Below are 144,179 nucleotides of genomic sequence, written 5' to 3'. Positions count from 1 at the left end.
GAAATTTGTGTGACATTTCGTTTAAAGACGGAAAGGGCTTTACTTAACGACCACTATTTCTAAACCAGATGACGATGGCCAGGGTTCCACGCCCTTGTCACATTCAAATTACCACAGATTGATGTTTATCGAGCAAATATACCTATCAACAAAAGTTCTCGTAATTATAATTTGATTAAATAATTTTAATTTATCATATTTTTACGTTATTTATTCTTTTGCTTCTACCCCTTTTTCTGTCGAGGTTGAATCTAGGAGTTTGTTGGGGTGACTCTTCGTTATTCTTATCTAAATCTTCCACCTCTCACATTGTATGTGTATATATTGATTTTATTGTATAAAATGTCTCCTGGGTAATATCTGCCTGGACGCACTGCAAACAGACTTTATGTTTTATGTGTATCAATTTTATATTGTACATGATCTGCGTGTGCCACTTTAATAGACATATTTACTACTACTACTACTACTACTACTACTACTACTACATAAATGTATTCCTCGGAATATTTTTCCAGACAGCCTACAGCCATGGCAGTCGGTAATTCAATCGGTGAACATGTTAATACAATCCTTATTCTTATTCAAATACAGCCCTTCAATGGACAAAGGACTGCTGAAACGATCTTTGTGTGACGTGTGCCAGCGCATCTTATGATTTCAACCTACAGAAATGCATTATTTTATTCACCTAAAAAGTGGGGCGTTCTGTTGACCCACGAAACAGATATGAAATGTTTGTATACAGGACGCATTGCAACCTTATAGTTATGCCTGTTTGATTCATGTGGGCCAGGACCCACCTTCGACGGTTACCCCAATGAGCATATACATTACATCATCGTGAGAGAAGTGGTACACGTCCGAGACCTGCATCACTTCGGGCTTTCTTCCCACATTAAGCTGACTCGCCGCGATATAACTGGAATACTGTTAAAAGCGGCGTTAAACCCAACTCACTCACTCACTCACTCATCGTGAGAAGCTGAGCTAACCGCATTCAATGCAGTTGACATTTAACTTATCACTCCAGTCCAACGCTATCCATACCGATCCTATACTTCCACGTGGTAGTCAAATTACATTGCATCAGTCGAGATAGAACTAAAGTATTGTCGCCAAAGTCGACAATAGAATCTCTTCTACTCTGCTGCAAACCTCCATACATGGGATTAACATCCTCTTCCATGTTTGACCTCTGGCATTTCGTTCAAATCCAAGATCATTCAACTCATTTTTTCCTGAGAATCGTAGGATTGCTGAAAATGATAGTCTCGAGCCAGTTGATGCTCTGTATTGTGTTCCCGTCGCCCAGGGCCTTGATTCTTTATCAGTGGCCATGCCCGGGACTTAGCCTCAAGTGTCTGCTTATTGCATAGCCTAGCTTCGCTCCCACCGTCGGTTACATGGCGAGCCTAGTTCTCAACAGCGTCTAATTGCCTCAGATTGTATTCAGCGAGCTCTCTCTGAATGTGCATTTATTGACAAGAGTGATGGACGATGCAATTTTGCACCAAAAAAGATAATTTTACCAAGAGATATACTGAGATGCTATAAAGACAGCCATCGTACGTACGCAGGCAAAATAAGTGCAGGTTGTGTTATCTGTAGAGGACTGGTATCCGTCAACATAGGGCACCTGCCGTTACCGGTCGTATTATGTACACATAACTGGTTCTACCTGTGAAGGTCCGGGTTAGAATAGGTCTTCATTAACCCATTTCGTTTGTCGGAAACGGGATGGTCAGGCTCGGCGATTTGTTTGATGCGTGTCATCGTATCCCAATAGCGTAGATCGATTCTCATGATGCTGAACACCTAATTTTGACTTGACTTTCATATCTGGTCCCGACTCAGTTATTCACGCACCGATGTCGAGCGCGGCGTTTAACAGCAGTCAAACTAACATTGTAGCAACTTAACTGGTTCACGCTGAAACGCTTTCAATAAATGATTATCGTGTGTGCGCATCATAATAAGTAATATTGAAACAGAACACATCGAAAATATCACGTCGCTCTTTAATGACAGCAATGCCCTTGCTCATCTGGCTGCTGTAATGGCAATACGCACGTCACTGTCACACCTGAATGAACTTGAACTAAACTCAAGGAAATTATTTACAATGACAAACGCCACGTGTATCATAGACTAGAGCGTTCGTAATACATCTGCAGCTGATGCATAGTACTATTTATGTCTGCAAACCCTGTAAAACACTTTGACCTGACAGGCACGGCTTCTATTATAGAAATCATGTTATGAAAATAACATAGCCCATTTGACAATGGCGCCAAAGCCCGCTGTGCACAGATGTATCCCGATGTCGCGCCAGAAAATTTTGATCGCGGGTTCCAACTATGGTACTCTCTTATCGGGGTAATTGGTTGACCAGTATAGTATCCTGCTGCACGGTTTCACCCAAAAGGGGTAAATGGCAACACTTGGCTGATTCAAGCGGCGTTAGTCAAACCTCGCTTACTCACAATAGATGCAATAACGTAATACCCCCAAGTCACAATGGAGAGGGTTTCCCTAACGAATGTCCTTGCTGGCGAAGGTCTCTGGAAACCAAGAAAACATAATTGCAATGTCGAGAATATGAAAACAAAAACAGGACGTTTACGTTTCCACGGCAACTCGCAATAGGACCTGAGCTTATGTATATGTGGAATCGATTTTCCTGTGTAAGTGCGAAATAATTGCATAAAAATATATAAAAATATACATCAATGAAACAATGAATCCAAACGTTGAATAGGCATCAATCTTTTGTTGTTTTGGGCAGTATCCTTTTGTGTATCTGGTGAGAAAGTATGCTGTCGATTAACGGTCGAACATGACCAATTATATAGTGAAGGAAGTGTGCAAGATACGCATACTAAAAATATCCTGAACCGTAAGGAGATGGGAATTATTTCTAATATCTTAGAAATATAAAACAGATGGTAAGGGGGTTTGAGTTGCCTGGAGATTGAAGAGTTGGGACCTCATGTCGATGACCAGTTTCCAATTCCCCACATTGGAGCAATATGTGAAGCACACGTCTGGTGTATCCCAGCAGTGATATGGCTGGAGTATTGCTAACAGCTGAGTAAACCCAACGCACTCACCCAATTAAATTATACATCACACTTCATGCATCTATTTATTATGCCTACAATTAAAAAGCAAAATGATGAACGCTTTGGTAACTCGTCACTTGTTACCAACACAGACCATTAAATCCATTGTCACGGTGGAGTGTTTTTTGTAATCCGAAGATTCTCAAAACATCAACATTATGTAATTAAGTTAGATAGCAAAACAATCAAACATATATATCAATGTCCCGCATATATACAGATTATAAACAGTGAGAAATATTGATAACATTTCCACATTTTGTTTCGATCATTTTTAATTTTATATGAATACTTTGAGAATTCCATAATAATAAAATGCCAAGCTACTTCATCAATATCATTCTTATCATTGTACATTACAACATCAAGATTATCAATTAGAGTGGAAAATAATACACCTCTCTCTTTGAACGTACACATTCACAGATTTAGATGACATGGTGATAATAATCATTAGCAAAAGTGGAACATTTTATACATTCCTAAGATATTTTGCTTCTGGATCCAATCTGTATTGCATACTTTATTTCTTCTCTCAGTTCTGGAGATATAATTACAACGTTGGATAAAACATGAGGAGTAAGCATTGTGTGAATTTTAGAATATCAAAACTGGTCAGCTTTACATGATAATTCATATTTCCATACTTCTTCTTCATGGGTAGTTCTTTCATTTAATACAATCTTTCTACACTTGTTCTTCGCGGGGAATTCCCCTGGGCAAACGTAGTGAAATACATGATGAAGTAGGTTATATTTCTTAGCTGTTGAAAGCAACACTCGACGTAAACTGTATAAGTTTTTATGAAAATAATATGGTGACAAGCGCAGAAAAGATTGAGACACGAGTTGTTGCAGAGACGCCAAGTAGCTGTAGCCTACATTTATCAATATTGCCAACCATGCACCTAAGGCCTAGATTAGCAAGAGTGGCATCACTGGGAGAACGTTTGTCAAAACCTTGTACAATCCTGGCAAAGTAATGCTGGTCACTTTCAATTAATTCAATATCTTTACCATCTACTTGAGGAATTCACATCCATAAAAACTTGTTGTTAAACAGAGAGGAGAGAATTAACAATGCGCCTTGCTTTTGTACAGCACCCTTCAATGTTTAATTGTAAAGAAAGATTACTCGAGGTTTATAATATAGCATGCCGTACAAGGCGACTGTGTCTGTCGTAAGAGGCGACTAACGGGATCAGGTGGTCAGGCTCGCTGATTTGGCTGAAGCATGTCATCGATCCCAATTGCGTGGATCGATGCTCATGATATCAATCACTGGATTGTCTGGTCCAGACTTGATTATTTACAGACCGCCGTCATACAGCTGGAATACTGCTGAGCGCGGCTTAACACAACCAACCAGCCAACCAGTCTAAGGACAGCTCATGTGTTACGCCCGCTTTGGTGTAGGGCAGGGCCGAAGCCCAAGAAACACCCAGGAGTCAAGTTGCTGAGCACAGTTACCTATTCAACTACACTCGTGACTAACGGTGTTTGAATTGTGATCTGCGCTCTGAACTCAGGATCAGAGAGATGCAGCACACTGCAGGCGATTAACAGTTACTGTGTTTGTGCAAACACATAATTCATGCAAAACGCGCTCACAGAAGGTAGTAAGTGAACTCAACTCGGGATTATGAGTGTCTATGATCACTTAAATTGTGTTCAACGAAGAATCGAGAACGTGAGAAAGACCTCCAAGTCAAAACATGAAGACACCAGTGGACTCACCTCATTGTCTTTAGTTGTGTGTTTAGCCTGTGTGTAAGATTATTGAATTTCTATATTAAACTAAGCGTCAAAAGAGAGTATAGGTTGTCAATTTGTAATTTTCCTAAAAACAGCGATAACTAGTGGAAAGTGGGTATTGGGAATATGACTGCCAAGGAACAGGTGGGGGAGATGTCATGGTGTGGGGCGGTATTTGTGGAGATCAGAAGACTGATTTGGTGATTAAACAGGGAAACCTGAACGCTGTGCAGTACAGAGACCAAGTGTTGCAGCCAGTTGTGTTTCCGCTCTTACAAAACCAACAGCAGGGGACATTGTATCAACACGACAATGCCAGGCCCGATACTGCAAGACTGACTCGGAACTTTCTAAACCAGCAGAACGTTGACGTTTTGCCCTGGCCTGCCCACTCACCCGATATGAATCCTATTGAACATCTTTGGGACCATCTTGACAGAAAGATTAGAGCACGCCATCAGCCTCCCGTCAACAGACAAGAATTGTAGCAGGCCCTGAGAGACGAGTGGCAACGGATTCAAGTCCACGTCATCAGAAGACTGACGTCATCGATGAGGCGGCGTATCGCAGCATGCATTGAGGCAGCTGGAGGTCATACACGTTATGGAAGGCAACTGTGTCGACAATGAACTTGTAGTGTGTCTGACAAGTTTTTGGTGACATTTCCGACAACTTTTGAAAATGAAATTTCTTACCCCACCATTGTTTACCTTGAGCTTACATTACCTGTGATTGCACAATTTCATTCAAACTGTGGTTGATCAATCATGTGTTACCCCTCCCTAGATTATATTATAATTCACAACAAAACCTCTTCTTGTTATTTTTTTTACCGATCATGGAACTCGACCTATACTTTCTTTTGCCGCCAAGTTAATAATATACAATGTCAATGCAAGAGAATAATTAGTGATGAGTATGTGACGAAACAGATTCCATTGTTAACGGCAACATAGTTGTGATAATGATATAAATGGACAGGATCGAGCTGGTTTGGAGATATATATGTGAAGAACACACACATTGAAATATTTAAATGACATTGTGTATCATAAATATTAGTAGATATATATGATAGTTCTGTGGAATATTGTTGTTCGGAAGTGTGAAGCTTATAAACAAAATATAGACGACCCCTGCTGTTTGCTGTATTTTTCTCAATCAGCACGCATGACTACCTTATTCTAAACAGAAGGTGGAGGCAAATGAAGAGATTTCATCTATTTGAAACCAAACTTAACAGCATAAAAGATAATCTCTGCGAGTGGTAACATGGCAGTCATGATAGCGTGTTATAAAATATTCGTCAACTTAGAAATTTATACTGCTTAAAATATGCACAAACACACTAGCATTTCTTCCCGTTGAATCTCAGTTCCATATGTTTTCAGTAATATAACAGAACATACTTGTAAACACTGAAAATCATACTTTTACCACATATTCTGAATGTGCAAGGTTATAGATTTACATGTGTACCATATGATGAGAGCTACTGATGAATGCAATGTACAGTAACAGTGCCTGATATTGTAATGACATTTTCTTTGTTCAAGATGAATATGTATGAAATATTTCGCGAAGTAAAATGCCATCTACGTCAAAGCAATTCCAGGTTTCCTTCAGAAGCAGCTGTTTTTGTTGTCTCGGCTGCATATATTAAACATTGCCTATGACGACGTAAATGTCACGTACACAAGGTCATAAATCTAAATAAAATTCATGTGTGTTTTTCCAATGTAACAAAGAGGGGTTTTCCAACCTTTGAAAGGACAATAATTTCAATGAAAGCCTATTCCAAACTTCAGCTGAGCTTTTTGCTACCAGACTGAAATATGTATCTCAACTGTCTTATTTACAATATTACGTTAGTTGAGCTAGTTATTTTGAATTATTATATGCGAGAATTGGGCTCTTACTGAACAATTTCATGTACGCTTCTGTAAATATGTTAAGGGTTGTAAAAGACGTACAAATGTTATTGTTTTGACCGAAATGTGGTAGAAACAGTATTTGTGTGGATTCTTCGACACTTGTGGATATGGCAAAATATAAAAAAGGCTTTGTTATGAGCAAAACCACATATTGACTATCTTTAGATGTATATTCAGTTACGAAACATACTTTTTTTTTATTTTGCTCCATATTTCATAAATTGCTGATGAGTGATGAGTTAGGTTTCCAAACAAGTATTGATATAGTGTCGACTATGCACTATGTCATAAGAAATCTATTGAAGCTACATTTCACTTTCTATTTGAACGTCCAGTCTATTATGATCTACGCCAGAAATATCTCAAAATATTTACATTGTATATCGATAGATTATATTTTACTGATACCATGTTTTACCAAAGTACCCAATAAATTGTTAAACTTTGGAGAGATGGATTGGCACTGCGCTCTTTGTATATGTAATGCATGTATTATTGCCACTCTTCCTCTAAAATCTCAAACTGTATTATACTTTGTACGTTGGCCCAACGATGTATATAACTCAGATCAATGGTAGTTAGATTAGTAGGAATTAGCAACGCTTGCTCAGAAAAGCATAATAAGTATACATTTAACTGTGCATTGTTTTGAAGTATTGAATTACTACCTTGAAATCATGACTCACCTTAACTGTCAACTTAAAAAGTCAAACATGCTAATTGTTAAGAAGCTGCGCTACAATGATCAGGGGTGTCATTAAACACGAATAAAGTAATGATGACAACGTGGTAACAGGTTCACAGGTTTATTACTGGCAGCTAATATATTAATGAAATCAATAGGCGACAATATAAAGGGCGAAAACCCCAATTTGCACTGACAAAGATCACTGATTAAATGATTCAGAGCAAACACGCAAGCGGATGAGCTAAGCAACTGTATTACAGTAATAAAATAAGAGAATCTAAAACAACACTTTGACAAGATACTGGCATGATGCATAGGCAGTCAATAAACACAACATCCAAATGAGTGAATAACTTCGACTAGGTTAAAAGTTGGAAATAAACACAGAGAGCCCATCCCTTAGCTTCTGAGCAAGGAAATACTAAACGTTAGACAATCACGGGAAGGTTGGTTGTCCACGGATTACTAGAAAAACAGAGTGTGAAAACCCTTAGCTAAAAGGTCAGCTCACTACAACCAGAGTAAGTCAGTACTATATCAAAAGTGCCCCAGAATCGCGTACTAACGAAACCTGAGATTCGGGCGACCACCAAGCAACAAATAGAGCCGCAAATTGCCTAAGGAGTCCTAGACACAAGATCCTGACAAGGGTATATGCTAACGCGCGGACCTCGGAGAGGACAATCTACGCTTGTCTGCCGGGGAATACAATAGTGAGGGGCGCTTAGCCAAAGTGTGTTTCTTCAACTGGGAAAAACACGAACAGCAAACCAACTCCTATATACACCCTTCAGAAAAAGAAACGCACAGGTGGTGAGTCGTTCATTGAACCTGAATACACAAAACATCCTGTATAGAGATTGGACTTAGGTTACTGGAAAATGTTGGTGGTTCAAAAAAGTCATGGAGGAAAACAGTAAAGCAAAATGCACGTGCAAGTTATGACATTCGTAACTTGTGTAAGTGGCTTTAAAAATGAAGCATAATAATAAGTTGTCATTCAACTGTCAACATTTTTTCAAGTTCGAAAATGCCGAGACTCAGCGCTGCCGATCGGACATCCCCATAGGACGTATCCAAAGAGGGGGATCGCAGTTTTCTGTTGCACGTCACTTTAACGTCCACAGCAGCACCATTTGCCGCCTTTGTGACCGATACACACTGTTCAATTCCACTGCAGACCGTCCGAAAACCGACCGAGCAAGGGTTACCACCCCTGCGCAGGATTGCTACATTCGACTGTTCCACCTACGTCTTCGCAATGCCACAGCTAAGTAGACTGCAGGACGCATCCTTGGTTTCAGATATTGGATATACATGTATGCTATTGGAAAATGTTGGCGGTCTGATCTTCTACAAACGATGACTGCAGGACGCATCCCTCGTTTGAGGGGGATATCGGACCAGACTGTCAGGAACCATCTTCGCAAGGCTTAAATCCGACCCAGAAGACCAGTTGTCGTCCCTGTTTTGCAACAGATCCATCGACAGCGACGCTTGCGTTGGTGCCATACCTTACAGCCTTGGAGTTTGAGAAACTTGAGATGAGTGTGGTTAAGCGATGAATCCACAATTCTTCTTCACCGATGAGATTGAAGACAACGTGATTATTGTCTTCGAAATGAGCGTTTTGCTCCACATTGTGTACGTGAATTCGACAATTTCGGTGGCGGTAGTGTCATGGTGTGTGGGGCCTATCCTACACCACGAGATCTGACTTAGTTTGGTTTAGGGACATTTGACTGCAAATCGCTACATGAATCAAATTCTTCAATCTCACCTTTTTCCAATCATTGACCGCCAGAGGGAGCTGTTTCAACAGCACAACGCTCCACAGACATCGACGTCTTGCCCTGGGTGTCGAAATCTCCAGATCTAAACCCAATCGAACACCTCTGGGATGAGGTCGATCGACGTGTGCGTCAACGTCAAAATACTGGCTAACTCGTTACAAACAGAATGGCGCAGAATTCCGCAGAAAAGAATTCGTACAATTATCCAGTCAGTGAAGAGGAGATGCAGAGCCATGATTGCTGCCCGGGGCGGTCACACGACATACTCAGAGAGTTCAGCGCAACATTGTGGCCTTATGTGACATGACAATGAACAGTTTTCAATGCCTTTGAACAACGACAACAGATGACTATCGAGCCCCAAAATTTCATATTTGTATCTTTGATATTAAATTAAATGTATCGACTTTATTAGGCACAATAAATTTACTAAAACTCTTTCTGTGCGTTTCCATTTTTGAAGAGTGTAAATACGGAAGATGTAAGTATGAAAATAGAGGGCTGAACATAAACTATTCACCGATATCATTAAAAATTTCCAACAAGCTTTGTACAATTATGATTATAAATACATGAAAATCCATCAATACATCAATAATTCCCCTATCGTTCTAAAATCATAGTCACAAAAAAACCCATTTTCAACACATTATTAAGTCAGCAGATATATATGAGACAGCATAGATTAAGACAATACATGGTAAGTATGTGCCGTTAAATCACAAGAGAATAAACTATAAGGGCCACTTATTTCCTAACAAAGAATGCAGTGACACTCCACAATGACGACCGTCTGACTTTGCCGAACGGTGACGGATTTAAAGCGGGGAGAGTGACGCGGTCACTAGACCGTGACGAGACTAGTGTTACGGTCTAGCGACCCTAATATATGAACAATGTCTTGAGAATTTAGTTGCTCTACTCTCACATCATGGTGATATCGTTTTTCACTTAAATCCAACTTGCGGAAGTTTAAAACTTATTACTACAAAATCCGACAGTGGATTTGTATCAGGAGAAAGAGGCCAAGATCTAGAGAAATGACATCAGAAAACACCAGAGATGCGAGAGACGTGTGAGACAGGCGAGTAGATAAAAGGAGAGGGAGATGATAAACCACGTGGAGATATCTACAACGTGCAACTGACGTATTATGACAAGTAATATCAAGAGGCGTGTAAAAGGTTATATATCATGATTATTTCTGGTGTCCATGTTAATTCAGGAAACGCATATTTCATATACTGTTGAAAAGGGGCTTATGAAAATCCCAACCTTCCAATCATACATGAGACGTATATCAAAGCGACTGCCGTAAGATTCATGACGGCGAACGTTCATAGACTGATATTGAATATTTCCCTCGGAGCAAAATGCCTGTATTTACTACAATAGCACAGAATCGATTTCAGCTTTGCACTGGAAATGTGTGTGAGATTTCCTGTGATTATGGAAAAGGGTTGACCGCTTATTTGGATTAAAATATTTTTGTTGCTCCTGAATTACCACTATTTCTAGGTGAGGAGTGGGTGAGTGAGTGAGTTGGGTTTAACGCCGCTTTTAACATTATTCCAGTTATATCACGGCGTGTCAGCTTAATATGGGAGGAAAGCCCGAATTCGAAGTGATGTAGGTCTATGACGTTTACCACTTCGGTGAAACCCACGAGCACGGGTATGGTGCTGACAAACCTAGAAACATAATCGGGGCGAACCGGGATTCGAACCCACAATCATAGGTGTCTGGCGTGCCCAAGGGACGCAACTCTGCAGAGCGAATCGCGGCGCCTTAGACGACTGGGCCACCCGTGCCCCCTTCTAGCCGAGGAAGGGCAGTGTTCCACGTCATTGTCACATTCAGTTTTGCATTTCTAGATGTTTATTTGAGGAAATAAACCTATTAATGTAATCCCGTTGATATACTTTGCCATACAGCCAACAGCCATGGCATGGGGCCACTTTAATTAAGTCGGAAAACCTACTCACACAATCCTTAACCTATTCATAGAGTCTACAGTCTTGGCACGGGGCCAGGTCTGTGATGAAACGAGTTAGTTGAAATGTACACTGCCGCAATACCATAGATCCCCATTATTAATTTTATGATTTCAACCTACAGAAATGCATTATTTTATTCTCCCAAGAGTGGGACGTTCTGCAGACACACAAATGTTTATGTACAGGACGCATTGCAACCTGGTAGTAATGATCGCTAGATTCCTGGAGACCAGGATATGGTTTCAACTTTTGTTCCTGAAAACATACATAATTATGCATTACATCATCTTGAGAGGTCTGCGTTCAATTGATTTGATATTTATCTTATCACCCCAGTCAAAAACCATCCATAAAGGTCGAATCGTAGACACCGACATTGAAGTCAAATTTCACTGGGCAATGGAATCTCTTCTACTCTGCTGTAAACCTCCATACATGGGATTAACATCCTCTTCTATGTTTTACCCCTGACATTTCGTTCAAATCCAAGATCATTCAACACATTTTGTCCTGAGAATCGTAGGATTGCTGAAAATGATAGTATCGAGCCAGTTGATGCTCTGTATTGTGTTCCCGTAGCCCAGGCCTTGATTCTTTATCAGTGGCCATGCCCGGGACTTAGCCTCAAGTTTCTGCTTATTGCATAGCCTAGCTTCGCTCCCACAGTCGGTTAACGGCAGGCCTAGTTCCTCACGAGCACTAATTACCTCAGATTGTGTTCAGCGAGCTCTTTCTGAATGTGCATTTAGTGACAAAAGTGATGGACGATGCAATTACCTAGGGTCTGCGCCAATAAGATAATTTTACATAGCGATATGGCGAGATGATATCAAGACAGTCATAGTACTTATATTAATTGATGTTGTGACATATGAGTGAAGTTATCTGGTGTAGAATGAGTATCTTGTGGCCTCAGTTGTATCTACACGGCACTAGGCATGGTGCATGTCGACATGGTATGCTTCTTATTGCTTTGGACGTAATATCTACACACAACTGGTCTACTTTGAATGTATGACTTTAAGACCACATGGTTGCACATATACTATCATCTGAGGCATATTAACAAGCGTACACAACCGCATGTTCTTGTGACGTGGTACAAGCACATATTTGAATCCGAACAATAAAAGCGTATCAGGTATCTCTTTAATGACATCAATACGCTTTGAGCTACTGACTGTTGCCGTAATGTTAATACGTAGTGCAAAATCCCACCCAGATGAACTTAAATTATAATCAAGAAACGTAGTAACTCTTAACCAGATACTTTCACAAGAACATATGTCCCTGTCAAGGCAACACTGCTGTCCGTGAGACCATGTACGTTCACAATATTCACGCCAGAGAATAGTCAGTCTCGATTATCTGATGAAACAGATTAAATAGGGAGTAAAAGGGAAAATAGCTATTAAAACAATATAAAAAAATAACTGACAATCTGCAATGACACGAGGTATTCACGAAAAAGGTAAGCATGTCCTGCGATACAGGTAGCACCTGTCATTCACACGCTTGTTGCCTCCCGCCGTACCCAGCAACATCCCAACCATAAAACGACGGCCTGTGAACAGCAGCGTCTGGTCGTACCACGCAAACAACCATTGTGATTACATCTAAACTCCTTTGACATCCTTTGTTGTCATCGGGGTGTTATTTTGGGAATTAAAACACTGGGTAGTGTGAAAAGTAACTATGTTACGAAATAGTTAAAAACAGTTAAGGATATCAATGGAAATTCCACAAATGATGTACATTCATGATACAGATGCAGCATCGTAGATCTTCATCAGGGTAGAATCATGTGGATTTGTAGCTTGATGTCCATTTGTAATATACTCTTGCGATATCCATGACTGTTATCAAGAGAGTTTTAAAGGCGATTCAATTGAAAATGTCATGAATAATTTAAAGTCACTTTAAAGAATTCATGATTGATGTATATTTTGATTTTCTACACCACACACTATTGGCAATGTGTGCAAGATGAGGCTTCCAAAACCCAAACACTGTCTGCCTGTCTGTCTGTCAGTTAACTTCCTCCAATGGTCATTGTGGATCGCTGGCATGATACGGAGATCACTCAAATAGGGAGTGAGAGTAGGGATTGTGTACGAGTGGGAAATAGTTTGCTAATTTACTCAAATAAATATTTTAAAAAATCTCGGGGTTTATATGCAGCATTCACCGTGGATTTAATATCATTTTCACTATGGCCAATCAGCAGTTATGAGCAGACAATCAGATTCTTCCAACGTTAATGTTCAAAATCAATAAGAGAAAAGGCATATCCATGGATCTCATGCTGGTGTGTCTATAGGAACTGTATATCTACATTATCCACAGAGAAAGATATCATCATAAAACACCCAAGCGGCCACATAATATTCAGGTGTTCGAGGTGTCGTCAGTCCTAAGAACAGAACAGAAGCTCAGTGACTCCTTCCACAAGTAAAAAGGAAGTACTACGATTTGAAACGTCGACTCATTGACTTTGACCATACTTTTAGTATAATGGCAGAAGAACGAAGTGTCTTGAACAATGCTGACACAGTGTCAACTGTTTTGAAACCCAAGTGGGTTGAGCATGTTCTGTTACAAGATTATCCTGTTGTGTGGATTGTGCGGATGTATTTGAAGTAACATAACGTTCATGCTGTTCTAATATGTGTTCCAAGTTCATATACTAAAAACCCAAATATGTTTAAATTTGAAAAACTTTTAGATAGTAAAAGAAAAAGTACAACCCAAGGGTTTGTAATCGCACTTGACACCTATTTCAAAACAGGTAGTCGACTGGAAAATTCGTATATGCTTCACTGCTGTATTTTTTCCAAACATCACAGAAGTCGATTTTGTGGTAATGAACCGACCAGAGAGTTGAGTGATCAGTGTCATGGGCAATGGTCTATTACCTAAACAGGAAGTTACTCATGCAACCTTTGTTACCGATATTGTTAATTGTTATTTTAATTATTCACAATGTCTAGATGAAAGGTCATTTCACACATTTAATAATGTATGCGATTTGGCTAGTTTGTAGGATAAACTCAAATTGCAGATACAGTACATGTATAACGGCTAAGAATAACAAGATAGATAACCCCGACAAACATTTCAGCCAATGAAAACATTTGTAATCGTTGCGTCGGTAGCTTCATGCAGGCCACGCCTATAAATAGGTTTCTTCGATAGTCGATTAAGGATTGTGTAATTTCAACGCTTTCACACTTTAACTTAAATAAGTTTTACGAACATTATCTGTTTTTTCTTTCGGGAATAAACTTAAATAACTTTTACGAATATTATTTGTTTTCTCTTTCGGGAATAGACTAGATGTATGAAGGAAAATTTATATTGACATCAAGATCGCAATCTTTGAAAGGTATTTAGAAGTGATACACATAAGGAAGAGGATATGTGGATTTCAACTTCTTTATTATGAGGAACACAACGTGTCGGAGTGTATTCTTACTCCTTTATCAGGTAAATGAATGCCATGAAGCAGAGAACATATATATGAGTGCGTGAGTATGGTTTTACGCCGCTTTTCAGCAATATTCCAGCAATAGCACGGCGGTGGACACCAGACATGGGCTTCACACATTGTACCCACGTCGGGAATCGAAACCGGGTCTTCGGCGTGACGAGCGAACGCTTTGACCACTAGGCTACCCGGCCGACCCGCATATATATGTACAGGTAAGGACAACAACATAATAAGATAACAAAGGTTGGGAAATAACAAAGGGTAGAAACTAACAAGGGTGGCCAACAGATGATTGGCGCTGACAGGTGGTTAGCAACAGGCAATGGAAGCCAAAACTTTACAGTAATTACAGTGAAGATATGGAAGACAGTACTTAAGTATGACAACGTTATGCTTGTGACGATTGTCCGTGACTGACCGTGTGAACACTGGGCTGTCGGCAATTGCAGCTCACATAAAAACACTTGACAGCGCAGCGGCAGCAAAGGAAAGCGTGACAAATGTTATATGTGACATGGAGAAAAGTGTAGAATTCATGAATAACAAATTCGAGGAGTGGAAAAGTCTGTTATAGAGAACGACGTATGTCAACTACGAGATGAGCTTCAGAAAGCAGAACTATGAACACATACTTGTGAGATCAATGTCTTAAAAGTTACTATTAATTGTTTGTGTGTTAGTTTGTTGTTTAACGCCGCACTCAGAAATATACCAGCTGTATGACGGCGGTCTGTAAATAATCGATCTGGGCCAGACAATCAAGTGATTGATATTATGAGCATCGATCCACGCAAATGGGATACGATGACATGCATCCGCCAAGTCAGCGAGCCTGACCAACCGATCCCGTTTATCGTCTCTTACCACAAATATGCATATGGGTTGCTGAACATCTATTTTAATCCTGATCTTCACGGGTGTCAGACACGGGTGTCCCAGACAAGGCCTCGAAGAGTGAAAATGTATTGATACACTCAATGCCATCCTGAAGGAAAACTTGGACATAAACGAACCAAGCTCTGCAATGCACACCGCCTAGGTACTGCGCACCCACGTCCAGTCATCGCCTGATTCCCAAGCACTCCAAGTAGGAATGAGGGCAGATTTGCTGCATACAAGAGATTAAAAGGCAGCTCATTCTCCGTTAACGAAAAGTCCCAGAGGAAATCCGTAATTACCGCCAAACAGTTCTTTATCCTCTCTTGAAAGAGAAGAGCCGACATCACAGTCGATCGACTGTACATGGACGGCAAGCTGGTAACACCACGGATCTCTCACAAAGAGCCTCACAGACCCGCTCTGAATCTTCGACTATAGATATTGATACCCAAGCTGGAACCCGTTGTATACTCATAGTGATACAAGGTCTTTAATCAAATTTATATACAACTTCATCATCTTTGCAAGATGAGCAGTATTCCGTCAGTCAGGGTGATGCACATAATGTCGGTAGAGACTTTATTATTAATTCTGTCAATGGTTTGGCCTTGCAGTACGATTGAAGTATCCTGAATTTAGGGAATAAGTCAAAACCTCACCTATTGTGGGGCTACAAATTTCATGATATTCATTAACTGTTTCTTCAAAAAAGACCGATTACCGGAAGGATTTGTTTGTTTAACGACGCACTCAGCAATATTCTAGCTGTATGACAGCGGACTGTACACTGTCGAGTCTGGACCAGACAATCCAGTGATTGACATCATAACCATCGATCAACGTAATTGGAATACGACAACATGCATCAACCAAGTCAGCGAGCCCGACCACCCGATCCCGTTAGTCGCCTCTCACGACAAGCAAAGTCGCCTTTTACGGCAAGAATCGGTTGCTGAAGACCTATTCTCTCCCGGATCTTCACGGGTCCCACCGGAAGGAAATCATGTGGATTGGGAATGCTTGTCATTGTTACTGTGAACGTAAATCCAACAGAATATGACAGTATCATTCGGACCCGTGTTGATTAACAATCATTTTACACGAGCAGTGACTGTTTTCTGGCTGCTGTCAACATCCCACCCGCATCTTCTCAAGAATCTCTCTGGCTAGTTCATTACTGATGTCTTAGATTTGCGTTCTCGGAGCAATAATCATGTATTCTACCATGCATTTGGAAATTTCTCGATTCTGATTGGTCAATCAGAGACTATTAAATCATAATAAACACCCTCTGATTGAAACAGCTGGTTTGACGATTACAGGTTACAAAAATGTTCAAAGGATGTGTGACAATACATTTCGAGCGGAAAACACGATAGAAATCTTTAAAGACAATGTATTTTAAGTTTTAGGGATAACAGAGAGCTTGGAATTTGGCGCTGCAATAAATGATATGACGCCATAATAGTGACTCGCGGTGAAGAATGAAAGCTTGCAAAGCTTCCTTAGTTTTCTTTGTGCGTGCCCATCTCATGTTAGCTGACCAAGTTGCCTCCCTTATATGTTTTCAATGCCTGTCACATGTTCGAGTGACGTATTACGATGTAAACAAACTGCTTGAGCACTTATGTTTACAGGCTGTTGTCGGTGATTCCGTAATTCAGATCGACAACCCACTCAAAACACTGGACTCAACCCATGCCGCTTCACTCAATAAATAGGCTAACACCAAAGAGTTCGCGTTGTATTTAGTCATGGTAGAATGGAGATGAACATGCTGTGTTTTCAAACTGGAGCTAGATTTGCGCGTTCGGTTCCAAATTCAATTTAGCGCGTTTAAATCTGCAGGTAACCTGGCTCTACATTGAAAACTAATTGACTTCTTATCTCCTAATTATTCGGAGACTTCGATTCAATAACTGACCCGCTCAGCACTGTTTGTAAAATTAGCCCATATGTTACCAACAATATAGGTCTAAATGTGTTTGAGCTTGATCATGTGAACAATATGACTTCCATGCTGACAGATTCGTACGGGAGATATTCCGAGGATAGCTGCGTTGATACATATGGTTGATACATGTCATCGATCCCAACTGCGTGGATCGATGCTCATGATATTAATCACTGGATTATCTGGTCTAGACTCGATTATTACAGACCGCCGTCATAAAGCTAGAATATTGCTGAGTGCGGCGTTAAACAACCAACCAACCAACCAAACCAACCACATGTTATTGTCTTGGTAGTTGAGGGGTACCAAAACCAACCACATGTTGCTGTCTTAGTAGTTAAGGGGTACCAAAATCAACCACATGTTGTTGTCTTGGTAGTTAAGTGGTACCGAAACCAACCACATGTTGTTGTCTTGGTAGTTAAGGGGTACCAAAACCAACCACATGTTGTTGTCTTAGTAGTTAAGGGGTACCACAATCTAGAAATACTGTAATTACCCAGCCATGGTCAATACTGATTTACAGACAAACCTTTTCATGCCTTTGTTACCGTTTGTCTACATGTCTGCCAATATCCACAACGTATCATATTTAAGAACATCCTCCGAATATTATTATTATTGTCTTATCACCCCTTCCCTCCCATCCAAAACCCACCCCCCTAGAGTATCATTTTAGGTTTACCTAATTTACATTTTTTGGGGTCGCACTTCTTTATTTATTCATTACTCTTTTTTTCCCAAATAGTATAAGTGCTTCCCCGTGTGCGAGATACGCTAAAGTGTAATTTATTACACTCGGAAAGCGCACGTTAAATCTCCGAATGAACGAACGAGTGAGTGAGTGAGTATAGTTTTACGCCGCTTCTAGCAATATTCCAGCAATATCACGGCGGGGGACACCAGAAATGGGCTTCACGCATTGTACCCATGTCGGGAATCGAACCCGGGTCTTCGGCGTGACGAGCGAACGCTTTAACCACTAGCCTACCCGACCGCCCCAATGAACGAACGAACGAACGAACGAACGATATTATTATATTAACACAATACATTTTGACCTGATACCGTGTACTGCTATTAGTGGATCGTTTGAAAACGAAAACGTCTAAATCATTTCGTTCATCATACAGAAATATGTGATAAAGCAAAGCCCACTGTTTCCGAGTATGCCATGAGCATGTTTGCATGAAGTGACATCAAATAGTGATGATGTCAGACTGGTAACATTACTATTTGACGGACAGCTTGGACTGCATCCGTGGTCCAGTAGTAAAGCGAAAGGTCGGGGGTTCGATCCCCGGCCGCGTCTTACCAAAATTGTACTTGTTGTTACCCTGCCTGGCTCTCGGCATTAAGAGGCTAAAACAAAGAAAATGTTCTAGTGTGTATAGTGGGGTACTGCGCTCTACTAGTGGGGTATTCATGTTAAACTGCGGCATGGTATCTCAGTGGACTGGCACTATAAAATCGCCATTAGTCCCGACTAGTACATGCAACCACACACACGTTCATGCACATCGCATAATCTTGAACGCGACGTTAAACCCCGTTTCACCTCACCTAACCAGACATCTTGACCAGACACTATGCCCTGCTTCTTTGATGGAAGTCATGTTTGTGAATATAACACAATTACTTAACTGCCAAGGAGACAATGGTTTCGAAATTCGCTGTGCGTAGTTGTGCCCGAAACTATGACGGTGATGGGTTCTCAGCATAATGCCTGTGCTGCTATGTTTGAACAAAATAACATACGTCTTAGACTTCCCTCCCTCACGCCCAGGACGTGATGTTCCTGAAATGCTATTGAAGTGGCGTAACTTTTAACTCACTAATACACCCTGGATACAATGACGTAATAAGGGCTGAGAACTCTCCCGTCAGGTCACAATCCAGTCTAAACAAGAAATTATTTATATATTTTGGTGTGTTTGTTTATAGTTGATTTTGAAATCGGTTGCGCAGAAAATGTGAGTTTCAATCCAATTTGAATAATATGCGACAGTATGAACAGGATGTCTCTGGGAATTATAAAAAGCCGCCAATACATCAAATCAATATGCAGCTAATAGATTTAAACGTTTTAAACAAATGTTAGTCATGCGTGCACAGGTTGTATAAAGCTTGCTTATTGATATTTTATGACGGATTTATCTAATGACTGAGTCGTGACACATGCAATCATGTTAAACAGGATGTAAATTTTTTACTGAATTGATATTCTTTAAAAGTACCTTCAAACGGGCGTTTGAAATCAGTTTGGTTTAGCCCATTTGCTATTCACATTAAATACAATATAAATAATCACCGAGTTGGAATTAGAGTTAAGTTTGGTAGAAACGGGATTTATCTAGTGTTGACCAGACGCGTTTGGAAAAAATCAGTCTCTCGAAGTCTTTATAGCCAGACCTCACATCATATTTTAATATTCTACCAACATGACGATTCGGTTAGGGAGTGTGGTTTATAACCGATATGATGTGCTGGATCAGCTGTATGTTCACTTAAAAAGTTCTTTCTATGATCTACAAGTTTGCATCGAGAGAAGTCTTTCTAAAATCTTTCAAACTGACATTTCAGCAAAAGTCACAAATTGTCACAGAACATTCTGCGCACAGATTGATAAACAAGAGTTCTTTCCAGCTTTGCTACGAACAGAAAAGGTTTGTTTGTTATTTGGCTTGGCAGGATATGTCAAAGCCTCTGGTATTACATTTGCTTGTGTAACGAAAGAGTAGTACCACTCGTGGCTGAAGGCTGACACCAGACCAATATATATTTGACAGTTGATGTACAGGACAGAGATCAAGCTCTTCGAGGACGACAACATTTGCAAAAAACACAATTCTTTCAGACTGGGGGATGATTGGGACTTGAGTGGACAAGAAACTCAGAGCATCGGAAAGGCCATTTGCACACTGTAGGCACAATGCCCGGAAGAGGTGAAGGTCACTGATAATACACATATGCTTGTGGACGGTCACTACACAAGGGAGTAGTGCAAATTCGAAAACCTCTTGTATGCTTCGTCCATCGTGCTTGTAACAGAACTGTCAAATTAGCATATTCTTCAATTGTAAGAGCACTTACCATAATGTTTAACGATCTCGGGCACCTCACTGTTACTGGGGAGGTGAACATTGCTGAGTTTGCAAAGCGAATATGCCTGATATGCATATTCTGTTCAACTTACGAAATCGTTATTTATCATGAAAGCTTGGAAAGAACGCTATGCTATTAATTCAAACAGCTGTCTCTGGTTGAAATTTTTATGGATTTCCTCTGCCGTAGGCCCATCTTAAAACTATATATAATATATGTATATTTAAATGCGTCTGTGTAAACGTTTATTTTGTCAGTAAGAATCTAAATGTCAAGGTGACGCACTTACTAAACATTGAATTTATTGCAACAGGGACACATATCGACAGGGCATACTGGAGGGGAAATTCCGCAACATGTTATGCGACTAACAGGTAGCTAGCCTGTTGTGTATAAGATGAACGAAGACATATAGTCACATAACGCATTTGTCGATACTGTTGTCGACGAATAGAATACCACCTCAACACATTGTGATATCACTGAAATACCACCTCAACACATTGTGATATCACTGAAATACCACCTCAACACATTGTGATATCACTGAAATACCACCTCAACACATTGTGATATCACTGAAATACCACCTCAACACATTGTGATATCACTGCAATACCACCTCAACACATTGTGATGTTACTGAGATACCACCTCAACACATTGTGATGTTACTGAGATACCACCTCAACACATTGTGATGTTACTGAGATACCACCTCAACACATTGTGATGTTACTGAGATACCACCTCAACACATTGTGATGTTACTGAGATACCACCTCAACACATTGTGATGTTACTGAAATACCACCTCAACACATTGTGATGTTACTGAGATACCACCTCAACACATTGTGATGTTACTGAGATACCACCTCAACACATTGTGATGTTACTGAAATACCACCTCAACACATTGTTATGTTACTGAAATACCACCTCAACACATTGTGATATCACTTTAATACCACCTCAACACATTGGGATATCACTGAAATACCACCTCAACACATTGTGATGTTACTGAAATACCACCTCAACACATTGTGATATCACTGCAATACCACCTCAACACATTGTGATATCACTGCAATACCACCTCAACACATTGTGATGTTACTGAGATACCACCTCAACACATTGTGATGTTACTAAGATACCACCTCAACACATTGTGATATCACTGAAATACCACCTCAACACATTGTGATATCACTGCAATACCACCTCAACACATTGTGATGTTACTGAGATACCACCTCAACACATTGTGATGTTACTGAGATACCACCTCAACACATTGTGATGTTACTGAGATACCACCTCAACACATTGTTACGTTACTGAAATACCACCTCAACACATTGTGATATCACTTTAATACCACCTCAACACATTGGGATATCACTGAAATACCACCTCAACACATTGTGATGTTACTGAAATACCACCTCAAGACATTGTGATATCACTTTAATACCACCTCAACACATTGGGATATCACTGCAAAACGACCTCAACACATTGGGATATCACTGCAATACCACCTCAACACATTGTGACATCACTGCAATACCACCTCAACACATTGTTTTACAGCTGAAATACTGCTCGGGTCGGCGCCCAAACAGAGAGAGACGACAGAGATGACATTACAACGTCTGTGAGCAGCACTACCGTCTTGATGGGTTTGTGTATGTCTGATGACGAAGCCATTGTCTTCTGAAGTTGTAAACATGAAAGTGAATACAAGGCAAACTGTCTAATATTGTTATATAGACATATTTGACATATTTGAAACGAAACTTAGTATGGCGTAAAAAGATGTCATTCTTTAAACGGCTTCCAATACATCGCATTCAATTGAAAGTCTGCTCGGCAAGTAGGAGCATGTTCAAAGTTAACTTGAAACGTGAACAAACAATCAGTCTCGTTTATCCGCCGAAACAGACTCCACTGAACGCAAAAATGTGTTGTTGTTTAACGCCGCACTCAGCAATATTCCAACGATACGGTGGCGGTCTGTAAATAATCGACATCATAAGCATCGATCAACGTAAATGGGATACACTTATCAACCAAGTCATCGAGCCTGACCACCAGATCCCGTTAGTCGCCTCTGACGACAATCATATGCATAGTCGCCTTTTACGGCAAGAATGGGTTACTGAAAACCTATTCTACCCCAGATCTTCACAGGTCGGACGCAAAAGGCAAAAGAGCAGTGAAAACCTCACGACTGAAAATCAGTGACAATACCAGGAGCTGGCAAATAGGGTGAGCGTGTCTTTTATATTTACTGTTACACTGTGGTGTAGAGAGGAATCCCAACAACGGAACTTGTGCTGTTTTACCTTATATAAGATAGCTACGCGAACAATGAAGAACGATGCATGGTTTATTTCACGATAAAACATTGAGCTTTCAAGACGCCATTTCTGGAGATTCGAATATGCGCTCGCAACTCGATGACGTCATACACGGTTCCAAAAAACCGTATATGTAGTATGTAGTTCATTGAACCTGACTACACAAACAAACGGTATATAAATTGGATATATGTTATTGGAAAATGTTGGTGGTCTGATATTCGACAAAAGGTGCGTCAAAACGCAGCTATTGTCGATTTGTAATGTCTTACACGGCATTGTTTTCACACTTGATCAAGAGGTCATGGAGGAAGACGGCAAAGCAAAATGCACGCGCAAGTTATGGCATTCGTAACTCGTGGTAGTGGCTATAAAAAGGCAAGCATAAGTTTATGGTCTGGTAACCACAGGCTGCTCATTAACTCATTCACATCTCATTGTTTCGTTTTATCTCCCTATGCTCTGAAACCCGGTACCGTGTTCCACGCCTGGCACATGTGTGGGTCACTCGTGTTCAACCCATCGAGCACCCGTTGAGCACCCGCTGAGCACCCGTTGAGCACCCGCTGAGCACCCGTTGAGCACCCGCTGAGCACCCGTTGAGCACCCGCTGAGCACCCGCGGAGCACCCGTTGAGCACCCGCGGAGCACCCGTTGAGCACCCGCTGAGCACCCGTTGAGCACCCGCTGAGAACCCGTTGAGCACCCGCTGAGGACCCGTTGAGCACCCATCGAGCACCCGTTGAGCACCCGTTGAGCACCCGCTGAGCACCCGTTGAGCACCCGCTGAGCACCCGCTGAGCACCCGTTGAGCACCCGCTGAGCACAGTAGTGTAGGCTACCGATCAAAAATTCGATACGCAGACGCTTCAACAACTTTGCATTTTCAAACAAACAAATTGCTCCAGATGAAGTGGTTCACGCCAGTGTATTTCGATTTTCTATTGGGTCATTACCGTTTCACAATAGAACGTAACATCTGACGGGCGTGCCTGGCTAATATACACCATTCTCGTGTAATTTACAAGAGATATGCTTTGGAGTGGTCAAGTCGACTGCAGCAGTTCCGTGGTTCAAGGTTAAGGTATGGTGTTATATTGCATATTATAGATAAAGCTTTTTATGCATATTCAGCCTTCACAGTCATACCTGTACATCTACAGCGCCTCATAACAATTAACGGATTAATGCATTAAACCATGTTGCATTCATTTGAAAGTCATTAAATGCGTTTTTGAAAACATCATGAGAGTATTGTCGTGGCATCATAGGCATGCAGGCTGTCATTATCACTCACTCTTTGCACCCAGTTGTATAGTTGAAGCATGCCTACAACCAACACTCAGTTACTCAGTGTGAATGTGTTTGCAGGGGTATTATGCTCACTCGCATCACTCGATAGGTGTGATAGCTGTCACAGTATATATGATGCACGCTCAAAATCGTCACTCGCCTATATTTTATTTGTTTGGGGTGTTTTTCCTTTAACGCCGCTCTTAGCAAAATTCCAGCGGTATGACGGCGGTCTATAAATAATCGAGTCTGGACAAGAGAATCCAGTGAGTGACATCATGCGCATCGATCCACGCAATTGCCATACGATGATGTGCATCAACCAAGTCAGCGAGCCTGACCACCCGATCCCGTTAGTCGCCCCTTACGACAAGCAAAGTCGCCCTTTAGGACAAGCATGGCTTGCTGAACATCTATTGTAACCCTGATCTTCACGGGTACACCCATCTACCCGTCAGTGTGATTGCTGAGTGCAATGTCACCCCTCACTTAGACAACTATGCGACAGCTGACGCACGTATTTAACAATTAGCAAACTGGCAACACGCTCACTCGAATTACTAACATAAGTGATGCAGGTTTAGCGTGATCAAACACAAGAGCACCACCGTCTCTCTACATTTCCCACATGGATTGTAGTGTACTGCTCATGATATACAAGTTTCGTTAGTTCATTTCGTCCTCCTTGACTAACTCATGAAACGAATAGAAAATATGTCTGACAGTACTTGTTAAACATAATACATGGATATTCGTACTGTGGGAATATCCGGGTTAGAATTTGTATTCAGCAGCCCATGATTGCCGTAAGAGGCGCCTGTGCTTGTCGTAAGAGGCGACTAACGGGATCGGATGGTCAGATTCGCTGACTTGGTTGATGCATACCATCGAATCCCAGTTGCGTAGATCGATGATTAAAATAACCATCACTGGATTGTCTGGTCCAGACGCGATCATTTACAGACCACCGTCACATATCTGGAATATTGCTGAGTGATGCGTAAAACAACATACAAACAAACATGATAATTACCCCCGCCAAGGGGTAATTCTCGGCTCACTCGGGAGTGTTTACCACTATCTGAACTGCATTATCTGAACATCTCATCATGCTGAGTACCTATTCACTTCTGGGTAAACAAAGGTAAACATGTTGAGTACCTATTCAGTTCTGGGTGAACAAAGGTAATCTGGTTACAGAAAGATGATCACAATATGGTACTCATTCACACTTGCATTTCATAAAGGTTGGTTTTGGCATTATATATTTTTTTCTATTTTACGTCTTCGACGTAGCTCACCTGCTCCCCTCAAAGCAAGCCGAAGAAAGAACCAGAAATACACATCCGTCACAGGTACATACTATGATACAGTTACTACATAAGGCAACGATATTACCTCAGCACGCCCTCCCTTCCCCTACCCGCGAACACACAATATAGTATGCCTGCAGCAAGCGCTAAATGCTGCGTAGTATTGTAATCAATCCTACCGGAGAAAAGGAAGAGTGTTTGGATACCTGTTACGGACTTGATATGAAGAAAAACATGATAGAATAACGATTTCTCGAAAGATGTTTCAGTATTGTTAGATTATATTGACAATTTCATACAATCCATAATCTTAGTCAGCACTCTTCGTCTCATTTGTCCTTTGTCATTCTGATGTCTTATGCAACCTTTCTCTCTAACTGTTTGATAGGATTATATTTCTCTCCCCCTCCGTATTTGGGACAGGTGCCAGAGATCTTATCGCCTTGGAAGGGTTAAACGGTGAAAAACTGCTGGGAGGAACATTTTTCACTGATACAAGTGGTGTAAGGTGGGTGCTTTTCATAGCAACTATGTGAGAACAATTCATCGTCATCCGTATAATGTGAATTTAATATGTGATTTACTCCAGTGATTGTATATATCTTGGTGTCTTCATCAACCAGGGACGACGTGAATTGTCAGGCAGGGTCTTCATGATCAACATCTACAACTAGAAGGGATGTATTGACCTGCTCGTCAGTGTTCTGCCCAACAGCGAGGACCGACGGGAGCTGTCGGTAGGTGTTCCATCGAAATGCGCTTGTGCTTGCAGTATTTCCACAATAATTAAATTTGAAGGTTCCGAAATATTATATGATGTAATCATCCAAACATTGTATTGTTTGATTTTAAGTTACTCTGACATCCACATATTTCTGATATGGATGTCCCGCCTAGATTCGGCAAGAATAATAGTAATCCTCCTTGTGTCACTACCATACTCACGCTTGTGGGTTTTACCCAGGGTTATGTGGCAGTAGAGATTGTTGCATGTCTAATTGTTGTGATTGCAAATGGCAGCAAACGATTGAAGCGCTGGTAAATGTCAAATGCTGTCGTGGCCAATTATTAACAACAGGCATCTGAAGTGAGTTAGTTACAGTGAGTTAGTTAGTAATCTGCCTTTGTGCAGTTTGATTTTTCGAGAAGTTCCGGTATAGGACAGATTCGAGAAGGCTGGCTGTGCCTATGTATGAGCAACACGAGGACGATTTAAAGCCTTTTGCAACCATCTTGCCAAGTATGGACGGGACATCTGTGTATAAAGGTTAAATCCAGCCAGCTTCCAAAATTATTCTGCATTCAAAATGGGAGCACGGCCTGTCTCACAACATGTGTCAGTGACGTCATTCTGGACATTCGTGGGTGCAAAGACATATTGTAGGGTGTGTTTCATAGTGCTGCTGCCACATGTTTGACCCATTGTGTTGCCTTTTGTGATTGCAAACCTGAAAGGGTGTGTTATTTTTCGTACATTTTCAGATTTCAGACTTGAGTTCTGTATGTAGCGATTGGTGGGTTAATTTAAATGGGGTAGTTGTGAATTTATCGCTCAAGCCTGTCATGGTCAAGTTTACCCCAAGGGGGATAAATCTAAATTAATCCCGATGCCTGCCGCTAAAATCTGGCCACGACAGCACTCGACACGTTACGGCTGACAAACACCAGAAGTACACCAACAACAATCTCCACTGTCACATCATATCTAACATTCAGATATACATATCGAGACGATACCTTCATGAATAGGTATTGACAGATGCAGCAATTAATTGCAACATACACCTCGACTTTAGGCCGTGATTTACAATTTGCACGTGCATGTTCAGTTTGGATGTGTGAGTGCTTGTTGGAAGCATGATACTCACACACGTGATTTTGTTCATTGTGAACAGCAGACACTGATTGCTTAGCTGTCAGATGGCCATGAAAACACGTTGTTTCATCGTAAGCAACGCTTAGGCAATGCCGCGGCTTTCTGAAAGTCAACGTCAACGCGTCGTGAGTATGCAGTATATCTGGACGTCACTGATGGTCACTGAAGCTTGCGTTGCTCAACGTCGTCGGTTTGTGGATGGAAGTGTAATGGTATTGGGTGGCATCACAACTCATGGGAGCACACAACGTATAACTGTTAATGGCAATTTGAATGGCGTACGCTTCGGGGACCATGTTTTACCATGTGTGTAAATGTAGGGACGTTACGTCACGCTGCAGCAGGATAATGACCGCCGAGACGTTGCACGTGCATAACATTGCTTTATTGCCATGATCGGCTGTTTATCCAGACCTCTTCCTCGTAGGACATTTCTAGGATGAGACAGGTCGAGGCCTCCGAGAAGACCAGAACGATCCGGTAGCCCTAGCTGCGTTGGGCCAATCTTTGGGTGACATTGGGAACGCCGCTGCCTTGCCTGTATGGTGGTCACACCCGATATTGACATTGTTAAATGAGTTCTTACACCAGGGCGTGTCGCTCTGTCTCCTGTTACCGGTGTGTTTTGTCAGTAAATTTGTTATGATAAAATATTGATCAGACGAATGACAAAAGATAAAGTTGCTATTTTCACAAAATTTACACCACTTTATATGAAGTATTGTTATATTTACGTTAAAATATATATTAAGCGAGCGGTTAATCGCTTTGTGTAATATTATGTTCCGTTGTCTATTAACACTCAACCCGTGGCATTGAAGGGGTGACAACCAAGTATTGATGCCAGTGCTTGAACGAGCACCCAAAACGTCACCAAGTATAATGAAGTATATTGCTATTCCTTATGACTAGTATAATGAAGTATATTGCTATTCCTTTTCATAACCTGTGCTTAATTAAGTTATTTTATATACATTAAGCAAACTGTCGTTTTAGTGCAAACGGTTGATGTTAAGAAAGAAAAGCTCCAATGTCCTAAACCATGTATGCACGATGTATGCAATTATCGGCGTTCACAAACAACTGCAACATTCACACAGTAGCAACTTTCGTTCTTACACTACGCGATGCCGCAGAATAAACAAAGATTAATTATTGCTTTCAGGACAGCATACCAACAATGTATGGTAAGTGTGTGCCTCTGAATAGTATCAACATCATTAGGTAGTCTGGAGACGAGTGTACACATATCAGCACATGTGCTCAAGAACAACTATCCTTCAAAGACAAATACGCATTACATTTATGTATCTTAAGATCGTTATTGTGTTTACTCTACATAATACAATGTTGGAAACCTGTTGTTACTTAAATACACGATCTACGTGGCTGTGTTGTAGTGTATACAATTATCAACATGCTCCGGTCAATGAGAACACTGTGTGTCTGTCATAAGACAGTTCCTACAGTTCCTATATGTTGATGCATACACTTAATGAGTACCAACAGTGAGTAAGATATCTGATTTATGCATACATATATCCTATTCCACATTGCCTAAGACTTTCTGTACACAACGCCATGTGGGGAGCCACAATCTAGTGGTGGGAATATATACACCTAAAAAACGTTAAACACCAATAACTATATTTTGCACTTTTAAAGGTTGTTCCAAGTATTTATTTTCTGAAGAAACACACTTATATTTGTTCCTAAAGTGACATGTTGAAATACAGAAACAGCAATCAATGATGTAATGACATATTGTGCAACTGTTACATGACAATAATTGTTAGACTTCCTTTCGATTACTTTTTCTGCGCTTCCTGTGGTATCACCAAGTCTATTGATCATCTTGCGGAAGGTGCAATGTTCTTCTAAAAACGTTTCATCAGGCATCTGTTTTCGTTAAGGCGTTTATCTCAATAAGACCGATAGCATATGTAAATGGTAATTCGCATATATAAAAGAAGAAGAGTTGTTCTTACCTTTTCTTCTAAGTGTGTTGCAACTAATCGGGAGAGTTTGTATTATCAATTATCCCAAATGCTTTTCTTATCTGGATTTATTTCAAACGGATGTAGCTTGGAGATAGGCGGACTACACATGCATTATAAGTGCACAATATGAAGGTGTCCTCAAGTTATTCTTAACTGTCTATAGAGATGTGTGAGGCAGAGTGTTAGAATGTGAATCGCGTCAGTCCTACAGATTATATGTAGACTTAAGGTCAATCTTCCTGTTGGACGTACAGTAAAGACAGACTCTTTCCGGACAAGTCGGTGTATCATCTTACCTTAGGGAAACGTTGCAGTGTATGTCTGTATGGACGGGTTCGTGATTAGATAATCAAGACTAAATATTCAATAATACGTCTGTTGCGCCATTTCGAGATCGGATGTTAATAGTAGTAAATGTCGACAAGTGCATGAGCGTTTGTGATGGGAAATTTTAAAATGTCTAGCATGTGGAAATCATGGAATTTGTTAACGCCGATTTGCATTTTGAAATAACACTCTCAGCATTCACTAATAGTTTTGTTAACCAGTTATAATATTGACAACACCATGCCAAGACTGGATTAACACGTATGAAGTCAGGTGAGAGCTCGTAGAAGTGGGTGAACTTTGTTCATCAATTACTAATGTATACTAAAGTATAATTTCATGGATAAGAGCAAGAGATCATAAATATGACAGGGAAGTCCCGCTTCAGCGATGTAACACAGAACGGTTCCACTGAGTCACACACTCACGGCGGCCTATACAGCAACACAAATTGCTGCACATACAGTCGATAGAAGACAAAGAGCAGTCGAACTTCGTGTATATATAGAGCTTACGGCGGCGAAGCTGTGCCACAACATAATTGTCAACAAAGCTGACACACTGCCGACATCGCCATGGATGGCCTCCCCAACGTGGTTTTTTGGAAAGGGCTTCAATCCTGCAAGTCGTGATTCACTGACTTTTTAGTTCCATAAGTAGAAGATTGAGAATTGTTGGGCGCACATTAGATTTGACTTCACGAGAGCAATGACTTAACCAACGGCGGCATTATGCAGGTGTACATGCAATGATTAGTCGTCACACTGTTATCCTTATAATCCTTATCCTTATCGATGCCAATCTGCCCGAGCCACCTGTCCGAGGTGATTCAATAAATATGTGAAGAGGTACTATTGCGCTTCCTTTATGGGAGAGTATGTAATGAAAGTGGTATAGCTCTTTTCGTCATTCAACATGGAATGTAATTGTTTCGAAGATTCAGTGTAACGGTTCAGATAGATTTTGTTGTACACATGTACACATGTCTATACTTATATAGGGTCGTACGCGTGTGTGTGTCTGACTGCATTGGTCTGGACTAACTTCAATGATATAATTTAGCCTATTGAGATGCCATTCATGTCCTAAGTTTTACATGAATACCCCACTCAGACACAGTCCTTGTTTTAGCATTTAATGTCGAACGTCAGGCAGGGAAAAACAAATACCATCTTCAGATATGTGCGACACACTTCTAGTTTCGAAAACTCAAAGGGGCACGGGTGACCCCAGTCGCATAAGACGCTGTGTAGGGTTACTTCCCTTGGACACGCCAGAAACCTATGAACGCGGGTTCGAATCCCGTTTCACCTCGATATATTTCAAGGTTTGTCAGCACCATACCCATCCTCGTGAGTTTTACCAAAGTAGTAAACTTCTGAGACCTGCGTCAGGCAGACACAACCAAATATAACGGTGTACTGTATATGCGTTTAACCCAACTCACTCACTAAGTCTTAAAATCAGTGCCACACAAAGATGATCAGGTAACACTCTCACTACACAAATAAGTGAAAGCAAAGGGAAATAATTTCCTGTTTGTCAGAACTTGTATGGGCATACGAGTTATAGTTATACGAGTTAATAGTACTTAAGTCACACTGGGGTGCAGGTTCAATGCTGTTGAATGTCTTTCAGTGTGGGTTATGCCAGTGCGGAATGTTGTAATTAGTACAATGCACAAACTAAAAAAGAGGAACTAGAATTGGAACAGACCCAGTCTGTCCCAACAACTGTCATCCAAAGTCTGACTTCCCACCATAAACAGTTTATTGTTGTTCCAAATCACATAGGCCTTAAATAATGTAACCATTATATGAGAGCATGACTACATGTTTGATCAAAGAACTGGATGTCAGTGACATATCAAATAATGTCGCATACAAGGCCAGCTTAAAAACTGAAAAGGTCATCTGCCAAAACCATACATCAGGACTATCAACTTTTACTTTGACTCTAAAACCCGAAGCCAAGTCCAATCTCAGAAAAGAACCTAGTTCAATTCTGTCAAAAAAAATGATTTTTTCTACTTTGTCCACCACTATCCCACATGACAAACTTAAGGCATTTTAATTGCATTAATCTTTAACCTTACCGTAAATGTACATATCACGTTCATGATTAAACATACCTACATCAAAGCGGACATAGATCATACTAACGAGAAGGATGTCAAATGCAATTTCATCCGCAATTATTGAATGGAAATCTCTGCCGAAGTGTATTATGGAATGTTTTCATCCTATTGTAAATACGCTTCCCGGGGGGGACCCACCATGTTCAGAATGTAGCCTACACTAGATGAATAGTGGCACTCACACATACCTTGACCGTTCACGACACTTTGCACTGAACACTACAAGGATGCTGTCGCACATCTCTTCTTGTTTCACCATAGCCAAATGGCTTTCTCAGATTTGTGCAAGAGTTACCACTATTTTGGTGCCTTGATTATCGACCTTGATCACAATCACTCTCTCGTGGGACCTGACGAGGCAGAGCGATCAACAGCGATTATGATCAGAACAATGAAGACTTCTGTGAGAACTGTTTTATCACTAACACTTTGTGTTCAGACACCTAGAAGACTGCCATTAAGAGACACACACCAATCCATTACAGGTCATTGTGCTTTCATTTCCAGAGTGTTTTCATTTACAACAAATCGTGTTGCTTAATCATTAATCACAATAACGCTACAGTCTATTATGAATAAAACAAGGCGGTGTAAGATGTATTTGTGAACAAACATGTTTTTCAGTAGGAAAGAAGAAAAAGGATATTTCGCATGGTTGAGTGTCCGAAATATGGTTCACTGTGCATTGGCGATTGTAGTATACATTATATACAATAAGTACATAAGCATAATGTTTCTCTGGTCAATTATATGTTTCTATGGTCAATTATATGCACGTACATGATTAGTGCTAATGGCATCGTGAACCATGATGTCCTAAGTAGCGCATCCTGTGTGTAGATTACCAGTGCAGCGATAATAGATGTAGTCAGATCACGTGACTTGCAATAAGTTAGAAGTTGTGTCTGTCAGGAATTGTTGCACATGTACAGTGAGAACAGTGTTGCGTCTTCGATAGATTAAATGACAGATATGGCATAAATGTGAACAGACTCTCCTATGAAAAAAAAAATATGTGTCTGAATAGTGATGAACATAAAGGATGAATAAGCATTGCCAGGTGCCATGTTAACAATTGCAATGACATCTAAATCATCAATCAATTATGAAGATTACTTTACGGACTAGATAACTTGATGTGCAGTTTTGAAATTGTTTGATAGCTGCGCCAAATGCCATCTCCAATCGATATAAGAACGTACATATAATTGCAAAACACTTTTGCCACAGGCGAGTTCCGTCTATCGTGAGTTTTAAACAACAAACACTCCGTGTATTGATAAACACCAAAACAAAAACAGACGAAATGTTTATTCAAGTTTGGATCCATAGATTTCAACCCGTATTCGATTCTTAAAAAAATGTTCAATGTTAGAATATTGATATTTTTCTGTAAGGTTTTGTTCTTTAGAAAAAAATGGCTTCTAAATGTTTACTGTGTTCAATAATAGACACCAACTGTATATTAATCGTGGCAAATATCGGATTTATCTAAAAACTTTGATAACATGCATATTACGTTCACTCAAGGGGCGGTCGGGTAGCCTAGTGGTTAATGCGCTCGCTCGTCACGCCGAAGACCCGGGTTCGATTCCCGACATGGGTACTATGTGTGAAGCCTATTTCTGGTGTGCCCTGCCGTGATATTGCTGGAATATTGCTAAAAGCGGCGTAAAACCATACACTCACACGTTCACTCAAACATATTCCATGTCGGTTGAAGAATATCCCACAACAGCTAACAAAATAGCTTTACCTTGAACAATAAGAAACTGACCCTACTGTAGTTATGTAAAACATACCGCATTGTGGTTATTTGCGTTTTGTTGCTTAACTTCTGCTATATTCCATCTATTTTTAACGTGTTACTACAATATTGGTAAGACGGTTTTCTCAGCTTTGGCCCAAACACTGTGATATCACATAGACTGTAAAAGTGTAAGGGGCGTACTTGTCATAATGTCGATTCCTCCGTGTTGGTTTGAGTACGTTTATTTCAGTACCAAAGGACGTATATATCCTGCTTCTGTCACTGGATGAAACGAATACTGTAATGTATCCAAATAACTGTTGTTGGCGCCATATTTTCAGATGAGTTTGTAGTTTTTATGTGGGAGGGGGTGGGGGTTGTGCCATTCAAGTATTTGTGCTATAAAAGATCCGGGTTCGATTCCCCCCATAGGTCGATGTCTGAAGCCTATATAGCAGCATTAGAAATAGTAGCAGTTGATATTACTGTTAGAACAGCTGTTGATGCCGTCGTGTATATCGCGAACCACTTGTAAACATACCTCAAACGGAAAGGCACTGTGTAAAGTCAACCTCGACAGTCAGGTTCATTTAATGGTTCTGGGTTCCACAGAGCAATTTCATCTCACGATGCTGATAAGCTAGTGGTTCGCAGGGGGTTTATAACTTATTGGCGCCCAGGACGAGATCCACTGGTCGGATGATACGACATAAGTGTGATTGCTCTGTAGACCCGGTGCTTCTCTCTCCCAGGGATGTTACTGCTGGATAATTCAGGTAGTCTGAAAAAGTCACTTTGCAGTCCACATCTCGCGACGCTCTTAATTTATGTTGTTAATTCAGGAGGCATATGAGACATTCTATACATGTGGTTTCCAATTGCTCCAGTTTTTATCGAGCATGTAGGTATATTTACTGTTATTATGTATCTGTTTCCTGGGAAACAGGGACGTACACAGGGGCGGGTGGCACTATTGTATGACACACCGCAATTACATGTGCAGAATTCATGGGGTCGACGAATAGTCGTACCAAAATTCAACGATCGTGTGTTCGAATGCAAAATTTGTGTTAATTAATATCCTTGGTTTATCATCATCCTACCCGTGCTGAAACTACTTTCCAAAGCTCTATTCTCACTTGCGCCTATGATAGACATAGTTTGCAGTGTCAGGAGGAAGACGATTAGGTTCATATGTATATGTAACTAAAATACTGTTACAAATGGCCGTTAAACCTATTTCATTCACTCACTTGTTGTTTGTATTAACAACCCTCAACCTGAAGGCTTTCGTTCAATAATTGTCAAATGGAAAATTCCATTTCACCAACTTACCGACCCGAAGAGATCAGTGTAACCACCTCATCTGTTTCATATTTAGATCTATGCATAACGATTCAAAGTGATATTAAGACTCAACTTTCCCTTTGTGTCAAATAATATTCCAGCAACTCCACCTTTTGGTGTCTACATTTTATAACTTTCGAGGTACAATCAAGCATGCTCTTTCAGCGACGATTTCAAATAATGAGTGAGTGAGTTGGGTTTAACGCCGCTTTTAACAGTATTCCAGTTATATCGCGGCGTGTCAGCTTAATGTGGGAGGAAAGCCCGAAGTGATGCAGGTCTCAGACGTTTACAATTTCGGTGAAACCCACGAGCACGGGTATGAAGCTGACAAACCTAGAAACATAATCGGGGCGAACCGGGATTCGAACCCACAATCATAGGTTTCTGGCGTGTCCAAGGGACGCAACTCTGCACAGCAAATCGCGGCGCCTCAGACGACTAGGCCACCCGTGCCCCCGATTTCAAATAGCGTGATCAGTTGCATGATTAGGGTTAATTATTCATATAAATGTTAGTTATTTTACCCTTAACGCCAGATTAAATCTGTTTCGACGTATAGTCACGACTGGCCATTGTTTGAAGCGACGTTCTATATTTATATGTACAACATCTAAGACCTTAGCAAGACCTCCAAGGGCGTTGTGGTAGACATGTGGAGGACATTTCCATATGCATCAGTACATCGATGATAAAAATAATGTCCGATGTCCGACTCCCGTGTTTGTTCAGGTGAACAATTGACTTGTGTTTCTTTTCGCGGACGCCTGGTATCATCACCATGTGGGTGAGGTGAGGTGAGGTGAGGTGAGGTGAGGTGAGGTGAGGTGAGGTGAAATTGGGTTTAACGTCGCGTCCAAGATTATTGCACTTATACAGCGACGTGCATGCACGTGTGTGTCTGTGGCTGCTTGTACTAGTCCGGACTGATGCCGTTTTATAGTGCTAGCTCACTGAGATACCATGCCGCAGTTTAACATGAATACCCCACTCAGACACAGTATACTGACTCCGAGCCGACCAGTCCTTGTTTTAGCCCTCTAATGTCGAGCGCCAGACAGGGTAACAACAAGTACCATCTTTTAACGTCTTTTGGTATGACGCGGCAAGGGATCGAACCCCGGACCTTCCGCTCTACGGGCGGACGCTCTACCACAAGACCATGGAGGCGGCTCATCACCATTTGATAGCGATTCATTGGCACAAGCCTCTGATACAAAAACAGTCGGAATCGTAAAACGGAATCTGCTTTGAACAGATATTTCCGTGGACTGTGGACATGATTTTGTCGCTTTATTTTGTTTTGTACTTCTATAACACAACATCAATTTCCTCACGCCCCGAATGACATGGAGAGCATCATGTAAGCATTGTCCAAAAATTATCAGTTTGAATACAATCTATTTACAAACATATGATATAATATATATATATAATCAAAAACTCAAAACGGAGTAGAAATGTGGAACTCTCATCGCAATACAGATTAATTTTCACTCAAAGCCACTGTAGGCGGTTAGGTTGATCACGATTCCTTTAAACCCTACCGCCAACACATGTGCAGCGACTGATCAATAACCTGCATAGGTGTTGCAAAACCTGGCGCTACCGTCACGTGATTAGTAATCACCGTGTCCGCTCCCGGACACCAGGTTGTCCTCCCATTGCGCGTGTCCGCTCCCGGTCGCCTGGGTCGCCCTCCTTGCATTGCGCGAGCCGCTCTTCCCACTGCACAGAGAGTGTCAATCTCATCACCGCCGCTCACAGCTCCACACTGCGTCACAGGCAGCCCACGTCGCAGGCCTGTGGAGAGAGAGGCTTGTTCATACCAGATAAAATATTTATACTTGTAGAAATGATTCCACAAAAAGGATTGGCATTTTCTAGATTATGGGTGATTAGATTGGGAGAGTGAATTCAGTCGTAAGCTCTTTACCATTCGAATCATTCAAAACACGTACAAAAAATAAGTTACTAAAACATTATGTACAAATGTTCATACAAGTTATTATTAATCAGTTGTTTTCAAAGGAGTGTCTGAATCATAACACTTGGAGCCGACATATCGAAAGACGCAGTCTACAGATCGCTATGGAGATAGTTTATTGACCAACGGAACACCAACATCGTCGTCTTCCACTGTGGTGATCTAGGTACTGGCATCCAGGTCCGCAGTTCAGCACAGCTGCTGCAGCCAACCTAGGAGGGTGAATGTACCGTCTCGTGTAATTACCCCGTACTTGGTCACCAGGCCACGTTGTGCTCATAAAGGGGCTAAAGGTTAAATCCGGTTATTACCAAACAGTCAGGAGTACTACTATCTTTCACCCTCCAGGATGTTTTTATTACGAGCAGGATACCGAAAGATACCTGTTTCCAAGACCTGCGGTGGTAAGTAGAACTACTCTCAACATGTTCACAAGTTTATGTATACTTTGAGTACAGCTGTTTCAGTACGTCATTTGGTTGTAAAGCGTCTATTTCTTGTATATTTTGTATTTCGAAGTTAGTTACATTTATGTTACCAGTTCTTGTCACTTTTTATGATGCCACATTTTTGTGTCCATCATTCGTTATCGGATTCTGATACATGACGTAGCCATGTTTCCTGTCCACTCTGACGCTGACACAAGGAAGGTAGGTTTTAGAGAGCAGCAAAGGCTAAATGTTAAGACAGAGACCTGACGTTTAAATGAGTGATAAGAAAGGATTTCATTTAGTCCTTCCGACAGAATACTGCATGTCTGATAGCATAACAGTGTATCCAAACTGTAGATACAAAGGAAATATTAACATATTATCTGGATCTACAGTGTAAGTATTTGTACTTGCAGAGGAAAGCGTCCAACTGATAAAGCTTCCTACTCATGTCGGTTAAATAAAACCCAAAAAGACTTGGTATTCTTCCATCATTCGTTTTTGGAAGATATTTTCGTTTGAAGCAGTTTGTTTGAGATTTCTAATAGAGTTGCCCTGACAGATATGGGATGCGTTATTCCAGCATACATTTGAAAGGTAGGTTGTCTAAATGGGGGATGACGTCTGTTGGACTAGTCTGTAGGATGGGGAAGTGGGAGGCGGTGTTTAAAGGGGCTATAGTTTTGGGTTGCATCCTTCCAAAGCCGCACATGAGATTTACTGGGAGCTTGCTTATCAGCAGTTGCGATCGATCACAAAATTAATTAGCATAGCACATTTGTCACACCGTGTCTTGTCGCTGCCTTAAATATGATACCATTTAATATGAATTCCTATTCTTGCCATTAGTTATGATGTTCTGATAAGGTATTGTGTCACAACACTCCTGATATATTGCGCTGACGTTATTTGTATGACATTTAGAACCAACGTTTAACACATATCACGGTCGTTATTGAAACGACTTAAACGGCCTCATGAATTAAATATGTACCGCAGTTCATGTTGTTATGTACCAGAAAAATCAATACAATTTGTATACATAAATTAAAACGGAACTTTGTCTTATTTGGTAAATGAGTTTCAAATGATCATGTACACAGGGACGGGATATTTTATTAACCATTTGTCATCTGTCATCTACTGATCGTGAACGCCATGCCAGCGGTTTCATCGTTATCATACAAAACAGAGTAAGAAAAAACTGTCATGTTTCTGCATCAGTTGTAAATGGTTCATTGGAGCACACGTGAATGCTGGTAATCTATACGCTCGAACTGTTACCGAGTTGCACATGGTGCGTCATCGATATCCCAATTAGAAACCAGTATGTTGTTGATACGTGATTTAATCAATATTGCTGGTGTCCATGATCAGATCTGTACAAAACAACAATACCTTCGTGCCCCAGGTTATGGCCGTTACATTGCTCAAGATGGCGTAAAACCAAACTCATTCACTCACTCAGTCTCTTACTCACCATTGCCCCCGAACCATGAAGATTCCGGGGTAGAGTAGGTCTTCAGGAACCCATGCTTGCCGTAAGAGACGACAACGCTTCTCGTAAGAGCGACTAACGGGATCAGGTGGTCAGGCTCGCTGACATGGTTGATGCATGTCATCGTATACCAATTATGTAGATCGATGCTCATGATGTCAATCGCTAGAATTTCTGGTCCAGACTCGATTATTTACAGACCGCCGTAATAAAGCTGGAAATATTGCTGAGTGCTGCGTTAAACTACAAACAAACAAACAACACCATAGCCCCGTATTAACCCTGGTCATGTGGGACGTTTGTCAAGTTTTTAAATTTATATTTAATTTTTTGTTTCTAATTATTATAGAAAAGAAAAGGTATTAGATAGCTTTGTGTTAAGGGATCAACATGAACAGTTTACAAAGCTATACTGGTTTCCAAAATGAAACAAATCTAAGCCAAAATTGTCCCACTGACAAAATTTATGATTGCCAAGATGTCGGAAATTAAGTTCACATATGACATCAATGAGTCAAATTAGTATATAAATAGCTCCACTTTATTCCTACCATAGTCTGGTGTAGTGGCGCGGGACTAAAATCAATATTTCTAATTAGCTTGAACCTGTGCGCAGTTTTGCATAAGGTATGTACCGTATGGCCTACCAGGGCCTTGTACTACGTGGAGAATGCAATTGAACATTAACTGTCAATTAATAATAAGATTACCCACACAAACCATCGCAGACGTTACATTCAGTGGGTGCATTTAGTGCCTGTAACATATTGTGAATTGATAATGTGCCGGGACATGTATTTCACAGTACAAAACAAGCAGGTAATTATTTGAAAGTGTGCATGGTAACGTTAGGTAACATCGGGGCTCCAGGAGGCGGGGATCAGATCCGGGGATCAGATCCGGGGCCTTCTCATATCACTTGGACTGTTACAATTTGTTCAAATCAAACTGAAATATTGGTTGGATCGATTGCATATCACATGCTCCAATACTTCTATCAAAACATTTTGTTTGTTTATTGGTATATCCTTGAATATAACAGTTATACATGCTATTTCTTTATTAATGTACTTTATGTTACACTCTGTTACACTCTCACTGTGCAAGTGACATGTCTAAGATTATCAACCAATCACAGGGTCAACAACTGATATTTGAACATTATTTTTCATATTTTCAAATATTTTACAGATAATACTTACACAAAAGTGTTTATACATACCTCAGTCGACGACAGATTGACAGATCTATGTCTTTTTGTATTGTTGAACCGATGTAAATCGGCATAGTTGATGGCCAAAAATATTTATGATATTCTATTGCGATATTTTTTAAGACATCAGCCATAGACAATCTGTGGGATTCGAATTGCGAGACACGTCCCTGCAGTCTGCACGTGCTAATGGATATTATTCATTCAGTTGTTGAGCGTTCAGATAATCGTAGCACTTGCAAAGTCAGTACCTCGTGCGGCCAACATCTGCATCCACAACTACATCCCCTGTGATGAGTGAACCAGGCAGTATTTTACTCACACTCGTGTAAGGTGTCCGTGGAATGACGGCTGGAAGCCACGCTTGAGGTTAAGGCTTCTTCAGACGTGTTCATGCGTGTTTAAATCTTAATTAACTAATGGCCATATAATTAAAGGCGACAATACTATTTCCAAATCACACAAAAATTTGAACGTATCTTCCTTATTTAGTTTTATGTTCATCCGCACAGTTGTATAACACAAGGGAAAACAGTAGCATTTATCACAAATTATACCAAAGGTTTGTACCTGGTTTTATGGGTAATGATACCAAAGGTTTGTACCTGGTTTTATGGGTAATGCAGCGGTACAAGAACTGCCAGCATTTCAAGTGTCTGTCAATTAAATTAGTATATATATTGCAGATAGACGTCTGATAAAGTCGTCATCATAACTGCAGCGTTTGAATACAATTACTAGTCCTTTAGTCACTTGTTTGATAAAGCTGTACAGTACCATGTACCATACTTATAAGAAATCTTTGCTAAAAGTGGAGTAGATTGTACGATTCCGAATATTTCATGAGCATGTATTCCCGATTCACTATCATATAGTGATCGTACCAGGTCTTCGTGAGTGTATCCTGGCCCACAGATGGCACCCGTCACAAACACATGCACAGGCAAATTGTTAACCTGAAAAAACACACGGTAACACATGGTCAATTCAAAATAGGGAATTGCATCGAACATCAATTTTGTCGGTGATGCGTCAAATTTGGAAGTGTCTGTCATAAAACGTTTTGAATGCCTTACTTTGGCCTTGAATGTTTTAAAAGAGTCCTTATGTCACAATGACGTAACTATGGATTTCGGTGTGAGCCAGGTAGTCCTGCGCCATGACTGTGGAATATATATTTGTTTAGGTATGTTGTTTACCAAAGGCCTAGGCAAGTCTAGATTAAACTAACCAAGTCCAATTTGCTTGATTCCACACCAGCAGAAGAGGAAATAAAATTATATATTTTAAATACATGTTTTCATTGACAAAGTGTTAGTCAATGAGCTAAGCAGTATGGTCACATACCTCATCCTGCTGAAAGGGGTATCTCTGGTGTCGAACAAACATGGCACAAAATTGCGATATATCTGCGAGAACAGATGCCCAATACACACACACTGACCCTGTTCTAAAATGCTTGGACCACCCCATGAATATCTATCTGTCTTCAATACCAGAACATCATACATCGTCTGCCAAGGCCATACACAGCCATCAGCTGTCACAGTGGAACTGCATGTACATGCTTTCATCTGAGCCACGATTCTCCACTGCTGCTGACGGAGGCAGTTGGAATGCTGCTGACGGAGGCAGTTGGAATGCTCCCTCGTCCTCTGTAGACTGTTTTGACAAAGCCAAGTTGCATGGAAGCCTGCTGGGGCTCGATGTCCACAAAAGATGCCACAGGCTGCTAGGGGTCGCCTGACTCTGTCATCACCGAATGGCCAGTGATGCTTGCCATGCGTCTATTGAACTGTTGCAGCTGCAGTTTGGAACTTATTTTTGCAACTGTTGCCAATTCAGTTGTCCGTCGGGATGCGGCTATTCATCCATGATTCTTGTTGTATTGACAAGTTCCTGCAAACGTTACGTTGTTGTTGAAGGCATTGAAAGATGTTTTCACCATGGCCTGAACTTGTTGATTTCGCCGTCGTCCCGGTTTCACTAATAAGCTGAAGCGCAGGATTGCTATTTCAATGATGTTTTGTTCCCCAAAACCTCCACGTGCAGCATCTTTTAAAAGTTGACCTTTGTTGTTGGTTTTTTGTTTTGTTTTGTTTTTATTTCTTTTTCTATTCTCAAAACAGTTGCCACGGGTTTTACAATTAACCCTTACAGACGTATATCTTGTCTAAGCACACTTGAAACAAACTCATGTTTTTCAGCTTTTTATCTTACTTCTTTATGTCAGTAACATGTCGAAAAACAACAACGATGCCTCCTGGTCTGCATGGTGTATATCAGCACGTAATATACACATGTCAGGATCATGCGGTGCCTCAACTGTAGACGCGGTGATGAGCCACTGTCTGAAGAAGTTCTTACATGTGAGATATACGTGATATTCCCCATGTGATGCCTACAATCAATCTCGCTTCCTTTACGTGTATTGATGACAATGGGTGTTCATAAACCTTCGCCACCACTCAACGCTCGCAGACATGTCTGGAGGATCAACAAAGATATATTTTTCTACGTATCATTTCAGCGTAGATATGAGAAAACAACTGACAAGTCTTGAAAAATGTCTTTGGGGGAACGAACCTTGAACTTGAGATGACGTCATACGCCATAAAGGTTAATATTCAAGATTTGCAAAATATCACACTGTGCATCAGCACGTCTGTAAAATTAAGTATATATATTTTTTAAGTCCTTTTTTATCATTTATCATTTTATGTTTACCATTGGATCAAAGTATGTACAAATAAATTCATATTTCTCAAAGTAACATTTCTGGCAGTTAGCTAACAAAACAGTTTGTGATGAGCTGCGTGAGTTTTATATACTCTTAGTCAATATCTGACAATAAGATCACTGTCTATGTGGGAAATACACATAACAGATTCCCAATGTCCTACTTGTGCAAACTAAATGTGCTGTTGGGTTACGTCAGTGGACAGAGCTGTCACCATGATGCTGCGATAATCTCGAAATCTATCACTTTCTCGCGCCACCAAGGAATCGCTTGCATGCATTTAAGGTATAAACCGTTTTGTTATCGGCTTTAATTATCTGAATAATCCGACATAAGATAACGTTCTCCCTATTAGATATATTTAGCTGGTGTTGCTACTCGTAAATAAAATTAGCAATTTCAAACAGCTATTCAGTTTTCAATGGTCATGATCCCTCTCAATTTGAATTACAGTCATGGTGTAAATTGATATTATGGCAATATTTCTTCGGAGGGGTAATGTAACGCAGTCTACACACGGGGTATTCCTTTGATGTTTTGATTCGTCAATACACTTACGAACACCTGGTGTCATGACTCATTTACAATTATCCATTCGCATAATTTTCACCTCTATGTTGCCCGCTTTTACGCCCGCTGGAATCCGTTTCATCTTGTGACTGAGGCTGATTATGATCGGGCGTATATTTATCGATGCAAAACCATTACACACTTGATAGTTATTTTTGCTGACAAAATTGCGTTATTTATCCATTAACAGCACTATTAACTTATGATTTCTGTTCTCGAGTAAAATGTGTTATTATTTAGAATAGTTTGTTGTTTCATGTACATCATTCAATTGATATGTTTTACCTGTGAAAGTTCTTATGGAATGCTTTTGAAGTCTCGTATAAAATATATATGCAATGCCTTTAGCGCAAGCTTACTGATCATTGTCACATCACTGTATGTCATCTGTTCGTTACTTCACGTGTGAACAAAGATACACGGAATATGTCAACCCCGACTACATTCTTCCCTGTCCGACATTATCAGATCATGTAAGGATTGACTACAACAAAGCACTACATCAAACACCTAACTTGAAATTACCGACTCAGTGGCGATAGGTTTTAAAAAACACAATATTTCTTCTTCAACTTTCGTCAGATTAAGATGAACAGGAACTGAAGTGTCTCCCCGTGGACCAATGCCACTTTAACACATCTTCATACGTGAGGCCCATCCGGTCGGCACTGCCGTTTCTATTTGTTTCAGCTGAAGTCTTTTGAACCTTTACTTTGGTTTCATCATACGCTAAAATTCTGTGGTCGTTTGATGTTATAATAATTCACGGTGAAACTTTCTTTCCTTGATGCACACATGAAATACGGAACAGATCACATAATTAATTACTTATTTGCATCATTTTTATTATTATTATGATCATCATCCTCGTTATCTTTATGCTGAATCGTCAGTATCGATAAACATACACAGACACAGACACACACAGACACACAGACACACAGACACACACACACACACACACACACACACACACACACACACACACACACACACACACACACACACACACACACACACACACAAGAAGTAAAGGTGAGACTCGTATCTCAGAGAAACCGTTTATTTTTCTATGTATTGATTTCCTTCGTGTTCGGTGCCATGAATTTAGATTATTAGCATAGGAATTTAATAACGCTTGAAAATGCAGAAAATGACAATGGTAATTACTTTTTTCTGCCTCGTGTTAGTCTCTTTCCAATCACCAGTTTGACTGGCTGCTGATCGATGTTTAATTTCCGTGTAGTGTTTCATGTCTGCGTTCAACAAAGACTAATCTCACTTAAGCACAATGAAACATATGTGTATTGTAAGAAACCAACGACATTTGATGAGCTGGAAATTAAAGGTTAATGGCTTTGCGCATTTGGGTGAGCAGAAAGGTTATTTCTATCAGTTTACGGATACAAAATTGTAAATGAATAATAAATCAACACGATTCGTTAAATTACCCACTTATTTGTAGATGTTGTTACATATACTAGTGAGCGTTTGTAGCTTAAACGTTTTCCAACATACTTAACAAGGCGTGAGGGAATCCGTGACGGGTGAGCTGAGGCTGGAGTGAGGGTGGTGGCAGTGGCGGGGGCGGGGGCGGGGGCGGGGGCGGGGGCGGGGGCGGGGGCGGTTCTTTTATTGAATAACTAACGAGGTACGAGTGATTGCGTAAAATATGTCACGTTTGCTATTAATGTTAATTAATGACTGCGACTGCGCGGATACTTCTTTATATTACCCATACTCAGTCTTAACAAATTGATATGAAGATACAAAATCTGACCTCATAATACATTTCTGTCGGGAGGCGTACCTGTCTCCCACCTGACGTTGCCTATTGTTTTATGACGTGTTGACGTCATCACATGACAAAATGACCTCATTCAGTTTGGTTTAAGATTTGGTTCAAGAAGTCATTTCTAACTGACAAACAAGCAGTCACCATCCCCATAACACCTCATTAAGGCGGGATGAAGCGGGGTATCACTTGGTTCGATGCTTTGTTTAACACTGTCAACCTCTACAGTAGATTTATCTAGTAGATCATTAGACAGGTCACAGGCCATCAAGTTTGAACAAGTATCTTCAGTAAAAAGTGGAGTCTTCATACATTGTATGAAGGGTGTTATTGTTTTATTCTCACCATGTTTCGCACAATAAACCCATTGCTGAACATAACACAAGATTAGCATAACTTGCTAGACTTGTCAGCTATATAAAATTATTTCATCGCATAGGGATATTTGTACTGCAAACACATATCTAATTTCAGTCTTTTGAAGATATTTATCGAAAACGTTTTCAATTCCACTAATCTTTACAATTTGAAATTTCTTAAGAGGACGTTTAGAAACTCTTTGTGTTAATAGTTTGAGACAGATTCCGCATGTTTCAGTTGGATAACGGTCCACATTGTTTGTATGCTGCATACACTTGCTTGCCGTGCTTAACTATGGCACAGAGTAACAATATTGAAGAAATTAGTCCTTGTTCATTTTGCAATTCAATTATTATTTAAACATCCCAGCAATTACTTCATAAATTTATCAGTTGTCTATACCTGCTGGTTTTAAAACGGTAACAAATTTATAAACAGTACGAGCGTATATTAGGAAATTAACATAGTGTTGTTGTGGTGAGTGAGTGAGTAAGTATGGTTTTACGCCGCTTTTAGCAATATTAAAGTAATATCATGGCGGGGATACCAGAAATGGGCTTCACACATTGTACCCGTGTGGAGAATCGAACTCTGGTCTTCGACGTGACGAGTGAACGCATTAACTAGACTACCGTATTGTTGTATATGCAGTGTACTGGCCGCCTCCAAATCATAACTTTTGCCCCTGCACATTCGCTTCCAGTCGTTTACAGTCAGTATCACTGCACTGACAATAAACGAACTGATCAGGGTTTTCTCATAAATAGTATTTATTCTTCTTGGATATATTTATGACATTCTTCAAAAGATAAGGGGGTACAATTTCCGTAACAAACATGTCAGTCTAGATAACTACATCGTGTATAAATGCTGTGTGACCAACCTATCTGTCTACATACCTACATCGGACGCCACTACAGCGTAACGAACTTGTCTGTTTGTCTATATATACCTACATCGGACAACAATATTATGTAACCAACATGTCTGTCTATATCCGTGACATTATTTCTATCATGTAACTGGTTTATTGTATAAATGGCCAACGGCCCATTACCAAGCGAGTTACATAGAAATACAGTTTAATTAATAAAGATTGTTGTGTACGAAGCATCGAGACAATAGCAATTGAAATTTAAAATCATGATGAATGTAAAAAGAATCGAGTTGCAAGATTTTTACAGCAGTCATACCATGTTATCAGTAAATATTGATAAAAATGAAAAGGCGTGAAAATATTAGTATTAGTATTTTATGCTATACAGGGCAAATATGTATGAAATGAAATTCGTCGTCAACAGCAAGGTTACAGAAGGGGTGAAATGTGAGGGACCTTTCAATATTCAAATGACTTCCTTTATTCCCTTTCAGATCACTTAGCCTAAAAGTAGTGTGGTGGTGTTTGAATCTTAAATTTGAAAGATACGACTCTAGTTCAAGGAAGGATTCAATATAAGGATATGTGTCACATCTTGAACTTTTTGAAAGTATAGAATGCCAATTCTGTTCAATATCTAACAAATATCAATATCTAACAAATGTTATATTTGGGATGACACTTCCTTGGTAAAGAAGAAGTTCTAGTACATTTTTGTGTTGAGTCCCATTCGGGATTCGGACCCACATTCTCAGAGTGAGACACCAAATCGCCCGGACACAAAGTCTGCCATCTAACCTACTCACACCGTGACTTCCACAAAATGAATGTCCGACAACTGGTAGTCTAGATCACGTACACCTCATATCAATATCAATAGATTGCGAAAGCCATGATGAAAACGTTTTAAGCGTAAACGGGAAGCCCATTTATTCTTCCCAATATTATTAAGACATACAGGCATATAATAAGCTTTCTTGGAAAACGATGTTCATGCATATTTAATAACTTCAGCCAATAGCTTTGCCATCGAGCACAAGATGTCAGTTATAGTGGAAACCTCCCACATTTTCCATAAACCACATTACTGGGAGAGGTCATACCCACCATTAAGTACAAATGTATACAAGCGAACATGTGAACATTTTCGATGGAATAAAACTTTCGCTCCACATTTCTGCTCCATAACATTGTCTGTATTTGACAAATAACAACAGTCTAAAAAAGTGTGATGTGTAACGAAGACAAGTTTACACAAAACATACTGCAATTTAAACAAGAAAGCTCTCTGTGCTCTCGTTAATAAATGTAACATCGATGTACTTGTCAATAATATTCCAAGGTATTTATATTCCCGGATAATATTAATGTATTCACCTTTAAAAGTCCGCTTATCTCTCAATGCAGTAAGTGACCCATGAAAATCACCATATTAGTCCTATCTACGTTTACTTGCAGTCCCAATTCAATCCGAGTACGCTCAAACATGTAGTATATCCATTAGGTTCTGTATTCCTGATATGATGCTTGACATATGAATTACATAACTCCGCAAACAGAACATCAAAAGTTCTATTATGTCATGAAATAGTTGGACACTATGTTTTCCATGTATTATTCCAGGGCATATTTCATTGATAAAGAACGAAAAATAGCATAGGACCCAATACACATCCTTGGTGTACGTCGATTGGACAGTCGAAAATGTCAGTCACAGCCTTGCCACATCAAACACATGATTTAATAATTTTATCATTTTAATTATTTTAAATATTATTAATAATATACTTTTTGCCATCCAAGACATTTCTATAATCGCCGCCTATTAACAGAATCTATTGCCGTTTTTGAAGTCCACAAAGGCAACACATAATTTCAGTTTATAATATGCTGCAAACAGCATACGAATGTGGAACAGGCTTTCTTGAATTCGGATATCATATCCGCATTTTCGACCACTGATTCAGTCTATATACCTACCTCGGGAACCAGGACTGCGTGACCAACATGTCTGTCTGTATATGTTCATCGAAGACCAACACGGAGTGACCATCACGTTTGCCTATATACCTACACTGGAAAGAATGTCTGCATGTGTAATATAGTTGTGTATATACCTACGTCGGTGACCAGCACTGCATGACCAACATGCCTGTTTATGTATCTACATCGGGAACGCAGTCTGCGTGTTTAATATGATTTTCTGTACACACAGATATGTAGCTGTGTTTTCTCAATGGATAGAGATAGATTGCGAGGCGACCATCTTATCAGTCTTTAGGCATGTGGCACATGCTGTATAAAGACGAGCACGTCTGTTTGTAAACCTATATCGGTGTTAGTGCAGTTTTCAAATGTAACAGTTTGCACTGTACGGGTGTGTGGTGAAACATCATATGACAAAAGACAAAATGTCATGTTCGTAACTGCAGCTCTCACTAGTTCATGACCGCTTCCGTGGTCTTGTTGTAGAGTGTCCGCACGTAGAGCAGATGGTCCAGGTTTTGATCCCCAGCCGCCGCGTAATACCACAAAATGGTACTTGTTGTTACCCTGCCTGACGCTCGGCATTACGGGGCTCAACCAAGAATTGGTCGGTTCGGGGTCAGTACACTGTGTCTGAGTGGGGTATTCATGTTAAACTGCGGTATGGTATCTCAGTGTGCTAGCACTATGTATCGGCACCAGTCTGGACTAGTACAAGCAGCCACACACACACACACACACACACACACACACACACACACACACACACACACACACACACACACACACACACACACACGTGCATGCATGAATGTCTCTATATAGTTGCAATAATCTTGGACGCAACATGAAACCCATTTCACTTCACCACACCACTGCAGTTCATGTACAAAATTTCGTGCTATCGTTAGTGACCACCAACACACCCAACAATACGTTCTGTGATATTATCGCACCTGAAATTTAGTGATCATTTACAGGAAATTAATTCGACATTATATATATATATGTGAGCAGCCAGTCATTTCAATTTCCTGGAGCTTCTGTAACACATGACACTATGTGATAATACGTGGGGAAATCTTAACCTCTCAGCCTGGAACATCTTGCTTGTTGTTTTGTATACGTGTGACGTATACGAGTATTAATTTGACATGTGTTGGTTGTCTCCTCAGTCGCAGAATGTCTGATAATTGACATGAACACAACTGTGCACAGAGCAGTCATCAAATGTGTAACCCAGGCGGTAGCTCCCCAAGAATATTGATGAACGGTTGCGTGCTATTTATGCGGACAAAGTAGACACAATTTATGGATGACAACTTTCTTTATCATTCTGTAATTATAGCAACATTTCGGAATAGATCCTTTTACCGTTGTCAAGCAACTATTGTTTATGGGAGACTGCCCCATTATATGACGTTGAAAAGAGTGAAGGAATTTCAGTGCCGGGGAGTGTTTGGGAGATGAACTGCTACCTATGATCTTGGGATATACAAATCTTTAGAATCGTTCTGTACAATTTCGGAATATTCCTTTATACCTCCTCATATTCCAACCTTGTTCTACACATTTATTGCCTCTATACATGCCTTTGTAACTGAACGTCAGTCCAACGGAACATAGCTGACGGCTCTTACCTTGCTTATTGGTTGACCTTCCACCAGGTGCACGAAATAAACCCGATGGCGACCAGAACCTACTACTGAACAATAGGGGAATTCCATTCCATGAGTTAGAGGACAACGAAAGGCTTCTGGTATGCGTCCATAGAAATAATTCTTCACGAATATGTCAAAGCGGTGTGCCCGATGACTTACAAGAATGCTATCAGATGAAGTAAAGGCAACGCGGGACATCATCTTAGTGATGCGTGAATCAGATATTATCACAATCAGAGAATGATCATGATGGGTTGGTGATAGATGATGAGACCCACTTGCAAGGGGATGTTGCTACTGTCGTCTATCCCATTCACTTTATTCACCAGATATGTGACTACAGTCGGTTTTAAAACTTTACAAAACACTTCCTTTGTGTTTAACATGGGCCACGAACTGATTGCTGTGGTGAAGGGCTGATTGACAGACCAGGATTTGACCTTGTACCAGAGAGGGGTAACTGACCTTGAGTTGAGATGGAAGAAATATATTGAGGTGCGAAGGGTCAGTGTTGAACAAATAAGTACAGTTCACGACAATATTTCAGGTCTATGTTTGCTAGGCTGAAAACGTTTGATACCCCATCATGCTGTGTAATGACATGTCTTAACTCTGGTTTGGGCCATTGAAAACGGAACTAAATTTCCTGAAGGCGATTGCAAACAGAGATATAATACCTGGATCAATAGGAACGAATACTAGTATGCTTATTTTGTGTTCATTGTATATGACATTGACTGCAATTTTCCAGGAAAAGTGCTACATTATTGTAACGTGCATAAATTGCTTGCTTTTGTTTAACTTTCATTTGCTGTTTAATTTGGATCATTGTCAGATGGTAACAGCTGAGTTTACCTACTCCAGTATCAGTGATGACATCAAACCTCAGTTTGGAAACTGCGTTTGTTATTCTCATAGTTAATATCTGATAAATGTTATTTCTGTAAGTTTAGTAAACATACTGTCCATTTCTTGCGTTGTCAATTACATTGCCTCGGCACATGTTTACATGATTTGATGGCCAGATAACAGTGAGGCTATGTGTCCAACGACGTGTGTTTTCTGGTGATAGCTAGCCTAACCCCGCAGCTCGCAGTTATTCCACGTAAACGTACACAGACCTCGACTGGTGTAGGGTTATAATCGTAGCAGGACATTGTGTCCCACGTGCTAAAGGATAGTGCTGTACAGCAAGTATATTAAGAACAATATTCTTTATCGCATCTGTACAAGCGTCAGTGTTAACGACTGTCACGAACATCCATCCACGACAGAAAACCTATTTACAAAGGAATGATAACTGCGTCTTAGTTATGCGCGGAAGGACATTTGTACATTTTTACCGTTCTTCAGTTGATATTCTCTGGTAACAAATCATTGCCATTCATCACCCACGTCCTTCCATGGACAACATAGCCATATAATCAAGTACAAACACATTTGCCGTAATGTGTGTAACAGCAGTGCATTATTCAGTAAAGGAGTTCTATTGAAAGAAATTAAGGTGACACAAGGCGAGCATACATGAATAACAGCTGTTGGACACTTTACAATGTGTGGCCCTGCAGAGGCATGTGTGCAGCGACGATCCATCTAACCCTGCAAGACGTGGGGACACATATTCACCCCATATCGTCCGTGTGACTTAGATGAAGGTAATAATAATCAATTACTTCTAGGATGTAATACATTGCAAGTGTTAATGTTGCGATTTTAATGTGCAGATCAGGGTTCCATTAACCTGTGATCAATTGTCTGCAGATAATTATTGTATGACTGTGCCCTCGATGGGAGTTGGAATAATGTAAAAGCATTGTCGCCCTGAGAGTGCGTGCAACCCCACGTCATTCAAAGTATTTTATGTCTACCGTTGTCTTCATCTTAGAATATCTGTTCTTTTAAATCCCTGCGAAACTGTGTTCATCACCTGTGACTCAAGAGATGATGTAAATCCTGCTGGGGAACCGTGTAGGAAGCAGATGTTCTTTGTCGCACATTGTCGATATGATTCACTCACTCTTTCATTGTTTCACATTTAGTGCCAGATTACGTTCGTCGTTTTTTAATTCTAGTTTAGGACCGATTACCAGTCTGGTAGTGCGATACATAGCTCGCTTGTACCAGCAAAGACAAACGGTTCTCAGAATGGAGTTACATTGGATTGGAGTCAGCAAAAAGATGTCACTCAGTCGTTCAAACAACTGACTGAAATACAAAGTGGCCATTAACCCAAGTCGCTGGCGCAGCTTACAAAATATAAATATAATTTGTAGTGCCATATGTAGGTTCGGTGAAGATGCGATTATCTGATGTTCCTTCACTGTGATCTTTGTCAGGACATTTTCAAACCCACGAATCAGGGACAAACGGTGTCCATATCATTTTTCCAGATCAACAATATATTTGCCTTTGCGTGTGTTTGTGATGGTGCCACCCGCGGGGCTTGTATTTACTAGTTACTGAACCTTTACCAAGCAGGTGAATAATGGACCAGGAACTGTACCGATACGCCACTTTTGAATACGTCAAATCTGTCTTCATCAATGTTGAAACGGTGTTTTGGTGACGATTTAAAAGACGTCTGGCTGCAATATGAGAAATAAATCAAGAGACAAGTGAATGCTTGCAGTTGTTGTGCCACTTAATTACTCAACACCTGGTACAATCCTTCGGGATCATGTTGGATAAATACTCCTGTTATATCTAGTGTTACACCACTATATCGAATAACAAAATAACTCGAGGACAGCAATCACGGAAAATGTATACATATTTACGCAGATTATATCCATTGACTAATGAACTGATTGGGTCATGCCGTTGTATGAAATATGAATAGGATATGGTTGTTAGGATTATTTTCTTTATTTGATGTTATTATTGATGATAGACGCATACTAATATGCTCTTTGTTTTGGTCTGAATACAACACACAACCACACACACACACAACCACACACACACAACCACACACACACACATACACACACACACACACACACACGACATTCTTTTTCAATACCTTTTATGCATTTTGGACGGTATAGTTCTGAATTTATTAAAGCGTTTCATATAGACATAACGTTGAATAAAATCCGTTTCTGGTATCTTTCTTCCCATGTGTTATAACGGCTAATGTCGTCCAATCTGATAAAACATTTAATAGCTCTAACTGATGTTCCTTGCCGCCACAACAAAAAATAGTAATTTGAAATTCTTCCGAAAATATGTTCATCAGGCATCTGTGTGTCGAAGTGTAAAATGACCGAATGCTATTAAGGTTTTTCACCCTTGTCAGGAATGTAACATCTGTAGCCAAATATTCTGTGGAGACCCGAATTGGATCAAAGACGTCATTGCAATTGGTTGATTGTGTTTGCATCTTCCAACACACAAATACAAGGACTTGGGATGTTCGTAGCTAAGGCAACACAAGAAAGTCGAAATAAAAAAAAAAAAAATTTAAATTATGAAGTGAGATTGTTAGGGTAAAATTTTTTTTAAAAGTTCTGCAGTCGTGTTTCCCTGAAACACAAATCAAACGTTGTTGCGTTTAATACCACGCTAATGTGGAGTTCTTTTTAGCGCTGAAATTTGTTAACATTTTGTGGTCATTGGTTCCGTAAACTATCCATTAAAAACGTCAAAATGACGTCCGTCCGAACGTTGTCACTGCGATAAACGGTTCTAGGAGCGATGAAGTGAAAGTTGCTCACATGGGACGTTTGGTCCAGTCACATTGATGACGTGTCAGGTTGATAAATTAATGACCGAATTCATAGCACTTGCAGCAGTCTTGCAGTTACACATTAACAAGAGACGAAGCGAGGCTTTGTGGTGGTGCAGATGAGTTCTCCTGACCTTCCCGTGAGGGAGAGATTAAGACGGTCAATCAATGATAACGTTATGAGTAAAGTACACAAGCGCAAAAGTGAAGAGCCATCAACGCGAAATACAACCCCGTGTGAGATTACACGGAACTGTGCACAATCAATACTAACGTAACTACGTTGTGATGCTATGTCATGCCAGTGACGTGCAGGTCATGGCCATGACATTAATATGTATGCCAGGATGCTGTAATGCGATACATACAAACAAAACAAACCCGGAATGCTTTTTCATTATGTTAGAATACCACCACGCAAGGAAACTTTGATCAAGGTTGATATAATTTCAAATGAAAATGTTGGCTCACCCATATGTTTGAAAAACTTACTTCGCCCTGAACTGGAAAAGATATTTGTGCATTACAAATAACAATCCACTACTTTATTGAATGTGTTACTATTGTGAAACATATAGATGAACTATATTCGAAGTCATGTATTTGTGTGTGTCGCACCCGAGATTATTGTTCTTACATAGCGACACACATGGGTGTGTCTGCTTGTACTGGCCCGGACAAAGGCCGATTTTATCACGTTGCCCACTAAGATACCATGACGTAGATTATCATGTATACACCACTTAGACACAGTATACTGACTCCAAGCCTAGCAGTCCTTGTTTTAGCCCCTTATTGCCAAACGCCAGGCAAAGTTACAAACAGTTTCATCTTTTAACGTCTTTTAGTATGATGCAGCTGGGTATCGAATCAGGCGGACGCTCTTCCACTAGACCACGGAGGCGGTCTCAAATCATTATAGTGAGTGAGTGAGTATGGTTTTACGCCGCTTTTAGCAATATTCCAGCAATATCACGGCGGGGGACACCAGAAATGGGCTTCACACATTGTACCCATGTCGGGAATAGAACCCGGTTCTTCGGCGTGACGAGCGAACGCTTTAACCACTTGGCTACCCGACCGCCCCTCTCAAATCATTATAACCACTGCTGATGAAACTGCATATTTGACGGCCGCATCCCAGCGGAAGCAAATATCTACAGAAAAGCTTCTTTCTTAATAATTGTCAGTGTATATACAGCTACGGATGAAAACTAACATTAGTTTAATAAAAACTATGAGTTTAGCAACTTTTATAAAAGCCTATTGCAGAAATGCAATTTTGTGGCAGACAATCTTCTTCTTCAATATTTTGAAGCATAAATTACGAATTCGTCTTTTTTCCCCCGATAAAAACAACTTCTCTACCTCCAAGATGAAGTGCATGAGTTTATGCGGTCACCTGCCAACAGCACTATGTGGCAGGGATTCGTACACGCATGGTGATGATATTGTCGGGATCGTACAATGGACAATTGTGGAAAGGGTTTTGTCGATGATCTGAGAACTGACATTTCCCATGCTCTTACGTCCTACATCACCGTCATATTTTCCGCATCACCGAAATGTAATACTAATTATAAACCCTTGACATTTATATTTATAATTCTGTGGTCCGTGTCTGTTTCATTAATACTATTATGCCCTTTCGTGGCGAAAACGATGAACGTTAACGTTTAATTACCCGTAAGAATGTGAAGCAATTCTTTTAATTCCAGTTGATGTTGTTAATTACCCAAGACGCGCACAGGAGCACGATTCTATACTCGGAGCCAAATAACACAATGCGAAATAAGACCGACAAATTGTGACCTACATTAAGGTGTACCTTAAGTTATTTCATCATCTGCTCCGGAGGCAGTCACCATGTTCTGCCTTCTCACTCACCAAAGTGTTTGTTTGTTTGCTGTTTAACGCCTCACACAGGAATATTTCAGATATATGACGGCGGTCTGTAAATAATCGAATCTGGACCAGACAACCCATTGGTTGACATCATGAGCTTCGGATACGATGTCATGCATCAACCAAATCAGCGAGCCTGACCACCCGATCCCGTTAACCGCCTTTTACAACAAGCATGGTTTGCTGAAGATCTTTTCTACCCCTGATCGTCGCGGGTCGCAATGTCTGTAATTAATGTCAGACATTTCCATAATCACAAGTGTCCATCGTACGACATGACTACATCATGAGCTTGTGCCTATGAATAACTATCAATTGGTGAATATGACAGATGTTTGTGAAAACGTCAGCGTTTCCAGCCCAAACGGTGGCATCCGTCACAAACACATGCAAAGGTAAGTCAATTGTTCACTTGAAAATAAGTCAAAATAGGGAATTGCTTCGGAGAACATTTACATGACTGGTGCGTCTGAAATGTCCTCCACAAGTCGACAATAAAACGTTTAGTAAACATGAAATTTGCAACTTTTTGAAAGTGCGGCATGCCTTTAAATTGATATAAGTTTGGCCTTATGCGAAGGAAAGTTACTGATGAGAGGAGTAAGAAGTCGGAAATGTCTTTGCGATACACTGAAGTAAATGGCCAAAAGATTGCTACTGCTCACGCTTCCTTCCTGTGCACTTACACTTTCATTCTGCAGATCGTAATGAGATTATGCAGTTACACTTTCTTTCTGCAGATCGTTATGAGATTATACATTTACACTTTCTTTCTGCAGATCGTTGTGAGATTATACACTTACCTTTTCTTTCTGCAGATTGTTAGGAGATTATGCACTTACACTTTCTTCTGCAGATCGTTATGTGATTATACACTTACACTTTCTTTCTGCAGATCGTTATGTGATTATAAACTCACACTTTCTTTCTGCAGATCGTTATGAGATTATACCCTTACACTTTCTTTCTGCAGATCGTTATGGGATTATACACTTACACTTTCTTTCTGCAGATCGTTATGGGATTATACACTTAGACTTTCTTTCTGCAGATCGTTATGAGATTATACACTTTCTTTCTGCAGATCGTTATGTGATAATACACTTACATTTTCTTTCTGCAGATCGTTGTGTGAGTGTACCCTTACACTTTCTTTCTGCAGATCGTTATGAGATTATACATTTACACTTTCATTCTGCAGATCGTTATGAAATTATACATTTACGCTTTCTTTCTGCAGATCGTTATGTGATTATACACAAACATGAACCGTCAATTTCATGTCTTGAGAATCAGCAATAATAGAAAAAAAAATGTTGGCCTTATAATCAATCAGGGTTGTGAGTTTTTCTCTGTCTGGCAAACAGGCAGACAGACTTATCACCATGTAACACAGCAACAACGCAGATTTGATTCCCTAACACAACAAACACATAGAGTTTAGTCAGGGCCCAGACAAAAGTTTATTGAGGTGATTAATGAGAATTCCGCAACAAGGCTTCGGACTCTGAAAGTGTTCCGTTTCTAATATAATTAAATTGAATGCTCTGACAAGTAGCTGATTCTGGAAATGAATGGTCTATCCTGCGTTGTCTTGACTACAAGACCCAATATTTTCATTTACCTCTGAAGAAATTGAAAATTCATACTTCATGAATAAGGCAAAATTGGCACATGGACATATCATCACTTTTTTCGATGTTAAAAATTGATCCAAACAATGCGGTTAAAAAATTGTTATGATTAATAATGAGTTATATTTGCTACTGCCATGGTTCAACTTCACCACGCAAAGTGGCTTCAGTATTTCGTTGTGTGTCGGGGGACATTGAGGATATGTATTACGCAATGGAAATGTCGTTTGAAGACCGGGTCCCCGTTCCACAATGCAAGCGCTGGGATTGTCGGAAGTCTATTGCGAAGTATGGGAATTACGTTCACCTCAGAGCTTTAATGGATTTCTGTAACTGGAGCCTGTAGAAGAGATTGACGAGTCGTCTTTCAGAATATTCTTCCTGCGATATTTATGTACAGTAATACAATTTTGGAGCAGACACAAATCTAACTTTACTTTGGAGGATTGTGCTTTGAAAGTTCACGTACGCCAGAGATTAAATGAAGTTAGTTTCCACAACAAAATGAAAGACAGCTTCTTGGATTATGATCACAAACCTGTGGTTAAGATTGTCGAGTGTCGTTCTCTGCGATTAACAAAATGTCATTGAGGTGCGAATTACAACAGGTCATGAGGAGTATCAGTGAAATCAACAATGTTATCTTGCTTAACGAATATGCGGAACGGGTGGCCAATCATTTGAGGGTCCGCAAGTCGCTGTGCAGAGTTGTGTTACTTTTCGTGCCAAAAACCTAATGATCGAGGGTTCGAATCTCGGTTTGTCCGGTTCATTGTTCTAATCCGTCTTCGTAGGCCTCAACGGCTAAAAACTGCATCACTTCCTGTATTAAGCCGACACGCAGTGATATAACTGGAAGTACTGTTCAAAGCGGCGTTAAACCAGACTTACTCATAACACCATTCCTAAAAGGACATTCATCCAAAATATGCTGTGTGCAACGGTAATGCATTCTTGGTGTCATATGCATTCTTGATGTCAAGAGAAAACGATGAATCGTCCCTCGTAAATTTAATTTCAATTGTATTATTTCTGAACGTGGGAGGCCACAGACCTATGGAACTATTTATTTACCATGTTGAGTAAGAGACTAATGTTACCGATATTTTGTTCTGTACAGATGTGCACGATAGAAATACAGAGATGATTCTTAAAGGTTTTTTTTAAAATAAAAATAAATGTGTATGTATTTAGATATACAATACATTTAGATGGTCCAACTTAATTCTAAACTGAGACTAGAGAGGACATAGAAGCGGGAAAGATACTCATCTTCAACTCTATTCAGGTTACACAGTGTGTTCTCGCCTTCCTAAGCATATCGGTGTATCATCATCATTGAAATACTGATAGAGCATGTCTAGCTGTTTTAATTTAAAGCGACAAAACCCTTTTCCATAGTCTTAATAAATCTCTGCTAAAAATACTGTCAACAGCACGATACCGATCACAGCACGATCATGTAACATTAAGATCATACAGACACTGATCTGTATCAATATGTGCTTTTAACATTTCATGAGATACAGAAATTATTGGTTGAAGATAAACATTGACACAGGTTCTGCAAGTACATATCCTTTAGCCTTCGTGTGAATATTAATAAAATGAGAATTAGATTTTTTTACATATATAGCCATATGTAAATAATAGTTGTCTGACAACATAATTTCTGGGTCCATTTAAATCCTAAGTTACAACATTTTATAACACAAATTTTGACACCCCATGGGTGAGATATTCAACATCTGTAACCAACATTTTATGTCCTAATATAAGTGTAGATTTACACTGGTTACCTGTTACATCTATCACATACCATACCATTTTATGCATTTGTTTTTACCCCAATAAATATTTTACAAGCATAATTTCTAATATGTCAAATTTGTATAATCCTCATCCTTTTGCCCCATAATAATATTGGAAATAAGTATATATGCGTTGAGTTGACATATGTACAAAAGTCGCACATTTTTAGGTGTCAAATGATTCTGTGTCAAATCGTTAACATGCGTACACTTTTCGCGAACACCTAGTGTCATCGCTGATTGTCATTAAGCCATTTTAATAATGTTCACTTTTATATCGCCTTTTATGCCACTGGAATCTGTTTCGTTGAATAATCGAGATTATCTGGCGTTGATTTAAAATATTTGTTATTGTTCAGCGGACATAATTCTCACTTTCAGTGACGTATCGGCAGGGTAGGATTCCATATGGGTTCTAGAGTTCTAGAGATACATCGCTTTTTAAATTGTCTACAAACTTGCAAAAAGCAGAAGAGTGGCCGGTGCTGCTGACGGAACGTAGATGAAGTGTGAACGAATGTAGTTACATTAGAATGTTGGAAATCTATTTGCGCTAACAACGACGCGCATTCAACGACGGGAGAAGAGTGTATACCTCAGGAGGAACGTTTGTCACCCACATTATATTGGATTACAGTCTTAAAGAACAGTCAGTGTAGTAATTGGATGTCGGTGTCCGTGATGCATTACATGTGCAGGACCTGTCTGGCATTACACCGGTGTGTGTTGTGTTTATTAGAGGACTCTATGTTGACATTCGATTTATCAAAAATGGACCCAACAGGAAAGAGGGTGATAAACAGTTCCTTGATTCGGGAACCAGTGATTTAGAGATTATCTCGAGCAGACTAGCACGGTGTCATCCCGATCGGTCGTATATATAGTTAAGAATAAGAAAATAGTGGTTGAGTGCTCAGCACACTGTATTAAAGCATATTCGACGGATCAGCCTATCTGGCGATTATTACCACAAAACTGAGCATTCCGATATTTATTCAGTATGGGTGTCGAGACAAAGAAAAGATAGTGTCTTGGTGTGAGCACGGCTTTATTCGTGGCAACTGGATTGTTTAATTAGCACCTAGAAGTTCATAGGACTTTATACACTTTATTCCCACACGCCCATCAAATTTGCAACGGAATCCGTGTAAATGTTGGTTCTCTGCCTTTTATGAGTACAGATTTTCACCTTTCTTGTGTACTCAAAACCTCCGTGGTATAAATACAGGTATCTGCTACATCTGGAACTTGGAAGAATTGCAACTGCTCCCATCGAATTCGCTATTGTTTGTAATGTTGGCGTGATATTGTTACTTTAAGTGTTGAAGAGGTCGCCTTCTGCCTTTGCAATTTCGCCTGGCCTGTCCCTCTTTGGGACTCGTGTGGAAGTAGAGTACACATATCTATTGCTTGTTTTCGTGTTGATAACGTAACTTTTTTCTCATTGATATGATTTCAATTTGGATTTTTAGAAATTTATAGAGTTTCTTTGGCAGCTCTGTTTATATTCGTTCGGGTAGCTGACCATATCTCAGAAATAGAGTTAGTTTGGCCTTTGCTATCGCATATCTTGGCTTTAGGAGATCTACGAAAGATAACGGACACAAATGTAATTGTTGTTCTAACGAGTCCGGGGGACACGGGTGGCCCAGTCGTCTAAGGCGCCGCGATTCGCTGTGCAGAGTTGCGTCCCTTGGACACGCCAGAAACCTATGATTGTGGGTTCGAATCCCGGTTCGCCTCGATTATGTTTGTAGGTTTGTCAGCACCATACCCGTGCTCGTGGGTTTCACCGAAGTGGTAAACGTCTGAGACCTGCATCACTTCGGGCTTTCCTCCCACATTAAGCTGACACGCCACTGGAATACTGTTAAAAGCGGCGTTAAACCCAACTCACTCACTCACTCTAACGAGTCCGGGCTGGGGCATGGTCTTGACATTCCAGTTACAAGTGATCAAGGGATTCAGGTTAACTGCAAGATGGACATAACTTGTCATGGTCAGAGTTTAAGGCGTGAGATGGTTACTTCAGCTTTCCTGTTATTTGGGTATTAGTATGGCTTTTGGTAGATTTGGAGTTGAATCTTACTTGCGTTCCATTGCATGTTGAATTTTGAAACATACGAGACATTTTTATACACACAATACAAACAATAGTGCCGTGCATCAAACGACCTGTTTATACTCACGCTTTGCCCTTAAAACACCAGATGTTCTAACTGCAGGAAACTGCTTCTCAAGTTTTTTTAAAAACAATAAATTGGAGTACTCTTCTTTAAAAACATACACTAAAAAGATGTAAATATAAGCCATGTTTTAATACTACAGGAAATTGATTCTCAAACTAATTGAAAACAATAATTTCCTTACTCCTTTAGAAGCATGTGCTTAAACCCAAGCTCAATTAATTCCGTGGATGTTGTGCACTGCTATATTGTGAGAGAGCACCGAATCCATACCTCTAATATGCGGCGGGCGTACATGTGATCTGCCATCATTTCCTGAATTTATTTTGATGTCGGAAAGACTCAATGTCACTTTGTGCAGAGGATGCTGTTATTATTATAATTGCGATTACAGTTACATTTAATCTGGGGTTATTACAAAGGCATGGTATATACTAATCATGGTCACCAATTATTTCACAATCTAACCCCACTTTGTGTGTTGTAAGTCGGAGGCTGCCGAAACAGTAGTTCTCCGTGTGCATGGAGATGTATAGTTGTGAATAGCTACAGGGGAGAGGCTAGCCCTGCAGACCTTGTGGTATGATGGACATGATACTAATGTTGTATAATACGCTAAAAACGACCCTGTACATCACTTTGATAGGAGTGTAATATCCACAAAGAGCTGTATAACATGATACATCTTAACATCTATGCTTTGCGAGCTTTTTGCCAGGCTGTATCCTAAGGGCGTTGAGATAATTGAATATTTGAGAAGCCAGTCTCTTTCTACATACTTGTACATAGGTATTGTTCTTACACCAGCGATACACTGGTGATACGTCGGCATACATACAGAATGAAGGTAGGAAGCAGTATTATATCAACTGCATATAAACATACAGAAGGACCCGTTGTTTGGGATCGTCTCCGTGGTCTAGTGGGAAGAGTGTCTGCCCAGAGAGCGAGAGGTCGTGGGTTCGATCCCCGGCCGCGTCATAGCAAAATACGTTTAAAGATGGTACTTGTTGTTACCCTGCCTGAGGCACCCCACCCGTTGCCCCGTATTCCCCACTGTCCGGACAATTACTTTTTGAAGGACCTTTAGTGATATCTGAGGAAGTTTGTTTTTGACAGATTTGTACTTGTAGCGTCAGTGTCCGGATATATGGGGTTCGCGGTGTGTATTGTGCTGACTCATCTGTTGAAATTGTTAGTGTTCTAAGTTGATTATACATTTATTAAATCAGCACCAAACATGGAACCTTTTAGCATTGCACGGCATCTCCGGATATCAAACTTACCAATTGTTGTTATTTCTTTGCAGATTTCTGACAAAAGCTTGACCCTGCAGAGAAGTCAGGGGAATATATGATGAGCCAAAACGACGAAATGAAGCGGCTACAGTGTCTGCAAATGGAGGACAAAGCCCATGTACTTCAGGAAGATGATCCTCTGGACGCGGGCGAACCTGACAAGAAGGGAGTTAAGAACTTGCTCATCTATTACGCCCGCCATTCTACCATGCATGGCATCCCTTCTATCGTGGGGTCGCGCCTCTACCGGGGACGCAGGTAAGACAAGATCCGCTGATCAAATACCGACTGCCCGAAGCACAGATTATTTGGGGCGGTGGGTAGCCTGGTATGCGCTCGACAGAATCCGGATTCCAGTCCCATCATAGGAACAATGTCCGAAGCCCATTCCGTGTGTCCTCCGCTGGGGAATTATTGGAATAGTGAGTGAGTGAGTATGGTTTTACGCCGTCTTTAGCAATATTCAAGTAATATCACTGCGAGGAAAACCAGAAATGGGCTTCACACATTGTACCCATATGGGGAAGCTAGCCTGGGCATCCGGCGCGACGAGCGAACGCTTTACCCACTAGGTTACGCTACTGCCCCTTTTGGAATAGTGCTAAAGCGGCGTACAACCAAACTCAATTACTCATAGTCTATTTGTCCGCCTAGAAATATTACTCTAGAACAACACTTGGTAATATGTTATGCATTACGCGACATAATGATTGATAATTCCGGAAACTGCCATTTTGTTCAAACTCCTAAATGTGAGTTATGGACGGAAGAGTGTCTCGGAATACAACCTAACATGTCGGCCAATTAATGTAAAGTGAGATATTTTTATAATGGGCTACTTTCTAAGCTGCACAGCGTGTCCCTACATAAACAGGGGGATACCAAGTAACGGCAACAGTTCACCCCTTGATGTGCAGGGAACTACTCTTTCATCATTCATTTAAGGGGGCACGGGTGGGCCAGTCGTCTCAGGCGCCGCATTTCGCTATGCAGATTTGTGTCCCTTTGGCACGCCAGAAACCTTTGATTGTGGGTTCGAATTATGTTTCTAGGTTTGTCAGCACCATACCCGTGCTCGTGGGTTTCACCAAAGTGGTAAACGTCTAAGACCTGTATAACTTTGGGCTTTCCTCCCACAATAGGCTGACACGCCGTGATATAACTGGAATACTGTTAAAATCGGCATTAAGCACAACTCACTCACTCATTCATTTGTTGGATCTGTCGTTTCCCCATTATCTAGCGTGAGTGAGTATGGTTTTATGCCGCTTTTCGAAATATTCCAGCATCATCACGGCAGGGGACACCGGAAAATGAGCTTCACATCGTACCCATGTGGGGAATCGAACCCGGGACTTCGGCGTGACGAGCGAACGCTTTAACCACTACGCTACCTCCCCGCCCCCATGATTTAGAATGTTGTTTTGTGTACTGCGATGATCACTTAAATTAAGTTGTGTTGGGTGAGCAGAGCTGCGTCCCTTACATGCCAGGACTTCGCCTCAGACCACAATAATTTCCATCTTTGCTGACTACAGCGATATTTTACACTATTTTATATCACTCCAAGGAAGATTTCATGCTGGTTCAAACCCACCTGACGCTTATCTTTTACACTGCAACATATCAGTATCGATGCATCATCTAGATTTCGGGTCGTCTTAGGCGCCGCAATTCGCTGTGCAGAGTTGCGTCCATTGGGCCCGCCAGAAACCTATGATTGTGGGATCGAATCCCGGTTCGCCCGAATTATGTTTCTAGGTTTGTTAGCACCATACCCGTGCCCGAGGGTTTCACCGAAGTGGTAACCGTCTGAGACCTGCATCACTAAGCTGACACAAAGCTGACACGCCGTGATATAACTGGAATACTGTAAAAGGCGGTGTTAAACCATACTCACTCACTCACTCACAATCTAGATTTCGGGGTAGCCACTGTCAACCCATTTCACCGGAAGCATCGCGCCTTTACACAACTATCGAACTTCATGCTCAGATTGTGGACCAAACACATGTATCTGCAGAATACTATCTAGTCTTTCATGTAAGCTATCGCATGTCACTCAGAAATGGCTGACATGTAATGAAAAAACAAAGAAACACAGCGCACGCTATTCCCCGAATTTCTTTCCGGGTCAGTGACAAACAGTGGGGTAACTGTGGTGTTAGTCATGTGCTGGCCATGGGTTCCATCTACAGATGGCACTGGTTATAATCCTGGATCTGTCAGCAGCGGTAGTGGTCTCACCAAAGTAATTATCATACACGAAATCCTCCACTCCGTGCTTAGGCAGACTCACATGATTGAAATAACATTCCAGGCGTCGTTATCTCTAGCTCGCTCTCACTGTTGTGTAACATCTGAAGAAGGGTCACACCCTAAACTCATGACTGCTATCGGTGTTATTACTGTCAGAAGTCTCGGCAAACCAACGATTACATCCCTAGACAGTACATTCCCGGTATGATACGTTACTGCAATAACACAGTCTACCATTTGGGATATATTGACCAGACATTTCTTATATTGCGTGGTTGTAGTCGAGTTTCAACCGAGGCAGAACTAGACAAGAACCGGAGTGAACCAAACGGGGATTTACAAGATATACAGCGATGTAGTCTCTAAAGCAAGGTATTGCCCGTATAGCTTCTTAAACACCAAACATTAGAATCCTCCATTTCTAAAACAAATTACAGTGATGTACGTGGAGCCAGAATAACACAGTGTTCTGTATGTGTGGAGCCTTTTGTGTGTAAAACCAACGTGTCAGGATTGTGTGTGTGGAGCCCGCATGTCAGTATTGTGTGTGTGGAGGGAACGTTTCAAGTTGTGTGTGCGGAGCCAGCATGACAGTGTTGTTTGTGTGGAGCCAGTGGGTCAGTGTTGTGTGTGCGTAGCCAGCGGGTCAGTGTTGTGTGTGCGTAGCCAGCAGGTCAGTGTTGTGTGTGTGGAGCCTGCATGTCAGTGTTGTTTGTGTGGAGCCAGTGGGTCAGTGTTGTGTGTGCGTAGCCAGCGGGTCAGTGTTGTGTGTGCGTAGCCAGCGGGTCAGTGTTGTGTGTGCGTAGCCAGTGGGTCAGTGTTGTGTGTGTGGAGCCTGCATGTCAGTGTTGTTTGTGTGGAGCCAGTGGGTCAGTGTTGTGTGTGCGTAGCCAGCGGGTCAGTGTTGTGTGTGTGGAGCCAGTGGGTCAGTGTTGTGTGTGTGGAGCCTGCATGTCAGTGTTGTGTGTGCGTAGCCAGTTGGTCAGTGTTGTGTGTGTGGAGCCAGTGGGTCAGTGTTGTGTGTGTGGAGCCTGCATGTCAGTGTTGTGTGTGCGTAGCCAGCGGGTCAGTGTTGTGTGTGCGTAGCCAGTGGGTCTGTGTTGTGTGTGTGTAGCCAGTGGGTCAGTGCTGTGTGTGTGGAGCCCGTATGTCAGTGTCGTGTGTGTGGAGCCCGTATGTCAGTGTTGTGTGTGTGGAGCCCGTATGTCAGTGTTGTGTTTGCGGAGCCCGCATGTCAGGGTGTGTGTGTGTGTGTGTGTAGCCTGCGCGTCAGGATTGTGTGTGTAGGGGAGGCTGCCTGCCAGGGACGTGTGTGTAGAGCCTGAGTTTCAGTATATTTAAGGTACTTGGTTGAATTATCCCACACCATATTCGCACTTGAACTGATTGTACAGACGTAGTTTGTTTCCTCTTTTACCACTGAGACTGTGAACTTGGTTTAGTGGTGTCCAATCTTCTTTGTACTTCTCAAATACTTTGTCTCTCATTTCTTCACTAGAATGACGATAGTGATATTCATTATCCATTGCAATGAAGTTATCCAAGACTGTCTCTTTCTATTTTCTTGGGCCACATTAACACTTTCCTGGATATTATGTGTTGTTAAAGAGATCTAAAGCGTTCATGGAACTTGGATACGTTCTCCCACTGGCATGTCTCCTGATACAGAATTGTATAGCGCAAAGTTTCTTAGACCTATAAAAACCCTCATTGCCTTATTTTTAACTTCATAAATACTCAAGAGGTTATAGGTTCCACAGTAGTGTCGTGTACGTACTGCATGCTACCCAGGATCTACCACGTGGAAATCAGGAGCCCCAATGCCCTGTTTTCCCGACTCTTTGCTGCTTGTCCAATCCCATCTAAATGTTCTGTTAGCAGCAATCATAAATTGTCGTAAAACTTGCAATGGCAACTTTAATCGGCGTTATTATAAACAAATGTGCCTGTGGCTCTGTAGACGGAAGGTTTCCGAAGTGGATTAATCTGGACTTTGTTGCATTGATAGCGATTTCATTCTCCAGTCACAAGCATTTGAGGTTATCGAGTATTAGATTAATATTTTCTTCATTATCCGCGATTAAAATGATTTCCTCTGCTTAAGCTAAATTGCCCAGATTTCGATTGTCGAATATCATTCCATGAGACATCTGAATAACAGATATAATCAGATCATTAAGGAAACAGTGAATAAAAGGGGAAATAATATGTATCCTGTCGCACTTCACGTCGATCCAAGGCGCACACTGGCCGTTTAATCCAACGCAGCATTTGACGCCCTTATACAGTGAAGTAACTGCATGAAAAGAACCTTCAAAGAATACCAATAATTGAAATTTCCATAAGCTATTTTTGTTCATACCAACACAGACTGTGTTCCAGGGTTGTGCGTGTGGAGCCAGCGTGTCAGTGTTGTGTGTGTGGAGCACGCCTGTCAGGGTTGTGTGTGTGTGTGTGTGTGTGTGTGTGTGTGTGTGTGTGTGTGTGTGTGTGTGTGTGTGTGTGTGTGTGTGTGTGTGTGTGTGTGTGTGTGTGTGTGTGTGTGTGTGTGTGTGTGTGTGTGTGTGTGTGACGCCTGCGTATCTGGGTACCTGCATGTCAGTGTTGTGTGTGTGGAGCCAATGGGTCAGTGTTGTGTGTGTGGATCCTGCTTGTCAGGGTTGTGTATGGAGCCTGGGTGTCAGGGTTGTGTGTGTGGAGCCTGCTTGTCAGGGTTGTGTGTATGGAGCCTGCATGTCAGTGTTGTGTGTGTGGAGCCAGTGGGTCAGTGTTGTGTGTGTGGATCCTGCTTGTCAGGGTTGTGTATGGAGCCTGCGTGTCAGGGTTGTGTGTGTGGAGCCTGCGTGTCAGGGTTGTGTATGGAGCCTGCGTGTCAGTGGTGTGTGTGGAGCCTGCTTGTCAGGGTTGTGTGTGTGGAGCCTGCGTGTCAGGGTTGTGTGTGTTGAGCCTGCTTGTCAGGGTTGTGTGTGTGGAGCCTGAGTGTCAGGGTTGTGTATAGAGCAAGCATGTGACTTGTGACCAATCCTCTAAAAAATTTAGTTGTATATCCTTTCCTGTTTGGGATATACATATCAAATGTGATATAATGTATCGACTCTGATTGTAGCCATTTGCACTAGAACAATACATTATGTTGAGACTGATGTATCAGTTTCGATACACCATCCAGTTCCGGGAATACCTGACTTCACATACTGAACTCATTCATGACGTGACTGACTCTAGTAACCACGAGTCTTCCCATTGCCTAATCTGAAATTCAAATTACGTATCTTAAGTTACATGAAGATATATATAAGGTACGTTCACTAAACCAGATGCCTTATGTATCCCTCGACACATACAGTCGAACTTTATTGCGTCGAACTCGTGGGGACCTGGAAGAAACGTTTGAGTTCGAGACATCAGGGGAATTTTAAATTGTATGCTTAATTTGGAATCTGGGACTAAAAAATGAGTTCGCGACAACCAGGAACTCGACGCTTCACGTTGGACATAACGAGGTTTAACAGTATACATGATCTGTTATCACAAATGATTTCATGAGAATGTTTATTTGCGCTAAGACGCCATCCGTCATGTTTTATGTATTTCTTTAATTCCAATGTTTTAGAAAATACAAGTAGGAGGTTGTTAACGGTATGAAGTGAGACTTGTGTCATGATTTTCTAATTTAAGATAAAATAGAAACCATCATTTCATACGTTTAGTATATACCATGATCAAATACATTAACCACACTATCAGTGTGGTGCACGTGTTATAGCTTTCCTGATGGTTATATATGCGTATTGAGTGCTTAATATCTCGTAATCAGGAGATCAATTTCTGAAGTTCCTTCTTATCGCACATTCATTTACGTCTCGTGCACATTCACACTGGAGACTGCCTCCAGGTCGGTCCTGTCTGCTGACATTTCCAGGACGACTGACTTCGCCGATAGCATCTGTCTCAGATGCACAGCAGGTCCGGAGGATGGTATATGATGAGAGATGGCCACTAGCAGGCACCGTTAATGATGTCATCAGTTTAGGTAGCATATCTAATTGATCATTTTAAAGACAACAAAGCAAAGCTTTGTTAATGACACTTGGAAGGAGTTCCTCTCATGCCTTGTGGTAGTTTCTTAATGGTAAACAACAGTTCGGGGGTAGTGTATCGAATACGATAGATGAAAGGAAATATCTTATCACCGAAGATAGAGATGAGATAATGTATAAGCAGTATAACGTATATACCAATATCAAAATTTCATTTTGATTGCATCAATCAATCAAACACAAGATGATTTGGTTGTGTGATGTGCGCATGGATTTGTATATGTTTCAAAGTACATAAAGACTCAGATACTGGAGACTGCGCATGTGAATGTGGTTTTACGCCATTGTAAGCAATATTCCAGCAATATGAAGGAAGGGACAACAGAAATGGGTCGTCGTCATTATGAGAATCTGTGTTCGCCTCAATTGTCGCTTGGAACTATGTGAGATGTCATTGTTATTCCCCCGCCATGAAACTGTTCTAAAAAATTAATGAAAGCCTAACGCATGAACGAAAAGTAGATTCTACATTGGGAGCTTCCACGAATATCTGTTGACGGAATGATTGGAAGGTAGTTCGGTGCCCTGACAGAGAGTTCCAGCTGCTCAGCGCCAATCCCCACTCAGAACAACGAGGTTAATGAACATTCACACAGGAGTTTAATTATGTCGGCGACTTGGACTCATGAAGACAACCCTTGTCAAAATCATTCTCAGACATTGAACTACTAAAACGACACACTGAGTTTGACCTCAGTCCTTTATTACTGTGCGCTCACGCCGTTCGATACCGCATTCCCATTCTGTTTAATGGATGCTTTGTCTTTGCCACACCAATGAAAATGCATTTAAAAATTCGTGTCGTGGAGTCTTGTCGTGGAGCGGGTAGAGCGTGTAGTTTGTGGCATTGCTGTGTATCAACGTTCATCCAACACAAAGACCAGGAAACCGAGTCTTTTTCTCACCTTGTTATGAAATGTGGACAATGGTCACCGTCTGAAGATTCTGCCATGACTCCTGGCGCTGGAAAATCGACAGTCGTGCAGACCCCATCGGACACTGAGCCAGTAGTGGGATGCTCGTGACGGAGCTCATGAAAACTGAAACTCAGCAAAATAGGGAATTCAGTCACCTGAAATATGTCCATGACTTTCCGCTCAACCTACACCATTTGTTCATAGATCTAAAACTTGAACTGAACAATATTAAAGACAAATTAAAGGTTCCTTGACCTATTGGGTGAGGTGAAATTGGGTTTAATGTCGCTTCAAAAAAATGTGCACGTATGTAGCCACGTGCATGCACTCGTGTGTGTGTGTGGCTTGCTGTACTAGTCCGGACTGGTGACAATTGATCGTGCTAGCCCTCTGACGCAGTTTAACATGAATACCCCACTCAGACACAGTAAACTGACTCCGAGCCGACTAGTCCTTGTTTTAGCCTTTTAATGCCTAGCGCCAGACAGGGTAACTACAAGTACCACCTTTTATCGTCTTTTAGTATGACGCGACCGGGGATCCAACCCCGGACCTTGCACTCCCCGGGCGGACGCTCTACCACTGGACCACGGAGGCGGTCCCTTGACCTATTGAATTTGATGAATAGGAGCATAACCTGAATAGTAACGCTCGAGAAAGTTGAAGCAATCACCATTACACTTTTGCTTCCTGGTTCGATGTAAACTAATACTCTGCTGTCATTTTACATCGGTCAGCTGTGTATCAGAATCATTTTAGTTTTTCTTAATTTTCATCAGAATTCATTTCAGAAATAAACCATTATTGTGGTCACAGGTAAATATTGATTACAGTTACCTTGTGCTGTCATTAACGGATATTTTTTATTTTTTTAACCACTTTTGTAATTATCTCAGAGTAATTCAATTACGCCTTGATCAGTTCTGCTCTGTTAAAGACATGCGTAGAGTAACCCCTAGGTAGCGGGCATATACAATATACAACAAAGCATTGCCACTTCGCGTCCCGTCACGTGAGTTCTCAAGAGAACCCATGTATCTGATTTTTGTTTCTGGGTTTTTCGGAATTAAAAACATTCGATGTTATGTGAAGAGCGATGTGTGGACCATGAATAATTAACATCGCTTCTTTAATTATGAACAATAACACCCCGGGGGGAAATCAGGACGTGCTTTAAAGCTGCTTCATCAAACGCAATTCAACTCTGTGTGTTTGTTCGGGATGGTAAACGTCCCAACGACTGGATTAAATCAATTCTGACAATGGTCCTGTTTGCTAATATAATCCTGCAAGAATGGCTTGATAATTGTGATTCGCGATCTGAGTTCTCTGTTACTATTCAGAAACATCTTATGTATGTAGAGATATTATACACAATATGTCTCCTCATCAGGTTGTCATACATCACAAGCTGCTGTTACTCCACTCACTTACAGTATACTGACTCCGAGCCGACCAGTCCATGTTTTAGCCCCTTAATGTCGAGCGTCAGGCAGGGTAACAACAAGAACCATCATTGAACGTATCTTGGTATGACGCAGTCGGGGATCGAACCTGTTTCCAGGCAGACGCGCTATCCACTAGACCACGGTCGACTCACATTACCTGTAGACACCCAAGCTACCAACACTAGATGGAAGAGAAGACCGCAATCATTATATGAAAGGTTCTTGAAAGGATATCTTCTTTAGGGTAACCCTTAGACTATTAAGAAAGACAAAATATTTTCCGCACGGACAGTGGTTTCTGTCGAGGATAACGCACAGACATTTATTTGGCAGCGTTGTTCTTTGCACGATACAACTAGTTCTGTATTTTTTATGCACACCCACGTACACTGGAAGGATACTGTTTATTGTGCTGCCAAGGCAATGGTTCATGAGGAGTATTTTGACAATTGGAAATGGTGACAAGTTAAAAGCCTTGTAAACGTAAAGCTGCAGGATATTCTAATTTGTTTGACCATTGTCCGCGTTAAATGGGTGTATTTGACAGCCAGGACAACGCATTAAAGGGGTTACGTAGGTTATTACACACCCCTTTCTCTTGTTAGCATTATGTGTTTTAAGATTAATGAAATATGGAAGGATTAGTGAGGATAATATGCCTCGTAGCTTTCTCTCAACGATGTGAAGAAAACGTTACACATACACGTGGTTCGTTACGTACTCTAAAATGAAGCCAAACATTTTGATGATTCGAAGCAGTGCTATGATAATATCTCAAGAACTTGGTATTATCTTTCTAATATGCCTGCAACATTACACCAACTGGCGTACATGTCTGTAAATAGCATGGAAAATAATTGATGACACCAGGTGTTCGCGAACTAACTGATGTATTATATGATGTGACGGTGGCTTGTGAAATTGAGTCAGGTTGAAATCAGATCATACTGATCGTAGATAGATAATTTCTCAATTACTTTTTAACTCTCGGAAGCAATTCAAGGTATAATACAAAGCAGGAACTTGTAAAACAATAAACGTAAAACATGACTACTCTTGGTCAACTGAGCATGTTTTTTCTCTCGCTGTGGATCTTAAAACAATATCACTGAATCACGCGCAGCACTATAGAGAGATTGGGAATAAAAGCTTTACATTACCGCAATTCACTAGAGAACATAAAAAAACTCAACGTAACTCTTTCTATCAATAATGCCAGTGCCAAGACAAACAGATTGAAATAAATGAAATCGTAAGTCTCTGGGAAAATCCCATACCTCGAGATACAGCCCACAGCACTTTTCATTACTGTATGTTAGACGGGCATTCGCTCTTAGGTGTTTTTTCTACCTTCCAAACTGGGTGTTTGTGGAAAGCGCCGTTCCACACTGTCTCCAATACTAAGGGAAATGTGTTTATTGGATGATATTTGGGAGATTACCAAGACCCCTTATGATAAATCATTTAATGAAGTAAAGATGGGCCTCGCGGTTGAACACTACTTGTCCTGTGTTTGCTGAAGTCATATAAAGAAAAGCTTGGTATGTGTATGAACAAAATTGTTATGTTAATTCCATCGCATTCCGATCCATGATCTTAGGAAAGAAGGATCTGCTAGATTCAAACGAAGAAACGACCTTATTATGATTATAGGTGAGGTGAAGCGTAGCTTTCAAAATTATACATATGTGTGTTCGCGTGCGTGCGTGCGTGTGCGTGCGTGCGCTTGTGTGTCTGGTTTATAGTTCTAGCCCACTGAGATACCATGCAGCAGTATTACATGGATAACCCACTTAGAAACATTAAAAATGACTCCGAGATATCAGTAAATGGCCAACTTCCAGTGAAAACTATCCTTAAGACCGTGCGGGGGGGGGGGGGGGGGGGGGGGGGGGGGGTAGAGAGTCGTGTTAACGCTTAGTACCATCTTTTAACGTACTTTGATACGGCCGGAGAACGAACCACAACCTTCCGCTTTCCATTAGGCGGTCTATTATATGATGATGAGTGTGCAATGTCATTCGCTTGATGCTCTGGATGAACAAAGACATTGAGATCGCACTGCTGTACGTATTCTTAATAAAAACAACAACGTGTGTTAAGGCCAGGTTATTTGCGTGGCTTTTTACAGTTTTTGGGGAGATAAACATACTTTATTTTCAATGTAGAGCCAGGTTATCAGTAGATTTAACAGCGCTGAATTGAATTGGGTACGAACGCGCAGGGTGAGGTTTCAAATGTTAAATTTAGCACGGTTAAGTCTACAGGTAACCGAGCTCCATATTGAAAACACAATATGTGTATCTCCATTCTACCATGACTAACCCGCACTACTTGGTGTCAGCAAATACACTGAGTGAAGCGGCACGGATTGAGTCCAGTGGTTCGAGTGGTTTCTCGATCAGAATTTACGGAATCACCAACAACACCATTTGCACAAAATATTGCGCCCTGTATACTCAAACACTTTGTTTACACCGTTATGCTTTACTCGAGCTTATGGCGGGCACTGGAAGCGTAGAGCTAGGCACTTTCGTAAGTTTACATAAGGCGGGCACGCCTGAAGAACGTCATATCGCTCATTGTGGCGCAAAACCACTCTCCCACCCAGAGCTCCTTGTGGGCAGCATAGTACGTGTGCTACAGGACCGCGCAATGCGACGATTCATCACATTTTACACAGTCCATTCAAGATATTGCATGCGTTTTTCATATGTTTCGATTTTGACATGTCTACACATTTCGATAAACATATGTCAGAGAATGGTCAACTTCTATAGAGAAAATATCCTAAAACGTGAAAAACTATTTGCATTAGCGTAGTTATCCTTTGTTTACATAGGTTATACGGCTCCACGTGCTGTCATCGAAACCCAAGGGAGAGCTGTCAATAAGGCCACTTTGATTTATAAAACATAGTGGCCATGCACCTCACTGTCGCAATTTCGCTAACATATCTATGTAACTGTGCACAGCAATATGTAAAGCGCACCTGAAAGGCTTGCATTACGCCACTCTGCTCTGATTTCAGAATTAGTGCGTTTGTTTACATATCACATGGTATGCAAATCAGCCTGTGGCAGTGGTGTTATACTAAGTCATCACTGCACGAGGAATGTGCCTTAAATCTTGAAATGTTTTATGTTTGTAGATTTCTAGCGTGTCTTCTGCACGATATGAATCGCCACACATCAATTGAATATTGTAGTAACCGTAACTTTGCATTTTGTAGCCTATAATTGTACATTAAATTATTTAAATATGCCTACCGACAATGACTGTAAAATTAGTACTCATCTAAAAGTAATAGCTTCCGCGGTGAGGCGGCCGTCACATCGGCTATTTCAGAGATGGTGTATTGAGACTTGATACCTCTGATTGACCAATCAAAATCGAGTATTTTCAAAATTCTTGGTAGAATTTGTTATATACCTACAAACAACAACCCTCTTAGTCGACTCGTGCGACAAAAGTAGGGTACCCCACCATCGGAGGAGTAATCATTAAACAATCTACAACAGTAGAAAAGGTTGTGTAATATTTAAAACAAATGTTGCGAATCTTGCCTCACTGAGAATCACACACAGTGTCCTCAAATAAGCGTTAGTGAAAACAATAAGTCACAATTCTCGATAAAAGCCCTGTAATAGATTACCCCCCAAAAAATCAAATTTTGCGAGCGTTCTGGCTTGAGATCTGTGCTCTTATAAATCGTGCAGTGAGCCAATGCTAAGCGCCTTCAATCTTGCTCAATGTCAAACTGCATCCCATTACTTTGCACCGTGTGTTCTATCCGTAATCTTCTTCTCGTCACAGAAAGGACCCAGCAGTTTTAATTGTAACTAAGAAGGCATAACAACAATTGCCTAATCCGCGCTGTTAGTTCATATGCAGATTAGGTATAGTAAAACGATAACATCAAGCTTAACAACTGTGTTTTCGGAACCAGAATCCATTAATATTGATAGTGCGGCCCCAGTGATTGCAGTCTCCAGCCCAACTATATGGATATATATCACGATATCCAATCATGAGCTATGTAATTTAGTTAGATTATGAATCGTTTTTTCTCATAGCTGCAATGAAGGCTTCGTGTGAAAGGTGCGTGTTATCGCGCAATGCCGCGCTCTGGACGAAACAACGTCAGTCCAATTGAACGTTGAGCAATCATGTCGAGCGTATCATTTCATAAAAAAATATTTCATTGTCACAAACCTTGTAAAAGTTGTTTCGCATTGATATTTTGTCGAATAGGCATGTCTTATGTTTCAAATTTCTTGATATTGCAAATCCTTATCATAAGTGTCATGTTAGTCGCAATAGCCTGGTGACACCTGCTCTCAAACCTCAGTAAGGTATAGCTGCAGCCTGACAAGCTCATCGTGAGATTGTGCTACAACTGTTTGTTTGTTTGTTTGTTTGTTTGTTTGTTTGTTGTTTAACGCCGCACTCAGAAATATTCCAGCTATATGACGGCGGTCTGTCAATAATCGAATCTGGACCAGACAATCCAGTGACATCATGAGCATCGATCCACGCAATTAAGATACGATGACATTGCTACAACTGAGTTCGAAAGGTACATTTCTTGCCATCCTCTGATATGATTTGCGAAAAGCACGATCCCATCTACTCCATGTTTCCAATAGATATACGTGTCCAATGTTAATACAGCTTGGTATTCACTACATACCGAATCTAGGCACCTGAAAATGATACCGACAAGTGTCTTGTCTTGACAGACCATATAGTTGTTGTCAATGCGTACCAGGGTCTACTTGTAAGGTATACTTATCGTCGACTTACAGGATCAACTCGTAGAGTCTACTTACCCTTGTCATGTGAAAATGGCACCAGACAACATCTGAAGGAACAGATTATTATCGATGTATACGTCAGTCTTCCAAACACAGTGCAGTATGTCATTACCCTTACATTCAACATTGCATAAATGACAAGAGGATACTTACAGTTATATCTTAGAAATATCGTGAGAGGATTACAAAACATAATTATTATGTTCAGCGTGTGCTGCTCATGTAAATATAGGCCAATCATAATTGCTCAGTAAGTATCATTCAAATGAAACAAGACGAAGGACAGCAACAGACCGATTGCTCGCACGGGAGATGGCTGGGTTTCTCCTCTACTGAGAAGATGTCAAGATGTCGCAGGAGAAGGAGTCAGTAGTATTTCAGCTCAGCACCTGACCACATCGGTTCCGATTCACGTGTCTTGGAATCCAAAGAATCTTTATTCATCTTTATATTTACCGTTTAAATTGGACGATCTTATTGTGGCATTGGTAAACCTCTTAGAAATGGGACCCGTTGAAGTTGAGAATATTTTAGAGAATCCTAAACACTACATGTAGTTCATTTGACATCCAACTCGCTAGTCTTTGTCTGCAGCAAGGACAATGTTTTGTGGCAGCCATCTCTGGCATCTGTTTATGTTCATCTTTGGTCTCTTTTGAATAACGTGGCATGAAGTTTGAGTCGGTATACGCACTCCCAGCCTAAATGTATCATCCCAAACAGCTCTGGCAAGATGGAGTGGGGCGGTCGGGTAGCCTAGTGGTTAAAGCGTTCGCTCGTCACGCCGAAGACCCGGGTTCGATTCCCGACATGGGTACAATGTGTGAAGCCCATTTCTGGTGGCCCCCGCCGTGATATTGCTGGAATATTGCTAAAAGCGGCGTAAAACCATACTCACTCACTCACTCACTCACTCACTCACTCTGGCAAGATGATATACCTGTTGCAACAAGATCGACATCTCGAAAATCACATGCAACCTAGCATACTTCAACGTCAAAGACTAATCAGTCTCTGTTATCCGGCGAAACAGATTCCAATGGGCACAACAGGCAAATTAGCGACGAAAATTGTATGAACCACTGACAATCAGTGATGGCACCAGGTGTTTCAAGAAAAGGGTACGCACGTCCTTCTCTACCGGTATCATTTGCATATTAGGACTGACACAAGTATATCAGTTGCTGGTTGCATTGGAAATCATTTGTATTCTAATAAAGTCAGGTCATATAAAAAAGCTCTGTATCATTATGTTTCCTTGACACGTAACACCAGGTATTATTTATGCCGCATCTGCTGAACGTATTTTTGAATGGTCTGAGTATTTTGGAAGAACGCTTTCAAGGTATATTTCGATTTAGGTGACATTGACCGTAAATCTGAATCATCTCAATGAGTGGATGTCTTTTGTATTATATTTGTTTAGTTTTGCTTACAGAACACAAACCCTCAATATATTTACCATTACAAGCCTTTAATGACAATTTGAGAAATCAAAATTCAGAAAACATAGATTTGTCCATATATGATTTTATCATAAAGTGTCTGCAAAATACAATTCTACTTTATTTTGCAGACCTCAACACACAAACAATACATGGCATAAACTATATATTCCGTGTGAAGATGCATGTGCACACAGGCCACAGTTGTAAAACACTGCACGATGCCTGCCGTTGAGAATCCGTTGCTGTTATCGGCAATCTACTGGTGTTATGCAGACAAACCTCATTAAGTATACGCCTTGAAGCTGGGTTTCGTGTTGATGACTATAATATTGCAATCTCAGCTTGATTCTCCACACGCAACATACTCGAAGCTGGCAAACTAATATCAAAGCAATAGTGAACATAATAACGATGTCTGATGAGGTTTTGAACACTTGTAACAATAATCATCAAATCTTAATTTCACATGTGGTGAGTGATTGAATAGGACATTTGCTGAAATCGATACATGTTTTTTCCGTAAGAGATACGTTCAGTGAATAAAGATGAAGTTTAAAATGCAAAATATTTCTCCGAAACAACTAAAAACACACATCAAAAACAAATCCTTAGAGAACAGAGCTACAGGACTTCAGATGCAGATGACATCAAAGCCCATATCGGTTCTGATAAATGATTTTGGATCTCACAGTAATGGGATATGGACTCCGCGATGAATGTTCCTGAAGAAGGTGTGATGTCTAACGTGGAGCGAAGAAATTTGAATTATGCTGACATCGTGAAATGGTGCCGTTTCAATTTACAGTTTTCGGGCAAGAATCTTTCGAACATTTTTCTGTTTGTTTAGTTTGGGAATCGTTTATGTTTTGATAGCCTAGGTTCCATGAGAGATATGTTTCTGTCTGCGTAAAGACATCAAGGGCCTTCTGTGTTGAAGCATCTGTACCCGGTTTCTCTAAATCCAGATTATTTTTTTATCAAGTCGTTGTATCATATACCCACACTACGGAAATAACGTAAATTGAGATAACATATTGCCGATAGCAAACCACCACCTTACAGTGGTGTAGACAGGTGTTTTAGTGGAGCTCTGACGCTGCTAATCCTTCCGTGTTCCTACCATAACTTTTTCAATATTTACTTACAAAGTTCGTGTGGGTTAATGTGCAATTACACATAGATATTAAGGACTTAATTATATAATATTCGCGTAGGATTAAAATACAAACTAATTGAGAATCAGTGTTCACCTGCACTTACATTCATAGATTCAGAGGTCAGGTATTATCATAAGTAAAATGGTTTTGTCTCTGTTTTTACTAGTTTTTTTATGATTTTGGAAATTTAGATTTCTTATGATTAATGAAAGACTTTTGATGATTCTATTTGTATACATGTAGCTACATTTTTTTATCGTAAGAATGTATTTAGTGGAGCAGATAACATATATTTTTTTTAAGATGATGACACACGAACAACATTATTGCATGGTCAGTCGTGTAAGATTAAGGAGGATGAAAATAAGTTAGTCAGCGAAAAAACAACATGGATACCATTTGTCCTTTAAGTCAGTATTTAGATAATAATTAACTTGACGGTTTTTAGTACGACTATCCGTGCCTGTTGTTAAACCGTGTTGTTTTCTGCTGTTAAATGCGCCTAACTATTCTGGCAACTCAACACAGGAGCTATACAAGTTTCAAAATATAGATCAACATTGTCATGCTATTTCCACAATATTAATCCACGTTATGGTTGATTAGTATCTTCAATGGGCGATGTCGACAGTATTCATTGCTCATGAATTATTTGAAACAAATATTGAAAGAGGGATGACTTTAACTTTCCAACTTGCCCTTAATGTCGAGATTGGTCCAGCAGCTCCAGTCCCTGGTGTCTACATTTCACTACTGAGGTACGGTCGTGCATGCCCGTTCTACGAAGACTCTAGCGAGTTGTTTGATTAAAGTTACATCATTACAACGATTTCCACAATTTTACGACAAACATTTCGTTTTCTATTTTCTAAGACATATTTTGTAGGATACAAATCTAGCTATGACTCACTAAGTGTAGCTGTCATACACTGGGGTCACTAACGTGTCTCATCATATGAGGTACACTTCTTCAAGAGAGAATGAAAATGGACCAATACATGTTCCCTGTCTGCCACGCAGGTACTTTCACTTCAGACGGGAACATCACACATATTAAAAGTTCTGTAGCAGAGAATACATCTAGTTTTTCCAGGCCATAATACAAAAGTTTTATCATATGTTTGGATCTATGAAAATTAAATTCGTAAACTAGTAGTTTATGTTCTTTTGTCAAAACTTAAGTGTTTAATAGATTACTACAAACGTTTGACTTCCTGGCACCTCACGTTGTGTCACACAGATGTGTACGCCGGGACTACGTCAACCTCGAGGACACACGGCAAGTTATGAATGAAGTTCCCGTATTAGTTTGTCAATGAAAGGGAACTTCCGGAGCCATGACCCTGGCCAGCTAATCCGTGACCTAATGTTATGTCGCCTACATCTATTTCAACTACCAACATGTTAATACATTGATGATATCCTCACTGCCACGCGTGTAATAACATCCTGATCCAATCAGTCACCCATACGTCCTCTGTGACCGAAGTATGACTCCGATGTGGATAATGATCTTTTATCCACCACTACGCCGTGGGTTGGCTTGTTGTGATTCTACTATCGTGGCCTACAACGGCAGTGGAGACACTATAGAACTATTTCGACATGTTTGATACAGTTTGATATGGCGGTTATGTGACTCCATATGTGACATGGAGGTTTGACCCCATGTGGACCTCAATGTCTTCCAAACCCCTGACTGTCAAGTGGGCGCCACCCTCATCTCCACTCCACAAACCGTCCCCACTGAAGATAACAAGTCAGAAAGACCCCCTCCGTACACAAACACACACTTAATGTTGTCATACCATACCAATACCCCACATTGACAGAAGTTTATAATTAATTCAACTGACACCGTCCTTATAAAAACCACTTTATAGAGACGTGCATGCGTGCGCGTATGTGTCTGAATTGTACTAGTCCGGACTGATGCCGATTTTATAGCTAGCACACTGAGATACCATGCCGCAGTTTAACATGAATACCCCACACAGACACAGAATACTGACTCAGAGCCGACCAGTTTTAGCTTCTTAATGCCGAGTGCCAGGCAGCGTCTTTTCAGCGTCTTCCGCCCCCAACCTTCCGCTCTCCGGGCGGACGTTCTTCCACTAGACTGCGTAGGGGGTCCCAAGTTGATGGATTTGTTCGAAGAAATTCTTTTTCTAAGATATTATCTGAAAATTGAACGTACATACATAGAATATTTATTGCATGCTTTACCCTAAACGCTTCTCCAAACTGTATGGCAGTATTTTCTCGGTAGCACTTGACAAGGCAGAAAACTGACGTGCTTTGGATTTCCAGGACATACTGTGTTGTTGTACACGTAGGTTACTGTGGCCACTTCTGCCTCTGTGAGGCAGCATTTCACTGATGTTATTCTGGGAAATAATAATATGCTGGCATAAAAATCATATGTAACATTCATGATTTAATAGGTTCGTATAAAACAACACCATTTAATATTTGTTTTAATGCCTAGGATTGATTAGTTTTTTTGTTAAACATAAAACATCCACTTAAGTTTTCTTTGATTGACGACCATGGATACCCACCAGAAGGATACATTCTACTGAGCCAAGTCAATCAAGATCGCGTTAGATCGCAGTTGTTAGTATTCATTACCATTGAAAGTTATTCGTTATACCCGTGCCTTGAGAAATCATCATTGCAAAATAATTTTTAAGTAATTGCGAAAATACTGACGAAATGTTTCGTTTTCGCACAAACCCTCAACTGCTTACCTTTGCTCTCTATAGCCACACATTTCATCTTTCAAGAGGAAAAGGGCTCATTGAAAACTGACAGAAATATCATGTATTAACATGAACTTATACCCCCTAGCTTTAAAATGATAACATGTGAGTCATTTTTGCATTACTTCAAAGATAGCCAATGGAGTGAACAAATCTGAACATACAATGAAAAAAAACTTGCTGAGTGATATGGGGCAGTTCGTTTAAAAGCGTACTTATTTAAAACTAAAATTAGTGCAATTGACGGACGGTACATATCACTTGCAAGATAGCTTGACAAATAATTACACACCGAAATTTCAGCATCGCAGTTGTAAGTGTCATGTGATGAGATATTTCGGAAGATAACCGCCTTCGGCGCTTGTCAGTAGTTTATATCTGACAGACACTTTCTCCTGGGCCTCGTTATTCCCTAACCTTTTTTCTCCACACATCTGTTGTGTGCGTTAAAAGCGGTGTTAGAGAATATCTATGTCCCCGAACTATGGACATTCCTGCACTGCAATTATACAACTTTCTGGATAGGACAATAGATATACTTCAGCGTTATTCAATCACCATCACCCCGTATTAGATCAGTTTCATTGTACCTGTCAATGTCATTTGGTTAATACGTTTTGTTATCGGTGGGTGTATTCAACTATTTAGGAGACTTCGGCCGTGCCTTAACGGTGACATTATATACGGAAGATGCATTGTGGAAATTAAGCAAAATAAATAGTACAATAAACATGCGAGAACGTCTCGTACTCCATGACTGAACAGAATTGTTACTGCATGCACATAGTCTTACCTTTTTCTCCCATTCCTTCGCATTAAGAAGAGGAGATTATTAGAGCGGGGGAATAGTTTGGTAAGCAGTCATTATATTCCTGGTAAAAGTGCGACGTCGGTGTACTATATCACAAAATAGAGCACGACTTTGCAGCTCACCTGGCTATGTAATGATAACCACAAGATACACACGTATCGTTTTTCGTCGTTTCATTTTCAGTATTGGTATAGTGTGTGGTGCTCACTGTCGATGTACCCATCTCGACAATGATAAAATATATTACTGAATGTTCTTCCTATTCACACATTCACTTTACTCACCTGAAGGCACCTGAAGCAAAACAGTTTGGTACGAATATGTAATTAAGTAAAGCGACAAGCCCTTTCCCTAGCCAATAGAAGTCTCTTGAAGGATTCCGACTATACCACGACCATTTGTTTATGAATCACTATCAAATAGTAATGATACCAGGTGTTCGCGAAAAGGTGAGGAAAAGCTTTAGTTCACTGACTCATTTGACTCACAAATTAATGCAAACAAGTTTGCGTCGATGTACATACACGTCTCTATGATGGCATATTTACCCAAATTCTCTGTACTGACTTGATGCAAACTATTTGCGTACGGAAGCAAGAAACAGCTCATGTTACATCTTGATGGACAAAACTACTCTATCGTGGTGTATTAGCAAGCGTGTGGTTTCATAGCATCAGCCATGTTTTATGATATTGTCAATGTTATCAAGGATAAAATTTAAATGCAAATTCTGTATGAGCACATGAGATGTTGGCCGTTACTTCTTACCACCACCTATCACCACTTCATGGTCCTGAGGATCGGATGATTAAACGCCGTTGTTCATGTCGTCCATTACTGGATTGCCTGGCCCAGACTCTTTTATTCAAAGGTTACCGTGATATATATCACTAACGTCATCTACCACGGCTGCAAACTGAAGCCTTACATGATCTTCCGGCATTTTCACTATTTACGGGCAAAACATAACGCAGAGATATTTCATCACAGCTACAAATTTATGTTGTGGTGTGGGCATACATACAACGAGTGTCCGCCACGTTGGTTGTCATTCTGGAGGAGAAAATGCGGAACTGAAGAAGACATGCAACGTAGAAATAGCTTTTCACTTGTACAACCTATAGGTAACTTCCATCCGTTAATGTTCACATCATATCGTGATGACCTGCTAGGACATTTGTGTTCCGTTAATATGGTTTATAAGAGCCACTAACTACATGCAGCCTGACCAGTGTCCATTTTGAGGGACCGCCCACTTGTATGTTTTTCATGTATATTTAGGAATTGTCTTCAATATTTTTTTGCATTTATGGAGGTACAAATGTTAAAAACTGTGTGCAAACTGTATACACCCGCGCCGAGGATTGATGCAAAGTGTGCACACCGATCTTTACGTTTATAAGCCCATAAGCGCAAAAAATATTGAAGTCAATTCCTATAAATAAATATTATGAAGAATAAAAACTTCAGAAATCAGTGACATCGTTCAGGGCAATGTTGCAGCTTACACAGGCCACGCCCATTCTATTATCAGCCAATCGGGAAAAAGTAGTTTGTAATTGCGTGTGGCCTTTATTTTCGGTTATTGGAAACATAAACGCAAAACCATGTTGCTTGGTTAGCCCATCCAATGCCACGGGGTCACTTGCAAGTATTTATTAAATGTGAAATTTCCTTGGGTTTCTATTAACCTTTCAGGCGGTACCTAAATGATCCAATGTACCTATATTGTTTAAATAACATCTTTTAAATATGCAGACACTGCACATTATCATGATGGTCTTGTGAGTTATGATAGTTTAAGTGCTAATGCGTAGTATCGGGTTAAAGTTTGATAAACCTCCTTGGCTGGTCGCTTTGGGTGAAGGCTACTCGAGCGGAGGTTATTTACTCGGTCCCGCGCTTTGTCGCCTCAAGCTTATTTAAGATTACTACAAAATACACTCTGCGAGAAAATCCCGAACTTGAGTTCGTACGGCCCCGTCGGTGCCCCCAACAGATGTTTAATGATAGGAGTCACTGTCCAGCTGTGCAGAAAAAAACTGGTTACGGAACAGGTGTTTGATCAGATGTGTTAATCTATTTAGACTGGCGTTGTGGCAACCTATATCAATGATGATAAGTAATACCCCTTTGAGTAGGGTCAGCAATGTATTAAAACTGATTACTGGTTACTATAAGTGATGCTTGCTTGTGTATATTTAGACGTACTCGTGTGGGACCGCCTCTGTGGTCTAGTGGTAGAGAGAGCGGAAAGTCAATTTCACTTCACCCCACCTCACCCCATGTTCTCGTGCGGTGCGAGTCGAACTTTTCATCGCTAACTTAAAACCCAAATGCTTTAATTTGGTGGTTATTTTCCAGTGTTAATAAATCCTTCAACTATCAGATGGTTTATCTTTGTCAGTGCGCCTTAATTCAACCGGTCTGTCTATTTATTCCTCTTGCGACTTCACGTGTGTGTCCTCACTCCCGCAATAAAACACTTCTGACAATTACGTGTCGGCTCCTCTGTGGGTTAGGCGTTAACATAGCGTAGGCGGTGTAATCGTTCGTTAAACACTCTGACAAGAGGTAGACACCCCTAAGCTTTAATGACAGCACTAAGTCAAACACGGAGTACTCTATGTATATCATGTCAACTTTGCAGCACTGCGTTCACGTCATGAAAGTCAAATATGTTGATTTAATCATAACTGATAGAACAACGTGAATCAGTCTCCCGTACATTTGAAGGCTTCTATGTATCAGTTTTATCGTCGCGTTCAAGATCATTGTACTTATATAGCGATGTGCATACACGTATGCACGTGGGCGTATTGGAATTAACGACGCTTTCAAGATTACTGCATTTAAAATAGAGAGGTGCATGCACGCGCTCACGTGTGTGTCTGTGTGCGTATGTGTGTGTATGTGCGCGCGTGCGTGTGTGTGCGTGTGCGTGTGCGTGTGTGTTTGACTGCTTGTACTCGTCTGTACTAATGGCTATCTTAGTAGCCTACTACTGCTGGCCTACTGATACTGACGGCATAGATACCCTAATCAGACACAGTATACTGACTCTTAGCCGACCTGTCCTTGTATTTTCAACCTGATGCCGAGCACCAGGCAAGGGAAAACAAGTCTCATATTTTAACGTCCTTTATTATGACGCGGTCGGGAATCGAACCTAAGACCCTCAGCTCTCCGGGCAGACCCTAGATCCACCCGACCAGGGAAAAGGTTTGTATCCATAAACTGTTTTATTTAATGTAATGTAAGTTATAATATCACATAAAATAAGAACTAGTTATTCACTCATATGTAGGAACTAATTTAGTTTCAATGGACAGAAACAATTAATTTTTCAATCTACGTATCATTAAGAATTACGTTATTGTCAAGCAGATATTTCCTTAATTGTGAATGCATTAATGCAGAAAGTAAATAGACTAACCCAAACAGTACAGTCGAAAAAGAAAAAGCAAACCCAATGTTATCTGATGCAAGCGATATGAATGCACAGTTTGATATTCAAAGGAAAGATATGTGGAAATCAACGGTTATTGCACACATGGACAGGTTTGAATCAGCCTTCATAATACATATTCTTTCATCGCCTGAAATCTGTGTTTCGTCCAGTGTCCTACACTCAGCCATCATTTCACCCGCTGGATACTGAGAGCATCACACATCACCCTTGACTTCCCTCAACAAGATTACTATGAAATATAATTAAAGTTTGTCCTTGTTCATGCTTGAGATCTGTGCTCTTACAAATCGTGTAATGAGCCGAGGTTGAAAGCCTTCAATCTTGTTCCGTGCCAAACTACATCACGTTCAGTTTCACTATCCCTCCTTTTTGTAATCTTTTTCTCGTCATAGAAACGACCCCAGCAGGTGTAATTGAAAACTAGAAGTTACAACACCACGTGACTAATACGAAACTGTTCAGCCCCATGCAGACAGGACTTAGTAAACGATTACATCCAGCTTAACAACTGTCCTCAGAACTAGAATACATCATTATTGATAGTCTGGGCCCCGTGATTACAGTCTCCAGCCCAACGACATGGATATATATCAAGCAATCCCAGGACAGCTGTGTAATTAAGTAATACTATGAATCCTTTTTTTGCTCATATTATTCAATCAAGGGTTGGATTCCATGCGCAATAGCATTGTTAACACGGAGAACAGCCTTCTTCGCGAAAGTAAGTTGAGCTACTTGAACACTGAGCATTGAACATTTCAATATCGCCATGAGATCCTTGCATAACAGTGTTTTGTTGTCTCTTTCAGTCGTGATTATTAATTGTTAGTGAAGGTGATGTCGATACTAACCCCGCTTCCGTATTCTGCTTCATTATGTCGTCGGCGGACTTTGCAATTGCTTGCAGATGGAGTATTTTGTAAAATCATGGATGTCCCTATTTCATCAGTTCCATTACCATTACCATCGTTAAGGTATGTGTATGCACACAGACAGATAAACGAGAGGCGTTTCTGTGGAAATTCCTGTGAATCTAGGATTTCAGTCATGGTAACCTCAGCCTGCACCAAGCAGAATAACCCATCGAGGCCGACATACAATATACTACGGTTATAACGAACTCAAAGATACCACTAATTTTAATTTGTTATAACCGTAGTTCGTTATAAGCATATATATACAACATATATACATTTAATGGACGGACTCAAAAACAGTTCGTTATATCCGGCAGTTCGTTATAAGTGTGTTCGTTATAAACATAGTTTACTGAGACAAAATAGTACAAAAGGCATGCATGGAGAATATATATTTAAAGAAAATCGCGGTATAAAATGTGATATTCCTATGTGAATGTCGTTAACTCGTTGATCCCTTGGTCGTGTCATGGATGGTATTTGTCGTTGACTTGCTGGCGCTCGGCATTAAGAAGATAAAACAAAGACTGGCCCGCTCAGTATTATGTGTCAAGGTGGGATATCCATGTTAAATTGTGGCATGATATCCCAATGGGCTTGCACCATAAATTTCAAACCGGCATAAGTCTGGACTCGCACAATTAGCCACACACACATACATACATGTATAGGTAAAATAATCTTGAAAGCGACATAAAACCCCATTTCACCCAACCTCGCCGCAAGCATAAAGTAGAATAATTATTAGCACCACAGGTTGTCGCAATTAACCAAACTCTTATGACCAAGGTCCCGCATCCTGATTCACATATATCTGCTGTTGCGCCTGATCACTGGGCGTTGTGTGCTGAGGTTACTTCATACAGCACGAAGACTCTGCTCAGCGTTTGGTGCTCACTTAACATCAAGACTCGACGTAAATTGGTTGGTAATTGTCACGAGCATGGAACCAGACGCGCCAGATTGCTGTCGTTGACGACAGGGCTTGGATCACCCATTGCCCAGATAACGAACGCTAATATCAACAGCTTGCAGTTTCAAACTCAATTACGTCCAGATCTGTTCAGCTTTATGCGCATGGAAATATAAAAAATGCAATGATATTACCTTACTTTTGCCAGAGTTTCACATATGGCAATGTTACGTTGGTATTCAAATTGATGGATTTCTGGAAGCAAGCGGCACAGATGTACTATCAGTGGTTATTCCCACACTGTTGCTACCACGATAAGTTAGTTATATAAAATAACTTATATAACTTATATAATACCAGCTTGACACCAGCAAGCAATATTCCCCCAAATCGAAACAGTCCGTGTGTTACACTTCACATTTATTAAGGTACTTGAGGGAAGTTAGTTATATTCAAACTTCAGAAAGTGGCACGTTGTACTCGTTAAAAAGATATTCCAAAATCATAACATCAAAGAGCTCATTGAAATGTTAATGGTTTGTTATGCCTCAGACCATTCTCTACAGACTTGACAGCTTGTGAAAAGTCGAGATTTGACACCATACTTTCCTTTGAGCTCTTCGGTAAATATGTCCGTAATTATGTTGCTTTTTCCAGCAATTGACTTCCGTTGGATAATTTAAGCGAAGTTTATCACCCAGGAATTACCGGGGGGAACTGTCCTGATATTTAACAATCACCATTTGTTGGGGCCAACAAAATGAAAGCCACTTAGAAGGATAAGAAGGATTTCGCCTGGGACACAAGCAGACGACAGACATTATTATGCTCATCTCAAGGCAGATATTTACATCTAGATGGTTTGTATAAAACTTTGAAAAATATCACTAGCTACCTCCTCAGACAACATGACATGATAAATGTACAGGACATCAGGGAATATCAACAGAACAAATTAATTTAGTAACCCAATACCATTAATATAGAATACTAAACGAGCTCCCGTGTAATACCAATTTTATGAAACGAGTGAATAGTTGTGGTATCTGACGAGCGAAAGCGAGTCAGATATCACAACTATTCACGGGTTTCATAAACTTGGTTTTACCCTGGAGCTCGTTTAGTATTTTATTCATTACTTGCCATTTATAACGTTTTTAGAATTATACTGTTGAGTTTGAATAGGCTGACACCTACACGATCCACGGCATAATCCAATTCAAATCCAAATAATACTTCAAACACGTCAAAAGTTGAAACGTATGAATTTAATACCATACAATGGCCCACCTTTAGAATTCAGGCGTCCGTTCCACAAAATTATCGTAGCGTTAAGGTTATCGTAGCTCACATTCTTAGCTTTAACTTAAACGGCTGTCGTTGCGCTACAGTAAGATCGCCTTGTGGAACGGGGCCTTGCACCTCAAAGTTTACAATTATATCACAATACCCGATGACGTAATTTGTGGCATTTTGTTGCAAGATCCTTCGGCGAAACAATGTGACGTCAGTCTAGCAACAAGGTTGCTGGGGTCATCGAGTGTGCATAAGCTCCTCTCAGTGATCTATTATCTCTAATACACGCAATGTCGTTGAATAAGCAAAGGGATGTTAAGAGCTTTCAATAACGTGTTCCGAGAGTACATAAGCACGCGTTTTGGTATTACACAATGTGTAATACAGCTGTATGTTTATTAAACGGGTGATCTCTTCACGGGCAAGTAATAACATTACCTACGAGGGCAAACATATCTGGGTTCATAAAAATCATATGGTGTCCTTTGGTCATATCACGTCACGAGACAACAGTGTATTGTTTCCGTCATCCGGACGGCATTGTTGACGTCATTCGAATCTTATTGTGACGTGAGGTCGGAATGACGTCACACTAGAAACGACGTCATAGTTGACGATTGTTAACGTCATTCAACAAATTGTGGATCAGCTGCTGTGGGGGGTGGGGGCACAATTGGTGCCAACAGGGTTGCTATTTCTTCTTGCTTAAATGTCACATTGATGTTATAAATGAGGACGTTTTCTCAGTTGACTTCAGTTCTCATTTGAACAAATTGTCCTGAACCTCTGTAGCTATATACATAACTATATAACTATACCTGTGATCACCACGTTCATTAACTGGTGTCTCATGGATTAAGGAATGAAGTTTTGAGATTTGGATTCCCCTAAAAATGAGGAAAGGACATGTCTTCGAGTTTTAGAGGTCAAAAGTTGACAGCACTAATTGTGATTTGGGCAGATGTCTTCCTCAGTTCTTGTACTGGTCTAAAATGTGGCATTATTTGATATGCATGACAAGTTGTTTGATCAAGCAAATAATTCAGTGTTGTTAATATATAACAGCTGTGTTATTTAAATGCTTGTGAGTAGGAACTACTAGAAAATGTTCATGTAGAACAGAATCACTTGGGACGACAGCTGACTTGGACAGAATGGGGTTATTCCAATTATGTTTCCACTTTTTCTGTTTGTGCATTGTACCAAATATTTAAGCCAATCTGCATGTTCCTCATTTAAAGCGTATGCCCCGACAGCATGCATAATGATTTTCAATTTGTGATCCCAGTTGGTAGGGGACTGCCTACGATTTTTGTTGAAATACTGTTCATATTGTTTGTGGTCACTGAAATTTGAAAAATTGTTAGGCATTTTGGGAAACCGGTTTGTGAATGTTCCTCAAATGAAAACATCAATTATTCCCTAGTTAACAAATTTGAAATTCAGGTACATGCGATCTGAAATAGATCGATTTCGTGGTGTCTAGGGTTTCTGGTTTGGCCAAACTTTTCAAGGCAATATCAGGAACTGTACTATCTTGTCGATACTGTGGGCTCTTGCTGTTTGCAGACCCATCCATCAGCACATGTTGCTAGAGGCGTTTGATTTCTTTCAATGACATAGAGTATGGTCTTGTTCGTACTCTGTGCAGTCACAATGGTTCCTGAAGGAGAGGTAGAACTTTTCTGGATGAATGGTATCATTTGGTCTTTCTTGTGACCATGGCTGAGTCGACGACTTAATACATTGGCGTTTGAAAGACCGTCTACATATTTTATTTTGTAATTACATCCTTGCACTATTCGTCATTGCTGACAGTCGAATCCAATGATTTCCTGCTTTTCAGGCTATTATTTGTAATGTTAAGTTATCGGGACCTACCTTGGTTTTACTAGTTCCCAAACACACGAGCAAGAATAATACAATACCTTGACATCTTTGTGTACAACCATTCCATATAGCATCTATCTGTGCTCCGGGGGGCATCTTTACCCGAAACACTGCCTGCTGTCATCTGTTTCAATATGGTACCGTCTTTGCCGATAACATATTTCATGTTGTGATATTGCAGCATCTTCACAATGTTATGCTTTCAATAACGAATGCCAATTCGAGGGCTAGCGTGTTAAAGCGTTCGCTCGTCAAGCCGAAGACCCGGGTTTAACTTCCTACATGGGTGCAATGAGTGGAACCAAGTTTTGGTTTTCTTCTTGAACTATAACGATATGTCTTCTTGAATTATAACGCGGCGTAAAACTTCACTCACTCATTCACTCACTCACTCACTCTTGAGCCAGGAGTGCTCTAATCAACCCATACGTGTGTCCCGCTTGATTTTGGAGGAAAAACAAAGTGTTCAGTTTTACAATAAACTAATTTGTTATGCGTTGGTGATGAAATAATATCGTTATCTCTAAATATAAGAATCGATATTTCACCGAGTGTAAGAACACTTTCAATCTACCTCAATGACACTATGGTTTTCAGAGTAAATTCATGAAAACCCTGGGGAAAATAGATAACTGACAGAATATTTGTGTTTTTTCTTATCAAATACCACGATGATCTCACGTCGGGACCTGTGCCACTCATTTAAATATCAGCGTTGCAGGTCACGTGATGAGATAAACATGTTATTTGACAAAGTCAACATATAATATTTAGCAAAAGCCCTCGAGATACACACAGTCACTTGTGTCTGGTACATTGATCCTGCTTGACTGGATGGAACCTAATACCATGCATTGCGCTCTTAAGTAGCGCACAAACTGACCTGCAGTCTAAACTAAACCACTAAATAGTTAACCTTCCTGGTCTCTCGATAGATATGCATGAGAAGGGGTCGACAGTAATTGTTGGAGATTAGATACACAAATAAGTCCAGAGTCAAGGGAATCCTGGAATCGATTGGTCCTTAGTTTTCATGTTCCTCCAATGAAGTACAATGATTGATGAAGATTTGAACTTATGTATTTTCCTTTAACCGTGGATGTAAATGTTGTCGAGATACATCTTTCACATATCTGCGACGAAGAAGGTTATATATAAAAGTAAGAATTATAACGTAAATGTATTTCACATCTCATAAAATGTTTTATGTGAAGGCATCATTATTGACAGAATGTCACAACTATAACAAAGCATTGTTGCCGGCGTGTTGACCATGCTGGTTTTACAAACGGTCAGTCAAAACTACAAGTACCTGAGTACCCTTTAATACATTCCACCAGGTGACTTTACCGTTAGCGTGACACCGCTGTTTGATGTTGGCAGTCTTTGTGAATTTCATTCCATCATTATGATGTGGTGTATAGAGCCTTTGCCCATTGAGCGGAAGGTCAGTGCGAATGTTCGATCCTCGGCCGCATCACACCAAAAGACGTTAACAGATGGTATTGGCGCACGCATTTGGGGGATAAAAGAAGGCCTTCTAGGCTAGGAGTCAGTACATTGTGCATATACATGTGAAAACGGCGGCATGGTACAAGAATAGGCTTGAAAGCCGACGTTAGTCAGGACTGGCTATAGTACAAGCGGCCACACACACACACGTGTTTGTACATGTACGTCGGTACGTACGTGCAATAATCTAACGCAACTTTAACCCCAGTTCACCTCGTTATGATTATGGAAAGGGCTTTGTCAATTATATTTCCATACATTCATCAGAGGCCGTATTTTATTCCATACCAGCACTTGTTGAAGTAGCCCACAATTCCCATGTCGGGTGAACAACATATCAGTATAATTATACAATACAAACCATTTCATTTTTCGTCCTCATATCGCTTCACTTAACTGATTATGTTTTATCCAAAGTGTATGCATGCGAGCGTATTTATTTAATATTGGCTACTTGGTACTCATTTCTTGTTTTATTTCAACAGAGGCCCATATTACTCATGCATTCAGTGGCATATCGATTACTACGTTATTAGCTTTATTGCGTATCTTTACTTATGTTTCAGGTCGCTAATGTAGTTAGAATGTGGGCGTAAGATCCTTCTCTGATAGTCAATAATATTTCTTGAAATAGCATCAAACCAATTTATTTTCCCTCCAATGCCATTTCAATATTGTAATAGAATATATTAATATATTTATTATTGTGTTTATATTCTGTACAAATCAACGCGTATCTTAGTTCAGTACTCAACGTGGCACTCACAGCTTTTGTTAACTGTGTAACATATGTGCAGCAGACAATTCGTGTAGGAAGTCGAGTTATATAGAAATGTGATGTATATTAATATTGAGTACTAAACGATACCAATCTTTTAAAATGAGTGCATAGTTCTTGTAAGCGAGCGAATGATTCATAAAATTTGCACGGGGGCGAGTTTAGTAACTGTTTTATTCATTAATTTACTTGTTGTTATAACTTTTTTTCGTCGTGTGTGAAATAAACAGGCATATATCAACGCGATCCACAACAAAATTCAATTAAGTTTAGCAGAATAATACTTCAAACTCTTCAAAAGTTGACATATTAATAAATGTTTATAATACCTTACATCGGTCTATCTTTAGAATTCAGTTCCACAAGGCTATCGAAGCGCTATTTGTTTATCATAACTCCCATAATTTATCATGGAATTACGACTGTCGTTGCGCTACGATCTCCTTGTGGAACGGGGTAACTGCACAATACCTTATGACGTATTTGTGGAATTTTATGCAAGACACACGGGCCATGTGACGTCAGCTTAGCAACAGGGTTGTTGGGGCCATCGTGTGTGAATACGCTCTACACAGTGACCTATCATCTCTACATGCAATGTCGTTGAATACGCCCAGGGACGTTGAGAGTTTTCAATAATTGTTCGTGAAACATGTTCCCGCAGTACATAAACAGGCTCTCTGGTATAACCAAATGTGTAATACAGCGTAACGTTTATTAAACGGGGGATCTCTTCACGTGAAAGTAATAAAAAATATTTCAACATGTCAAGACAGCGGTATGTGTTTAAGATAACCACCGATGGTACGAGGTTGATGAAAAGTCCTGTTGAAGGATGGAAATCTCGTACACCCATAACAGCTTGATGTATTTTTAAGTACAAAACACACCCTGCTCACAGGCCGCATCTGAAGCAAATCACCAACCCGGCATCATATTTCAGCAGGTGAGGTGGTGAGGTGAAATGGGGTTTAACGTCGCGTCCAAGATTATTGCACTTATATAGCGACGTGCATGTACGTGTGTGTGTTTGTGTGGCTGCTTGTACTAGTCCGGACTGATGCCGATTTATAGTGCTAGCTCACTGAGATACCATGCCGCAGTTTAACATGAATATCCCACTCAGACACAGTATACTGACTCCGAGCCGACCAGTCCTTGTTTTAGCCCCTTAATGCCGAGCGCCAGACAGGGTAACAACAGGGTATAACGCGGCAGGGGATCGAACCCCGGACCTTCCGCTCTCCGGGCGGACGCTCTACCACTAGACCACGGAGGCGGTCATATTTCAGCAGGCATTAATAAAAATCATTTGAAAATGACGCGCGAGGATTAGTGCATAACTTCCTTTTAGGTGTACACCAAGTTTCATAATGATAACCTTTTAAAGTGCAATCTCAGCATGTTGACTGACGCCCCCTTGTTTTAGTTGCATTCATGAAGTGTGCTGAATCGGCTACGAAAGAAATGTTTGGACAGAGAGAATAAAACTGCCCTCATTTGTGCTGCAGAACGAACATATTTTCTAAACGTTTTTTTCGGGAGTACTGCTGTGTAGTGTCGGCCAACAAACACATTGTTTGAGCACCTTTGGTGAGTGGCGGGTACGGCACGTAGGGCAGGACAAACTGAATTTACCCTTTTTGCGAACATCTGGTGTCATCATATGACGGCGGCCTGTGAATCGATCCTGGGCCAGACGAATCAGTGCTTGATATTATGTGAAACGCTCCACACCCTCGGAAAACGATGACACAAGTCAGAGTGTCCACCACCTAATCCATTATGGCGCTTCGTACGATAAGAATAGGTTGCTATAGACCAACGCCAACCCTGAATCTCCACGGGCTTATTGCGGCAATGACATTACATTGTGAGTTGGAGGTTTGCTGTCGGGGAAATGATAGGCGAGGTCATTAAACGGCCAGCATGCCGTCAAGGGAAAGAAGCTTTCAAATATCGCTTCTAGTCAAATGTACCGTGTTAACATATGAACCTTGTCCCCATTTCAATAATCCCCTAACTGTAATTAGATTGAAGAAAAAAGAGTGTTCCTCGGAGGTTCCCTCTGAATGACAGTTTATGCCAGATGATGCTGGCTGATGGTTCGTATAGAGAGCCCGTCACATGCATTGTCGTATAATGATCCTACCAGTTCATCCGTATTGCTTTATTAATAAGTATCTTGATTAGATCTTGGAACCTAAAGCTGAATTGGTCACAACAAACTTATCTGTTCCAAACCTAAAGGGGCTTGGGAAATCGATTGGTATTCATTTTATAGCGCTGTCATTTCTGGAATGATTCTGGGTGTCTTGTTGTTGTCTTCCGATGTGAGATTGTGCATCCACGTGATGAAGCAGTTCCTTGTCTATGATGTCACAGACACCGACATTGTGACAAGCTTCTGTATTGATAAAAGTGTTTTTCCCCATATAAATAAAGCGACAAAACCCTTTCCATATCCAATTGAAATCTCTGCATGAAGCAGAGTCGATTGTACAATTCCGACTATATCATGAACATGTGTTTATGAATCAATATTCAAATTGTAATGATATCAGGTGTTCGCGAAATGGCGAGCGTATCCTGCCCCACCGGTTGCACCCGTCACAACCACATGCAAAGGCAAGTCAATTGTTCACCCCCAAAATATGGGGACGTGTGGTAAAAGTCAAAATAGGCAATTGCATCGGACATCATTTTTGTCACTGATGCGTCAAATTTGGAAATGTCCTCGATTTGGAGCTATGTTCCCCAACTTGCCAGTGACTGCAAACCATCAGTAAGCCATGTTGCAATTACACAAACAAACTCCAATACCCGTCAAATATCAGATTATTTCACGTGAAGGATTCCATCAATCAATCATGTGCATGAGTACGGTTTTGAACGCTTTGTACCATTATACTTACCACATGATTCATGGAGGAGGAACCCGTTCTGGTTAGAATGACAACCTATGCTGGTCGGGAACGACTTAATTGATCGGACGGTCATTCTCGGCGGCACAGTTTTATGTTAAATGTAATTCACTGGTTTGTCTGGTCCATCATTTACAGGCTGTTGGACTTCTGTTGAGTAGTTAAACAATACGCAGACACGCACATACGCGCTCATACACACACATTAAGATTTCGTTATCCACTCCAATCAGAAAATGTTAAGTAGTTCATAGGTTACAAGGCCAATCCTTTTGTTGCTTCTGAATAATGTTTTGAGCATAGATCTTATGAAAATGACGCTAAGTGACGGAAATCATGACATGGATGCTGATTGAGTTACCTTTTCGTTTACATAATATCTGGTAGATTACTAGGTCAATGTCATAACCAGCTTAACCGGTCAATAATACTGAATAACCACTGACGATGACTAACACTGAAGTAAAGGGCATGTGATCAACAAACCAGTGTAGACAGTCTTTCCCAGATGATCAGTATTAAGGAGCTCGAGTTTCACTCATATATCCCTTGCTTTGAAACAAGTTGACGAAGATATATAATGACAAATATTAATGGATTTAGTTCCGTATCTAATTTCTGGAAAGGTCATAAGTAAACAAAAGTTAAATAGCCTGCCATATCTTTCTACATAACATGATTAAAGGGCACATGGTAATTGAAATAACGCTCAACTACAGCTGTGCGCACAGAAACCAATAGGTGTCACCAGAAATCATCTAGAGTCAACATGAGTCAACGGGAAGTCATTAGAAGTTAACAGTAGTCAACCACAGATCGTCATAAGTCATGAGGAGTCAACAGGAGTCCACAGGAGTCAACAGACGCCATCAGGGACTAACATGAGTCAGCAGAAGTCAGCAAGAGTCAACAAGAGTCGACAGAAGACAACAGGAATCAACAAAAGTCGGCAGAAGCCAACAGGAGTCGACATGAGTCAACAGAAGTCAACAGGAATAAACACGAGTCATCGGGAGTTAACAGAAGTCGACAGGAATAAACACGAGTCATCGGGAGTCAACAGAAGTCAACAGGAATAAACACGAGTCATCGGGAGTCAACAGAAGTCAACAGGAATAAACACGAGTCATCAGGAGTCAACAGAAGTCGACAGGAATCAACAAAAGTCGACAGAAGTCAACAGAAGTCAACAGGAATCAACAAAAGTCGACAGAAGTCAACAGGAATCAACAAAAGTCGACAGAGGTCAACAAGAATCAACAGGAGTCGACAGAGGTCACCAAGAGTCAATCGGCGTCAACCGGAATCATCAGGAGTTCCTGCGAAATCTGATGAAAAGGTGTCTCGATCAGTGAGAAATAGTGTGCAGTGCCATAGGACAGTCTGTACTAGGTGACTATGTCTTAGTATTAGCAATCAAAAGGAATCAATACTGGTGGCAAAGAGCTAATTTTCCCTTATGTCGCTGACTGTACTGTTTCAGTGCATAGTGCCGTGCTCGTTTAGAACCAAAGTCCGCTCCTACTGGATACGATACTCACTGAGGATACACAGTGCTGGTCGCTGTATAGTCAGAATCTATACTGAACCGCAAAAGAAACGTCACCACGGATAGATATATGAGAAACCTTATTTGTGCAAAATCTGTGTCGACACATGAAATGGATGAGGCGGTTGATGAAGGCCATAGGCGCTTGAGCCCACACTCTGAGGAACTTCTGACGCAGTTCAGCTGCTGTTGTCGGCCTTGTGGGCACGGGCGTTATCATGCTAAAACTCGTGGTTGCGGCGACGTGCCAAATGAGGTATGGCGTGTGGTCTCAAGACTTGATCAATGTACCTCGCTGTTGTGACACCATTGCCTCTCTCTGGACCGATGTCTGAAAGACCACAGGGCCGACCCTCTGTGCAAGACCAATTCCACCCCACACCATGATGCTCGGACCACCCCACGTGTCTCTCTCGACAACACAAGCATTATAATACCGTTCCCTACGGCGTTTCCAGACTCCCTCTCGATGACGTGTTGTCAGAATGGGTTCTCAGTGCGGCCAGTGACAGTGGAGATGTTTGCTCGTCAATCGTCGACGCACAGTGTCCGCACTAATGTCCCCATTTCCGCAGCAGTAACAGCGATCTTGAAGATGCTGTCGCACAATCTGACGATCCTGACGTCGGGTGGTGACCCTTGGTCTTCCACAACATCTGTAGTGTTGGTGGTCTGGTACCGTTGCTGGAGCCTGTATATGGTCCATACGTCGACTTGAAATGCATTGGCTACTTGCCGGGCGGTTTGTCCAGCTTGAATTCGTCCAAGGGCTTGGTATCGCTGATTTCTTGTCGATCTTGGCGTGTGGTAGCAATTCAATAACGAATGAATGTTATGTGCATTTCAATTTGCACGGAACTCACGTGCATCGGATTACCATGGCCGTTGCCGTGATGCGTTTGGGCGATCGGTTTTATTGTCATCTGCTTTGCTTTTTTTATCATCAAATTTATCTTTTCCGGCCAAGGTAATGTTAAACTTTGGCAAAAATTACCCAGATATTTAAATGACAACTTTTCATGCAATGTTACTTGCGGTTCAGTATATATCAGGGACAGTATATGCTAGAAATGACTGTCGGGGACGGAGCACGTCACCACCGGTGCTGGTTAAAATCTTATGGCCCTGTTACATTACAACGTGTCACAGTAACTTGCCCCTTGCGTGTAAAAGACAGTTAGTACGCTGTCATAGAAAAAACATGATTTTGGTACCGTATACATAACGAGAATTTGCTGTATATGTAACGCATGTCCAACGTATCAGTGACTTATACAGCTTATTACAGCATATAAAAACGTATTGCCAGCGTGTGTCTGGCGTGTTCAAGGTATGCCCAGCGTATGCCCAGCGTATGAGTAACGTATGACTAGCGCGCTCAGCGTCCTGAAAGTGCCTAAAACGGGACGTGTAGGTAAAGTATATCTAGCGAATGTAACGTACCTCTAACGTGCAATCATACCTCTATACGTTCCCGTACGCTGAATATTTTGTGGATGCACCAAATTAATTTTAAGCCTCGGCGTACTACAAGTGCTTTTAACGTATACAACTTACACCTAACTTATCCATAGCGTGTTTCAGCGTTGCCGGCGTTTTGGCAAAATTTCTCATTCGACGCCATACGTTACTGCTATACTTTGTAGTTGTGGCAGGGCCATACAGCCGATTGTAGATTTGGTTGCAAACTGTTGCGCCATTCTATGCGATGGGTCAGCAATTACCTTGTTACATCCAAACATGAACAGTCAATTTATCTGTAAGAGTGCCTGGTGTAATGTGCGTATTCCCGGGTCCTGGTTTATGTTAGTCAGCAGATATTAATGTCCACTCTCGTCTTTGTGTTTATATACATTTCAATGAAAACCATTTCCTAACTTATCGCGGCTATATTTAATATTCAAACTTTATTAAAAAATGTTTTGTGGCAACTATCATTACATGTTCGGTCCAGTTTATCTTATGGGAAAATATATTAAAAGTGAGATCTGATTTCGGTTCATCTACATAATATTCATAGTGGTAGTGAATCAACTGACATAACTACTGTATTTGTAGTATATTAGGTGAAACAATATAATTATTGGAGCAAAAAAACCCGATGTTATTATTGAATCTAGTCGAGAGTACAGTCATGGCATAAGGTGCGAAACATTATACCGCATCGAACATCATAACTGGATATTATACATTCACAAGTAGTGACAAAGACAACTATATATGTTAACAAAGACAACTTTGTATGCGAGGCCAGTAAGTTAACTGAGGGAGTAGTCTGCCTTAACCAAGCATCAGTACTCTCAACTTCAGGCTTGACTCTAAAATATGAAGCCATGTTCACTCTTCTAATGTACTCGATTCCAAAGCCCCATAACAAACCGTACAAAGAGAGATATATTGTTGGGTCCAGTAAATGGACCACCAAATTCCTGTTTCAAAGATTAACCATACTCCATAATATAATCAAGGAAGGACTTTCTATATACTCACTGAAAGTATTTGAGAAAAGTTGAATTAATGCAGTTCGGGTTTACAAAAACTCAAAGGATTTCTTTGACTTTTTACAATTTCAGAAAAGAATCAAATGCAGTTCTGCCATATATATATATAATTCAAATTTGTACACCACTATCCCACATGACAATCTTACGGGAGAAAGAAAACGTGCTGACCATGGATACAGTTTCATGTCTGTCGTCAGAGGTTCAGGTCAATTTGTCAAAAATCAAAGCAAATGACATCTGAAGTTTACCAAGAAAACAATATGTGAAATGCTGAACTTCCTCATTGACAACTTTTGTGGGAAAGACATTTAGGCAAGAAGAAGGCCACCCCATGGGCACCAATAGTGCTCACCTTCTTGCTGATCTTTTTCGTTACGAATTTAAATCGGAAACTGTGCTCGGATTGGCAAGGTCAAGAGAAGGTAATTTGGCCAAGACGTTTATCGATGATCTGATATCATTCAATACCAATAAAATAGTCAATTCCCTTCCACTGATTTACGGGCGGTCGGGTAGCCTAGTGGTTAAAGCGTTCGCTCGTCACGCCGAAGACCCGGGTTCGATTCCCGACAAAGCGGCGTAAAACCATACTCACTCACTCACTCACTCACTCACTCCACTGATTTACCAACCTGAACTAGAAATAAAGGAGATTTGGAGTGTCAAATTACTCTACACATGACCATATGACAAGAGGGATGACGTCAACCTTCCAATAGTCAACTTCCGTTATATGCCGATATGCCAACAGCTCAAGCCTTTCACAACTTATGAGATGCAATCGAGCACGCTCTTTCTACAAAGATTTCAAAGAACGTCTTACGACTTTTGCTCAAAAGTTGTTTAAAGTTACAACAATCAAGGCCTCAGAGAAGCATTTTATGGAAGACATGTGGAGTAAATTTCAAACTTGCCGCACTAGTGACAGAAGTCATGTCCGATGCAATTCTCTATTTTGACACATACACGTTTTGTGTTTTGATTTTTTGTGCATGCAGTCGTATTGATATAAGTCTGTTACTTGATCTGTGTGGAAGTTCATGAATCTTTACCTCGAATGTATGGATATCTCGAAGTTACAACACTGGCTGGGGTCGAAATAAAGGGGTTCGACTGCGGTCATCATATTCAGCTCAGCCAACATATGAGAGTCGAGGGACTTAAAACCGCGGCGAGAGACGCCATGCATGAATGGGCTTCCTGACATTGTGTCCACCCGCCCCTTTGTGAGGGGCGCCGTACACATGCCGTACATGTACTTCTGGATTGCAGCTCAACTCAAGAATGTGCGCACTCTGTGGTCCCAAAATCAGCTCCTTCTTACAGTGCCACCAGTGAAGACATCATCATTCGGCATGAGATTCTTCGCCTACACAGCAAGCTCCAAATGGAATGAACTCCCTCTCTCCTTAAAAACTTCGTCATCACTCTCCTGCTGAAAGAAAAACATCAAGACCCACCTGTTCAAAAATACTCTCACTGACTCTTAAGGTTCATTTGCAGCGCAAAGAACACTTATGCACAGCGAATGACGCGCTTTGCAAATGTATTGATTGTTATTGTTATAACTCTGTGTTACACAACAATATGATTACCGTAACTCAACGAAAAATCACTTATTTTCACACATTCGTTACGGTGGAATACTTGTATAGATCACAGTGATGTCGTTGTTTTATTATTGCTATATAATTAAAGGCACCCTTAACAATAATATAGAACATCGCGGCTGTATGACAATTACCGAGGTAAATGAGGAAGAGGAGAAAATATACATCAGTGCACACTCATGATATGAGATGACATATGCTTCGGATTATTAAAGAATAGCCTATTTCCAATGCATTGAAACATATGGGACATAATTTGCAAAATGGCTGCACATGAAAAACCGTAAAAACAAAATGAGAATTAATTATAACACGTTTACGTTGTAATTTGTCGACCCAGGATCAGCTGCCAAGTGCTTCTCCGCTCCGCTGAGGATGATCAGTGCTGGTCGTAACGAATACGAAACGATGGGAGAGTTGAGCTATACATCGTTATTATCGCAGTAAATATGTCTCAATGCCTAGTGTAACTAATATAAATAGTATACGAAATGATGGGCATGTTGAAATAGTCATCGCTTTTATCGTTTTCATGCATGTGATATGTGAAGACAATGGTTATCTTGAACAGATACTTATTAACCCCGTGTGAGCTTCATGAGAGGCTGCACGTATGAAATGAATTTATATGTGTAAATTATCGGCAAAAGGTCAGCACGCGTGTAATGTGATGGCACTGTTATTACTGTTAGATCCTATCCGAAGTCATAAGGATGCTTGCTGGTATCCATTTGTAAACACGTGAACCATCTCCGTGTATGAGAGTGTTCTTGCGACTGATGATATAAAGCGGGGGCACAGAAAATAATACTGTAACACTATAACTAAAATCTTCAAACTTACGGCGCAATATATCCAACAAAAGAGAAGGTATTATCCATTTTACGACTTGTGGTATATTGCTCACGACAAAGGGAAATATGTAAATGCGTTTTTCGATTTGCGAAACACAAACAATATATTATTACTTTTACATTCCAGATAACTACTTTATGCATATGAGGTTACACAGGTCTACAAGTCAAACACTGTAAACTTCTGTATGCCAAACTGCATACGGAGAGTAGTTCCCTATATGGCAACACAGTTATATAATGTATGAATTGAACAGTTAGATCACAATTAACAAAGACTTTTTATGCCTATCTTAGAAAAACGTTGATACTTTAACGTAAAATGCTAACGTACATCTAGTCGTTTGTAATAATCCTCGGATCAGGCAACATAACTGGTTCTAGCGACAGTCGATGAACAGCTTCTACTGTCCGCATTTTCCGCAGTGAATATAATTAGAAGATGTAGGTTAGATATACGCCATGATATCCCATGTAATTTAGCACATGTCTATCGGCCGAAACTGCAAATATACACAAAGAAAAAAGTTAAGCACACCCTAATATATCTTATTATTGTTTGGTCCCAATATTTGTAACAGTCATGGAAGATATAATTACGGGAAGAATTTATTTTCTCGAGATAATGTAATCAGTCATGCGTGACGACAGATCGCATGGTATGCCCGTACAGCATGCTACCTCGAATCTCTTGAAGCAGTATATCCAATCGTTAAAATTGCTTTCTTAAGCTCGGTTTTCAACAGTTATTCCATAACATTGTGTGACCATGGCACGAAGGCGATTATCAGACGCAACACGATGGCAAATTATCGGCATGCATAACGCTGTAATGTCTTGTAATTTCATTGGTCGGAATTTGGGGTATCATCACACTGTCGTAAGCCGTTTAGTCGAGAAACATGCTCAGACTGGTGATGTGCAGGAACGTCCCAGATCCGTAAGACCTCCTGTGACGACACATTGTGAAGACAGGGGCCTTCTTCTTCTCATACGGCGAGAACCCACTTTAACAAGTACTCGTCTGAAACAGCTGTGGTTGCCCAATCGTCGTTGCAGCACAAGAAGGACCGAGGGGCTAGATGAGTCCCTTATTGAGAGATCACAAAAAAACTGCTCGTTTAGCATGATGTATTGCGCGACAGATCTGGAATCTGAAAACTCTCATGATTGCATGTTGGATGTGGTCACCAGAAGGGGCAACTTAACCGGGGATCAGTACATCCGGGACGTTTTGAGGCCAGTCGTCGTTCATCATTTTGACAACCACCCTCTTGCTACTCGACCTCAGTACATGGATGACAATGCCAGGCCTCATCGTTCATATGCAGTCGTGGATAACATGAGGGCAAATGCAATAACGACTCCACCCTGGCCAGCAATGAGCCCAGATTTAAACCCCTTAGAACATGTTTGGCATATTCTGGGTCTACGCATACATGGCACGAGATCCTCCTGTACAAGATTTACGCCAATTGGAAGCAGCATTGCATCAGGAGTGGTTGTTGTTGACCCATCAACAGATCCATTGTCTAACTGACCTGTGAAAATCCGGGGTAGAATAGATCTTCAGCAACCCATGCTTGCCGTAAAGGGCGACTATGCTTGTCGTAAAAGGGAACGGGATCGGGTGGTCAGGCTCGCTGACTTGGTTGATGCATGTCATCGATCCCAATTGCGTGGATCGATGATCATGATATTAATCACTGGATTGTCTGGTCCAGACTCGATTATTTACAGACCGCCGTCATATAGCTGGAACATTGCTGAGTGCGGCGTTAAACAACAAACCAACCAACCAACCATTGTCTGACTGGAGGCATAAGACGTAGGGTGGAATGCGTCATCCGGGCACGTGGCGGTTATACCCGCAACTGATCTGTTTCACGTGTCGTGTCAAGGAGAGACTTTAACGAAAATTTTCACATGAAACAGCAAACATAACTCGTGTTCTTAATCCTGCAGCTCCATGCTTTTTTTAGGTATTATCTGAGGTCAAAAACAGTACCTGTGTTACCATGATGTTTGTGTCAGTACATTTTAATCACAACTCACTAATATCTTCTTTATTTGTTGTCAAACCTATCCGATGACATTGGTATCGCCCAGCTCCTGTGGTCAGTCATCCCATGCCTTGATTTTTGCCATTTGTCATGGTTTAGAAATAGGGGTGTGTATGGTTATCGTTCTATATGGCTGACATGTTGCGAAGTATACCGTTAACTCACTTGCTACACATCATTAATTTGTCTGTAACTTCACACTATTTAAAGTTAATGAACTCCGCCCTGCCCAACCCGTCTTGGGTCTAACACTTGTGCGTTGTTACCCAGTGTCCGTATGTTCTAAACACATAGCACGGCCTTGTTAACACTGACCATAACGCACACGAATATAGCGTCATATGAGCAACCAGTGCTGTGTATATACCCTCACTCAGGACACCATTGTTCAATATTATTCCGAGTAGATGCTGGAAATTTGTGAATAAGGACGACTGTGGGAGAAAATTGTGGGACACCTTTGTGTTTTGTTTATTTGTTCGTTTTTCCTGGTGTTTAAGGCAATACATTACATACATTCAACTAAGTCACCGAGGCTGCGAACTCGATCCATTACTCGCCTCTTAATACAGGCATGGCTTACTGGGGACCTATCTTCTTAATCGAACACTACTGGGTTACGGTCAAAGTTTATTCCCTGAGTCGCTGACTCGCCGACTTTAAGACACCGAAGTTTCTTCTATCTGCCATTTTATTACGCCATGCAAGATACTTTGTTTCTCTTAGGAAACATCCCCACAGACTGATGGAAGTTGACTATTGTGCGAAAAAATCGATTTATGGAAACCATAAACTTTTCATCAAGCACAACATTAAACAAAAATCAATCTGAGAAGCTGTCGTCCTCTGAGTATTAACATTCAGAATACTAGTGTAGGTAATGGAGTGAAATTTGATTATTGTGAGACTAAAGTCCTCAGTGTTGCCGATACATGACATGAAAGTGCTCCACGCAATGGAAGTTCCTATCCAAGATCTCCTAATGGTTATTGTGCGGGTCTGCGATAGATAACGTGTGGGCCCCGGCTTTTTCCAACAGAGTTTTCGTATATAGCCCACAGAAATTTGAGTCAAATGAATATATATATATATATTGAAGTCACAATTCTGTAGGTATATATATATACCCACAGAATTGCGACTTCAATGAACACAGAATTGTGGATTAATTTACCCTTTCTATTTGCCATAAAATTGTGAGTTAGATGCCGCTATCCCTTTGCAACATGATTGTGAGTTAAATTACCCTTTATTTTTGCCACAGAACTGTGATTTTAATGACCCGATTTTAGCAATATTCCAGCAATGTGACTGACGGCTGGAGGACACCAGAAATGGGCTTCATACATTGTACTCATATGGGGAGTCGAACCCGGGCCTTCGGCGTGACGAGCGAACGCTTTAACCTGTAGGCAACCAACCCCATCATCCCTGCTTTGATTGAACGCAATAGAGCATGCTGAACTGTTTCAGTAATCATTGGGAGGAGCCATGAACATTTATAAAAAAGCGAGGGAGGGATGCAGGGGTAATTACTTTCAAAACGATAAAATGGTTTCCTTTTCATCATCATTGAAAAAATCATGTGTGGCCATTTGTTAATTAGACTTATAGTGAAGGCTTGAACCCCGTGGATATGAGTTTCACGTAGCCGACTGACATTTACAACTTGTACTTGTCACTTAATTAAATATTGTGATTCTTGATTTGATCTTGGCACTTTGATCATGGTTTTTTTTCATTTTGAAATATAGACTTAATCTCATTATTATCTTGGCCAGACTTGTAGTTTTGTCTAACAATACAGAGTTTCCAGTTTGAGCACCTGGTGTCATCATTAGTTTTCAGAGATCCATTCAATTAATTCTCCTCGCTATTTTTCCCTTTTGTGCGCACAATGGAATCTGGCAGATAATTCGAGTCCGGTTATTCTCTGGCGTGGATGTTTTATTTTGTCATTTTAAATTCTGAAATTTTGAAAATTGAAGGATGTATTTCAATGATTTTAATCCTCTACTTGCAGCATTTTCTGGTGTATCGTTGTCATGGTGATGGCTATTTTGCTTGTGACCGTCATCTACTGCCAGATGTCCGATTTCTACCGTTATCCTACCGTCACTAGCGTCAACGTCAGATACGTCGACGAGGAGGACTTCCCTGCCGTCACCATTTGTGATCTAAACGTCTTTAACAAAGAGTTTATGGATAAAATGGATAAACACACACAAATGGCAATGCCTTACCTAACTGAAATATCCGGAATATTTCATCTTGTTGGGAAGATATTGTTGGACAAGATACTGCAAAATGAAGGAATGCCACCATCGAATAAAACTGCAGATGACATTGTGGATGCATTATTAAGAGACGTAGAAAAAATGGTGGTTGAATCGGGATTAAAGTGTGCATGGGGGGATTACTATTGGGAAGACTGTGGGGACGCCTTGACCACACGGATTACAGAAATGGGTCTGTGTTTCACAATAAATACTCGGAACCTTACTCGTCGAAGTAACGGACACAAAATGAACGCGGTGAGCAACTCCTTGCGTGGCCTGAGTGCTCTTGTTACAACAGTCAGGAGTGATATACCATATCGTCTATACCAGTTTGAAGGATTCAAGGTAAGTTTCGTTACACGTTATTGAACATTTTTACGAAACCATTGCTATATCAAAGAAACGCAGCTCCAGGTGATTACATCATTGCCTCCAATTTACTCGTGTACTGATTTTTTCTTTCGCTTAATGGATATGAAATTACGACATGCATTAGCCTTGTCGCCTTTATTTTAGTTATCGGTTCGACAGAACGTTAACATTTCTTTACCGTTATTATAGAATGAATGAAGATGAGTTGACATTGATTTCATTTCTTTTTAAATTCGATGCGTCGTTTAGATACAGATGCCAGTACAATTATCAGTATCCATTGTCCATTAACAGTTTTACGAATTAACTTTGAAACCAAACTCAACTGCTTGAGGACAACTCAGTCCCTTTTAAATCTGCAGGCAATTTAGCTCTACATTGAAATCCCAGCAGATTCATATCGTAACTGCAAACATGTTGGTGACACACTGTTAACTCGACATTATTCAGTCCATATACAATGTGCGATGATGGAACTTGACTGTCCTGGTAGATTGGTGTCAATCATAAGGTCGGATAACACTACTCAACTTTTCTCAAACGTCGGATAACTCGATGATCAATATTAAACCACAAATGACAGAGACAGACTCATGTTTATATAAATGTGCAGTCCACGTAAATAATCAGACAAAAGTGTCGAAGGCAGTGCCAGGCACCACTTAAGTGTTGATTAAGAGCCTCCTTTCCACGAACAGCGAGATTAGCTGATGTACTAGTAAGTTCTGCATTAAGAGATCAATTGTTGAAAGATCAAACACGTCTGTCTCAATAGTAGATTTTACAGCATTAAATAACAAGTGTGCATCAGGCTATAGGTGCCGGTAAATCAGTTTAAGTTAGGCCAAACCAGGAAAGCTCTGCCACTGTGTGTACAGCACTGATCCTGTTTGGCCCCACATCATGGAACGTATGTACAACCTTCGCAGTTGACGGACTGACTGAACAGTGTAGGATGTACAAGGAAAGACACAGCGAGAACCCATACATAAAGCCGGTGTCCTGGCTTGAACTAACTTTAGACCAACTAATTCAATTATTCCCCGATGTTGACGGCACGCCGTGTCATTGAGCCTCGGAAAACCAAGTAATCAGTTTACCTGTCAATACACACACAGATATTCAGGTCTTAATGTTGTGTCATAAATTGATGTTGTTTTTAAGCAACACGGGTCGATATGAGCAAATACAGGCAAAGGGACCTTTCATCGCGTCAGTGATTGGTGTCATTGTTGTCAATGGGCAATAGTACCCGATAGCATATCGTGTGCAGGGCGCATCAGAATGGGTCCTGTATCGCGTATAGTGTTTTATACTGCCTACATGCAAATATATTCAGTTATACGCGTATTGTTTAATACAGTGCTGACGACAAGTCACTCACATGGAAAAAACGAAGGTGGTCATATTTGCAGATTTCTGGAGATCATATACGTACCTCTGGTAGCTAGCTTGCATGCATCTATCGATAATAATATTTCAACACGTCAATCAATGCAACGGTGATAACATCTGTTTACTACACTACACTAGTTTCAGCTGTGAAAATGGGAGGCATCGATTGCCGGTGCCGTATTTGATGACGTGCACCCTATGTCTATCAGCGTTATCTATTGTTCATCAAGGGGGTTTATTACAGAAAAATAATTAAAAATTGATTGAAAAAGGATGATTAATATATTTGTTCATGGCGCATTTTGTGTCAAGGAGGTTAACCTCTCTGCTGCCTCACAGGTTCATAATGGATGCAGTTTTTAATCTGCGTCATACAAGAATGTCATAAGCAATAGGTGTGTACATGTTTACGTTGTAAATTATGAATTTTGTGCATTGGTATTTCTGCATAGCATGTTCGCTACATTTGATAAGAATAACGGACAAATATGAACTATAATACGAGTAATTGATATTCTTTACACATGTCAATTCAATAACCATGCACAGAGACTGTGGTCCGTCCTAAACATAATTATTAATTATTTCACGAACAGGGAAACCAGTGTTACATATAGAAAGACTCGAATCAAAGTGAAAACCACACGTGACTTTGGAAGGTTCCTTTGTAATGTGCTGACCTGTACTTTTACTTTATAACAGTGTGAGCCATAACACGATCTTAATATATGTAACTGGGAATATTTCCAATGTACACATTCCTTCGATCAGGGGAACATGTAATAATATTTACAACGACTATAAGCAGAGGAATGCAATCACAGTGATTTCTCTTCGGCAACAACGTGCATATGAACTCACACAACATTGCAGTGGGATAGAAATATCGAATATACACCCAGATGGTAGCCCCATTGGTAATTAGACGATTGGTCTTGCAATCAGCGCCAATGCCCTTCTGAATCAATCACGTTGGGGTTGGGGATTATTTGGTTAATATTTTGGTGGTTTAATATGAATGCGGATCTTTAAATAACTTTTCTCTAGGCCTGTTACCCCTAGAACAGTTACAATTACAGTAGACAACAACAAATGATGTCTCATGTCTCCAGTCCCGTCTGGTCAGAATATCATTTCCAATTTAATTCACATGAATAATGAGACAATTTGTAAACACGTCTACTTTATAATGGCGACGTTCGCTGTATCCCATGGTATGCCCTTCAAGTGATGTATTCGTTAGTGGCAGCCAGTGATTTATGATGCTGGATAATTCATGTGAAAAGCAATAGGTCCATCGTACCCTGTCATGTTGAGATATTCCATACACCGAATGTAACGCTAGATGGACCGGTTTCTCTTTATCTACATATAGGTGGCATACGTTTCATAACCAGATGACAGAGATAAAGAAGACCCTGGAAATGACGTATCGCCATGTGTTTACGCTGCGTATCTGTAACAATTCCTTATTATTTTCTTATTTCCTTTCTATAAATATGGATGCACAATACCCTTATATCTCTGACTGAAGTTGATAAGGTAACACTGTCATAAATAATAGTTGATTATTACAGTAGCTACGCATGTACCGTGGGGATGACCGGAGAGTTGAAATTAATGAAAACACATGATACTGCCAAATTGTCTTTGGAGGAAGAATTCATATTACGCGTTTTGAACGTTTGTAATCTCGTATGTCTGGTATTCATATATAACTTGTACAGCGTAAACCCCGTTAAGCCGGGATAATATGTGGATCACAGTCAGTGAAATATGTTGATTCATAAATAAATCAACTGGACAGGGTCAGATGAATATGTCGAGTAATATATAGATCAACTGGACAGGGTCAGATGAATATGTCGAGTAATATATAGTTCAACTGGACAGGGTCAGATGAATCTGGTGAGTAATATATAGATCAACTGGACAGGGTCAGAGGAATATGTCGAGTAATATATAGATCAACTGGACAGGGTCAGATGAATACGGTGAGTAATATATAGATCAACTGGACAGGGTCAGAGGAATACGGTGAGTAATATATAGATCAACGTGACAGGGTCAGAGGAATATGTCGAGTAATATATAGATCAACTGGACAGGGTCAGAGGAATATGTCGAGTAATATATAGATCAACTGGACAGGGTCAGAGGAATATGTCGAGTAATATATAGATCAACTGGACAGGGTCCGATGAATATGTCGAGTAATATATAGATCAAATGGACAGGGTCAGATGAATATGTCGAGTAATATATAGTTCAACTGGACAGGGTCAGATGAATCTGGTGAGTAATATATAGATCAACTGGACAGGGTCAGAGGAATATGTCGAGTAATATATAGATCAACTGGACAGGGTCAGATGAATACGGTGAGTAATATATAGATCAACTGGACAGGGTCAGAGGAATATGTCGAGTAATATATAGATCAACTGGACAGGGTCAGATGAATACGGTGAGTAATATATAGATCAACTGGACAGGGTCAGAGGAATATGTCGAGTAATATATAGATCAACTGGACAGGGTCAGATGAATACGGTGAGTAATATATAGATCAACGTGACAGGGTCAGAGGAATATGTCGAGTAATATATAGATCAACTGGACAGGGTCAGAGGAATATGTCGAGTAATATATAGATCAACTGGACAGGGTCAGAGGAATATGTCGAGTAATATATAGATCAACTGGACAGGGTCAGAGGAATATGTCGAGTAATATATAGATCAACTGGACAGGGTCCGATGAATATGTCGAGTAATATATAGATCAAATGGACAGGGTCAGATGATTCTGGTGAGTAATATATAGATCAACTTGACAGGGTCAGAGGAGTGAGTGAGTGAATATTGCTTAACGCCGCATCAGCAATTTTGCAGCTATTCGCGGCGAGAAATGTCTTTTGTGTAATCAGATAGCAACCCATAGAATAAAAGTGATGTTGAAAATCACTAAAATCTCAGTCATGTATCACATTCAGAGGTGACAGGGTCAGAGGAATATGTCGAGTAATATATAGATCAACTGGGCAGGGTCAGAGGAATACGGTGAATAATATATAGATCAACTTGAGAGGGTCAGAGGAATATATCGAGTAATATATAGATCAACTGGACAGGGTCACTGGATTATGTCGAGTAATATATAGATAGTGTGTCCAGTGTCACTGGATTATGTCCAGTAATATATGGGTATTGTGGTTAGTGTCACTGGATTATGTCTAGTAATATATGGATAGTGTGGCCAGTGTCACTGGATTATGTCCAGTGATATATAGAGAGCGTGACCAATGTCACTTGGTTATGTCGAGTGATATATAGATAGTGTGGTTAGTGTCACCGGAATATGTCGAGTATTATATAGATTAAGTGGTCAGTGTCAGCGCAAGAGGTCGAATAATACACATATCGAGACAGATGGCGTGTTGGTATATAACGAGTACCCTTATGAGTGAGTGAGTATGATTTTATGCCGATTTTACCAATATTCCAGCAATATCACGGCGGAGATACAATGACATGATTAACCAATTCATCAGGCCTGAATACCCAATCTGAAGACCTAGACCTAATCTTCACCGGTATTATGGGTTAGTGAGTTAGTGTAGCTTTACGCCGCTTTTAGCACCATTCCAGCAATATCAAGGCGGAGGACATCGGAAATGGGCTTCACACATTGTACTCTGGTGGGGAATCGAATCCGGCTCTTCTACGTGACGAGCGAACACTTTAACAACTAGGCTACCCCACCGTTCCGCTACTCATATGACGGAACTACTGCTGTCAGATACACGTGTAAAAGAACAATGCAGGGGAGTTCCATTTAACGATGTTCTGAAGTATGTTCTGTGTGGTTGTTCATACCGAAATTATTCGGTTCCCTCTTTGCCTCTGTTTATATGCATGTGTTTGTTTGATTGATGATCATTATTCATAAGGTTGTGATAGTGCAGAGTTGCTTCCCTTAGGACTACCGGAATCCTGTGATTTTGATATCGCGTCCCGAGATTGTGTTGTTACGCTCTGGTTATGTTTCTAGGGTTTTGGATATCATACTCAGGATTGTGGGCTTCACAAATATTGTAATACTGTTCAAAGTCGAGTTAAACCAAACATTATTACCGAACAATGTCTAATATGCTCATGACATCGTCCATTGTTTTCAGGTTGTTCTCCACGACCATGATGAGGATCCACTGCCCCAGTCCCGGGGATTTGTCGTCGGTGCCAACTGCTCGTCAGAAGTCGAAATCACCAAAACTGTCGTAAGTTCGAACTGAAAGGTGTTCCTTAAGCAAGACATCATGCACATAGTTGATTATCTTTATGTCTTGTCATTTGCCTAAAAAACATGAAACGCTATAAACAACGGTATCCTTAATGCCGTTTCTACACCGCTGGTTGAAGACTTACGATTAAACTATGATATAATTTTAGCAAAAAGAAGAAAATATTTTATGGGAACCACTTGGGAAATCAGAGGCATATCTTGGAGGATTTTTTGTGATTTCTTTAAAAGGGGGTCATATCGTGTATCCATAGCAACACTGGAACTGCATGTCGTGTATTAGGGTTTGACATGTACGTGATGGTAGTATACCTGTGTCTTCTGTGGCAGTTGGGAATCTTATGGTCTTCTTTGTAATTAAACTGAAATTAGTTAACGTTGACCAAATGATCATAGTTAAGGCCATCACGGCTTAAATAGCGCATTGGCATTAATGTGATTGGCGTATTTAGAAACATGTTGCCGAACACATGTATATGCAGCCAAACTATACTAAATAAAGCTGGCATATATATCCCGATATGTAAATGATAGCATTGTTCATCATTCAAATAATTGCAGTTTTATATTCGTTCTACAATGTCGACCTCTTTAGTAGATTGTCGATTCGAATGGATCATCGATGATTGTTTCAGTTCACAATATACCCTATGAATCTATAAAAGTCAAAACGGCATTTCTCACGCGACGCTTTCATGGACATCCGAAACTAGTGACAGTGATGTCTCTTTCGTTTTGAATTAGTTACTCGATCAGTAATTTAAGCTAACAAATCATATCAATATTATGATTAAAGACGATGGAGTTTTGAATATAAATATCATTTGTGTTACTGACTATTTGACATGGTGGAATTGCCCTGAAGTAAAGGGTTACGTTTATTGTACCAATCCCGTACTAAACTTGCGTGACGAATTGCTTATTAAGACGGCTACACACAAAGAATCAAACACATTACAAGAATATTTTCTACGCATTGGTAGTTACATGTTTTTATGTTGGCTTTCAGTGATACAGAATCTCCCTTTATCAACAAAGTATATAGACGATTATATTGTCGGGTGAATTATTTCATATATCCCTGGAAACATTCAGATTTAATATATCTTATTAAACTGCTAGGATAAGAAACTTCAATAGACATACCGATTTATTATTGTTTCATGGTAACCTTGCCGGCGCCATGAGCTGATCTGTGTCTGATATATATCGTCTACGAAACAGGCGAGTCGTGGGTTGAACGCTCAAGCATGGCCGCTTCACACAGTTTGATGAAACCATACAACTATATATGTGTGTTCCATGGGACAATAAATTAACTAATCCGTCAGTTACCATGGTATCGCCCTAGTTTCGAATTCTCGACACTTTACTGAATACATTAGATGTAGACGATGTGTAGATGAAACCAGTTTAAGATACCAGGGCTGACTGGCAGCACTTGTGGTTTTTACACCTGACTTCGTGAGCAATCGGCATCAAGGGACTCTTCCTCCACAGGCCCTGCCAGCAAACCGCCTTCATGCCAATATATTAAAAAAACACTAAGTGCATATTTATGTTGTTCTAAAGGGATTGTGTAATATTTCATTAAATATATTGAGAGATTGTTTCGAGTATTATGTGTGATATATCATCAACAACATTATCCTCAATGGGAAAATAAAAAAAACTATTTTCGACTTAACATCTCCGTATTTGCAGTACATCTGCAATAAGGTGATTGGGGCTTTAAAGATCACAGCTTCGGGAACACCAATCACATTAAGTCAACGTCAGCTCTTCACCTCACAGACAGCTGATCAACTGAGTAATTTGCTTTATAATGACGCCAATGGTTTCTCGCCCTCGCATGACGCCAGCACCACGTGCTAACGCGTTATATTGCTGATATACGTACTCTGCTGAAAGGATAAACGGAAATTCCGTTTTAATGAATTTCTGTAGGAGAAATGTAGCTTATGGCACGGTCTAGGTGAATCTGCTTAACTACTGAAGCTGAAATGTGACATATACCTTCCAGTCACTCAGCACACCACGGTTTGATAGCCGCGATCATGTGGTTAAAAAGATAAAGAAAGTCTTGTATAAAACATCACTTTCTTATAAACCACAAGTCTCAGAAACGTGAAACAGTGTACATATCTGCATTATGAGTGTAGCTTCACTTTTGTTTGCAATATCCTGACTGGCACTCGACGTCAGCTTTGTAGTCGAGGCTTCATAAATTTTCTTGGTTTTGTTTTATGAGCAGCTGACAAACAATATAATATGATGATATCTGTAATAGATATTTGTTAGAACAATGGAATTCAGTCTTGGAAACTTGGAAACTTGGAAACTTGGTACAGTACATTTATACCACGGTATGTTCAGAAAACCAAACACTCACAGGTGATTATTATCACTTTGCTGAACCAACAAGGGAAGGTACATGGACACAAGTCTGCACAACTGCTTCTGACGGTCCCGACAGCCTGTCTGTGAAAATGATGAATGTGGGAGACAGCAGGGACCGTTTGCCAACCTGGTGACTTTTTGACGACATTCCGGAAAGAACTTCTTACGTAAACACAATCATACCATCCACCTGACCAGTATTTATGTATAACAGTTACTGTATATATCTGGATCTACAGCGGGCATTTGGTTAAGATGTTTGATTAACATTTTTGTTGCATAAATCATAAACTGTAAAAACTGGACACATTTTGTTCTTTTCGATAAAACTATTTTCTTAAAACGTTGATTTCTTTCTTAAACCTGTATTGGACGAGACAAAAGATGTATTTTGTTCAACCCTCCGATAATGATGAAGATCATACATTAATCGTTTTAAAGCTTTACCATTATGACACGTCGGAGACATTAAACAACCTTGCACACCCATTATGGGTTCCAGAAATTGTCCCTTGTGAATCAGCCGCTTCACAACGTTCTAACCATCATTGTGCTCTTCGCGTAAGTTCGTGTTTAAATGTAATTGCTTCTTTGAACGCCAATGTTGGTTTGTTCAGTCGAGTCTTTCATCCTACGTGTTGCGATTTTGAAAATCAATATCGTGATTAAATTATTAGTTTTATCTTCCGAGATCACTACAATAGGATTTCAATCTTTTGGAAAAATCTGGTTTGTGATATTGTTGGTATGACATGCTTCTGCATGGGTGACCCACTCGTCAAAGGCGCCGGAAATCGTTATCCAGAGTAACGTCCCTTTGGTACGCCAGAAACCTACACTAGTGGTTTCAAATCCAGGTTCGATCCGATTATGTTTCTCGGTTTGTCAGCACAAAATCTCTGCTCGTGGATTTCACCATGGTGGTAACAATTTCAGACCTGCATCACTTTTGGATTTCCTCCCACATGAAGCTGACACCCTGTGATATAAACGGAATACTGTTCAAAGCGGTCTTAAACACAACTCACTTACTTGTAGTCCTCTTACATGTGTTCATAGCTTCATACACCGGGGACGTTGGATGCGCCGATTCCTAAAAGGTAGTGATTTTTACAATATGATTCATTTTACCTTACGAACTATTTGAACTTGTTTTGTAAATAAACCCGACTATTGCATAAATCATTCCAAACATACTAAAAAATGCAAAAAATACTTATTCTGTAATATGTAAATTTGAAATAGTCTCTTCACAGTTCTGGCGTGTTGCAGAAGTAAATGGCAACAGAAAGGTTATGCTTCATCATGGGTACAAAAATACAACCATCCCAAAAGTGTTTGGAAAATAACATTAACCGACATTTCTTAAGCATGCCTGTACATGGACATCCAGCATTTTAATTTCAAATACGCTGGTCAAGATTAAGAACTGACTAGGTGAGGTGATGTGAAATGGGGTTTAACGTCACGTCCAATATTATTGCACTTATATATATATATTATATTAGTGTGTGGCCGCTTGTACTAGTCCGGACTGATGCCAATTTACAGTGCGAGCCCACATATTTTATCCCCTTAATGTAGAACGCCAGGAAGGGTAACACCAAGTACCATCCTTTTTACGTCTTTTAGTCTTGAACCCCCGACCTTCCGCTCCCCGGGCGCACGCTCTACCACTAGACTACGGGGGCGGTTGAACCGAATAGGACTTGCATCAAATATCAAAGTAAACTGATCGCAATAATGTTATTGGTTGATTTTTTTTACCGAACTTACTTCTTACATCTTTCAAAGGGTATTGCAGTGACATGGCATTCGTCCCAGCAGAACTTGAAGGTATAGTTAGGCACTACAGCTGCTCTGACATGTACACAGACCGTTAAACAAGGTACAATATGTATGCATGCTTGCACTCCCATTAGATAGATGTATCCATGTACAGTAAGTGAATTGACTCGACTGCGAAGTATGTCTGCATAGGCTGCAATCTATAAAGTAGTCAAACGAATTCAAAGCTTTCTGAAATTGAGAATTACGAATAGACAGCTGTGCAGTATATCGATTTCACACAGGATGCTACGACCTTAAGTGGACGTAGACAGCAAGCCATGGGGACTAGCCTCCATGTGATGGTTTGGCGGTTTTAAAAGGGAAATCCGATCCGGGAATAAAATAAGACATTAGTGTGGCTCCAAACCTGCTGATAAGCCTTTTACTGCAGTAATTGTTGATCCTACTGACATTTACTTCATGTCAACAGGCACATGTAGATTGAAATATGTGAATATGCGATTCAGTCTGAACTGTAAAATGGGTCTGGCTAAGAGATCCTTGCGTCAGTTATTGCAAATAAATCTTTCTTCTAGTGCTTGTTTGCTATACTTTAACAGAAACGAAGGTTTCGTCTTGGACAGGCATGCTACCTACATTTGCTATATCTAGCTAGAATGGTATCAAGTAATTAAAATAGATGCTTTCGATGCCACATTTCTGACATAAAAACATATTTTGTTCAGTCAACAGTAGACATGTCTAAAACAGTCAATGACGAATCATTGGAACTTCACGAGGCAATACACTTTTACGGAAGTAGCATACTCGAAGATGAGTATCGTTATTTAATACTGTCGCGGATTCCAGTCGCTTCCTCTCTTAACCGTAAGAAAAGATGGGATCACAAGAATAATACAGGCAATGTCTCCCGTATTAAATTTCTTTGGGGGTTTGCAAAATATAATTGCTCATTTCTAGATAACTTTAGTTCGTCCTTAAAATTGTCACGTTGAGGATTATATGTCTTGACTTTCCTTTATCAGAAGACGCAGAGAGGATGATAAGTGGTCATTGAAGGTCGACATGGAGGCCAATTGCAAATTGGCTTCGAGAAGCCCACCTGAACACCTCCACCATGATTTACGAGTTCTCTCTGAGTGGACATGCCTCCACATCTCGCTCAACCAAATTTGGGTCCCTTGGGACTGAGCTGATATCCGAGGCATTAGCGTGGCTCAAATGTAAAAGATTCCGTGCTGATGTTGTCCATGCAATTAGCGCCTGTGTGCATATGCAGATTGAATAACCATAAATGTTAAACAATACAGACACATCTATGATATTGCTCTCTGTGTAATGCGTGTTCAGTAGACCAGGACTTGTGCTGACGTTTAATCACAATCGTGTTATGTTTGTCATGTTTCCTATCAATGAATGTTGCCCACGTAGTACTATTGGACAATCCTTGTCTCTTGTACGGCACACTCGATGCCATTTCAAATCTTCATGTAAATTGATAGCCCAGTGTGCCGGAAACCTAATTGTATAAAACCGAAATGGTGGTTTTAGAACTTGATCCTGATCCTGATCCTGATCCCCATCCTCATTTTGATTCTCGTTTGGGGGTCAGACTGTGAATGAATAACATTAACGGTCGAGTGGGGACGATCATTCACACACCTGGGTGTTAACGTCCCGATGCGTTGCGTGCCTGATTGAATTTTTTAACAGAGCCGGACCTTCAGCAGTGCCGTAGCCACTGGATTTTTTTTTAGAGAAAACAGTTTTATTTGAATCATTAAAATACAAGTTGGGGACAAGGATACTTGTACTAATATTTGCCTAGAACAGAACAGAACAGCTTTTTTATCTTCAAACCACCGGCGCTGCTATATAAGAGCAAACAAATGTACACATTAATTATTTATTATTAATATATATATTAATAATGCATGGATATATCATATATTATCTGGTTTGTGTTTTCTTACAACTTTCATGGATACATCTCTAGCGTTTGACAACCTCTTAAATATATGCAAAGACCATGTATTCTGGTAAGCAATTGATAAGTATACAAGACTATGTTTAGCAGAGACATATTTCCTTTTCTTAAGCGCTCTTTTCCATCCACTATGTGGTTGCTAAATGCGCACAATATGCAGTGAGAAGGCGGCAATAAGTGTTGCACTTGTGCCCCATCCTATTGCCGCTTTTGAGCAATAAAATATGTTTAAAGTAAACTAAGTTATATAAAACATAATGTCACTAGCACTGAAACGTCCCCACAAACAATAAATAAGTTTGATACCTTTCAATCCCATTCGATACCGTTCGTATTCTTCGTGTTTTGCTGAAAAGCAAACGCGTAATAAAAAGTTCCACTTACAGGTAAGCTTGGCCCTTTACCCTTTGAAATTCTGGGCAAAACATTTCGATAAAGATATTCTTGTCTGGAAGATTTCTCTAATGGCTTTCAGCAGACGGAATGTCTTAAATGTAAGGGTTTCTAAAATATAAGTTACTTTGTCTGGCTAAGAAAATAAAAATTACGGCTCATGTCCTTGATCATATGCAATGTAAAAGAAATTGTCTCGAAAGAGAGATGTAGAGACAGAAGATTTAATATCATTCTCTAAAATTGGTATCCAACTTTTTATAACTTTCTAAGGTCGTATTGATATATCCTTAATTTACGTACGTAGGACAGTCATCAGCATTTATGGTGATGCAGTGGATTTGTAAGGTAGAAAGGAGCAATGTATCCATAACATTGTTATTCAACCCGTGTGTCTGACGTAACAATATGGCATTGCAGAGAATCGGACTTGAGCCTCCGTTCAAGGCTTTTGGTGGTTCCACCTGCGTGGACACGAACAGTGACACGTTTGTCAACCCCCTGAGGCGGTTCGACTACTACTCGAAAGAGGCGTGTGAGAAGGAGTGTTTCTTTGATTACGTCATCAAAGTCTGCGGATGCCGACATTTTCTTCATCCAGGTAAGTGAGTGACGTGTGTGTTTAGGTGTCACATCTCAATACCTCTTCATAAGGAAAAGTCCGCAAGGATCATGAGGCACCTGTAGCACATGATTGTCTTCATAAGCAGGTGTATCGTAGCACACACGTACAACACTTCCAGACGCACAGGCAGATACCCTCACAACACATGTACACACAAGCATATGAACTGACATGGACATGTCTACATACATTGAGACGCCCATAACAATGTTCTTAACGATGGACAATAAAGATACGATATCCTATCAAATAGAACACCCAATTAGTAATTTGAAAATGATTTATTTAGATAACATGATATCAATATTATAAGTCGTCCAGCTTTGGTCACGTCATACATTACCGATGATTAATCCACTGCATGTTGTATTGGGATACTTTGACTCTCTACTCTACAGTCGTTTTTTCTGACTATGCAACTGGTGAGTGAACAGTGTGTCTGTGATGAATTGGTGCGTGTGGACACCCACTTGCAAGGACGAAACATTGTCCTTACAAACCCAGAATCATAATTAGAGCATTCGGGATTGAAACCCTGGATATGGCAGATGATATAAATAAAATAGTACACGTTTTAGTATGCACTTGGGAGTGTTCAAGAGTGGAACAGTGTTCGAGAGGAAAATCTAAGAACAGAGCGTTCTCAGGTTACAATGGCGATATCCCCATGGAGACCCGGTCTAGGTGTCCTGTGTCCAGGAAAGTCTGTTATAATTCAGCAAAAGTCCGTCAGCAGAAAAAGCAGAGTGTCACGGTGGTTAAAGGAACTCTTCAGAGTTATGTACGTTGGTCGTCGTGGGGCTGTGTTGCTTGCGGTCAATGCTTTCAAACAACAACTCAAGCCCCCCAGACACGCCATGATATTAATAAAATACTGATCAAAGCTGCGTAAAATCCTATTTGAAAACCCATTACAAGTATCTGTTGTCGACATTTGATCGAAAACCCTTTTTGCATTATTACTACAGGCATGATGCTTTTTATAATTAACCTTAACTTTATTTCGGATGCCACTGAGTTCTAAGTTGTGTTCCTGCAGGACCCATTTTTCTATTTTTCTATTTCAAGGACGAACACTGTGCAAAATTAATGAACGTTAAACAGTGTCTTTCAAACAGCTGCAAAGGTGAATGATACCAGCTTATGGCTGCCTGCTGTTTCCGTGCCGTATCTTATCCTTTGCCCCATAAAGTAGATAGGTTTTCTACAGAAATGTATTTTCTACCTAGGCAATGAGACGCTGTGTTCCATGGATCGACTGGCTGTGTGCTACAGGGCGGCTGAAGGTATGTTTTTAACATAATAACATGGAGAGTTTCCCAGTGTGTTACAAGTAGACTGACAAGAGGTATGCGTGTCAAAGATATTCCTACCAGAGAAGAAGCCATGTTTAATAATCAAATGTCGTTGCATTCTCATTGACATTTTATTATTAAACATGAGAAGGGCAGTCCATCAAATTGTGGACAAATGCCATTACGAGTATATATTGGTTCGGCGGGCATATGTACGTTGAATCCGTAATTTGAAACCGTTTTATATGTAGGATTTAATTAACCTCTCGTATTTGCTGCAAACAGAGGAAGATTAAAACAAACAAAAAACTCATCGTGAATGTGTTTTGTGAATTGACGACTTCATATTGTATACGCAGCCATTTTACGATTCGGACTAAATCATAAGCAGGTTCTTATGAACCATTATAAGGTGAGGTGAGGTGAAATTGGGTTTAACGTCGCGTCCAAGATTGCACTTATATAGCGACGTGCATGCATGTGTATGTGTGTGTGTGGCTGCTTGTACTAGTCCGGACTGATGCCGATTTATAGTGCTAGCTCACTGAGATACCATGCCGCAGTTTAACATGAATACCCCACTCAGACACAGTATACTGACTCCGAGCCGACCAGTCCTTGTTTTAGCCCCTTAATGCCGAGCGCCAGACAGGGTAACAACAAGTACAATCTTTTAACGTCTTTTTGTATGACGCGGCCCGGGATCGAACCCTGGACCTTCCGCTCTTCGGGCGGACGCTCTACCTCAATACCACGGAGGCGGTCGAACCATTATAAGATAGTGCTGTTCGCTGACACCTGGTGTTCGCTGAAAGCTGATCATACCCTGTCGCACCTGTGGTGTCAGTCACAAACACATACAAACATGTCATCTTATCACCTGAAGAGTAAGAAACCAAAAGTTCAGGTCAAAATAAGGAATGGCATCGGTCACATTTTGGCAACTGATGCGTCAAATTTGGAAATGTCATTTACATGTTTTGAAAACTTTATTCAGAATGATTTTTGCAATCCTGATGAAACAACCCTTTAGCGCTATCTACACCTGTTAATCCGCATGGCACCGTTCCGAGTAGATTAGGAATTAACGAATCGTGGCTACCGTGTCATGTATGCACCCGGAAAGCAACGTTGCGTGAGTGATGAGGTGACAAATGTAATGTCTCATCTGCACTTTCCTTCACTGTATGCAGTGTGACCACGTGTGATGGGCTGGCTTGATTGGTTAGTTTAACCTTGGGATAGGTGATTAGCATTGTTTTGTACGAGCCAGAAATAACACGGAAGTGTTTGTGGTAGGAAACTCACTTACTGCATTGTGAGATGTAATTTGTACTGAGTATTGATATATTCTTGCAGCTAAATACTACAGAGGGAATGGGGATAGAGATGTGGAAAAGGCTCCGTGTGTGTGTCCGCTGCCGTGTACGGAGACTCATTATGCCGCAGCTGCCACCTGCACCAAGTTCAGGGCAACCGACTTCTTCGAGAGTATAGTGTAAGAATGTCATTTTCAATTTCTCTGTGGGTTGCAAGTGAACATTTCTTGTTGAAATAACCATCTGTACGAATAATATTATGTTTGATGCAAATGTTTGTTGACAGCAAGACGAAAACGTGTAGAATGTAATGTTTTGCAAACAAAACGAGAAAACAAATTGGAAAGTGAACGGTAGGATTAGGCGAATCTTGTGTTTGAACATTTTGCCATCTGATGTAAGGCTGGGGCGTTGGGTTAAGCTAGTGACTAAAGCGTAACATCAAAGACCCGGGTTTCATTCCCCAATTTAGATGAATTAATATGTGAAACCCATATGATGTATCCCGCCATGACAGGGTTGTAACATGGTTCAAAACGGCGTAAAACTATACTCACTGACTTAGTAAGGATCTCTTTTCACTTCGACACAATACAATCTTCACTATCGTCATATACTGAATACTGTTTGTGATGTTTCTGTTTTCAATGAAACTCCATGTGATTTCTTATAATTGTTGAATGTTGTTGGATCCTCGTCTAACGTGTTTCTCTGTGCAATAACAGCTGTTTGACTTGACCCGTAAAGATCCGGGGTAGACTAGGTCTTTAGCGACCCATGCTTACCGTAAAAGGCGACAATGCCTGTCGTAAGAGGCGACTTACGGGATCAGGTGGTCAGGCTCGCTGACTTGGTTAATGCCGACTATGCCTGTCGTAAGAGGCGACTAACGGGATCGGGTGGTCAGGCTCGCTGGCTTGGTTGATGCATGTCATCGATCCCAATTGTGTGGATCGATGCGCATGATGTTAATCACTGGATTGTCTGGTCCAGATTCGATTATTTACAGACCGCCTTCATATAGCTGGAATATTGCTTAGTGCAGTGTTAAGCAACAAACAAACAGAATATGTTTTACTTCGCACATGTTTTAGTACTTCTGATATAGGTTCTAATAATTCGTCTCTCGTGACATTCATCACAGCCATGACCTGGGCGCGGATGTTGTGACGCTTCACTTCTTCTTCCCTGATCCTGTGGTCACGACCATTGAACAAGTCCCTATCTACACACTGCAGGGTCTGCTGGGTGAGTAGGCTAGGTTGAGATGACTACTCGGCTAAACGCCAGCATGAATGTACTCTTGGGTAATGCATGCCCCGTGACGTTTTCGGGGTGGATTTGGTCTTCAGCAACCTATGCGTGTCGTAAGAGGTGGTCATTCTCGCTGACTTTCTTGATGCATGTCATCGTATCCCATCTGGGTAGGTAGATGCTCATGATGTCAATCACTGGGTTGTCTGGTCAAAACCCTGATTGTTTACTAACCGCTGTCATATAGCTGGAATTATGCTGAGTGCGTTAAACAACAAACAAACAAGTACATATCGAAAAGCGTATCCGGCGTCAAATTGGTGTAAAAAACGATAACGAAATAGTACGTAGGAACCTTTGTTCATAACACTAATGTCGGCATTACGTCAGCAGTTGGTTCTGAATAATGTTCCTCGCACTAAATCCTTCTTACACGGGTGAGTCATATGAATAAGTATTACCTCGGTTATGGATAATAAATAATCATCTATGTAATGAAGATATCACCTACTTATTAGACGTATTACGCGGTTAAAACATATTTAACTCGTTTGAATGTAGCAGGCGTTCCATGAAAACAACAAGCTTGAATAAAAAATGCTGTTGATTAGAATTCCAGAGAGATATGCTTCCATGATTGGAAGCCTTTTTGCTTCGCACAAAATTTTGATTTAGTGACCGTGTTTCCATCGCTTCTAAGACATGGCAAGGTGAAAAGTAATACTAGTTACAGGTTCTTTTGCCTACAAATCGATGGATCTATTCACAGTGGAGTTACTGATATGCCCTGTGCGGTCGCAGTAATTGTATCATATTTCAGATGTAAAGTTGAAGATGGAATTGGAGAAGGCACGAACGCGTTAACATAATGGTATTACATGTGGGAATTCATTGTACCATTTTAATGCTGTAATTATCCATTTTGAAAATGAAGTAAAATAAGTCTCATGCGCCTGCAAGGAAAGTCGTCATTGTGTGAAGACAGTGATATATCTATTTCTATTTGTACAGGGTCTATTGGCGGTCAGGTTGGGTTGTTCATGGGCTTCAGCCTCATCACAGTTGCTGAGATGTTTGAGTTGATTTTCTTGCTCTGCACGAGAGGACGCCATCTCCGGGAAGAGCGAAGAGACCCCATGCAACATACATACGGGGCACGCCATGCCTTCTGACCAAACGCTGGCACCGCCACTGCCGTCTAGGAAAGTGACGGGACATCCATAAAAAGAGAGAGATGATATTTTGTTAAATGATGCTTTGAACGTCTTGTCTTTGACATTCTGCAGTAGAGACACACTTTACTTGACAGATGTGTCAAAGTTGTATATTGGCCGTGTACAAACGCCACATAGCGGAAGAACGCTTAACTTGTAGGATTCATACTTAAGCTTTTTAAGTTGATTGAGGGCCCCTCAAATACCCATCTGTTCTCAACGTCAGTTTGATCAGTTTACGTAACGACGATCAACAGCATGTGAGTGACATAGGACATATACTAGTATCACATCCTCGTGTGGGCTTTGGGGTGTTCCAAGGTTACCCATAGCTCCTTATGTATAATAATGTTTTTTGGACATTGTTAATGATGAACGGTCAAGATGAATGACCCTCATGGAATTACATGATAAAACTCTTTGTTGTTATTAGGGCTCCAAGCCGAAAGGCTGTAGAGCCCTATTGTAATCGTTCGATTTATTATTTATTAGGGCTCCAAGCCGAAAGGCTGTAGAGCCCTATTGTAATCGTTCGATTTATTATTTATTATTATTATTATTTATTATTCCGCCGTTTTTTGTTCCAGAGATAGCAGTTTAACCACTGGCTCGATTTTGTTCAAATTTTGTGTGTGTGTGCAAGTTGTTAGGTACCAGATACCACAAAAATTCCAAGGCCGTACGCCCTATGACCAAGGGCAGATAACTGAAAAACAAGTATTTTTTGAAGATATATTTCGCCTTATTGCTCCGCAACCGCTTGTCTGATTACTTTCAAACTTTACACATGTCTGCTGCTTAGGGTGCTTAACATTTTCTGTTCTTTGATCTTGGTCACTGGTCACGTGGTTTGGCAGCCATATTGGATTCAAAGTTTTTACAGGGTTTTGGGGGTACCTGTCTTCAAATCCTATCTCCTCTGAATCCAATGCATGAAATGCATCCAAACTTTCTGAGTACTGTCTCCATACATGTCACATCAAACTCTGTTAGCCGATTTTGGATATCTTATTTAGTTGCGACCATATTGGATTCAAGGTTTTCACAGGGTTTTTTGGGTACCTGTCTTCAAATACTATCTCCTCTGAATCCACTGCATGAAATGCTTTCAAACTTTCTGAGAATTGTCTCCATACATAACACACCAAACTCTGTTAGCCGTTTTTGGATATCTGTCTTAGTGACGGCTCTGTTCGATTTTGGTTTTGATGATTTCTTTCACCGAATTTTTCCTTTATATAAAGATCACATCTTGTAAGGTTCTCCACAGAAACTATTGAAAGTTTACATGAAGTTAGTGTGTCATATGTACCTCATCTTTTGTTCTTGGTTGCATGCTAAAAGTAACACCGCCTGGTGTTAATATTGACAAAATACCGAAAACATCGCTCAGAAAACTCAGGATTATTTCCCTTTGACCGTCAAGTGTCTTTTGCAGTATGTATACTACCCTTGAAGATCAGGGTTAGAATTGGTCTTCAGCAACTCATGCTTGTCTCAAGAGGCGATTATCGGGATTCGAACATTGTCTGGGTGGTAAATGGGTTAAGAACACTCTGGTTAACTCTGGCACACACCAATTTCGTAGTGGTGATGTCCTGCAAATGGTGACTATCTTTTGACGCAGTTGGTACAAGCAAACCCTTTGAGGATTCGAACATGAGGATTCGAGGTCGGAAATGGGTTAAGAACACACTGGGACATATGTGGGGATGTCTCACAAACGGTTCCTTACGTTTGACGGCGTTGGTACAGGCAAACCTTATGCGGATTCGAACATGGTCGAAGTCAAACATGGGTTAAGAACACACTGGGACACATGTGGTGATGTCTGACAAGCGGTTCATTACATTTGACGGCGTTGGTACAGGCAAACCATTTGAGGATTCGAACATGGTCGAAGTCAAACATGGGTTAAGAACACACTGGGACACATGTGGTGATGTCTGACATGCGGTTCATTACATTTGACGGCGTTGGTACAGGCAAACCATTTGAGGATTCGAACATGGTCGAAGTCAAACATGGGTTAAGAACACACTGGGACACACGTGGTGATGTCTGACAAGCGGTTCATTACATTTGACGGCATTGGTACAGGCAAACCATTTGAGGATTCGAACATGGACGAGGTCGGAAACAGGTTTAGCACTTTATCTCAGCAATACGACATAAACCCGGGGCCCTGACGAACTCAGAACGCTCCTCCATTTGACTGGAGCTCAACTGACAAATAAGTTACAGTCTGGTTCAGAGTCACCAAGCCGAAAAGCTGAAGCGTCCCAGTGCTATCGTTCGATTTAATATTATTATTATTCCGCCGATTTTTGTACCAGAGCTAGCATAGTAACCACTGCCTCGATTCCATTCAAATTTTGTATGTGTATCCAGATACTTACGTACCAGATACCACACAAATTCCAAGGCCGTAGGCCCAAAGACCAAGGGCAGATAACTGAAAAATAAGCAATTTTAAAAGCTATATTTTGCCCTATTGCTTCGCAACCGCTTGTCCAATTACTTTCAAACTTTAGATGTGTCTACTGCTTTGGGTGCTTGACATTTGATGTCCTTTGACTTTGGTCATTGGTCACGTGGTTTGGCAGCCATATTGGATTCAAGGTTTTCACAGGGTTTTTTGGGTACCTGTCTTCAAATCCTATCTCCTCTGAATCCACAGTCTGAATTGCATCCAAACTTTCTGAGAATTGTCTCCATACATTATGCATTAAACTCTGTTAGCCGTTTTTTGGATATCTTTCTTAGTCATCGCCCTATTGGATTTTGATTTTGATGATTTTTTTCACCGAAATTTTACTTGAAAGATCATATCTTGTAAGGTTCTCCACAGAAACTATTGAAAATTGACATGAAGTTAGTCTGACATGTATACCTCATCTTTTGTTCTTGGTTGCATGCTAAAAGTAACACCGCTTCGTTGTAATATTTGATCAATATTTGGGACACCCCTGGGACACCCCTGGAACACGCCAATTCGTAGCAGCGATGTTAGGTGACAATTTTTGAACGGAGTTGGCACAGGCAAACCCTTTATGGATTCGAACATGTTCGAGGTCGGAAATGGTTTTAGAACAGACCTGTACACCCTGGCACACGCCAATTTCCTAGCTACGATACCCTGCAAGTGGTGCCTACATTTGACGGATTTGGTTCAAGGAAACCCTTTGAGGATTCGAACATGGACGTTTGGGCACAGTGTTACTTGGAGCCCGCCATTGCTGCTTGCAGCTTTAATTAGGGCTCCAAGCCGAAAGGCTGTAGAGCCCTATTGTAATCGTTCGATTTATTATTTATTATTATTATTATTATTATTATTATTATTATTATTATTTATTATTCCGCCGTTTTTTGTTCCAGAGATAGCAGTTTAACCACTGGCTCGATTTTGTTCAAATTTTGTGTGTGTGTGCAAGTTGTTAGGTACCAGATACCACAAAAATTCCAAGGCCGTAGGCCCAATGGCCAAGGGCAGATAACTGAAAAACAAGTATTTTTTGAAGATATATTTCGCCTTATTGCTCCGCAACCGCTTGTCCGATTACTTTCAAACTTTACACATGTCTGCTGTTTAGGGTGCTTAACATTTTCTGTTCTTTGATCTTGGCCACTGGTCACGTGGTTTGGCAGCCATATTGGATTCAAAGTTTTTACGGGGTTTTGGGGGTACCTGTCTTCAAATCCTATCTCCTCTGAATCCAATGCATGAAATGCATCCAAACTTTCCGAGTACTGTCTCCATACATATCACATCAAACTCTGTTAGCCGATTTTGGATATCTTTTTTAGTTGCTGCCATATTGGATTGAAGGTTTTCACAGGGTTTTTTGGGTACCTGTCTTCAAATACTATCTCCTCTGAATCCACTGCATGAAATGCTTTCAAACTTTCTGAGAATTGTCTCCACACATAACACACCAAACTCTGTTAGCCGTTTTTGGATATCTGTCTTAGTGACGGCTCTGTTTGATTTTGATTTTGATGATTTCTTTCACCGAATTTTTCCTTTATATAAAGATCACATCTTGTAAGGTTCTCCACAGAAACTAATGAAAGTTTACATGAAGTTAGTCGGGCACATGTATCTCATCTTTTGTTCTTGGCTGCATGCTAAAAGTAACACCGCTTGGTGGTAATATGGACAAAATACCGAATACATCGCTCAGAAAACCCAGGGTTATTTCCCTTTGACCGTCAAGTGTCTTTTGCAGTATGTAAGCTGCCCTTGAAGATGAGGGTTAGAATTGGTCTTCAGCAACCCATGCTTGTCTTAAGAGGCGATTATCGGGATTCGAACATTGTCTGGGTTGTAAATGGGTTTAGAACATTCTGGTTGACTCTGGCACACGCCAATTTCGTAGCGGTGATGTCCTGCAAACAGTGACTATCTTTTGCACGAGTTGGGACAGGCGAACCCTTTCAGGATTCGAACATGAGGATTCGAGGTCGGAAACGGGTGAAGAACTCACTGGGACACATGCGGTAATGTCTCGCAAACGGTTCCTTACGTTTGACTGCGTTGGTACAGGCAAACCTTATGCGGATTCGAACATGAGCGACGTCTGAAATGGGCGTAGAACATCACGGGACGTTCTGGGACACGTCAGTTTCGTAGCGGCGATGTCTCGCAAGCGTTTCCTTGCTTTAGACGGCGTCGGTACAACCAAACCATCTGGGGATTCGAACATGGACGAGGTCGGAAACAGGTTCGGGTTCGGCACTTTATCCGAGCAGTGCGACAGAAAGCCGGGGTGCTGGCGAGCTCGGAACGCTAATCCGTTTGTCTGTAGCTCAATGGACAAAGGAGCTACGCTCATTCTTCTCCCGGACTATTTGACCCCCTGTCACAAAGTGCCACCCGGCCTGTCGGCCTGTCACCCTGCCAGCCACCCACCCTGCCTGTCACCCTGCCACAAGCTGCCGTACAGCAGACCTCTGAATGGCAGACCTTTGAACACTTGTAACTCGGAAACTACTGGTCCGATTTCGACCAAATTTCCTGTGTAGATTGGGATTGTCCAGTTTATTATTGTAATCCTGTTGTCCTGTTGATATCTTTCGATTTATTAGGGCTCCAAGCCGAAAGGCTGTAGAGCCCTATTGTAATCGTTCGATTTATTATTAGGGCTCCAAGCCGAAAGGCTGTAGAGCCCTATTGTAATCGTTCGATTTATTATTATTAGGGCTCCAAGCCGAAAGGCTGTAGAGCCCTATTGTAATCGTTCGATTTATTATTATTATTATTATTATTATTATTAGGGCTCCAAGCCGAAAGGCTGTAGAGCCCTATTGTAATCGTTCGATTTATTATTATTATTATTATTTATTATTATTATTTATTATTCCGCCGATTTTTGTACCTGCCCTAGCAAAATAACCACTGACTCGATTTTGTTCAAATTTTGTGTGGGTTTGTAGACCGTTGGGTACTAGTGCCCGCCAAAAACCCAAGGCCGTAGGCCCAAAGGCAAAGGGCAGATAACTGAAAAACAAGTATTTTTTGACGATATATTTTGCCCTGCTGCTCCACAACCGCTTGTCTGTTTACTTTCAAACCTTGCATGTATCTGCTGCTTCAGTTGCTTGATATTTTTTGTTCTTTGACGTTGGTCATTGATCACGTGGTTTGGCAGCCATATTGGATTCAAGGTTTTGACAGGGTTTTTTGGGTACCTGTCTTGAAATACTATCTCCTCTGAATCCACTGCATGAAATGCTTTCAAACTTTCTGAGGATTGTCTCCATACAGAACACAACAAATAAGCATAGCCGTTTTTGGATATCTTTTTTAGTTGCGGTCATATTGGATTTTGATTTTGATCATTTCTTTTTACCGAAAATTTACTTTTAAGATCATAGCTTGTAAGGTTCTTAACAGAAACTATTGAAAGTTTGCATGAAGCTTTGAGACTATGTGTAGCTCATTTTGTCCTGGGTTACATACTGAAAGCACCACTGCTTGGTGTGGTATTATTTGATTTAAGAAAAAAAATCAGACTTGAGTACAAATATTGAAGGAAGCGTCTCATAAATCTACCATACACCCCCATTCACTGGCTTTGCAGATATCCAAGCGTTCTCCACAGTCTTGTTCGGTATTATGTGTACTACCCTTGACGACCAGGATTAGAATTGGCCTTTTTCAACCGATGCTTGTCTCAAGAGGCAACTATGCTTGTCACAGGAGGCGACTAATCGGATTGGGTGGTCAGACTCGCTGGCTTGATTCTTCATTTCTCAATTGCCAATTGCTACGGTACCTTATTTTTGACGGCGTTGTTTAAAGCAAACCATTTGCGGATTAGAATATGGTCGAGGTCGGAAATTGTTTAGTACACTCTGGGAAACTGTGGCACACGCCAATTTGGTAGCGGTAATGTCCTGCAAACGGTGACTATCTTTTGACAGAGTTTGTACAAGCAAACTATATGCGGATTCGAACATGGTCGAAGTCAAACATGGGTTAAGAACACACTGGGACACGTGTGGTGATGTCTCACAAGCGGTTTATTACATTTGATGGCGTTGGTACAAGCAAACCATATGCGGATTCGAACATGGTCGAAGTCAAACACGGGTTAAGAACACCCTGAGACACGTGTGGTGATGTCTCACAAGCGGTTTATTACATTTGATTGCGTTGGTACAAGCAAACCATATGCGGATTCGAACATGGTCGAAGTTGGAAAATGGTTGAAACATCCTGGGACACCCAAGCACATGTCAATTTAGTAGTGGTGATGTCTCACAAGAGGTTCCTTACATTTGACGGCGTTGGTACAGGTAAACCCTTTGAGGATTCGAATATGAACGAGGTCGGAAACAAGTTTAGCACTTTATCTCAGCAATGCGACAGGAACCCGTGGCCCGGACGAACGCAGAACGCTAATCCGTTTGACTGGAGCCCAACTGACAAAGAAGTTACAGCCTGTTAAAGAGTCCCCAAGCCAAAAGGCTGAAGAGTCCCAGTGTTAGCATTTGATTTAATATTATTATTATTCCGCCGATTTTTGTACCAGAGCTAGCAAAAAAACCACTGGCTTGATTTTGTTCAAATTTTGTATGTGTATGAAGACCGTTGGGTACTAGTGCCCGCCAAAAACCCAAGGCCGTAGGCCCAAAGGCCAAGGGCAGATAACTAAAAGACAATAATTTTTTTGAAGATGTATTTCGCCCTATTGCTCCGCAACCGCTTATCCGATTACTTTGAAAACTTGCATGTATCTGCTGCTTGAGCTGCTTGACATTTTTTGTTCTTTGACTTTGGTCATTGGTCACGTGGTTTGGCAGCCATATTGGATTCAAGGTTTTCACAGTGTCTTTTGGGTACCTGTCTTCAAATAATATCTCCTCTGAATCCACTACATAAAATGCTTCCAAATTTTCTGAGAATTGTCTCCACACACAACACAGCAAACTCTCATAGCCGTTTTGGGATATCTGTTTTAGTTGCGGTTGTATTGGATTTTGATTTTGATAAAAAAAATTACCGAAATTTTACTTTAACGATCATATCTTGTTAGCGTGTTGACAGAAACTATTGCAAGTTTACATGAAGTTAGTGTATCATATGCATCTTATTTTCTGTTCTTGGGTGCATGGAAAAAGTAACAAGACTTGGTGGTAATATTTGATTAGAATTTGGGACACCCCTGGAACACGCCAATGTCCTGCAAACGGTGACTATCTTTTGACAGAGTTGGTACAAACAAACCCTTTGAGGATTCGAACATGTTTGATGTCGGAAATGGGTTTAAAACAGACTTAGCACACGCCAATTTCGTAGCGGCAATACCCTGCAAGTTGTGCCTACATGTGACGGATTTGGTACAAGGAAACCCTTTAAGGATTCGAACATGGACGTTTGTGCACAGTGTAACTTGGAGCCCGCCATTGCTGCTTGCAGCTTTAATTATTATTATTATTATTATTTATTATTCCGCCGTTTTTTGTTCCAGAGATAGCAGTTTAACCACTGGCTCGATTTTGTTCAAATTTTGTGTGTGTGTGCAAGTTGTTAGGTACCAGATACCACAAAAATTCCAAGGCCGTAGGCCCAATGGCCAAGGGCAGATAACTGAAAAACAAGTATTTTTTGAAGATATATTTCGCCTTATTGCTCCGCAACCCCTTGTCCGATTACTTTCAAACTTTACACATGTCTGCTGTTTAGGGTGCTTAACATTTTCTGTTCTTTGATCTTGGCCACTGGTCAATTGGTTTGGCAGCCATATTGCATTCAAAGTTTTTACGGGGTTTTGGGGGTACCTGTCTTCAAATCCTATCTCCTCTGAATCCAATGCATGAAATGCATCCAAACTTTCCGAGTACTGTCTCCATACATATCACATCAAACTCTGTTAGCCGATTTTGGATATCTTTTTTAGTTGCTGCCATATTGGATTGAAGGTTTTCACAGGGTTTTTTGGGTACCTGTCTTCAAATACTATCTCCTCTGAATCCACTGCATGAAATGCTTTCAAACTTTCTGAGAATTGTCTCCACACATAACACACCAAACTCTGTTAGCCGTTTTTGGATATCTGTCTTAGTGACGGCTCTGTTTGATTTTGATTTTGATGATTTCTTTCACCGAATTGTTCCTTTAAATAAAGATCACATCTTGTAAGGTTCTCCACAGAAACTATTGAAAGTTTACATGAAGTTAGTGTGCCATATGTACCTCATCTTTTGTTCTTGGTTGCATGCTAAAAGTAACACCGCCTGGTGGTAATATGGACAAAATACCGAATACATCGCTCAGAAAACCTAGGGTTATTTCCCTTTGACCGTCAAGTGTCTTTTGCAGTATGTATGCTGCCCTTGAAGATGAGGGTTAGAATTGGTCTTCAGCAACTCATGCTTGTCTCAAGAGGCGATTATCGGGATTCGAACATTGTCTGGGTGGTAAATGGGTTAAGAACACTCTGGTTAACTCTGGCACACACCAATTTCGTAGTGGTGATGTCCTGCAAATGGTGACTATCTTTTGACGCAGTTGGTACAAGCAAACCCTTTGAGGATTCGAACATGTTCAAGGTCGGAAATGGGTTTAGAACAGACTTGGATGCCACTGCACATGACAATTTCGTAGCGGCGATACCCTGCAAGTGCTGCCTACATATGACGGATTTGGCACAAGGAAACCCTTTGAGGATTCGAACCTGGACTTTTGTGCGCAGTGTTACTTGGAGCCCGCCATTGCTGCTAGCAGCTTTAATTATTATTATTATTATTATTATTATTATTATCATTATTATTATTATTATTATTTTTATCGTTATGTAGAAACCTAGTTATATCATGTCGGAAATATAACGTCACTAAGACAATAAAACTCAATTTAGTTCTATTTCCAATGTAAATATTACCAACCATAACATACGTGAGATAACGTGTTTTGAAATGTACCTAAAATAGCATATAGATATTTATCATCCAAAACTGGCTCCCACAGGAGATATCGCTTGGATGAGATCAAGCGATATCTACACTGTAGATATCGCTGCAATGAAATTACATCACAATGCTTTTCAGACCATTGTGACATCACTGGTTACCATGACGTCACAATCAAATGACATCACTAATGGCTCTGCTACTGAAGCTGTTTGCAGTCCTTTTTTACACTGAAGACACTGCTAATTACTGTCTACAAATTGAAAAAGTTGAAAGAACGATGTTGGATGATAAATAAAATCTCACCCTCGTGTCTTTTGATATAAAATATATCAACACTCGTTGATAAAAGTGGCAAAAATCCTTGGCAAGCCTCGGAATTTTTCTACTTTTATCAACTCGTGTTGATATATTTGATATCAAAAGACACTCGGGTGAGATTCTCTATATGCGCAAGCCATCTCCAGTATGTTGTATTTGGCAAAAGGTAGCCTTGACATACTTCAATATAACTGTATTGTTTATATTAAATATATGCATAAATGCCATCAAGTGGAAATGCTTATGTTCTTGGTGAGACCATGTCTCTCACGATGATATATTGTACATAGACATGTCCACAGTAATTGTAATGTGTGCAGGTGCCAACCCTTTTGGCATCCGGTATGCCATTTAATTTGTCGGCATCCAATTTAAGAACTCTGCCTTATCAGTGTACACAGATGGTACAAGTAAATTAGACTGGGATTTTCACATAGAATGCATGACCTCGCGTGCCCAAAGGCTTTGAGCTAAATATATTCTTGATTTGTCACTCTTTGTAAGAAAAAGAAGAACAATACATTTCAACATTGAAGTTTTGGCATCCACGTACCACGTAAACATTTCATAGCATCCAGCGTAATGTACTAAGGCATCCGGAATACCACTAATGTCAGGTTCGGCATCCGGCGCACCAAAAGGGGTTGGCACCATTGTATCATTGCCAACGGTTTCACAGCTGGTTCATATGTCGATCCAGCGACGACTGCTGAATACTAGGGCTTCGAGCTTTCCTTGTTACGTTGGTTTTATCTCTAGTTGCCTGTTCCTGAGTATCACCGAGACATTCAGCATTGCCTCACTGGAAATATGTTACAGTGAAACTGATCAAGATTGTCTCGTGTTTGTTTGTGTTACAAAATACATGACAGGCGTATACATTAAGGTAATATTTATCTTTCTCGCTCTCTATCTCTCCACTTGTCTCCCTATACCTATACAACTTTTTATTATACAAATACGGAGACCACATGTGATCAATTGTCTCATTTTCTTCATGCTTATCCTTGATCTGCTAACAAAAGCTCAACTGTGATAACACGCGTATGCCACTCTAGATACAGCGACCATTCAAATTAGGTTTTCTGTTCTCTATGTATGGTTAGGTTATGAACCGACATATATGTCACATTGTAACTGTTGTGTTTATGCTCAATCAATCACAGCGATGTACCAGTATGACAGCGCACCAACCGACAAATCAAAATAAATATGTTTTGTTACCTTTATGAACTCTAGGTTGTCCAAATGCAAAAACCTTGTCCGCTTATTGCTTCAAATGAATTTGTTTCAAAATGTTGACATATTGTGAGTGCAAAGCATGGTCAGCCGAGTTTAAATCACGTTAGAGATTAAACTTAGTAGTAATACGTGATTGATACTCACATGACATCCATTATTGTTGCATCTCTGGATTGTTCTGTATTGTCTTACCCATTGTATTTGTTATGGCGGTAAGCAAAAGTTGGTATAGGTAGTCTGTGTGCGTCTGTGTGTACATAGTGATGCTATTGCCTTATATTCCATACATCAAACATGCGTCCAACCATTGTATAATGTGTAGATATTTAGTCTATTGGTCATTCTGCTCGGCAAATATACGCGTAGTGAATACTTAATGTTGCCATGGCACAGTACATACAATACAATCATGCATTTCACCGAAAGTCAACTTTAGAAAATGTGTTTTGTAAACAAAGTGCAGGGTTGTGTCCAATAACATGTTTATCGTGTTAACAGCTGTCAACAGAGTAATGTGAATCCTTGTTCATGACGTCTTTGAGCGTTTGTGTTGTTAGTTGTGTTTTGTTGCAGTGAAATGGCTGGCTGTTCGTCAATGTCTATATTGCAGATATATCTGTAGTTACAAATGCATGTACACATGTAAATTTTGTCTGCCACCCAGCATGCATCATGGACTAGGACTGCACTTGGTAAGCATCAAGAAAGGGGTCAGTTGTTGAGAACTTTTTCTGGAGTTGACATTCTGCTTGCATACATGCATAACCACACAATGCCAATCGGTTTACATGTCAGTTGCGACACATTATATGAAGTTGCAAAATAACTGAAGAACCAACGTGATAAATGTGTTAATTATTGTGTATTACTGAGGGTTGTTTATCTACAGGCATGAAATACCATTTAAAATCACTCTTTCTGAATGTGATATTCTATTCTTTACAAATATTTTCTTTATGAAAGTATAATATAACATAATATCGTAGCCCACCGAATAGAATAATGATATATAATCTAAAAGGCATGTTGAGCACCTTATCCATTGCATGTCGCCAGCCTTGACGAATGTCAACAATTAAGACGCTATATCATCCTTGTAAGGCAAGACATATAAACTCACGGGCAAAAGAAACGCTGGCTTCTAATATTCGCATCTAATAAAGACATATGAAACATTATGTCAACAGATATCATTTTATTTTACAGAAACAACAATAGACATCATGTTTACGAAATCTGACAGCCACGTGATGATATGTTCAGGAATTATGAGCATTTTTGGAAGAGGTGTTTCAATGTCCATAATTCGATCATGTTCTTTTTCTTGTTGTCAAACAATAACACACCTGAAAATCACAATTAATCGTCAATATCGAGTGTGTCCACCTCTAGCACGTATGCACTCCTTGACACGACGTCGTACTGATGTTACCAGTCTCCTCACAATAGCTGGAGTGATGAGACGCCACTCTTCTTGCAGTGCCTGCGTCAAGGTCTGTCTGTCATGTGGGGGTTGCCGCATACGTCTCCCAAGATTGTCCCAGAGGTGTTCTATTGGATTCATGTCAGGGGATCGGGCTGGCCACGGGAGAACTTGTATGTTGTTTGCATTCAAAAAGTCTCTTGTAACACGTGCAGAGTGTGGAGTGGCGTTATCCTGTTGCAACAGCGTTCCGGGATTATTCTGCAGGAATGGAAGTACGGCTGGTGTAAGGACCTGGTTGATATAGCCACTAGCGTTGAGGTTACCATTTATAACCACCAGGTCGGTCTTGGCGTCACCGCAAATACCGCCCCAGATCATCACACTGCCAACGCCATGGGGGTGCACTTCCTGAACGCAGCAACGTGACGTACGTTCGCCTCTACGCCGGTAAACTCGCAATCGGCCGACAGCACTGAAAACCTGGAACCTACTCTCATCGGTAAACAGCACTCTGTCACAATGTCGTCTTTGCCAGCGTTGCACTGTACGAGCCCACCTCAATCTGTTGAGTCTATGTTGTCGGGTCAAGGTCATTCCCCTCAAAGGTCGATAAGCTCTCAAACCAAAATGGCGGAGACGTCGGGCTACAGTCCTTCGGCTGACGGTGTCTTGGAAATCATTTTGTGCTGATGACGTCACAGTGAGGAATCTGTTACGTAGGTGCAACATACTCAAATAGCGGTCTTCGTTGGGCGTGGTTACTCGTGGTCTTCAAATTCGTGGTTTGTCTGATGTCCGGCCAGTATCTCTAAAACGTTTCACCAGTCTCTCGATGGTGGTTTTGTGACAGTTCATGATTTCTGCAACTCTGGTCTGAGTTTCACCCATCTGCAAAAATTCTATTGCTCTCTCTCGCTGCTCAGAAGTCAAACGTGGCATTCTTGTAGGTGAAATCTAAACGATTCAATGCTACAGGAGGTTTCTGTGCACAATTTATACCTAAATCTAGCACGAAATTTTCCTTATGCATTTTTGACAAAAAGAGGGAAAAAACGTATTTCTCCGAAAATCATGTGCTGCAGATACGCCACGACCCCTAGGAAATAATTGGTGCGTTTGGGAGAATGTTTTTATTTGGTATCGAATCATGGTTTTAGGTTTTGATCAAAACTGTGTCAACGTTTATTAAACCAGCGTTTCTTTTGCCCGTGAGTTTACCTTTATTGAATCCAACTAACAGACTAATTATTTTTACCGTTGCAGCACATGTTAATGTTTGAATTTCATTTTTCCATGGTACTTGCTGAATCAAATTTCAATATCTAATAACAAATGTTTACTAACAATGCTCTTGAATATTATGTTTGTCTTACTGTACGTTAAGAATATGTTACATCGGTAATAATTGGTCATGCATTAAATACATATTGATTGAATATAAAACCTCAACGTCGGGGAATATACAGTCTCATTAACCAGCGAATTGGATTCCCCAAGGCGCAATAGGGAAATAAGTGGTGACAATACTATGACCAGATCACTGAGCATCAATGTTGACATCTCGTCTCTCCACTCCACCAGCATCACCATCCACTAACAACCACGTATAGAACAAAAGGGATGATTCTTCTGTATTATCATTGTTAAACAATGTTTTAAATTCCTTCAACAATCCTAACTAAAATGGCAATTTTTATGTTGCATACGTGATATATATGTAATCATATGTACATTCTCGGTCCAACCTCAAAAGGACCAGGGGCGGTCGGGTAGCCTAGTGGTTAAAGCGTTGGCTCGTCACGCCGAAGACCCGGGTTCGATTCCCGACATGGGTACAATGTGTGAAGCCCATTTCTGGTGTCCCCCGCCGTGATATTGCTGGAATATTGCTAAAAGCGGCGTAAAACCATACTCACTCACTCAAAAGGACCATGTTAATGTTCCATCACGTAAACGTACAGACGCGAAACAATGGACATGACTTGATCCACATGACAATCCATCACTAGCTTGACTGATAAAGGTGGACGCTGTTCACTGACCGACAGTATCCCTCATGCCACTCTTGGTTGTTACTGTGTACATCATGCTTGTGAGACGTAAGACCATCAGCTGTGTCTGTTTTCTTCGTCATTGCTAAGCAGCTTTTAGATATGGAAGAGTCGATATAATGATCTATATGTTTTATGTGTCATACCTTTATTTATATCAGCAACAGTGAAACCTCACTTACAATATATTAACGTTATCATATATTATATAAAGTAATCAAATACGTTTAATTTCGAAAAATACAAGTTTATTGATCACAGGGTATATTCTACAGATATAGCATGCCAATGTATAGGTTATGAACGTATACTCGCAGCACGAAACATGCGTGGTATCATATATATAAAATTCAGCACTTAAAATTTATGTGAATAATATAGGACTGGCCCCTGCATGTATAATGTACTTGAAATTATCATGATCAATTTACAATGAAGTTTATGAACAGCATTTTAACTGGCATTACCCTTCGTTCTGGTGTGTAACATTAAGATAAACGTATTTGTCACAGCATGACATTAAGGTAAACGTATTTGTCACAGCATGACATTAAGGTAAACGTATTTGTCACAGCATGACATTTAGGTAAATAAACTGCATTGCATATTTGTTATAGTTTGTGTTTTGATTCAGTGTCCATGTCTTGACAGGGGATACTGTTTACAATCTAACAGTGGGCAGGACATACTCCCTATTGGGGATGTATGTATAGATGGATGTTGTCTGTTTATTGTTTGACGCCGCACTCAGCAGCATCCCAGCTATATGACGGCGGTCTGTAAATAATCGAGTCTGGACCAGACAATCCAGTGATTGACATCATGAGTATCGGTCCACTAAATTGGAATACGATAACATGCAGAGAGAGAGAGAGAGAGAGAGAGAGAGAGAGAGAGAGAGAGAGAGAGAGAGAGAGAGAGAGAGTTCAACCCTTCGAATTCACATGGACAAGAACAAAGATTTCAATGGAACTACATGGTACTATTGATATATTCTATATTCGTAAAAAACGTATGGACAACGTCGTTCAGGACTGCTTGACAGTAACAACCGTATAAGGATAGATACCGAAACGTCGTATTAATAGTGTGAGAAGTCAAGAAGTTGTTATCAATAAATTATATTTTATACTTTTTTATCCGCCAACTCCTGTGAAATGCATACCACACTGTTGATATACTCGTACTCTTAATTTTGCGGACCAGTGTAATAGTAAATTAACATAACATCGACCCATCATGACTACAAGCAAGTGTCTTAAAGTTAATGTTTAATTACTTCATTGTTTGGGAATAATTAATGAACACATATGAATCTATGAAGTAGTTGTGAGAACAATTATCTAGTATCTACAAGCATATGTGTTCACTGAGTTGAAACGATATATTTGAAATGCATAATTAACCAACAGATGTACGATAATACATGCACATGTCAATATTTTGATAAAAATACGTCACATACAAACATTACCCTACCCACGGACAGTGTGTTTAAATCAGTATTAATTACCCGAAAGAACTATTTATATACTCTTTTATCGTATGTTTCAGGCCATGTATATATCACCACTCCTAACCACGAAATCATATACATGTACAAGCTCCCGGAACCGTTACATTCCCTCAGCCGCCCACACACAGTGATCCCGTTAACTAGCTCTATGACGCCCTCTGGCAGATCATAATTAATGACAGCGGAATTGCCAATACCCAAACAGCGCATAGCAGCGTAACCTGAGCTAAACAGTGATATTGACACAATAAGAACCCCCGCTGTTGTTAGGTCAATAACGCTGTCCTGGGGGTCTTCCTGCTTTGGGTCAGGATGTCCTTGACGCGACTGATCGTAAGTCGTCACCTCAACATAACCGCTGACCACTTCACATGATAGAACGACTATTTTGTTGACTTCAAGTATACTTGTAAAGGTCAGAAAGTCACACCTTACGCAGAAATGCCATCTGTCACTGGAGGGAAAACACCCCATCGCGTAAAGTTCAGTTCTGAGGTGAATAGTAGTAAACATCTATAGTGGTTACAGATCATGGTATATCTTTGAAGACATAACGACAATATTCCCCAACAGACATGCATATATACCCACAGCCAAAGACACGCGAACCATAGCACCATAGATAAGTACGTACCTTCGGAAGAGTTTCCAATGGGTACCCCTTAAATAGGATGACAAAACTATCTATCAGTCACGTGTTACCACAGAGTGTCTTCATTCTTATCATGGTAGGCTGCACGTGATTTCCAAACTTTACATGCTAATTCTGCACGAGACAAATGGTGCATCTCGAGTCATGGATCTATGACGGCTTGTGTTGTGCGTTCATGAGCGTCGGTTCCTACAATGTACCAGCAGGTTCGTTTGTGCATCGGACCCATTTAATATATACTACTCAAAAGAAGTTAAAGAACACCCAATTCTTTCATATTACTATAGCTAATCTCACATGCCAAGACAGATTAATTATTGTAATATGAAAGAATCGGGTGTTCTTTAACTTCTTTTGAGTAGTATATCTTGAATATGAGTAATTCTTCATATATTAACCAACATGTATGATATTCGCGTTTCTTTCGTCGGTGAGTATAAATATTGAGTGAGTGTAAATGATGTTGTTTCTTCGAGTAAATGAAATGCATAAAGAAATAAACAAGATGAAAATAATCGATATTGCTTTGACCTTGAACGAACACAGATGAACGATTTGGCTGGTGGTGAGGTATGGAGTAATGGGGTTTAACGCTTCCAAGATTATTACACTTATATAGCGACATGCATGAACGCGTGTGTGTATGTGTGTGTGTGCGTGCGTGTGTCTTTGAGTGTGAATGTGTGTGTATGAGTGTGTGTGTGTGTGTGTGTGTGGGGGGGGGGGGGGGGGGGACGTGTGTGTTTTGCTGCTTTGGACGGACTGCAGGTTTAATCACCTTAATTCCGAGCACTTGGCAGGGTAACATCAGTTTAACATGAATATCCCACTCAGACACAGTATACTGACTCCGAGCCGACCAGTCCTTGTTTTAGCCCCTTAATGCCGAGCGCCAGACAGGGTAGCAACAAGTACCATCTTTTAACGTAGTTTGGTAAGCCACAATCGTTGATCGAACAACCCACCTTCCACGGACATTATGACCGCCTCCGTTGTCTAGTGGTAGAGCGTCCGCCCGGAGACCGGAAGGTCTGGGGTTCGATCCCCGCCCGCGTCATACCAAAAGACGTTAAAAGATGGTATTTGTTGCTACCCTGTCTGGCGCTCGGCATTAAGGGGCCAAAATAAGGACTGGTCGGCTCGGAGTCAGTATACTGTGTCTGAGTGGGATATTCATGTTAAACTGCGACATGGTATCTCAGTGAGCTAGCACTATAAGTCGGCATCAGTCCGGACTAGTACAAGCAGCCACACAAACACACACACGTACATGCACGTCGCTATGTAAGTGCAATAATCTTGGACGCGACGTTAAACCCCATTTCACCTCACCTCACCCGCGGACATTCTACCCACTAGACCATGAAGGCGGCCAGTCCAGATTGTGTGGAGAGTGGTTAACCTCATGACCTCAGTGTCTGTTCTAACATCGATATAGGGTTGGAAATGGAACCATTCTGTCATGTGTAGTATCAATAATGAATTATTAGTGATTATTGCTTAAACGACAAATTGATATGAGTCAATGTACTGATGAAGCCCATTTCTGGTGTCCCCCGCCATGATATTGCTTGAATATTGCTAAAAGCGTCGTAAAATGAAACTGTCACTTTTACATTTTTCATCGTAGTTAGAGGGAAATATTCACATATACACATCTCTACAGTTTTGACTTTTAAATATGAAAGTACCCACTGCAAGTATAAGATAGTATTACATATTGAATGCACATGTTTACAGTTTACAGGAAATACTACACAGCCTTACTATGATATGATAGTATTTTCATCAAATGTGTTCTTCATGAATACATAATTCATACATTTTTTTATCATAAAAATATAATCAATGGAATGACATGTTTAGGAAGTAAACTTCTCAGTATCTACCAGTGATTGATGTTTTCCTATCCAGGTAGCCTGGGGCCCGCATGACCCGGATTGACTCTTAGTAGATGACGTCAGACACACGTGGGCTGTGGGTTATAAGGCGAGAGCTCTGTCGTCATGCCATAGTCTGCTGCACGTGCTGGACCACTCGCATCATGAATCCCATGACTCTCGTCGCCATCGTGGGCCTCATCGCCTCCTTCAGTGGCAGCCTCGTAGACGCAC

The 144,179-nt window shown here is 40.6% G+C and overlaps 1 protein-coding gene across 3 annotated transcripts; it reads left to right on the top strand.

The window, feature by feature from the left end:
* Positions 1-24,083: 24,083 nt before the first annotated feature.
* Positions 24,084-125,866, top strand: LOC124136734 (amiloride-sensitive sodium channel subunit alpha-like). 3 transcript variants are annotated; one of them, XM_048380609.1, is made up of 12 exons: positions 24,084-24,175; positions 25,681-25,739; positions 26,121-26,205; positions 26,321-26,434; positions 62,825-63,071; positions 106,838-107,438; positions 113,041-113,139; positions 120,154-120,334; positions 121,588-121,644; positions 123,013-123,151; positions 124,117-124,220; positions 125,238-125,866. In XM_048380609.1, the coding sequence occupies exons 5-12, from the start codon at positions 62,869-62,871 to the stop codon at positions 125,396-125,398; spliced, it is 1,545 nt and encodes a 514-aa protein (XP_048236566.1). In that variant the 5' UTR covers positions 24,084-24,175; positions 25,681-25,739; positions 26,121-26,205; positions 26,321-26,434; positions 62,825-62,868; the 3' UTR covers positions 125,399-125,866. The 3 variants fall into 3 exon arrangements, with proteins under 3 accessions (XP_048236566.1, XP_046358688.1, XP_046358686.1); XM_046502732.2 differs by lacking the exon at positions 24,084-24,175 and having other exon boundaries at positions 25,390-25,739; XM_046502730.2 differs by lacking the exons at positions 24,084-24,175; positions 25,681-25,739; positions 26,121-26,205; positions 26,321-26,434 and adding an exon at positions 36,818-37,525.
* The last annotated feature ends 18,313 nt before the right edge of the window (positions 125,867-144,179 follow it).

Source organism: Haliotis rufescens, unplaced genomic scaffold (genome assembly GCF_023055435.1).
Source record: "Haliotis rufescens isolate VD_foot unplaced genomic scaffold, xgHalRufe1.0.p SCAF_31, whole genome shotgun sequence".
NCBI classification, from domain to species: Eukaryota; Metazoa; Mollusca; class Gastropoda; order Lepetellida; family Haliotidae; genus Haliotis; species Haliotis rufescens.
This window is presented reverse-complemented; position numbering and strand designations above follow the sequence as displayed.

Bases quoted from the DNA above. Each gene is read 5' to 3' on its own strand.
- LOC124136734 (XM_048380609.1), top strand. From the start codon at position 62,869: ATGATGAGCCAAAACGACGAAATGAAGCGGCTACAGTGTCTGCAAATG. The intron at 123,152-124,116 runs GTAAGAATGTCA...CATTCATCACAG, and splicing joins GACTTCTTCGAGAGTATAGT to CCATGACCTGGGCGCGGATG. The intron at 124,221-125,237 runs GTGAGTAGGCTA...CTATTTGTACAG, and splicing joins CACACTGCAGGGTCTGCTGG to GGTCTATTGGCGGTCAGGTT.